This window comes from Aotus nancymaae, unplaced genomic scaffold, assembly GCF_030222135.1.
Source record: "Aotus nancymaae isolate 86718 unplaced genomic scaffold, 86718_ANA_hifiasm-v0.15.2.pri h1tg000041l, whole genome shotgun sequence".
NCBI classification, from domain to species: Eukaryota; Metazoa; Chordata; class Mammalia; order Primates; family Aotidae; genus Aotus; species Aotus nancymaae.
The window spans coordinates 7037814-7174015 of NW_026988455.1; the positions used below are offsets into that span (position 1 = coordinate 7037814).

Sequence of the window (136202 nt, forward strand, 5' to 3'; positions counted from 1 at the left end):
TTGCACCATTGCACTAGGCAACAAGAGGGAAACTCCATTTCAAAAAACACAAAACAAAATTTAGAAGTGGATGAAGGGCATGGGGTAGTGGATATAGATAGATGATAGCTGAGGACTGAATTCTGGGGGCACTCAATTGAAAGGCTGGAGAGGAGAGAAGTCAGTGAAGAAGGAAGGAAAACCAGAGGAATGTTGTGGCTTGACAGCTGGTGGGGAAAGGATGTCAAATGCTGCTGGATAATGGGTAAGAAGAGGAGAGTTAATTAATAGTTGTGTATGGAGAGATGGAACTTGCTGATCACCTTGATAAAAACAATTTCAAGATGAAATAAGAGTGAACACCTGAGTGGAATGGATTGTACAGAACAGAAGATAAGGAAGTAGACACAGCATTGAGAACACAGATATTGTAGAGCAATGGGATGATAACCTAAGGAGGATGTGGGGAAAAGAGAGGGTGTTTTTCTTTTTTTTTCTTACAATGTAGACTGTAACTACGTGTTTGTATTAAGAATGACTCCATAGAAAGGAAAAAATTAGGCCAGGCACGGTGGCTGACACCTGTAATCCCAGCACTTTGGGAGGCTGAGGCAGGCAGATCATGAGATTAAGAGATTGAGACCATCCTGGCCAACATGGTGAAACCCTGTGTCTTGTAAAAAATACAAAAATTAGCTGGGCGTGGTGACATATGCCTGTAGTCCCAGCTACTCTGGAGGCTGAGGCGGAAGAATTGCTTGAACCCAGCAGTTGGAGGTTGCAGTGAGCTGAGATTGTGCCACTACACTCCAGCCTGGTGACAGAGCAAGACTCCATGTCAAAAAAAAAAAAAAGGAAAGGAAAAAATTAATGATGTAGGAGAGGGACAGGTAAGTGGCCAAAGCAAAGACCAGGAGGAGGGAATAGAAAGGGGAAATCCTTTTTTGTTTTTTGAAGCAGAGTCTTGCTCTGTCACCAGGCTGGAGTGCAGTGGCACGATCTTGGCTCACTGCAACCTCTGCCTACTGGGGTCAAGCAATTCTCCTGCCTCAGTCTGCCGAGTAGATGGGACTACAGGCATGCACCACCATGTCCACTAATTTTTGTATTTTTAGTAGAGATAGGGTTTCACCATGTTGGCCAGGATGGTCTCGATCCCTTGACCTCGTGGTCTGCCTGCCTCGACCTCCCAAAGTGTTGGGATTACAGGCGTGAGCCACTGTGCCCAGCCAAGGGAGGGAAATTCTTGACATTAAATGCTTATATTAGATAAGTAAAAATATTCAAAATCGATGACCTAAGCTTCTACTTAAGTAACTAGATAAAGAAGAGCAAACTAAATCTAATATAAGAAGAAGAAATGAAATAATAAGGAACAGGAACCAAAGAAATAGCAGTAAAACAATGGAGAAAAGTGAAACAAAGATCTGGTTCTTTGAAAAAAAAAAAAAAACAACAAAGCTGGTAAAGCTGTGGCCAGATGGAAAAAAGAGAAGGCACAAATATCAGTCATGACAGGAGACCTCACATAGGCCCTGCATTACTAAATAAATAATAAAGGATATTATAGACAACTTTAATGCCAATAAATTAAAAAACTTAAATGGACAAATTCCTTTTTAAAAAACCCCACAAAATTCACTTGAGAGGCTGAGGTGGGAGGATCACTTGAGGTCAGGAGTTCAAGACTACCCTGGCCAACATGGTGAAACCCCATCTCTACTAAAAATACAAAAAATAAGCCAGGCATGGTGGTGGGCACCTATAATCCCAGCTGCTCGGGAGGCTGAGGCAGGAGAATCATTTGAACCCAGGAGGCGGAGGTTGCAGTGGTCCGAGATTACACTATTGCAAGAGTGAAACTCCATCTCAGAAAAAAAGAATTAGAAAATCTACGTATCCTTCTATGTCTTCAGACTTTGTTTTTCTTGCCTCTTAATATGCCTCGTAATTATTTGTTGAAAGCTACACATCGCCTCTTGGGTAGTAGGAACTGAATATTAAAAGCCTTGAGTGTAAATTTTATGTTAATCTAGGTAGGAGTTGGACTGTATTTAATGTCTGCTGTGGCTGCCAGTGCCAGAGGCTTCAGATTCCTGTGTTGGTCTTGGTTCTGTCTCCCCTTTTGACTGGCGTTCCCTCGGTGCTGCTATTCAGAGAAAACCTTTGTCTTGCACTCGTTCAGCTGTAATCACTGTGAATGATACTAGATACCAACTAGCCCACAGTGTAATCACTGTGAATGATACCAACTAGCCCTGTTGGTGTGGCAGTGAGATGTGGAGGAGGGGACATGTATAATAATAATAATAAAATTTAAATCTCAGTATCTTCATGGGCCTCGATCCCTGGGCTGTTTCTGAACTTTTTCCCCCTTAAAAAAGACTAGGAAGGTGGCTGGAGAGGAAAGGTACCTTTCCCCAGCTAGGATCAGGCTTTTGTAAAGTCTTTTTCCTTGGAGAGAGGCCTTTCTTATGGAGAACATTCTGGATGTATTTTACAATGAAGACAGTATTTCTCACTCTTACACTAGTCCATAGTCAGATTCCAGCGTTTGTCAGCATCACCAGTTTATGGCTCCAGCAGCTTCCACTCCAGGTAAGCAAATCTCAGCTATGACTCTCCTGATTCTCCTCTCTCCCCAGATTTCAGAGTGCTGGTTTACCCTGAGACCTCAGTTCTCTGATGGGCTCAAAAGAATTGTTGATTTTTCCATTTGCTTAGCTTTTTTTGTGTAAGGTTGGGAGTGATGACTTGCAGACTCTTTATATGTTGGACCTAACTGAACATCCACTATGTCTATTAAAGAAATTGAATTTGTAGTTTTTATAAAGAAAACATCCAGAAGACTTAATTGGAAAATTCTGCCAAACATGAAAAAAAGAAAGAAAGAAAGAAACAGTACCAGTGCTATACAAACTCTTCCAGAAAATAGAAGTGATAGCACACTTTCTTATCTCTGGTTTTGCTTTTCACAGTTGCAGTGACCCATGGTCAACTGTGGTCCCAATTTTGTAATCTCACATCATAACAAAAAGAAGGGTGAGTACAGCATGAGAAGATATTAAGAGAGAGACCACATTCACACAACTTTTATTACAGTATATTGTTTTTGTTCTATTATTCTAATTATATTTTATCATAGGTGTATATATATATATATATGAAAAAAACATAGTGTTTATAGGGTTTGGTATAGTCTGTGGTTTGAAGCATCTACTGGGGCTCTTGACACATCCAGCTGGAGTTTATCCCAGTAATAAAATATTGGTTTAACATATAAATATCAGTTCACCGTGTTATCAGACTAAAACAAACATGATCACATCAACAGGTACAGAAGGAGCTTTTGACAAAAACTAGCATCCATTCCTAATAAAAACTCTGAGCAAAACTAAAAGTAGAATGGAAAGGAATTTCTCTAACCTGAAAAGAGGACATCTATGTAAGACCTACTGCTAAGGTTGTATTTAGTGATGAAAGACAATGCTTTCCCCACTGGATTGGAAACAAGGCAAGGACATCTATTCTCACCACGTTTATTCAGCATTTCACTGGAGGTTGTAGCCAGTGCAAAAAGGCAAACAAAATAAATCAAGGTCATGCAGATGGAAAGGAAGAAGTAAGCTGTCTTTGTTTGATGGTGATATGACTGTCTGTGTAGGAAATCCTAAGAAAAGAACTATAACTAAGCATTGAATTTAGCAAAGTCGTAAGATACAAGGTCAACATGCAAAAATGAATCCTTTTTCTACATACTAGCAGCAAACAGTTGGAAATTGAAATTGGTTGGCTCTCTGGAACTAGTTTGGGTCTCAAACTGTATTGAAGGGCCATTAAAAAAATTTTCTAATCACAGATCAATATTTTTTAAAGTACAATAAAAATGAATAATAAAAATATGATAAAACAGATATTTGTATTTTAAATCCAAAATTTTTATTAGATTTAACAGACATAAAATTTCTGTAAACATAATTGGAACAAAGGGAAAAGAAAAATTTATTAAAATGTACATGTTTATAGGCAATATAGAATCACTATTACACATAACTTTTTGTTCTGTAGCAACTAAACAAAATGTCAGGATTGAAATGGCAATTCTTGACTGGGTGTCGTGGCTCACACCTGTAATCCCAGCACTTTGGAAGGCTGAGGCGGGCAGATCACGAGGTCAGGAGTTCGAGACTAGCCTGGTCAACATGGTAAAACCCTGTCTCTACTAAAAATACAAAAATTAGCTGGGTGTGGTGGTGCGCACCTGTAATCCCAGCTACACAGGAGGTTGAGGCAGGAGAATCACTTGAACCCGGGAGGCGGAGGTTTCGGTGAGCCAAAATCATGCCACTGCAGTCCAGCCTGGCAACAGAGCAAGACTCTGTCTCAAAAAAATAAAAAAGAAATGGCAATTTTCCATATTAAATGGCTGTATACACACTAGAAAGAATACCTAGTATACCAATACTTAAATTTTATTATTTTTTTCTTTTTTAAAAAAAATTCTCTTTAACTTTTTTTTTTTTTTTTTTTTTTTTTTTAAAAGATGGGGTTTCACCATATTGGTCAGGCTGGTCTTGAGCTCCTGACCTCAGGTGATCCGCCTGCCTCAGCCTCCCAAAGTGCTAGGATTACAGGCGTGAGCCACTGCACCCGGCTAATATTTAAATTTTTTGATAAGTTATCAAAGAGATAACTGAACTTGTGTCCTGTTAATTTACCTAATCTAGATCGAATTGGTAACAGTGCCGCTCTCCGAGAAAAAAATATGTGAAATGTTTCTATGTTTATCCTACTAGATACCAATATGTATCACAAATCTACAATCCTAGATATGAATGGAGAGTTTCAGAACAGTCCCAGGTATATATGGGAATTTCACATATGGTAAAATTGGCATTTCAAGTCAGTGGGGAAAGCATCAGTTATTCAATAAATGGGCCTGTTTGATTATTTATTTGATTATATTTGGGGAAAAAAAGCAAAACTAAGTTTTTACTTTCGCTTACCAAAACATATTAAAGATTCAAATGCAAAAAATTAAACCATAAAAGAATATTAAACATTTAACAGACCTTTAAAAATTAGAATAGTTTTATAGTCTTCAGGAGGAGAGTTTTTTTCTCGCCAGTTTACTGCTACAAACCACAAAGGAGAAAGAAAACAGATTTGACTACATATAACTTTAAAACTGCAGTGCAAAAGACATTCTAAACAAAGAGGACAGGGAGACCGGGCAAGGTGGCTTACGCCTGTAATCCCAGCACTTCGGGAGGCCAAGGTGGTTGGATCACAAGGTCAGGAGATCAAGACCATCCTGGCCAACATGGTAAAACCCCGTCTCTACTAAAAATACAAAAGAAGTTAGCTGGGTGTGGTGGTGCACGCCTGTAGTCCCAGCTACTCAGGAGGCTGAGGCACGAGAATTGTTTGAACCTAGGATGTGGAGATTGCAATGAGCCAAGATCGCACCACTGCACTCCAGCCTGGGAGACAGTGTGAAACTCCATCTCAAAAAAAAAGACCGGGAGAAATATTTTTGACATATATAGAATTGTCACCTGTAATATATAAAAAGCTTATACTTAAACAAAATTAATGATACCGTAAAAAGAGATCAAAAACAGATAATTCACAGAAAAATACAGTCAATAAACATACAATGCTAAACCATGAATAATAAAAGCAAAACAAGCAAATAATTTTGGACTACCAGATTATCCAGGGTGAAAAGGATTGATAATAACAAGGATTGTTGAGCATATGGTAGAAACAACACATTATGAAAAAGGGAATTAGTACAACCCTTTTGGGTGGTAGTTTAGCAAAATCTACTACATCTATATAGTTTTGAGATGTGCATATTTTGAACCAGCGAATTCCTCTTCTAGGAATTTGTCCTATAGAAATGGTGTGTCAGAGGAAAAAGACCACAAACTCAGTTTTTTCTATTTTCTCACTCAACAAGCAAGTGATCACTTCTGCAGTGGATACAGCTGGGTGTCCCCTAATTCAATTTCAACACTGTCTACCTGGATATAGCGTCAGATCCCATAGGTTCAGGGTTCAGTCCCCAAAACTGTGGTCCCTTCAGACACCAGTTGCAAATCCAAGCCTCCTGAAGTTCAGACTGACCAACTTCATGTTGGGGTTCCAACAACCCCATTTTGGGGTTCAATTAATTTGCTGGAGTGGCTCACAGAACTCAGGGAAACACATTTACTAGTTTATTATAAAGTATATTACAGGGAGGCCGAGGCGGGTGGATCACGAGGTCAAGAGATCGAGACCATCTGGTCAACATGGTGAAACCCCGTCTCTACTAATACAAAAAATTAGCTGGGCACGGTGGCGCGTGTCTGTAATCCCAGCTACTCAGGAGGCTGAGGCAGGAGAATTGCCTGAACCCAGGAGGCGGAGGTTGCGGTGAGCCGAGATCGCGCCATTGCACTCCAGCCTGGGTATCAAGAGCGAAACTCCGTCTCAAAAAAAAAAAAAAAAAAAAAAAAAAAAAAAAAAAAGTATATTACAAAGGATACAGATGAAGAGATTCACAAGGTGAGGTATGGTGGAAGGGACACAGCTTTCCACCTGGGCATGCCACCCTCCAGGAACCTCCACACATTCCCCTATTCAGAAGCTTCTCAAACTCTGTCCTTTTGAAACTTTTATGGAGACTTCATTACATAGGTATGATTGATTAAACCTTTGGTCATTGGCTATCAACTTAATCTTGAGCCTCCTCTCCTCCCCAGAGGTTGGGGTAGTGCTCAAAGACCCAACCCTGTAATCCTGCCTCCGTCTTTCTGGAGACCAGCCCTATCCTGAAGCTGCTTAGGGACTGCCAGCTTTCAGTCAGTCATCACAGACAAAAAGACATCACTTTGGAGATTCTGAGGATTTTAGGAATTGTTTGCCAGGGGACAGAGATGAAGACCAAATATATATTTCACAGTATCACAGTAATATATCCAAGTGCACATGGATCTTGTAATAGTCTTGTAACAGTAAGGAATTTGCAGGAAGTGTCTATCAATAGGGCATTGCATTAAGCAGCAGAACATTGTAAAGCCATTGAAAAGAATGAGGATATCCAGGATATGCTGGAAAACAAAATCAAGAATAAAAGATCACTCTTTCATCCAACAAATATTTCTTATGCCAGACATTGTGTTAGATACTGAAAATTCAAAAATGAAAATAGACGTGGTGCTGGCTCTTATAGAGCATATAATATATAATCCTATTTATCCATTTTACTAAAAATTTTAAAATGGGTATAAAAATGCATATGAACATACATAATGCCTGGAAAGATAAATCGTTAGCCAAAGATAATTGTTTAACACTAAATTGTTAAAATTGACTATTTTGGGAGTTAAGATTATGGATGACTTTCTGCTTTATACACTATTTAATTATTTGCATTTTTGAAAGAAATGGGCTTGCATTATTTATGTAATCAGACAAAACAATCATCTAAGCACTTTCGAGATTTCCCTTTGTCCTTGGTCGAGAATGTGTGTTATTCAAGGTCGTTTGTAATCTGATCCCAACCACGTTTTTCTGTCTCCCACCTGTTTTTGAATATATCAGTAATTTGCAACTTTCTATTGCTGGATAGTATTGGGTTTTGCGGAGATACCACAACCTGTTTAGTCACTCTTTTGATGGACACATAGCATTCTGTACATACTGCTCTTCTGTATGGTGAGGCACAATTTCCATTTGTGTTTTGGGAAAAGCTCCCTCAAATCGTGTTTTTCCTCCACTCTCCTACCACCACAGTAATCATCGTAGGATTTTTCACCACACACCAAGCAGCAGACATGGGCTGGGTGTCCTCCAGTTCAGTTCCAACATGATCTACCTGGAGATAGTGGCAGATCCCACAGGTTGGGGGTTCAGTCACCTGAGTCTAACCTGCTCCCCGCTTTTTTCCCCCTTCCCTCCCTCCCTCCCTCCCTCCCTCCCTTCCTTCCTTCCTCTTTTGCCCAGGCTGAAGTTCAGTGGTGTGATCTTGGCTCACTGCAACCTTTTTCTCCCAGGTTCAAGCGATTCTCCTTCCTCACCCTCCAGAGTAGCTGGGACTACAGCTGCTCACCACCACACCCAGCTAATTTTTGTATTTTTAGTAGAGATGGGGTTTCACCATGTTGCCCAGGCTGGTCTCAAACTCCTGACCTCAGATCTGCTCGCTTTGGCCTCCCTAAGTGGTGGGATTACAGGCATGAATTATGGCGCCTGGCCCCTGCTCCCTTTTTTTCTTTCCTCTTTTCCCATAATTTAGTCCTTTCTGTCATTAGATTTTACATATTTAAGAATTTCTGTCTAAATTATGCTTGAATCCCCACCACTTACTCTGTGTTAATCAGACAGCAGTAGTTCATTAAATCTTTACTTTTGAATAAGGAGGTATGAGAAACAATGTTAGTTGGAGATTAGTTTGAATAATAGAAGAAGGATTAATCCAGATTTTACCCATTGATTAAGAAGGAGTGATAAGCTCCTGGGTGGTGCTGCTCAGTGGCCATGTGCTCCTCCATGGAAAGGATGTACCATATTCAGGAACACTTTTCAGATGGTTATGTGTGGCATGGTTGAGCAGAGACACTAGATGCATGAGATCTGTTGTTGGACATGGGTAGCTTGGGAAACTAATTTCAGCAGCGGAACTAACTGGTTATGTAACCTATACCACTAGAAAGGTGTTTGCTTCTTCCAGAGAAGGCTGGTTGACTATGTCATCATCAACAGAATTGCTATAGGTCTCAGTCTGCCCTTGACCCCATGGGCCCTGTGTTTGTTGTCTTCATTGCTGGTAATTAAAAGTTAATATTTGAAATGAGTGAATCCAAGCAGAAATAATGACTTTAACTTACAACACTGAGAGGTCATAGTCAAGCATGTGAATAGAGCATGCTCTTTCCCAGCCTCCCACCCACAGGGCGAGTCCAAGGGAAATGTGGACTCACCCTATCGGTGGGAAGCCAGGAAGGTGCATTATACCAGGCTTCACTGAGCTGCTCCTCTAGATGAAGCAGGAGGAGGTAAGCTCTCAGTGGAAATTCCAGGATGGAACTGAGTATCATTTGGCTGTATGTGCAGTGGAGGTGGTGGTGGGAGTTTTTTTTTTTTTTTTTTAACAGATTTATTGAGGTATAATTGATGTAAGATAAATGGCACATATTTAAAGTATAACATTAGAACAGTTTTCACATATATGGAGAAACCATCACCACAATCAAGATAATGAACATATGGATCACTTTAACCATTTCTTTTTTTTTTTTTTTTTTTTTTGAGACGGAGTTTCGCTCTTGTTACCCAGGCTGGAGTGCCATGGTGCAATCTCGGCTCACCGCAACCTCCGCCTCCTGGGTTCAGGCAATTCTCCTGCCTCAGCCTCCTGAGTAGCTGGGATTACAGGCATGCGCTACCATGCCCAGCTAATTTTTTGTATTTTTAGTAGAGACGGGGTTTCACCATGTTGACCAGGATGGTCTCGATCTCTTGACCTCGTGATCCACCTGCCTCGGCCTCCCAAAGTGCTGGGATTACAGGCGTGAGCCACCACGCCCGGCCCTACTTTAACCATTTCTTATACACTTTTGTAATCCCTTCATTCCCCACTCCACCTCATCCCTAGGTGACCACTGATCTGCTTTCTGTCATTAGAGTTTACATATTTAAGAATTTTTTGGATTCAATAGAATACAGTCATGTATCGCATAACAACATTTTAGTCAATGATGGATGGCATTTACAACAGTGGTCTCATAGATTATAACGGAGCTGAAAAATTCCTACTGCCTACTTACATCATAGCCGTTGTAAAGTCCTAGTGCAGTGCATTACTCAGATGTTTGTGGCGATGCTGATGCAAACAAGCCTACCGCACTGCCAGTTACATACAAGTATATAGCAGATACAGTTATGTTATACAACATATACAACTATGCTATGTACTTTTATATGCTAAAAACGACTATGTTACGGTTTATACATTTACTACACTGTACTTTTTATTGGTATTTTAGAGTGTATTCCTATTTATATTAAAAAAAAGTTAACTGTAAAACAGCCTCAGGCAGGTCCTTCCAGAAGAAGGCGCAGTTACCATAGCAGAGGACAGCTCCATGCGTGTCATTGCCCCTGAAGACCTTCCAGTGGGACAAGATGTGGAGGTGGAAGACAGTGATACTGATGATCCTGGCCCTGTGCAGGCCTAGGCTAATGTGTATATTTGTGTCTTAGTTTTTTTTTTTTTTTTTTTTTCCTGATATTATCAGTAATCTACATCCTGCTCTGCTTCTAGGACCACAGGAGGCCTGGAAATGTCTGCAGAGCTCTTTTTTTTTTTTTTTCTTTTTAAAGGAAGAAAGAAAGAAAAAATAAAAAAGAATGAAGAAGAGGAAGAGAAAGGAAGAGAAAGAGAGAGAGAGAATGGGAGTATTGCTTTCTTGCCCAGGCTAGAATGCATTTTAGAAATGGGTATTGAAAACCTCTTTTATACCAATAATTATACTTAATGATGTAGACAGGAAGGAATAAGGGAAGAAAATAACAGACAAGCTGCCAACCAATGTTTCATTTAAACCTATGAAAATGCTATGCGATTACTGAGGAGTGATTTACTTCCAGTTATGTAGTCTCTTTTGGAATAGGTGTGAGGTGGTAATGTGTGTTTTGTGTATTTAAAGTGCAGAGTTCTATAAATGTTTATTAAGTTTACTTGTTTTGGGTCTGAGTTCGAGTCCTGGATGTCCTTGTTAATTTTCTGTCTTGTTGATCTATAGAATCGTTAGCTCTTCTTGTTACATTGATCCTTTTGCCATTATGTAATGTCCTTCTTTGCCTCTTTTGATCTTTGTTGCTTTAAAGTCTACTTTATCAGAGGCAAGAATTGCATCTCCTGCTTTTTATTTATTTGTTTATTTTTACTCTCTGTTTGGTTGGTAAATCTTCCTCCATCCCTTTGTTTTGAGTCTTTGTGTATCGTTGCATGTGAGATGGATCTGGGGTTTTGGCTTCTTGTCCAATTTGAATATATATGAGTTTAATACTGCCATTTGATGCTAGCTGGCTGTTTTGCCAATTAGTTGGTGTAAATTTTTTATTGTGTTGATGCTCTTTGCTTTTTGATATATTTTTGGAAAGGCTGATATTGGTTGTTCCTTTATATGTATAGTGCTTCTTTCAGAAGCTCTTGTAAAGCAGGCCTGGTGGTGGTGAAATCTCTAAGTACTTGCTTGTTCGCAAAAGATTTAATTTTTCCTTCGCTTGTAAAGCTTAGTTTGGCTGGATGTGAAATTCTGGGTTGAAAGTTCTTTTCTTTAAGGATTTTAAATATTGGTCCCCACTCTTTTCTGGCTTGTAGGGTTTCTGCTGAGAGATCTGCTGTAAGTCTGATAGGTTTCCCTTTGTGGGTAACCTGACCTTTCTTTCTGGCTGCCCTTAGTATTTTCTCCTTCATTTCAACCCTAATAAATCTGGTGATTATGTGCCTTGGGGTTGGTCTTCTTGAAGAATATCTTTGTGGTGTTCTCTATATTACCTGGAGTTCAATATTACCCTGCCTTGCTAGGTTGGGAAAGTTTTCCTGAATGATATCCTGAAGAGTATTTTCCAACTTGGATTCATTCTCTTTGTCACATTCAGGTACACCTATCAAACGTAAATTAGGTCTTTTCACATAGTCCCATATTTCCTGGAGATTTTGCTCATTCCTTTTTATCCTTATTTCTGCAATCTTATCTTCTCGTTTCATTTCACTGAGCTGGTCCTCGACTTCTGATATCCTTTCTTCTGCTTGATCAATTCGACTGTTTAAACTTGTGCATACTTCGCGAAGTTCTCGTGTTGTGTTTTTCAGCTCCATCAATTCACTTATATTCCTCTCTAAATTGTCCATTCTCGTTAGCATTTCGTCAAACCTTTTTTCAAGGTTCTTAGTTTCTTTGCATTGGGTTAGAACAAGTTCTTTTAATTCACAGAAGTTTCTTATCACCCACCTTTTGAAACCTGCTTCTGATAATGGAACACACTCGTTCTCCATTAAGCCTTGTTCCGTTGCTGATGAGGAACTGCGATCCCCTGTAGAGGGAGAGGCATTCTGGTTTTGAGTATTCTCTGCCCTTTTAGGCTGGTTTCTTCCCTTCATTATATATTTATCCCTCTGTCGTCTTTGTAATTACCGACTTTCTAACTAGGTCTCTGAGCGGATGTCCAACTTGTTGATTCCCAGCGCCGAAATCTGAGCAATCCACTGCGCCGGCCAAAACAGCAGTGTTAAGATTGATGGTGCTTTTCTGCCTGGGAATCTCCGGACTCTGCACCAAGAACTGCTGTGCTGAGGCGCCAGCAAAACTGCTGCGCCAGCCACAAGAGTTGCCCTGGCGACCTGTGGGTCTCCTCCGCTGGGAATCTCTTGGTCCATGAGCAACAAAAATTCATCTGAAAGTGTGGTGTCCTCTCGTTCTCTGCGCTTTCACTGGGAGCTACGATCCCGAGCTGCTAGTGATCAGCCATCTTGGATCTCTCTCCCTATTTGTGTCTTAGTTTTTAACAAAAAAGTTTAAAAGTAAAAAAGAGTTTAAAAGTTAAAAAAAAAAAAATTAAGAAAAAATTTAAGAAAAGCCTTTAGAAAAAGGATGTAAAGACAGAAAATACTTTGGTACAGCTGTACAATGTGTTTAAAGCTACCTGCTATTATAAAAGAGTCCAAAAGTTAAAATATTAAAAGTTTATGTAGTAAAAATGTTAGTGTGAGCTAAGGCTAATTTATTATTGAAGACAGAAAAAGGTTTTCCATACATGTAGTATAGCATAAGTGTACAGTGTTTACAAAGTCTACAGCAGTGAACAGTCATGTCCTAGGCCTTCACACTCCCTCGCCACTCACCCGCCCAGAGCAGCTTCCAGCCCTGCAAGCTCCATTCATGGTGAGTGCCCTATTCAGGTGGACCATTGTTAATCTTTATAGCATTTTTACTGTAATTTTTCTATGTTAGATGTGTTTAGATACAGAATTACTATTGTGTTACAGTGGCCTACAGTATTCAGTACATAACACGCTGTACAGCTTTGTAGCCTAGGAGCAATAGGCTGTACCATCTAGCCTAGGTGTGTAGTAGGCTGTACTCTGCAGGTTTCTTAACACAATGATGAAATCTAATGAATTTCCCAGCATATATATCCCTATTGTTAAGCGGTGCATGACGATATATATACATATATATATATGTGCACTATATATACACCCACTATATAGACAGACACACTAGTGTGTGTGTGTGTGTGTGTGTGTGTGTGTGTGTATCTACTCCCTCTCTCCAGTTCAGTCTTAGGAAAAGGGAAAGCTTGTGAATGTGTCCTCAGGAACTTGGTTTGCTGAATTAAGAGGTGAAGGTAACATCTCAGGAGCTTAGTAGACTCCTCTGCCCGAATGCAGTTGGCAGTCCTTGGTCAGACTTAACCAGAGCAGAGGCCAAGGGTTAGTGCTACCAAGCAGATTGCAGGTGGAAGCCTGTGGTTGACTTCTTGGAAGTCATTAGTACAAATGTTTTTATAGTGCCTTTAGCCCATGGGGTTTTGAGGTCACTGCATAATTGGGATAAGCATGGTAAACTCTATGACCAGAAGGTGTTTCCATGTCACTGGGGCTGTGGAAGGTGGCCTTATTGCTGTCACTAAAGACCCTAGGGCTGTGGGAGCTCTGGGAGCTCGGTTTAGCCAGTGCCAATTCCTCTTTCCTGCGTGGACGCAGGGGTAATGCTGCGCCTGTCCCTGGGTTATGCAGTGGAGTGAAAGGGACCTGGGACAGTCAAGAGTGAGAGGCTTTGCCGAATCCCTGGGTGGCCTGCAGTCACCGTGATACACTGACCTGGTTGCAATAATTTTTACGGTGAATTATTCAATACAGCGAAGTACTCTGGCCCTTATCTCTGCCCAGTCATTCTATGATAAAGAGGCACGGGTGGAGCGCCGGGACACCCTTGGTGACATTGTCGGGCCTCACACCTTTCCCCCTCACATCCCGTGACAGTCCACAAGCCCAAAGACCACAAGCGGGGCAGTCTTCGGTGTGGTTGGCAGCCCTGCTGGAATGGACTGGCAGGTGGTGCATGCGCCCCAGAGGCCCCAGAGGCCCCAGTTCCTCCTGGAAGCGAGGCGGGAACTGCTCCAGACACCCAGAAGAAAGGCCGCATGGCGACGGGAGGGGCGGGCAGAGCCGGCGACTCAGTGATTAGGCTTCAATCGTGCGCTCCTGTGTGTGTGTGTGTGTAGGGCAAGGAGAGGGGTACCAGGGTCCTGCAGTTCACCAGGCGCCCACGTGCCTGCCACCCGAGCGCCATTCACTCCCGCCCGTGGGGACCTGGGGCACGGCCGCGCCCCCTGCGGCGAGGCGAGGAGGTGGGGAGAGCAGGAGCGGAGTCCAAGATGTTATCATTTTGGCTTGATTTTCCTCATGCCCTCCTCTATTTCTCCCTGGCTCCACCCCCCAGGCTTTCTTCCTGGGCTGATTTCTGTGGGGAGATCCGTAGGCAGAACCCTCCCAAGTCTCTGAAAGGCGGATTCGCTGTCCCAGTCTGCTCAGGGCGGGGATCTTGAGCGCTTGGAATATGTCTCAACTGAGAAACGCTATTTTTATTTTAGTAAGTTTACATCTAAAAGCTGAACATTGATTCCATTATTTGGAAAACAACTTTTAAGCGTGTTTGGAGCAACCTGGATATTGGCATCTGCTTTTAAACTGTAAATTTTATGAAATCGAAATAACAACTAAAATCTACACGGAAAATCTAGCATCTGAACTGAGTGTGCTGTCAGTGTAAAACACACAGCAGATTTCAAAGATTTACTGCAGAAAAAACACATTATAATACTGGTTACATGTGGAAATGATAGTATTTTAGATCTTTTGGATTATCTAAAATTAAATTAATGTCACTGGTTTCTTTTACCTTTTTCTAGTGTGACTACCAGAAAGTTTAAATTTCCTATGTGTCCCATGTTATATTTTATTACATTTCCCTTGGCCCCTGTGCTCTAGATAGTGAGTTAGCTGGATTTAGATGAGATAATGGTCAACCTAAAGGAGGACCTGAGTTCCCTCTGCTGACCTATGCCTCTCACCGCTAGGCCTCTCTGATCATCCACCCAGTGGGCGTGGAATTCAGGGGATGAGCAAGGCCATGGAGGGAGAAGAGAGATGCTCACTGCCTGCTCCAGGAAGTGCTCTCCCAAGTGGGGCGGGAGCAAGTCTGAGGAGTGAGTGCTTGTGGGAACTCTGGCTTCCCAGCTGTCTTCATGCCTGTGCATGGCCATGACACCTGGCAGGACGCCAGAGGGAGAGAGCCGAAGTACCCTGCATTCTAGCAGAAAACAGACCATCAGAAATGGAGGGTCTTCCATGTTTTGATTCCAAAGCTGGGCCAGGCGCTGTCACCTACTGAAGCCAAAGTACCCTTGAACAGTTCACCTCTCTGTCTTAGGGTGATTATAGTGACAGCTGGATGCTTTTCTAAGTAACTCAAGCAATGATGGTGCCTATTTATAACCTTTACTGGACTGCCTCTTTTCACCAATCAGAATGTGAAATCTGGATTTAGACAAAAGATTATACGGAGGGGTGATAGTATGTTTTGCAACAAGAATTCAAAATAAGGTAACGAGCAGCCAATAGGGGCTGCCCACCTACTAGGTTTAATACTCTCAGGAGTAAAGAGACATAGGGCCTGTTCCCTGTGAAACACCCCCTTAGTTGGGAACATCCCCCTCTTTTCCATCCATCTGTTCAAGTCTGAGCTATTGTTCAAGGTGCAGCTCTGATCCCACCTCCTCCAGGGTCTTTCTTTGATTCCTCTAGGCTTCCCAGCACCACTAAGCAGTGTGGTGACCTGCAGCCGCACGTACCATAGGCCTTCTAGGAAAGGGATTGAGTCCATCAGTGTATTTTCCTTTGGAGCCACGTTCTAAGATGTGGATGCAAGTGACATTATTATTTATTCTGATGAGTTACCTATCCCCATAGCAGGGAGCTACAGAGTGCTTTGCAAATAGCAATGCTTTAATTTTACCTCCAAAAAAAATCAGTCTGATGTGAAAAACATTTTATTTATAATTTCTTGTATTTCTAGTGTGTATCTTCATTGTAATCATTCTTAGAATAAATACAGAAGTGCTAAACAGACCATTATCGCAGTGGCCTATGGGCTGAGGCGCAGGAACTGAGGGGTGCTGCAGACAGACCCCAGTGCTTCTCAAGGGCTGGCCAGGAGACCTTCAGAGAGGCTAGTGAAGAGGAGAGGCATGTAGGGTGAACTTGAAATGTGATTAACAGAGTCGATGCAACACACCCTAGAAACGGATACAGGGTTTTTTTTTTTTTGCTGTTTTTTTTTAAACTATTTTACAGATGATACTAAAACAGAACAAAGAAATTCAAGATCCCACGTGAGTGAGAATCCAGGGCCTTCCCCACGGCCCTGGCCCCAGCCTGTGCCTTGTTTTTGCTATTTCCACCTGGGCATCCACCACACAGCAGAGTTAGTAAAGCGTATGTGCGCAGCCACTGAGCCTCACACGGTACCGGCGTCCTTCAGGGGCAACTGGTGTAATGGAATGAGTGCGGATCTGAAGAAAGAGTGCCCAGTTCCAAAGCTGGACCCGCAGGAATCCTGTGGGGATTTGCAAAGACATTGATGGTGTTGGTTCCTGGAGCATCTTTCTGCCTCTCTGGCTTTGTCTGGTCTCAGCCTCGGAGCTGCAAGCCAGGGCTGTGCTGAGCAAGAAGCGGGAGGAGGCACGCCGCTGTCTCCTGCCTGCCAGGAAGTTTCCCTTTTCATGAACAGCCCTTGTCCGAGGTACAATGGTCTCTCTGTTCTCTCACGAAACTCATCCACAAAAAATAAGAGTCTTTGACAGACAGTCCCACTGCTCTGAAGCCCTTTATGTTCATTTCTGATTGACAATTTTGGATGAAGGCCAAGAGGTCATCTAATTCATGTTGCTTGGTCATGAGAGTTGTCGTTGTCATCTGATGAGGCATGAGGCATGCTCATGGCAAGGCCGGGATGCCACCCCAGGCTTCAAGGCTGTTAGAGGTCTTGAGTGCACACACACACAAACACACAGAGAGACACACACATACACGTCGGAGCCCCCATTAGGTCATTAGTAACTTTGTTTAGCAAACAGGCTCCATCAGGCTTGCCATCATTAAGAAAAGTTGTGATAATACAGAAGAGAGACTTCTTAGGGTCAGAGGGAGGAGTAGGAAAACAGGTATTATTTAAAAAGCTATGCTTCAAGAGGACATTTCATGCTGTCAAAATGAGATTGTGAATCAGAAAGCTCTCAAGGAGCTGCAAGCTGCTGTCAACTAGGGGTCGGTTCCTTCTCAGTCATGGCACTGCCTCACCTCCACCAGGCTCTCACCTGTGGGAGGAAAATGGAGGAGTTGTGCCTCTCTGTCTGTGATTCGGGGAGAAGAATATGTAGTATCTTAGTAGCGTTCCATTATTACTGGCCCCTAAATGCCATGATAATGCCAGCCCCCTGCACGGATAAACTCCTGCTTTTGTAGCTTGAAATATATTTTAAATAAACCATGCTTTGACATCCTCAGAGAGAGAGAGAGAGGAGTAGATAAGCCCCCATTCCACATTGGCAGTAGGGATCCTGCAGAAGTGGCTGAAATAAAATTTGACCAAAAGAGACGAAGTTCTGCCGTCATGTTGCTTCTGCCTATTTCCTCCAGATTCAAAGGCAGGTCAGGTCATCTCGGAACTCGGTCTCCTCCAGGACACAGCAACAACACATTTTCAAGGAACAGCCTCGTTATTTATAAAATCTGTAGAGTACAACACATAACTGCCTCACTAGCAGGAGGTTGGGTTTGGTTCTTCTGTCCTTACGATATGGCTTGATAAACAGAAGGGGATTCCAGTTCTGATTCCAAAGTGAGACTCTCCCAGATCATCCGTGTCTTCTTCTTATCTCTCTCCCTGCAGCTCCCAGATCATCACACATTCTTCTTATCTCTCTCCCTGCAGCTCTCTCTCCCTTCTCCTCCCCACCAAGAAATGGAACTTGAACCTGCCTTTCCCTGAGGTCTGTGCAGTGTCTGTGATCCGAAGGACAGGACTGTGAAAGTGTCCCTAATATATCACAACATATATCTCGTGTTCTTTTTCTCTCTACAACTTGATCCTTCCTGTCCCCATTCATCCCGGAGTTGTAAGATGCAGATTACAGGTTTTGTCATAGCAGAAGGAAATCAGAGGGAGATGCCCCATCTCCTGAGGAAAGAAGTTGAGCTTCCCAAGCAAAACCTAAGCAGAGAGTGCACATTCTTGTCCGAAAGCTTGGAGAAGCAGCAGAATTTCCAGGACACTTGAAAGTATGTTCTGGCAAAGCCCTAGATGAATTATTTTCCAACCATTAATGGCCCACCAGCATGTGATCCCAGAATTCAGACCACTTAACGATCTCACACAGATACAGCAAGCAGCTTAGAGTTCCTGCTGCTTGGTCTGAGAGCACATCCCATCCATGGAACGGATGACTCTGGGGTTGCCATAGTCCCAAGATAAAGGGGCACCCAGCAGAGGATCCCTGAGGCCTGGCATGTTTGCAGATTGAGCTGCAGAGAACACTTTGAGGTGTTGCTAGTGTCCAGAGAGCCAAAGTGTGTAGGGTCCAAAGCAAAGTCCTTCCTGGATGTGCCTGGGAGCTCCGGGGACCTCAAGCGTGGGCCTCGGTCTCCTCCTTGGTGGCCGGCTTGTAAATGACTCCCCTGTTGCCACCTTTTTTGTTACTGGAACAAAAAGAACACACAAGTCTTGTTAGTCAGAGAGGAGAGAGAGCAAGCCAAAGCCTGACTCAGGTATGGAATGAGGCCGTTTGTAGAAGTTGGATTCCTCTCTTTTCTTGGGAAGGAATGTCACCAAATAAAGCTTTAACCAAAACAGAACTTGTTCATTTTCCAGCTGTTCTCTTTCACACCTACCAATACTACACTTCTATTTTGAAAGAGGTCTCGTGATCACCCCCGACTTCAAACCTCTGATTCCATAACAGGGTTCCCAGCGACCTTTTTATTTTTCATACCCTCAAAATAAATTAGGTTTTAGGAAAAGCCAAATGTGACAATAAAAACATGGCAAAGGGCATTAAGAGTTAATGTCAATGAGAAATCGGGTTTTCCTTCACCTTTCTTTTTGGATTCATAGAAGAAAAACCACATGTAAAGATCTTGATAAGAAGGCAGCCTTGCTGCTTACGTTTAGGCACGAGCCCCAAGTCAAGAGACTCCGCCAAGGCTGCGGCAATAGCAGCCGGCAAGGCACGCACACTTCCAAATCTGAGCACAGTGACCCTTGAATGACCGGGGTCACACGTGCGTCTCATGCCAAGAAGGCCGGGGCACAAGTGCTTTGGGGGCAGCACTCCTAGGGTCGCTGTTGGTCCAGGTGACTGCGACTCTTCATTCCACAAAGCTGCCTTCCCAGGCAGACCAACCATCATGGACACATAGCTGCCCATTCCCATTTTGAACCCAAACCAGCTCACCTCTTCCTTCTGAAAAGCCAAATGGACACCACCAGCACAATGCAGATGCCAAGAACGCCGGCCAGGGCCAGCGAGAGGATGACGCCTGGTGAAGAGGTAGAGGGCACACATTACACTCCTGCCTTCCCCTTCATCTTAGCCCACGGCCCCCAGGTGTGAAATCACAGCCCAGCTACGTAATCATCCACAGAAAGGAACAATTTCCCCAGCCCTGTTCTCAGATTCTGGTCTTTGGCTTATTGGGACTGGCTGGAATATTTTGAGGGGGCCATTTGCAAATTCTAGTTTTCCAGCAGAGGCTCTCAAACTTGCACAAGGGCCATCTGAAGAGCTTGTTTGAAATGTAGGGTTTTTTTTACCCCTCAACCCCCAGAGATTCAAATTCAATCTGTTTGGTGTGGGGCCCAGGAATCTGCATTTTACCAAATACTTCCAGCTGATGCTGATGCACATGGTCCAAGAACCGCACTTCAATAAGCCCCAGGCTTCACAAATAAGAACTTTGCCTGGTCTTTGCCTGCTGGATTTAAGGTCAATTGGCTGTCTCTATCAGTTTTGCTCCCAAGTTCCATTGCGCAGTCCTAAGCAGTCCCAGATGACCAGTAGTCCATTGCCAAGGTCATACGGCCTGTCAGCTGACCTCCACACTGGGCTCTGGCATGTTTTCAGCAACAGCCTCCCACCATGACCAAAAGAAGGTCTTAGATAGGTTCTGTGAATACACACATGCTATAGAGTGATTAGATCTTTCATTAGAGGAACATTTGATTGGCAGTTCATCTTTGAATCAGAGAGTGACTTGAGGGTAAGACCCATAGCAAGGAGAGGGCCAGAAGCCAGAGCAATAGCACAGAGAAGCAGAGAGGATGGGCTGGATCACAGGCCCAGATCACACCAAGAGTCACAGTGATCACCCAGCTGCAGCATGCACGGCCGGCTGCCCAGCCACATACCCAGACTCAGTCCTGCGGCGGGACAGACTTGCACTTAACAGGGGAGAGGAAAAGACTGGAGGTTACTCTAGAGTCAAACCATGCTGGATTTGAGCATCCTGTTGAGAGACGCTCTACGTTTTGTCCGGTTGGCAGTACGGGTCTTAGGCAGACAGACCTCTAGGGGTGTTCACCCTCAGCTCAAGGACTGCCTGATGGAGTAGAGGAAATTGCCCATCTAGGGAATTCATACTGCAATCCCTCCTTCCGATGCTCCTTTATCACAGCAGTCTCCTGGCTAGGGAAAGACTTCAGGTTTTTTTTTGTTTGTTTTATTGCAGACAGAGTCTTGCTCTGTCACACAAGCTGGAGTGTAGTGTTGGCTCACTGCAACCTCCACCTCCTGGGTTCAAGCAATTCTCTTGCCTCAGCCTCTGAGTAGCTGGGATTGCAGGCATGTACCATCACACTTGGCTAATTTTTATACTTTTAGTAGAGATGGGGTTTTGCCATGTTGGCCAGGCTGGTTTCGAACTCTTGACCTCAAGTGATCCACCTACCTCAGCCTCTCAAAGTACAGGGATTACAGGTGTGAGCCACCACGCCCAGCTAAGACTTCAGTTTCTATTACAACGTGGCCAAGGAGGAAAGGTGGAGAAAGGTATGGATCAAAGTCTGCTTGGGCAGGCCACTGTCCACGTCCTTGGTACCTGTCTCTCTTCCAAAGCAAGGGACCCACCACCAGACTTCTCCCCCAGCCCATCCAGCTTGTCATCACGGTTTGGTTCTATTTTTGCTTTGTCCCTCCTGGACAAACTCCTTGACCATACACCAGCCTCACTTCTTTGCTCTTTGGAACCAGAAGATTATGGCTTCAACCAGCAAGTTACTGTTGGGAATAAATAAGGTGAATGAGAAGTCCTCAGTGGTACTGAACCTGTGCCCAGCTACCTAAGGCGAAATCTCACAGTTGGCCTACTAGGCCCCTCCTGGGGGAGAATCACATGTGAATGCATCGTCTTGAGTGAGCAGAGGAGCCAATCACGAAGTCTCCCCTAGAAACCCCTAGCCTGTTTCTTCCGAGGTTCCCACAACCATTCCCCATTCTCCTAATCAGGTCCTCTGTCTAAAGAAAGTGGAGATTTACACATACCCTTCTGTCTGGTGGTTTTCTAATCTCAATGGAAACTTCTAGCATGTGTGTGTGTGTTGGAGGAAGAAGGGGTATTTGTTCCAACTCACACTGGGAACCATAGTTATACAGATGGTGGCCACCCAGCCTGACACAGAAGATCCTGTGCCCATAGAGCCCACAGTGGTGGCTGAGGCCCTGGGAGAGCCCTGGTCAAGTGTAAGATGCCAGCACAGGGCTAAGGACTCTCCCTTGGGGCCCCTGACACCCTGGGGAACCAGATCTGAGGCTGCAGGGCGAGGTTTTGCTCACCCTCACCCTTCTCCTGTCCTATGGCTTGAGTATGACTGATTCCTGAGGAGCTATCAGCTGTGTGCTTTTCCTACTGCCTTTTTCTATAATCTCATATTGAACCTGCAAAGCCTCCCCGGTCCAAGGCTGGGCCTGGGGGTTCCTGATCTGGCTTCCCAGGTGGCACCAGGCTGCTGTGAGGGTTAGCAGAGCAGGCAGTGAGAAGAGCTGTCCCCAAGGACAGGGGGCCTATTCTCCCTGCTCTGCTGGCCACCACCAGCAGCTCATGACCTCCCAAGTGGCAGAGAGTGGCTCCGCTGGCCAGACTCCCTGGCCCAGGCCTCTTTGTGTAACCTGAACACAAGGACCAGCCTGTGGCTTGGGGAGGTGCTCAGATCATGAGTCTCCACCTGGGGGGAGCTTCAAGCGTTTGTACAGCACAGGCTCTGTTTCCTGCAGGGCCTGTGGCCTCTGCACAGTGTAATTTGGCATTAGGGCTGGTTGTTTCTTTTTTAAACGTAACCAGAGACCACGGTTCTTGGCATCTTAAAAAAACAAACATAATAAACCTAGCCATGGTTTCTCTTCCAAACCCTTTGATGAAATGCACTCTCGTTCTGTGTTCCTGAAGCTCCAGATGCTTGTGGGGCCAAACCATTCTCGCCAGCTGAAGACTATTACCAGGAAGCCTCACCACCTGGCTAAGCCATCCAGGCTGTACGGTTTCTAAGGCTGTCTCTTTCACAGTCACCTCAAACATCTTGAGAGCCACATAGGCCCCAGACCACTGAGCAGCCAGCCCGGTCTGTGGCTGGCGGAGGTGCCCTTCATGCCTGGTCTTGGGGAGCCGAGCAAAGTCTATGTATGGACAGCAAGGCCCCCAGGCTGGGGGTTTTCTCAGGGCACATGCCCTACCTGGTAGCTTCTCTGGAGAGAGTCTGGCTTCCTCTTGTTATGATGCAGACCTCCTGTTAAAGGCTCTGTAAGCAGTAGCATAGTTTAACCCAGTGCTCTAACCCAGGCTCTTTGCTCCTCGATGACCACTTGTCAAGGCCTAAATGAACTCTCCTTGGAAACAATTAAATGAGACCAAACAGCCATGCAGACAAGGAAAAGCCCCAGAGACTGGGACAGATGCTTTTCAGCCAAGACTTTGATACAGCAAAGTCGAAGCAGCTTGACTGAGCAAGCATCATAAGCTGCTAAGGAATAGGAATGCTGGCAAGGGTGTCGCCTAACAGTTCCACCACCTCGGGAAGCCCAGGGCAGGAAGGTGTCGTTGGAACACCGTCCCTGCCAACTGAGACAGCACCAGCCATCGTGGAGGTGTGGCTTCTTTGCAGAAATGCACTTGAGTTCCACTGGAGGCAGATGCCAAAGCATCTGTTTTCTGATGGGAGAGAGAAAGTCAGCGAGACTTTCAGGGTACAGGGAGAATTGTCAGGGCAACCAGAGAACTAGAGGCTGAGGGAGAAGCCAGAGCCTGTTTCCCAGCAGAGCCTCAGGTGGGTGAGAACCCGGCCTCTAGGATGCTGTAGAGAACGGGCATCAAAGATGGTGCAGGGACGGGCAGAGCCAGAGAAATTCACTTTCAGGTTAAAGAAAGAAATGGTTTATTTCTGAGTAGGAAAGAAGGCAGGCAGTTCCCGTGGAAGAACAATGGGACAGACAATAGAAATAGAGACAGGCTGGGTCACAGAGGTGGCCCACGAGAGGCATTCCAGAGAAGTGAGGACCCGACAGAAGGAGCTCCTGGGCTGACTGGTAAGAGGGTGGGCACCACGTGGATGTGGGAGATCAGGCGAGCAGAGAGATGGCAGTGTGACACACGCAAGGAGACCACACGGATACACAAGCACTCGATGGGCACACGCCTCGCCCAGGAAGGTACAGGTACATGGAGAAGGTTGGTGAGCGGCTTGCCACAGGGCGTTGCTACCTGTTCTGGTGGGCCCAGGAGCTGTGTCTTCCACTGGCATCTTGCTGGACTGAGGGATGCTGGTTAAGGGCTTTTGAGGTCTTCTGAAGCCTCAAGCGTAAACACAGCAAAGGCCAGCGGGAGGAAGAAGCACCTCACTTTCACATCTCGAGGTTCCTGAAACAACAGTCTGGTATTTTCTCACTCTATTTACAATTCTGTTTGACGGTGGACTATCACCCTTTTCAAGTATTACTGTAAGTATGGACTGTTGACACAGATGGCATGTTACGTAGTGACAACATACAACATATCCTTAGCTGTCTCCAGCCTCATAAAAGAGGTCAGAAGAGTTTAGATTTACCAGGGGTTTGATAGTTTAAATACACAAAATCGGTTTCAGGAAGGTTAAAAACTCCCATGATTACACTTAATAAAAATCATGGAGTCAAGAAACGGCAATGCCGATGCTGTCTTATGATGCTTTGCTAAGACAGGCAAGGAAGAAGCCCTCGCCATACAGCGTAGCCGTCTTTAGAGGACATATTTAACTAGGGATTTTTCCTCATGAACACTATGCAGCCCAAAAAAGACACAATTTCTACCAAAAAATCTGCCAATAACGTATCACCAGATTACATGGGAGAACTGGTTTTATACAACCGTGATGGGACTGAGGGCTTTGCCTGTAGACTGCATGAATGCAGGCCCTGCAGACAGCCACGTTGCTCTAGAGGGCTCAATCCCAGAGCCTTGGGGGCAGTTACAATGCTGGCACTGGGTGCTTGGCACTCTAAGCTGCCTTCGCTGTGCCTGCTGAAGGAATGGGTGGTGGGACGGGGGCTTTTAGTCCCTATCAAGCCAGAGCCACAGAAGGCACAACAGCATCTCTAGGCAACTTCCTCCCAGACCTTCCAAACTGACAGCTAAGTTCTGATCTTTAATTTTTCCTAAACAAATGGGTCGATTTTTAACACTGTTAGCAAAGGGAGAGCAAAGAAAAATAAGGCAATAAAACTAAAAGGTGACAACTGGTTAGGCTTATGTGTAAATCATTCTGCAGAGAAGACACTGGAAAGGGGACGGAACGGGAGGTGGGTCAGGGACGTTCTTTCAACAGGCTGATACTGAGCAGCAGGCAGAATGCCCGGCATAAAAATGTGTCAGACATCAGTCATCGCTGGCCTGAACCAACTTGCAGTGTGTGTATCATATATACATATTGTTCTTTTTCTGGTTGCCTTTGCTGTATGGTAATAATGACTCTATGGTGTGTCTAGTAACATAACAGAGACGGAGAAGTGGTTCTGGCTGTGCTGAGTGAGATTAAGCCACCTGCAGGGGAATGGAGAGGACTTCCAGAAGGACCTGATGAGAATTGGGTCTTGGAAGAATTTTCCAGATGGAGGAGGGAGGGGACATCTCAGACATCAAGTGTGTGTACTTGAAAGCATCTGCCCTACAGTTTTGGGGGCTGGGGTCAAGAGGGCAGGGATAGGGCTGTGGGGAGATGACGTGGAAGGATCAGCTGGGCCCCCGTCACCAAGGGCGGGTCCAGCCTTCTGCCCGGCCCCTTTTCCCACTGTCTTTCCTGAACGTAGTCCATTCTGTGCCACCGGCTGTGTTTAGGAGCAAGATAACACCCACCATGGGGTTTTCTGTCTCTCATAGCGTGTAACTCGGCTGTGCTCAGGAGACATGTGGTGTGTTAAAGGGACGAGCACCTCACTTCTTAGCACCTCGGACCAAAGCTCCTGACTGTTCAGCCCCTGACCCAGGCCAGTAATTGAAGGTGATACCCATGCTGGCTAATCATTTGGATCTTTTGGGAGAATTGATGCTATTCTTTCAGCCAATAGCTTTTATTTATAAATACAAACTTTAAGAAATACAAGGTCAATAACCACAACACATGCATTCCAGCCTCAAAAAATGAGATAATTAGCCATCTTAGCCATGTACTATTGCGCTCTCTCTCTTTTTAAGGTTTTATGAAACTGCCCAGGTCTAGGCTTAAGCAGATCCTAATTGCACGACTCTATAGATTTGCCCTCGTGGTTGGCCGCCTGGCACTCTCGTCTGAGTGTGCCTCAGCTGGCCCTGTGGGTGACATGCAGTTGCTCAGAGCAAGCCCACTAATGATGTGATCATAGAAACTTCTTGGTTTCCTTTTGTTCCTTAAGTCTCCGTGGCCCTGACATGTTGGACACGTGTTGGCATGTCAGTCTGATGGGCTCTTGCTTTATTACCCAGCATCTGGGCCCAGTGTTGGTGCCACTGGCTAGGAGGAGGTGAACTAAAGGAACCAAGAACCAGGCCAAAGCCCTAAGCCTGGGCCCCTGTGATGTCCAGCTGCCTCTATCTTTCCTCTTTCCCACTAAGAGCACCAGACTTCTTCAGAAATCTGAACTGGCCCCAGGACATGTCCTCTCCCAGGGGCCCACCTTGAGGACAATGAGACTTGCTTTCTCCTTCAGCTCAAATCTTCCATCTGCCACTTGGAAGAAGTATTTTTTTTTGGAGATGGAGTCTCACTCTGTCACCCAGGCTGGAGTGCAGTGGCATGATCTTGGCTCATGGCAACCTCCACCTTCCGGGTTCAAGCGATTCTCCTGCCTCGGCCTCCCCAGCAGATGGGACTACAGGCATGCACCACCACTCCTGGCTAATGTTTTTTTTTTAGTAGAGACAGGGTTTCACCATATTGGCCAAGCTGGTCTCGAACTCCCAACCTCAGGTGATCCACCCTCCTTGGCCCCCCAAAGTGCTGGGATTACAGGCATGAGCCACCACACCTGGCCAATGGAAGAGACATTTTTTAAGAATGGGAAAAGGTACCTGGCATGACTTTCACTTTTCCATAAAGAATGGATGTTTTAACTAAAGGCTACAAGAAACATAACATACAAGAGAGAAAACACTCGTACAAAAGAGAGGGAGAAGAAGAATGAAGGGAGGATTCTGATGAAGTTGCTACTTCAGAGGCATCTGCAGCCCTGATAAGGGATTTGTACACTCCTAAGGGTGCAGAGTTCTCTCTCGTGCCACGTCTCTTGGTCTTACCCAATCATATAAAAAGAATCTATACTTGAATTCTAAAGGAAGATGGGGAACAAGGTTTGTCTTGGATTGGTTTTTTCAGGCCTCGGTAACTTCAACCTTGTTATTTCAGGGGTAACCATCATCACACTGAAATGTTCAGGCCATGAAAGAATGAAGAGCAGGGCATGTGATATAAAACTCTATACTCCCATGACATGAGTGAAAACAGTGAGTTCTGCAGAAACCCTGGGGCAGTGGTTCTCAATCAGGGGAAACCTTGCCCCTCCTCCTGTGCAGAGAGTTGGCCATGTCTGGAAACACTTTTGGCTGTTACAGTTGGTGGGGGGTACAGCTGGCATCTACTGGGTAGAGACAACGATGCTGCCAATTCTTACAGTAGGACAGCCCCTACTGTAAGAATTATCCTGCCCAAATTGTCAATAGTGCCACGGTTGAGAAACTCTGCCCCCAGGTGAAGTTGTAGCTAGACTATAAACCTCTTAAGGACAGAAACCAGGCCCTGTACCCCTTTTCTAAACACAGTAGAGGAAAATAGCAGGGTTAAGTTAAATGATTCAGTCCCAATTGTCCCAACTTGGCTAAACTTCAGATCCTTCCCCAAAGGCCATGCACTTTCTCTCATAGGGAATTTTTGATTTTTTAATTATTTAAGAGACAGGGCCTCACTCTGTCACCCAAGCTGGAGTGCAGTGGTGTGATCAGGGCTTACTGCAGCCTCGAACTCTTGAGCTAATTTGATCCTCCTGCCTTGGCCTCCCAAAGTGCTGGGATTATAAGAATGAGCCACCACACCCGACCATCTTAGACATTTTTTTTTTTTTGAGACGGAGTCTGGCTCTGTCACTAGGCTGGAGTGCAGTGGTGTGAGCTCGGCTCACTGCAACCTCTGTCTCCCAGGCTCAAGTGATTCTCCTGCCTCAGCCTCCTGAGTAGCTGGGACTACAGGTCACGCCCAGCTAATTTTTGTATTTTTAGTAGAGACAGGGTTTCACCATGTTGGGCATGATGGTCTGGATCTCTTGACCTCGTGATCCGCCCACCTCAGCCTCCCAAAGTGCTGGGCTTACACGTGTGAGCCACCACGCCTGGCCCCTAGGTGATTTTTTAAACATTACTTTTCTCCTGGCAGAATTTTCTGACTCTATAGTTCTTGTTAACTTTCAAAGAAAGCCCTGAATAAGCCAGACCCTAATTACAAACATGCCTCAGTGGAAGAGGCTACAAATTGAGTTCAAATTGCTCAAGGTTCACACTGACAGAGTCTCACACCGTAAACCTGAAACAGCATGTTACAGTCTGAGGCCTGATCCAGGCTGGGTGAGAGGGGCCTCGTGAATGCAGGGCCCCTGGACAGATGAGGGTTGGGCCTCCACCCCTTTGGGGCCGCCTCCTCATTGATCCTTGGGAAGCGGCCCCTCTTGCTGCCTGTGCCTTTGGGAAGCGAGAGGGAGGGGGGAATTCTGGCCAAGCTTCTATAATCAGCCTCCAAATGAACAGGTTTGCCTTGGACTGCCACAGATTCTCACTCAGAGGAGAAAGCTGGTTCCAGCCTGGGCTTGTGGAAGCACCAGCTCTGGGCAAGCCACGCAGGAAGAGCAGTGGCAACTCTGCATTTGGGCTTTGATCATGATGTCCTAAGCCAGGGGTTGGTCTGCAGGCTTCTGCTTAGAGGCTCCTCAAACTCCCCCAGCCAGACTGGGAGGATCTACTGAAGCACTTGGCTACAAACCTGCCTGCACCGCTCACACTACAAGCAGCTGCTTAGACCTGAGCCGGTCTAAGAAGATGGCTAATTATTCCCAGTGCCACAGTCCATCGTTACAAATGGGGGTTACTTTTGGATGTCAGAGTCAAGCTCCTGCACGGATTCTTCTGATCCTCTGTAACTGCCCTCAAACACTGTCCCTGCAATGTAAAGTCAGGATTGGCAGTTGTTAGCCTCCACTTCACCATCACAACATATTCACACTGAAAGGATGTTAGATCACCTAATCCAACCTGGCATTTTTTTTTTTTTTTTTTTTTTTTTTTTGAGACGGAGTCTCACTCTATCACCCGGGCTGGAGTACAGTGGCACAATCTTGGCTCACTGCAACCTCCATATCCCAGGTTCAAGTGATTCTCCCGCCTCAGCTTCCCAAGTAGCTGGGACTACCTGGTATTTTGTTGCTGAGGAAACCAAGGCCAAAGAAAGGACATGATTGGTCCACAGCACGCAGCCAGGAGAAAACAAACCCCGGCCTCGAACCTAAGGACAGTATGTACCACCCGCCCTCCCTGGAGGTGCACAGCTGAGCTCAGAGAACACAGCCAGCAATGGAGCCCTGAAATCAAGAGCAGAATTCTACCTGATCTATGTGGGCAAAGTCCCTAATCTCCTGGCAGAGTTTTTATGTTTTTTCCTTTAAGAGTTGAAGTAGTTCCATTTAACCCTTGGATACTACATTCTCCACTTAGAAGAATGAGAAAAGACAGCGCTGTACCCAGAACAGACACACAGGGATAATTCCATGCACTCAGTTCATGTCCTAGAAAAGAAACTGTCAGTCATGATCACATGGATTCTGAATTTTCAGGAAGGCACAGATTCTGTTTTCCAACTGAGAAACTGAGGAAAGAGGGAAATGATCTTAACTAGTGGTACCTGGAGAGGAGAAAACACAACAATTCTCGGGCAGTTCTGCATGAAAAGACAGAGAACGACATAGTCCTGACTGTAAGGATGGGTCAGTTTCTAAAGCTCCCTGGGAAGGGCCTTCAAATACAGTCTCCATGTTTAACTAAGCCTAGGAGGGGAGAGTTATAACCTCATATAATAAGAAAGGAACCCAAAAAGGCCTACCAGGTGAGACAAGGAGAGTGGATTCTCACAAGTGGGTTAATGGGTCATCTTATTATATTATTATTAATTTTGAGACAGAATCTGTTGCCCAGGTCAAAGTGCCGTGGTGCAATCTTGGCTCACTGCAACCTCCGCCTCCTGGGTTCAAGCGATTCTCCTGCCTCAGCCCCCTGAGTAGCTGAGATTACAGGTGCGTGCCACCATGCCAGGCTCATTTTGGTATTTTTAATAGATTTGGGTTTCACCATGTTGGTCAGGCTGGTCTCAAACTCCTGACCTCGTGATCTGCCGACCTCAGCCTCCCAAAGTGCTGGAATTACAGGCATGAATAGGTTATCTTTAAATATGAACACCTAGCCTGGTTTGGTCCACATGTGATGTGGGGGATGAAATGGAACTGCACAGACCTGTCATGAAGATTCCCAAGCTGGGAACCAGTTGAGAATCTATAGTAAGAAAATGAGCTTGAAAATGAACTCAGAGGTCTGAAGGGGGGTGTGGGCCCCAAGACTGCTCCCTCACCCCTTTTCCCTGACACCCAGCTTCCAGCAGTGTTGATATAGGCACCGAGCAAGAAAAAAGGCTCATGTTCTACTGGGGAGTTATTGGTTACAGGTTTAAAAGGGAGAACCGAGCCCTTGTAGCGTTAGGAAGAAACCAAACCATTATGCTTTGTTCAATTCGGAACTCACGTGCTTGTGCTTATGCAAGCTCCAAGGAGGTTAGAAAGGCAGTGCGCCAGGGCGCTTTCTTGTCTAATGGGCCTGTTACGTGAGACCACGAGCTGCTCTAGCCATGGATGTGGGTTATGCCCACTGTTTCACATCTAACGTAGAGGCATTCCCGGTCATTCGGCGGTGGTGCATGAATCACCCGGCCGGGCCTAAGACAGGCTGGCTGCAGCCTTGGATGCCGAGAAGGCCTTGGGAGGGAAGTTGGAAGTCTGATGTCACGGAAAGGGTCCTATCCTGTGTCTGAGGAGAAGGGATAATTGTCCAGAACAGAGAAGTCTCCAGGGAATTCTCTCTTCCCCACTTGTGCAAGACTCCCAGACTTAAAGAGGGCTGTGGTCCATGTGCCTGGGGGCCCCGGCTTGAGCTTCTCGGCAAAGGCTCAGGGAAGTGGAGAGCAGTGAAGGGAGGCCCCAGTGAGCCCCACACCTAGTCTTACAAGGCACCTGGTTCCCGTGGCAGCCAGGGAGCTCTCAGCCAACCTCTTGAGGGCATCAGTGCCAGAGCCTGAATTCACACAAAAGAGCCCAAGGTCTTGGCACCACACTCCGGCGCCCCCCTCCCCCCAGCACTCCCTCTCCTCACCTTTGGGGAAGGAGGTGTACACCAGCCTCTCATCAAACTTCTGGACCTGCCGGAAGTTGTTGATCATTTCTCTGGGGGAAGGGTCGTCCATGTGTGTGCAGTACAGGGCTGTCTCCAAAGCCAGCAGCTGAGGACAAGAGCAGAAATAGCCCGCAGGCAGAATGACCTCCTCACCTGGCCCCCCGGGAAGAGGTGAGCTCTCGCCTCTGGCACCTGGGAGAAGCCTCTGGAGCCAGCCTCTGTGCGGCTGGGTGGGAGGAATTGGCAGCAGGAAAGCCAGAGAGCTGGTTCCCTCCACAGTGGGTGACTGGGAGCTGGGCAGTGCTGGGTTTGTCTTCCCAGCACCCAAGACTCCAGGGAAGGGCAGTGCACAGTTCCTAATTATACTTGGAATCTGCCCTGTGTGGAGGGAAACCTGGGGTAAAGGAGAGCTCCTTAGCCTCCCACGGAGATTGCGTTCCTCTTTTGAAACTGAATTGGAGCCCAGCTTTCAACCAGAGGGTCGTAGGGCTTGCTCTGATGGTTACATCAGAAGGAATAAAGGACGGAGGTTAAGAGTTTCACAGGTCGTCTGATTTCGGGTTCCATGGCATTTTCATGCACCTGCATAGATGATATGACCTGTTTCCAAGGCAGTTTCTGGGGCAGGCTGTTGCTGCTTCCCCACATATTTCATCCATCTTTTGGTTCATCACATCCTCATTCCTGTCTGTCCACCTGCTGCCATTTATCAGGTGACTCAGAGCAGAAGCTTATTATAAAGAGAAGGAGCAGCTGTGAGGCTGCCCTGGCTGCATGAAGCTGGGGTGGGGCTGTGAGCCCGTGTGCAGTGCTGGCCCCAGCCCTGTCTCCTGGGGAGCCATTTTTCTCCTCATGAATTTAGGCTGTGGAGTCTAGGTATGAGCAGTGACATGGAACTCAGATGACCTAACTTAGGGTCTCAGCTTTGTCAGTAAACACTGGGTGACCCCACAAGCTTCTACTCCTCCCTCCCATCTCCCTATAAAATAAGCTTAGAGATGATGGCTAAGGATTTTGTTCCCCAGTTTGCACTTGACCTTGAGCCTCTTGGGAGCAAGGACCCTCACTTAGTCATTGCTGCAATCCCATTTGTTAAATGATTTCATCTGCTTCTGTCTTTATTCTGCCATGTAAAGGAACCAGGCTCTCTCCTTCCTGGGAAGTGAATAACACCCAGCCACTGAGGATATATTAGCAAATGCAGCTTCAAGTTCTTTTTTTTTTTCTGAGATGGAGTTTTGCTCTTATTGCTCAGGCTGGAGTGCAAAGGCGCGATCTCGGCTCTCTGCAACCTCTGCCTCTTGGGTTCAAGCGATTCTCCTGCCTCAGCCCCCACAAGTACCTAAGATCACAGGTGCCTGACACAACGCCCAGCTACTTTTTTATATTTTTAGTAGAGATAGGGTTTCATCAGGTTGGCCAGGCTGGTCTTGAACTCCTGACCTCGGGTGATCCACCTGCCTCGGCCTCCCAAAGTGCTGGGATTACAGGTGTGAGCCACTGTGCCCGGCTTATAGCTCTTTCTTTAAAGTGCTAGGAGACATGTATTCATTTGCCTAGCTTGACTTCTTTTGAGGCTCAGCCTGGAATTTCTGCAGTGCTTTCAGACACCTGTGATATTTGGAGAAGTTTTGAAGAGCTGCCAATGAAACTAAGTGAGGAAATCAAGTTGTTGATTATGACGGGGCGATGATAGGGACTGAGGCGCTGCGTGGACTCTGGCCGAGTCCGGCACAACAGTTACCTGCTCCTGGGAAATTTGCACAGGGTTTCGGAAAACTGTCCAGAGCACAGTGGGGTTGCAAGGGGGTGTGGTCAGGGACCCCTGGTAGCGGTAATACTCGGCAGTCCTCTCCGGAAGCAGCTCTTCAACGTTGAATCCCGGGATGAATGCTTCCTGGCCTAGGGAGACATGTTGCAGGGGTGATGATGTCAGCCTCATTCCCTGGGGCATAAGTGCAGATCAGCAGAGTGCCCGAGCCTAGAAACATGAACTAGCCCCTCTCAGGGTCATCTCACCCCAGGACCTGGTTGCAACATTGCTCAACGACCTACTGCTTATAACCTGCTGAACACAGACAGCACCTTCCCCTTGCATTTGTTTTTCTCAAAGTCACACAAGGCTGACTACCTCCTTCTCCAGCAGAGAGTGAATATGCATGCAAGGACCCCTCACCTTTGTACTTTACACGTTGAAGGTGACTGAAGATCTTGTCATAGGACGGATTGAAGGACCCCATCTGCAACAGAGACAGGGCAGGTTAAACTAGGGCAGAACAGGAGAGGCTGAGTCAGTACTGACGACTGCTATCAGAAGGGCAAGGCTGCAGGTATGTTGCCACCACGGCCAAGGTCCTTCCTGAAAGATCCACTTTACTGAACAATTATGATGGATCACTAGGCTGTTGAGAGTTAGGGTAATGGTCCTGCCTGCTTGCATCTCAGGATGTCCCGTTTTCAGCTTAAGGCGTTGGGCTTGAATGTCCTGGGGTATGGGGTACAGTGTGTGCTCTTGATGATCCAGAAGTGAGCCTGAAGGATGTGACTAACACCCACATCACCCAGAACTTAAGGAGCTCTGAGTTCACGAAAGCCATATCAGACAAATGAGCATGTTGGGAGATGAGGTACATGCTGCCTCATTAGGAAAAAAGCATGCAAGCCAATCAGAAGACATCACTGTTTCTTGGGATAAAGAAAGAATCCATTCCAGAGTTCATATAGAGCAGGGGTCCCCAACCCCCAGGCTGTGGACTGGTACTGGTCTGTGGTCTGTTAAGAACTGGGCCTCACTGCAGGAGGTGAGCAGTGGGCAAGCAAGCATTACTGCCTGAGCTCCGCCTTCCGGCAAAGCAGCAGAGGCATTCCATTCTCATAGGAGAGCAAACCCTACTGTGAACTGTGCAAGCAACGGATCTAGGCTGTGTGTTCCTTATGAGAATCTTTTTTTTTTTTTGAGACGGAGTTTCGCTCTTGTTACCCAGGTTGGAGTGCAATGATGCGATCTCGGCTCACCGCAACCTCCGCCTCCTGGGTTCAGGCAATTCTCCTGCCTCAGTCTCCTGAGTAGCTGGGATTACAGGCACACACCACCATACCCGGCTGATTTTTTGTATTTTTAGTAGAGACGGGGTTTCACTATGTTGACTGGGATGGTCTCAATCTCTTGACCTTGTGATCCACCCGCCTCGGCCTCCCAAAGTGCTGGGATTACAGGCATGAGCCACCGTGCCCGGCCCCCTTATGAGAATCTAACTTGATGATCTGAGGTGGAACAGTTTCATCCCAAAACCATCCCCCTCCCTGCTCCCTGGTCTGTGGAAAAACTGTCTTCTATGAAACTGGTCCCTGGTGCCAAAAAGACTGGGGACCACTGATCTACAGGATGAAGCTTGGATAGCAGGAGTTGTATCAAGGGTTCAGGTATCTGATGGGGCTGATGGAGTATGATGATCCCTTTCCAGCACAGGTCCTCCCCAGCTGGGCAATTCCATGCCTTATGCAACAGGGCTAGATGTTAAGGCTCATTTTTCCAATGGACCAAAGAACATTCCCCATTTCTGCTGCCCAGCCACAGAAAGTGCTGCCTCCAGGCCAAGAGAGAAGGGGCACTATAGGGGGATACCCCCTGCTCTGGAGTTGACATAGAGCTGACACAGAAGCAGCAGATTACCAACAGGTGTGCATGGAACCAAAGGTGGAATCCCAATCTCATCCCTGCTTCAAATTTCACGAACCTTTTCAATATCTCTTACCTCAATGAGAACAGCTAGGACAGCGAGGCCTTCTGACTTGTTGCTGGCACTGCTGGCGTCAGGATACATGTCTGAGTTATAATGGACGATGTGCAGCTGCAGTGGAGAAAAAGAAAATGAGGGGTCCTTGCATGCATATTATCAAGAGAGAACCAATCCATCAGAGCCTGCCACTTCTGCAGAAGACTTGAATCCAACGGGGATGACAGAACCCTAGCCCCTTAGCCCCTTAAACTAGCTTAGGTCTCTCAGACCCTCCCCTTATTTTGCCAAGGATAAGGACATGTGCCCAAGGTGGTCAGGGCACAGCTTCCTTTGATGCATTTTAGAGACATAATACATCAATCAGTATATGCAATATACACCAGTTTGATCTGGAAGGGCAGGATGACTCGAAATGGAGGCTTCCAGGACATGGGTAGTTTCCATATTTTCTGACTGGCAACTGGTTGAGAGATACTATCAATAGAAAGGAATGTCTGAGCTCGATAAGGGTTGTAGAGACCAAGATTTTATCATGCAGATGAAGTCTCCAGTAACAGGCTTCAGAGGGAAAAGACTGTAAATATTTCTTATCAGACCTAAGGTCTATGTTGATGTTAATGCTGGTGAGCTTTTCCTGAATTCCAAAAGGGAGGAGGGTATCCTGAGTCGTGTCCAACTCCCTCTTCCCATCATGGCCTGAACTAGTTTTCATGTTAACTTTGGAATGCCCTTGGCCAAGAGGAGGGGTCTATTCAGATGGCTGGGGGAAGGATGGGAGGCTTAGATTTATTTTGATTTACCCAACACGTGCATTTTGTTGGTTCTTTGTCCTTGAGACTATGACATATTGAGATTTTATCTCTATTTCTTTTCTCTTTTCATTCATCCTTTTCCATCTCATATGTTTATAAATACAATTCAAACCTATGTTATTGAATACAGCTTAATTTCCCCATTTTGAACTTTAAATGGCTCCTTCTAATTAAAATATATATATATATATGGCAATCAAATTATTTCTTCTTCCTTTTTTTTTTTTTGAGATGGAGTTTTGCTCTTGTTGCCCAGGCTGGAGTGCAATGGCACAATCTAGGCCCACCACAACATCCTCCTTCTGGGTTCAAGTGATTCTCCTGCCTCAGCCTCCCGAGTAGCTGGGATTACAGGTATGCGCCACCACGCCCAGCTAATTTTGCATTTTTAGTAGAGACAGGGTTTCTCCATGTTGGTCAGGCTGGTCTCAAACTCCCAACCTCAGGTGATCTGCCTGCCTCAGCCTCCCAAAGTGCTGGGATTACAGGCCCGAGCCACTGCACCCAGCCTATTTCTTTTAAGTGGTCCTCTACGAAGGATTTCTTCAGGCCTCCTGCTTCACTATCTTCCCCTCAGAGGACTTAGTCTGCCACACTGCCCACCCCGTTTTGGCTTGGCATCACTTTGAGAAATAGAGCTGACTTCGATATGATTAAAACCCCTGAGGTCCTAAGTCCCTATTTCTTTTTACAGCTGATCTTTGAACTTGTGGTTTGTCTAAGTACTTTTCTTATTGGGTTCAGAGGAAGTGAAGATGAATCCAAGCATAAAGGAACTCCCTGTCGTGGAGATTAAGAAAGAATCTTATATGGACTCCATCCAAAAGAACCACTACACTTCCAAGGACCTTCCTTAGAGGACCCACTTTAGGGGCACCTTGATGTCTTTTCTCTAGTATTGGCATTTATGGTCCATCTTAACCAGACCCTTGGTCTGATGATGTGACTTAATAGCAGAAAATACAAGAAGTAGAAATATTTTTAAATACATAAACCCTGCCAACCTACACCCTAACCTCCTTGGTGAAAGGAAAATAAATCTCGAAACCCCAAAATCACTAAGTCAAAGGGAAAAGTCAAGCTGGGAACTGCATCGGGCAAACCTGCCTCTCTTTCTATTCCCAAATAAGACGGCTACAAAGATTAAAAAAAAAGAAAAGAAAAGAAAAGCTACACATCTCCCTCGCATTTTGCCCACTAGGAAATTCACTGTGGGCCCCACGGTCTTTACCCTAAAACGGTTCTGTTGAATTTCACCCAGACAATGTAAATTGGTAACTTATCTTCACAGGATCAGGACAGAGGACAGAACTCAAAGTCGTCCCTCTGCTCACCTGAGACAAATGCATCTCTAATTGCTTTCTCTGCCCATGTCCATTTTATCTTGTAAGAATGCAGATTCACTAAGCTATTTGAATGCACATGTGACTATTCCTCTACTCCTCCCTCACACGTGAACACCAATCAAAGACTCAGAAGAATGCAACCTCTTGCCTCCTCACACCTTTTAAACATTTCTCCCCCTTTCCCCAGCATCTGTCCTTTCCTCTTTAAATATTGAAGCCCTCAATATCATCTTTGGAGAAAGGCGCAGACTTTTCTGTCTCCCACACATGTGTCCTTAACCTTGGCAAGATAAACTTCTAAATGGATTGAGACCAGTCTAAGACACTTTCTGGTTTACAACTTCTTTATTCCCTATGGGGGAAGCAGAAGTCTCAACACTGCAATTCGGTAGCCTGGAGGAAATTTCAGTTCTTGAGCTTCAGGGAAGGGCCTGCTCTGAAATACATGAACCTCCAGCGGTGCCATCCTATTGAGCCAGATCCTATCCCTTCCCTTCCAGGCTTGGAAGTAGACCTGTGATTAGCCTGAGACATTAAGCAGTTCAGCAGTCATGAAAGGCAGGGAATGGTCACATCACTATTTGCCACGGACTCCCCTGGCTGATCAGTCAGCAGCCTTTACCCCCTTGTATTTCCCTGAAAACATTCAGAGCCACACCCCCACTTCAGGGCTATGGGAGTGCCAGAATGGAGCATCTCAACCCCTCCTTGCCCCACCCCATCCCACAATTGCATAGGGACAAATGCTCTGCCCTCCTCTAATTTTCTTCTGGCATTTTGCAGTAGCACCTCAAGGTGACATGACAAGATGCTGTGCTGGCTGACATCCCATCCCTCGTGAGTCTGCTTGCCATGATGTCCGGCACGTTGGACGGCCAGGCATCCCTAGACTTGCAGCAGGTAGAAGAGTGGCCCTAGACCATGTCCCCGTGTTCTAAACACAACCCATACTCAAAGAAAGGAAAGACAGCATCAAAAAGATGCAGAGAGCGTGACACAGGAAGAAAGGCTGAGAAGTTCTGGGGAGCAATGAGCCCAGTGTGAGTCAGCAGGAGATTTCTGTCGGCACAGACAAGAAGTCAATGTCTAAAAGAAGGGCATGTATGCCCTGCTGGGAACACTGCCTCCCCGGCATCATCACTCAGTAAGAATCACAGAGACAAACTCAGCATGTTTAGGAGAAGCAAGGGACCAGGATATGCTGATGAGCTGCAGGCTGGTGGAGTGGCTACACCCCCCTGTGCCAGGGCTGGAGGTGGGGCAGAGAGCCTGAAGGCAGCCTGTCCCATGCTCTGATGTTACCTGCACAGCAGCCAGGTGGAGAGGGTGCCACACCACCCACTGCAGAGCAGCTTCTGCCAAGCTGGCAGCCCTGCTTACCTCGGCGGCGAAGTGCTTTCCACTGATGGTGTGCTCGGAGCCGTGTGGGGCCTTCGGGTCCCCCCAGTGCAGGTGCAGCTGTGTGGCACTGTAGCGAGACTGGAGCCCCTGGATGTGCATGTCCGAGGGCAGGGTCAGCTTCACTGCGGGGAGTGGAGGAGCAGCCTTCAGAGCACTGGCCAGCTGTGCACTGCCAGAGAGCAGTCATGTAGGCAACACTCCCTCCACCCCTGCCCCCACCCCCCGGACCCCAGAGAGAGACAGGTGGATGGAGCGAGGTGCAGAGCAGAGATGCAGCCTCAAGGTCAGACACCTGGGCTCTTTCCCTGAGAATGTCCCCTTTTCCCCAAAGCAACTCCAGTGGCACCAGCACCTTCTTGGTTCTCCTTGGAAAATGATGCCAGAAACACTAACCCTAGAACAATGGATGGGTATTTACACCATGATGGATCAGACACCTGGAATCTTTAGTGAAGTACCTTCCAAGCTTTAGAATTATATAACAACAACGATAACTGCTATTTATGAAGCATTTACTTCACCCTATATACCAGACCCCAACATACATAATCTCCAGTCTTCACGGTACCCGTCAATATGTCCATTTCCAGATGGAAGCTGAAGAAGGCTAAAATTCTCACCTAGAGTCTCATGGTTCATAAGCAGTCAAGCCAGGGTTCAAATCTAGGTTGGTCTGACTCCAAAGCCTGGGTGCCCCCCTGCCCCCCAAAACTGTGTGGTTCCTTGAGTTGTTGATGATGGTCCGGAATTCACTCCAGCTGCACAGCCAGAGAACTACCGGTCTCAGCTTGTCTCCTGCCCCATCCTGAGAGATGTGCTGCTTCTGGGAAGTGCAGCCCTGGCAGGACCGTGGGAGCCCAGGGCTTCCAGCATCCCCTAGAGAGAGTGCTCCAGGAATCTCTCAAAGGCGCTCCTGCCCCGTCCCTTCTCCCGGGTGCCTTGGCAGAACCCCTTCCTGCCAGATGGAAAAGGGCAGGCCTGGAAGCCAAAGGAGGCTCAGACATACCCACCGGTCTCCGAGGCCTCCCCCTCACCTGAATGGCCATTGTTGGTCAGGAGAAACTGCTCATTGGCAGACAGATTGTAGCCTTGGAACGTGAGGGGCGTGAGGCTGGCGTCATACTGGAGGATGTCGCTGTGCAGGTCTATGGGAGACTGCAACAGGCCCCCACACGATGGGTACTTCTTGGACCAGCTGTTCTCCCCATCAGGACCTGGACACAGAGATCCAAGCTCAAGATTCAGTGAGTTTCTCACAAAGCGTTTTTCTTTACCTTCTAATTCTCTGCTCAATACAATTACTCCTTTTCTCCTCTTTTCTGAATCCCCAGAGGTAAATCTTCAAGGCCCACAGTCTCAGCCTCCAGAATCAGGCCAGAGCCGGGAGCCCGCCAGACTCTGCTTTATTTTGTACATTGTTCCTATTTGACACACACGTGAAGACCTGTTGACTTCCGGCAATTCGGCATTTGCTCAGTGAGCACCTATCGTGAGCCAGGAATCACGCTGGGTCTTGGAGCTGCCAGGTTTTATGCAACAGAACCCCTGTTCATCCAAGCTGGCCTTCTAGCAGGGGAGAATTTAGCAAAGTTGCCGGGCCACTTCAGGTGGGAAAAATTAGTATCTTACTAACCACAGCACCAAGTATTATGTTGGTGCAAAAATAATTGCGGTTTTTGCCATTCCTTTCATGCAAAACCCGTAATTACTTTTGCACCAACCTAAATAGGTCTTTGTGGCTGCTGGCTTTGCAAGTATGGGCTTCCTGATGAGAAACCCCTGAGGACATTGACTCTTGATACTCACATGTAGAAAGTATAGAACCCAAACAGATAGGGATGCTTGAAAAATGTCAAATAATTATAGGCCTGGAATCACAGAGTGAAGTGCAGGGTTTAGGCTGGGGGGGGGGGTGGAAATATGACCACACTATAAACTAATTATTATAATATAATTGACACACTATCAGTGAGGAGGAACAGACTTTAAAAAAAGAAATTCCTCCAGGGCTCAAGCTTCTTGCTAACTACCAGACAGCAGTTCCTCCGCTGGAAATGAAAATAAACATCCTATGTGGTCTTTAAAGAATGTAAATCTATGTTTAAAAGATTATCTCCATGGTAATTAAACAGATTTTCAGGCCAAGGTTTTTCCAGAAAAGCCAAGAATTGGCATGTCATGGCTCCTTAGGGCAGACCCAGGGAGCCGGTGGGCCCTGTCAGAGTTGAGGATCCAGCTTCACCACCTGGGGTCTGTTCATCAGTATTTTGACACAAGGAAGGGGGTTAAATAGAGAAAAGGGGAAAGGAACACTACCTCTTCTGGGAATTCTTCCGTAGACTACTGCACTGTTTCACAAGAGTGTAAATGTTATATTCACCCCACAGAACCCCCTACATCATTTTCTCTAACTAGGGGACCTTATCTGAGAGTGGGAAGAATCAGAAGTAATACTTGGTACCCAGGTTCATTTAAAATGCTACGAGGCGTTGGTCCTAGGCTTAGTTCTTACTTCTAGGTCCAGACACACACATTAGAACCCTACCGATTTTTCAGGCTGTCAACCTTCGGCTATGCATTTTCAGAAATGTTAGAGCATGATGGAATTGCAGAACCTCCAGTCCAGCCTTTCACTGGACACCAGTCTTCTCACTTGGGCGTACCAAGTCTCCACTGAGCTATACTATTCTTATTTTCTTTCTTACCCTTTTTTTTTAGATGGAGTTCTGCTCTTGTTGCCCAGGCTGGAGTGCAATGGTGCAATCTCAGCTTACTGCAACCTCCACCTCCTGGGTTCAAGCGATTCTCCTGCCTCAACCTCCTGAGTAGCTGGGATTACAGGCACGTGCCACCACGCCCAGCTAATTTTGTGTTAGTAGAGATGGGTTTCTCCATGTTGGTCAGGCTGGTCTCGAACTCCCGACCTCAGGTGATCCGCCTGCCTTGGTCTCCCAAAGTGCTGGGGTTACAGGTGTGGACCGCCGCTCCTGGCTACTATTCTTATTTTCAAGGCCCCAAAGCAAGTCAACTACACCAAGATGGCGACTAGAAAAGAGGGAGGCTGGAATACGTCAAAGCCAGCACTCCAGGGCCAAACTGGAGTAAGACAGTTATTCAGCTGGAGGCCAAATCAAATGCTTTAGGGGTAGCAGGGAGCAGAATGAAGCAACTATGCGGCCTCATGTCGACCCCCGGGGTCAGGAAGAGACACAGCACAGGGTAAGACTCCCTAAGTGAGGCCGCCAGCCTTTTCTGCACTCACATTACTGCCTGGGCCCACAGCCAGCAGGGCAGAAGCTGCCAGCCAGGCATGAATGAGAACAACTCGGGAAGTAAAGAATGCAGCAGTGAGAAGCTTTCTCCTTGCACACATGACTAAAGGGAACCGCATTAGAAGGGCTTTCTCTTCCCCTAGTGCAAGGTCAAAAGGTTTCGTCAAGAGGGCATTTTAGTGATAGCTAAACGAGAGCCTCCAGAAGACAGGTACCCCTTATTTTCATCTCTGTGAACCCATGTTGTAAGTAAGGTCACAGGCCTCATGGGCATTTAGGAAACATTCTCCCAGAGAATGAAAAAAAGAGAGGGCTTGGGAAAATGTGACTGGGGGAATGTTTCCTTTTTCTCTGGCTCTAAATACTCTTTTTTGGAAGTTAGGACCAAATGAGTTATTTGGGGGCAGGAAAGACTAAGGATATTAAAGGAAATACAGTTGGTGCTGGCAAAACCTTTCTTGGAAAGAGAAGCAGCTGTGTTGGATCGGGGGTTCCAGAGAATGAGATTCCAGCATCAGCTGGCCCAACACCTCAGTGGGTCATGTTCCCTGCTGGAGCCTCCATTGCCCTTCGTACAAACAGTGGAGGTCGGGGTGGTGGGATGGGATACGTGTGGATGCTATGTTCCTTCTGGCTCTTAAGCTCTGATATTTATTAAGAATACTAGGGGCTGGGCATAGTGGCTCACGCCTGTAAACCCAGCAATTTGGGAGACTGAGGTGGGCGGATCATGAGGTCAGGAGATTGAGACCATCCTGGCCAACATGTTGAAACCCTGTCTCTACTGAAATACAAAAAAACTAGCTGGGCGTGGTGGTGCGCACCTGTAGTCCCAGCTACTTGGGAGGCTGAGGCAGGAGAATTGCTTGAACCTGGGAGGTGGAGGTGGCAGTGAGCTGAGATCATGCCACTGCATTCCAGTCTGGCAACAGAGAAAGACTCCGTCTCAAAAAAAAAAAAAAAAAATGCTAGAACTAATCACATTCACCATCTGTCAGGCAAGTTTGAATGAGTCGGAGAGGCTGCTCATGCCAAGGCAGCTCCTGGGCATGTGACGAGGTGCCCAGGGGAACCAGCTTCAGGAATGAGGGCACAGGGCACCAGTGCTCCAGGACTGACTGGGAGCGGACGGCCATCTACATCAGGAACCTGCCCTGGTCCTGGCTGCCAACCACAAAGGAGCTCGTCCTTAGGCGCCGGTCACAGGTCTGTCGCGCGGCAAGGTCAAGAAAGCCTTGTGTCTGCCTCTTCCTCCTCATTACTGTTATTTTCTGGTAGTGGCTTTGATCCTTATAACTCCGTAAACTTATGGGGTAAACAAGGCAAGAATTGTACCATTTTATAGGTAAAAAGTGGAGATTTAAGTGATTTGCCCAAAGTTTGACTTTGGCTAAGTAACAGTTACCTTGCTTGGCTCACAGGACTTCTGTGTCCTTCAGTATTTATCTAGGAGATTTTGTGCACCTGGAATTTCCTGCCTCCTCATTGCTCTCCTTGAAGGCAAAGACCATAGCTCATCCATCCCTGGACGTCCCACAGCGCCTCGAACAGGTGTTAAGAATCCAGCTTAGGATTGCCTCGGGAAAGGAACAAGCACGAAACAGGTGTTGAGAATCGTAAGCTGGATTCCTAAGCTGGATTCTCAACACCTGTTCCGTGTTTGTTCCTTTCCCGAGGAAGTACGCACCTGCCTTAATTCCCTTGTCTATTTCTTCTCCTCAAAAAAGAGGAGGAAAGGTGAGATCACTTGCCCAGGTTCAAAGCATACCCTCCTAGCTTTCTAGCTTACCTGTGCGCAGATGCGTTCTGTGTGGGGCCACCCATTGAAAAGGAAATCTGATTCTGCCCTGTAGCCTGGGAGATGGCCAGCCAAGGACATTCCTAGGCCCCTCCCCCAGCATGGAATGGCTAGTGTTTGTCCGGGCCTCGCACAGCTGGGGACACTGTCAGAGCAGCCTACTGTCTTTGGGGCGTGTGAGAGACAGAGGTGCCGTGAGGGTGGACACCGGGACAACCAATATCAGAAGTGACGGCAGCAGCCCTTTCTGTTCCCTGAGCTGTGACATGTGGCTGCATAGTGCTGGCCTCATGCTGGCCACTACATCTGGGCTGCAAAATTTCGAGTCAGTCTCGGCTTTCACACTCGTGCCAAGTGCTCCACTGCCAGAAATCCTCCACTGGGAGTGGCTCTTCTAAAAGAAGCATTTATTTCCAGCTACCGTAAAAATTTGCCTTTGCTCTTCTGAGTTTTGACTTTGCTTCTCTGGTTGGATTCCTCCCATGACTGTGACACAGGAGGATCATGTGCCTCGCACAGTTTGTTTTTCTAGGTAAAACCAAGGCATATTTCTTTCCTGTCTATGAATTTTTCCTGCTCTAGGCAAAACAAAAGTGGCCAGAATTCCTGTTTTGAAAGGTAACAAGAGATTAACAGGGCACACAGCTCAAAATGCCTCTGGTGATTTCTGATTGGGAATTATGAGGCCCAGGGTAGGACCTGTATTATTCAAGGGCCAGAATGTTTTTACAGAAAATTTCAAATATATACAACAGTAGAGAGAGGAGTGAAACGAACCCTACATCACCCAGCTTGGACAGTTTACAGTTCACAGCTAGTCCTGACTCATCTGTGCTAAGCCCATCCCCTTATCTACCTGGATAACTTGGAAACAAATCCAGATCGATTTCATCTGTACATATTTCAGTATGTTTCTCTAAAACATAAGGGCTCTTAAAACCACAGTACCATGACTGCACCTAGAGAGTTAACAATTAATACCTTAAGATTACCAGATCCAGTCAGAATTTAAATTTTTCCAAATAGGTCGTAACTTTTTTTTTTGAGAAGGAGTCTTGATCTGTTGCCAGGCTGGAGTGCAGTGGTGCGATCTCAGCTCATTGCAACCTCTGCCTCCCAGGTTCATGTGATTCTCCTCCCTCAACCTTCTGAGTAGCTGGGACTACAGGTGCGTGCCACCATGCCCAGCTAATTTTTGTATTTTTAGTAGAGATGGGGTTTCACTATGTTGACCAGGATGTTCTTGATCTCTTCACCTCGTGATCTGCCCGCTTTGGCTTCCCAAAGTGCTGAGATTACAGATGTGAGCCACCACGTTTGGCCATAGGTCATAACTTTTTAACGGTTTGTAAAATTCAGGTTTCAAATACAGTCCACATATTGCAATTAGAGGATGTGTTACGGCCTGCATTACTTGATGGTGGAATGCCTCATCAGAGAACACCTGGGCCCCCTCCTCCAAGCTCAATTATCTCAGAGCCAGCTTGATCCATCCTTTGCCCTTAGTGGGTCATGGACTCCTAAGTTTCCATGGTTTAGGCCCTCACCATGTCGCATTGCAAAGGCTTCCCACAGACGACCAGCCCCAGCCCTCCTTGTTACACTGCCAGGCTGGCTCTCCTGCAGTAACCAGATCCATCGTGCCATAGCCTGGCTTGGGTGGCACCACCCCACACCCATCTGTACACTCCCTTTCTCCTAAGCATGCCCTGCCCCACCCCAACAAGACAAAGCAGAGCCTAGCTGTTTTCAATGGCCTTGAAGTGCCCCAACCAGTCAAAGTCTTCAAAGGCCCTCACATCCTGCCCTAGCCTGCCCCATGGTCTGGCCAGCTCCCCGAGCCTAAGGAGAGGCTATGCTAACCCACCTTCACAAATGGTCATGTGAAAAATTCCACTCAAATGCCCTCTTCCTTCCTCTGCACCTTTCTAAATTTCATCCACTCTCCAAAGTCCAGCTCAGGTCCTGCCAAAGCTACCCCAGTGCTTTCTCATCCCTGGCTTGAACTTCTTGGCCAGCCTACTCGGGTTGTGCACACCAGCAAGCATAGTGACGATCATTGGCCTGTCTCACCTGTGACTGCTATAGCCAGACTCGTCAGAAGCCTATTCCAGAGTAGAACTCAGATTATGAGTTTCAAAGACCTTTAGAAGACCAGAACTTTATGTCCTAACCCTCCCCATGTCTGAACACATCCTTGAATGGATGTGGAGGGTTTCTTAATCTCATTTCAGAAATTTACCCACAAAGGGATGAGAGAAGAGTGTATCTGTGGTGGTTATGGCAAGGTGAGGATAATGCAAAGGGTTTTCTTTGTTGTTTCTGTTTCTGTTTTTGTTTTTGAGACAGAGTCTTGATCTGTCGCCCAGGCTGGAGTGCAGTGGTGCAATCTCAGCTCGCTGCAAGCTCCGCCTCCCAGGTTCAAGTGATTCTCCTGCCTCAGCCTCCTGAGTAGCTGGGATTACAGGCACGCACCACCATGCCCGGCTAATTTTTGTTTTTAGTAGAGACGGGGTTTCACCCTGTTGGTCAGGCTGGTCTCAAACTCCTGACCTTGTGATCCACCCGCCTTGGCCTCCCAAAGTGCTGGGATAACAGGCGTGAGCCACTGCACCCGGCCTGTGCAATTTAATTTTGAAGTTAATTCATTCATTTCTTCAACAAATGTGTCTAGGATGTGTCAGGCACTGTACTAGGTGCCGAAGATGCAATGGAGAACAAAACAGCTCTAGTCTCTGACCTTGCAGCACTCATAGTCCAGTGTAAGAGATTGATAATAAATCACAAGTAAGCCAATGCACAAAGGAAACAATTGCACTCTGTAATCAGCGCTGTGAAGGAATTAAACAAGGGCTGCAGCAGAAAAATGGAGGGATCCCTATTAAGCAGATGGTGCAGGCAGGCTTCCTGGAGGAGGTGCCATTAAAGCTGAGACTTAAAGGAGGGGTAGAAGCAAGCATGAGTGAAACCTGAGGAATGGCATTCATGAGAGAGGGCCCAGCAAGCTCAGAGGCCCTGCTGCTGCAGTAGAGACCTGGAATATTCCAGGAATGTGTGATGCATTGACTCAGAAAGAGCATGGGATCCATCTGGACTCCCTCTGCCAGGTCTGGGTCCTGCCCTGTGCCAAGGCTGAGCCGGGATCATTTGACACCTGCTCATGTTCTTTCCTCTCTCTGTTAGAAGGCCTTCCTGCTGGGAGGCTAGTACCCACCTCTCTCTGTGGGTCATCCAACAGTCCCGCTCCTGTGGCTAGAGCCACAGAGAACACAGCTAAGCCACAGGACTCAGAGGGGACAGCAGCCTTCATGTCTCCTCTAAATTCATCTGGAAACCAGACATCCTCAGGATGGTGTCTGCATGTAGAAGACACTTTTTTTTTTTTTAAGAGATGGGGTCTTGCTATGTTGCCCAGGCTGGTCTCAAACTACCGGGCTGAACTGATCACCCCGCCTTGGCATCCCAAAGTGCTAAGATTACAGGCATGAGCCACCACACCCAGTCTAGAAGCTACATTTTTTAAAACATGTTTAAAAGACATTTATAGATCCTGCAGTTCACATCTGAAGCTGATTAAAATATCTGTGACTTCTCATAAAAACCCACTGGGTTCAGCCAGTCAGCACTGTGAAGTTCCCACAGCATCCACCTTGGTAAGAGGCTGACCCCCCACACAAAAGGCCGCAACCTGCTGGATTCTGCCTGTTTTCCTGCCTGGTAGGTGGAGAGGCACAGTCATAAAGACCAATGTCCTGCCCAGAAGGAAAGGAGGTGACCAGGGGCATGGGTTAATAATTGATAAGTGAGATCTTATGATTTTATTATGTACAAACAGAGGGCAAGGAATCAAACTGGCGTTAGACTTTTTCCTTTGTCAGTGTTACCACTGAATTACAGGTGGTCCTGGGACAGTGCGGGAGGCCTAGAGGGTGAGGGTTGCTTATTATGAATAAAGCTCAAAGCTGGACTGCCATAGCAGGCCCACTTTTTTTTTTTTTTTTTTTTTTTTTTTTTGAGATGAAGGCTCACTCTTTCTCCAGGCTGGAGTGCAGTGGCACGATCTCAGCTCACTGCAACCTCCACCTCCCAGGTTCAAGTTATTATTCTGCCTCAGCCTCCCGAGTAGCTGGGACTACAGGTGCGTGTCACCACTCCCAGCTAAGTTTTGTATTTTTAGTAGAGATGGGGTTTCACCATGTTGGCCAGGATGGTCTCGATCTCTTGACATCGTGATCCGCCTGCCTTAGCCTCCCAAAGTGCTGGGATTACAGGCATGAGCCACCGTGCCTAGCCAGGCCAACTCTTTCTCCTTGGATTTTACATTCTATAATGTAAAATCTATATCAGTAAAAATACATCAATAAAAATAAACACATTTTCTAATGATGCTTTAATCCACACTTTGTATCAAACGTTTGTCTTTATTATTTCAATTTCTGTTTGAGTCATGTGGAGAAGAAGGGTTGAGATTTGGGCTTGGTAAAAGCCCCCCCAAACCCGCTCTTGGGGAGGCAGGAGGATCAGTTGAGCCCAGGAGTTTGAGACCAGCTTAGGCAACACAGCAAGACCCCATCTCTTAAAAAAAAAAAAAAAAGTGTCTTCTACATGCAGACACCATCCTGAGGATGTGTCTGGTTTCCAGATGGATTTAGAGGGGACATGAAGGCTGCTGTCCACTCTGAGTCCTGTGGCTTAGCTGTGTTCTCTGTGGCTCTAGCCACAGGAGCAGTACTGATGGATGACCCCGTCTCTTATAACACAGAGAGAGATGGGAATCATTTCCCACCCAGCCATGGCGGTTGGGGCCAGGAGTGCAGGCTGGAGGCGAGAAGAAGTGAACTGTAGGCTGTGGCTGCCAACTCAGCCCTCCACCTGCCCTCCGGAAGTCCTTCTCTCCACCCAGCCAATAACCCCCATCTAATATTGCTGGGTGGGGGATGAGGCGGGGACAAAAAGTTTACACAATGGTGTCAAGGCCTGCATCAGGTTCTTTCTGGAGGCGAGCTTTATTACAGGGAGGCGGGTGGGGTTTCCAGGCTGCCAAAGGTAAAAGGTGATGATCTGTTTGCTTTTGCTTCTCCATTTCTGCCCTCCTCTAAGGTTCTCATGATCTGTAGCTTAGAGTATGTATGTTCATCGTGGAGAGGCTCTGCTCACCTCTCTGGACTTCTCTGTGTCTGCTCCCAGCTCTCCTTTTCATTCCAGCAGCGCTGAGCTGCTTGCATCCTGAAGACACACCAAGCAGCTTCACATCTTCCTGAAACACCCTCTCATGCACTGAGGCAGGGTAAAGAGCTCCCCCTCTTCTGTGCTCCTATACAGTCTTTGCAGTTCTCTTTCCTCGCAGCAGCTGCACTGATCAACATAATATTGTCTGCCTTCCACCCCAAGAGTTCAGTGGTTCTCAGAGTTTGGCTCCAGACAAGCATCATCATCATTGCCTAGGATCCCATTCGAAATGCAGAGTCACGGGCCCCACCCCAGGGCTACCAAACCGGACACTCTGGGGGTGGTGCCCAGCATCTGCCACTGGACAAGGCCACCAGGCAATGGTGCTGCTGCAGGCTGAGGCTGAGACGTGCTGCACTAGACTGTCAGCTCGCTTTCTGCATGCGTGTATGCCTGGCTCCTGCTACAGAGCCTGGCATGCTGAAGCGTTCATCAAATCGTTCTCAAACTAAGTTAAACAAACTGCTGACATGCTAACAGCTTAACCCCTATCATGAAAACTAGCCAGGCCTGAGTCCCTGATCAGTCCTCACCATGTTATCCTCCTTCATCTTCCCTGCCTCAATCACGGAAGGAATTGTGCTAGATGTCAAAGTGCTAAGTCCACAGCAGAGCCCCGAAGCCATCACCCTCGCAAGACACCCTGCTTTATCCTTCTTAAACACAATATTCAAAGTAGGGGGCTCCAAGCTCAGGCAAGGACCCGTGGTAACCATCTCTGAATAGAAAGAGCTGCAGGTACCACCTTTTTAATGCACTGTTATATGCATGACATTTACATGATTAAATATGGTGTTTGAAGTAATTTTCATTCAGTGTTGACCAGAAGAAACGTAACTTCCTTTTCTAACCCTGTTTTCATGGCTTAATTTCTTTTTAAAAGTTGTAGTAAAATACACATAGCAAAACTTTTTCAACATCCCAAACATTGATTGTTGGTGGGAATATCACGTAGTTTGGTGGTACCTTAAAATGTTAAAATAGAATTACCATATAATCCAGCAATTCGTCCTTTTTTTTTTTTTTTTTGAGACGGAGTCTCTTACTTTGTTGCCCAAGCTGGAATGCAGTGGTGTGATCTCAGCTCACTGCAACCTCCGCCTCCTGGGTTCATGTGATTCTCATGCCTCAGCCTCCCAAGTAGCTGAGATTACAGACGCACACCATCACACCTGCCTAATTTTTGTATTTTTAATACAGATGGGGTTTCACTGGTTTCGATCTCCTGACCTCAAATGATCCACCCACCTTGACCTCCCAAAGTGCTGGAATTACAGGCGTGAGCCAACACGCCTGGTCTGATCCAGTAATTCTAATCCTAGATATAGATCCCAAAGTATTAAAAGCAGAGACTCAGATACCCGTATTCCTATTATTCATATTAGCCAAAAGGTGGAAATAAGTCAGTTGTCCGTCAACAGATGAATGGAAAAACAAAATGTGGCACAGACATACAATGGAATATTGTGCAGCCATAAAAAGCTCATCTCATCTTAATGCACCATTTCTTTTCCGAGAATCTAACTCACCAGATGCTTGAGAGGAGCTGGGATAGGTCTTTTTCATTTCACGACAGCCTTCATGGAACCAAACTTATGGCAGATGCTCAGTGAGTACTAACTGGTTGAGAAAAACTCTGTGTTTACTTGGCCTAGACTCAGAAGAGTGGTTGCCAGAACTGGAGTGCACATCAGAATCTCCTAGAGGGCTTGTTTCCACACAGACTGCTGGGCCATACTCTCAGAGCTTCTGATTCAGTACTTCACGGACGGAGCTCCAGAATCTGCATTTCTAACAATTCCCAGGTGCTGCTGATGCTGCTGGGTCCGGGAACCACATTTGGAGAACCCCTAGCCTAGAGCCATATTTCTCAACCGGGGCTACACACTGGACTCTCCAAGAGCTCCTGATTTTGCTCCCAGCCCCAGTCCCTGAGATCTGCATTAACTGGTCTTGGTGGTGAGGTGGGAGGGGCCTTAAAAAACTGCCCACAGCAGCCATAAAATAGGATGAGCTCATGTCCTTTGCAGGGACATGAATGAAGCAAGCTGGAAACCATCATTCTCAGCAAACACAGGAACGGAAAACCAGACACCGCATGTTCTCACTCATAAGTGGGAGTTGAACAATGAGAACACATGGACACAGGGAGGGGAACATCACACTGGGGCCTGTCGGGGAGTGGGGCCTAGGGGAGGGAGGGTATTAGGAGAAATACCTAATGTAGATGATTTTGATGGGTGCGGAGAACCACCATGGCACATGTATACCTATGCAACAAACCTGCACATTCTGCGTGTGTATCCCAGAACTTAAAGTATTTTAAGTTTTTTAAATACTTTAAGTATTTAAAGTATTTAACAAATCAAAATTGAGGGACATTCACAAGGTCTGTTCTACATGTTTCAGAAATGTTAAGGGCATAAAAGCTCTAAATTTAAGTTCTAAATTCTAAAACAATAGAATTAACTATTTTTTTAAAAAAGCTGCTCACATGATTCTAACGTGCAGCCAAGGAGGAGAAGAGCCGCTGTGAAACCCTCGTCACATTGAAGGCCTTGTGGTTCTTGTGGGTAGAGCCAGGGCCTTTTTCTCTCTGGTCTCAGGGTGACGTTGCTTTTTTTTTTTTTTTAATTACTTTTTTATTGTGGTACAATACATAGAACATAAAACTACCATTAGTAAAATTTAGTATATTCACAATATTGTGCAACTATCACCCCAACTTAGACCCAGAACATTTCATCATCCCACAGGAAGCCTCATACCTGTGAAGTCATCACTTGCCTCCCTCCCTGCTCTCAGCATCTGGCAACCATTAACCCGTTCTCTCCCTCCATGGATTTGCCTCTTCCGGATAGTTCACGTAAACAGAATCACACAATACGTGGTCAATTGCAGGTGGCTTCTGTCATCTAGCATAATGTTTTCAAGGTTCATCCATGTTGTAGCATTCCTTTCTATGGAATAAAAAGGAACTTCCTGCCTTTTTATGATTGAGTAATATCCCATTCTATGGATATACCGCAATTTGGTTATTCATTCGTAGGATTGTATTTTATTGTAGTTTAAATATTTGACTCTGGTTAAATGGCTATGAATTCTCTTGCATAAAATAGTTATTGACTGAAATAAAACGTTGGTGTTTCTCCTGCTTGAGTTTAGGAAATAAGCTGTGCAGAGTGCTGCGAGGCGGCAGGAAGGAAAGGAAGATGGAGAAAATACAGCCTGGTTTCCAGAAAAGGAGGGCCTGGGGTCAACGAGGCTATTACTTGTGACCAGCTCTCAAGTGAAAAGAGAAAACTTCAAATGCTCATGATCATAAAGCCATATTCCACACAGGTGAGGTAGCAATGTTGCCTGGCACTAACCCGTGGGAGAGCGAATACTGTGGACAGAGGCTGCTTTTGTGACAGGCTCCTTTCCTGGCAGAGAGAGACTTGAAAATGTCACAGGTGCTTTTCATCGCAGGTACAGCTGTCTCTACTGGCTGACAAAAAAACAAAACAAAACAAAACAAAACACATGCTCCCTCTCCGCAGCTGCCTTCCTAGCACTCATCTTTGTGAAGAGTGTGAAGCAGTAGGTGAGAAGCCATGACTTGATCTGGCATTGAGACAAGAGGCCAGGGGAACATCGGGGTATCTAAATTGAATGTGACCTTGAACCGATTCTCAGCTGTGGACATCCAATGTCTACTTCCTCATGTGAGTATCTCTTTTTGCCCCGACCCGATCGCTCTTGTCTCCTTGGCCGAGCATCTTCAAAGAACTGTGTGCATTCCCACGTCTGTGTCTTCACTTCCATGCAGACCTCCCTGCTCTTCCACACCCACCTCCTACTGAGTCCACACAGACTCTTTGGCCCTTGAGAGTCATGTAGCCCTTGACCCTGGTGGCACAACCCCCCCACCCCCTCTCAGATCTCTGCGGCCACTTGCCCCTCAATGCCAGCTGTCACGTGGTTTTGTCGCTGGCCCCTTCTCCTCCTTATAGACACACTCCCCTGCGGTGAAGCTGTCCACTCCCATGGCTTGAATACCAGCTCTGCCCCTGCCCAGGTTTCCTCTGAGCTCCAGACCACCTGCCTGCCGGGCACCCCCTCTGGATAATCCATGGGATCCTGAAACCAGACGTGGCTGGAAGGGAAGTCAGATAGGCAAGCAAATCGTTTTTTAAAATAACCAAACTCAACATCTTTTCCTCCCCCTTCCTCCCTCCAAAGCTCCCTCCAGGTCTTTATCTCAGCTGGTGGTACCACCCACCACACCAAATGCCTGGCAAGCACAACTGACTCTTTCATCTCCTCTCGTTCAACCCCCACTTCCAGCCATCACCTAGAATCACCAGTTGTTAACATTTTGCACACTGGCTTTCTCTCTCGTGCTCTGTGTATATGTATATGTACCCTAACCCTAACCATGTACACACACACACACACACACACACACACACACAACCTCACTCCCATGATGAGAAATGCTCAGACAAATCAAAACTGAGGGACATTCACAAGGTCTGTTCTACATGCTTCAGAAATATTAAGGGCATAAAAGGTCTAAAGAGATACCACAAATAAATGCCATCTGGATTGAACCCTGGATCAGGGAAAAAAAAATGCTTTCAAGATTAGTATGAAGTTTGTTTTAAACTTGGCCTCCACTCTCCCAGCTGGCACAGCCCTTGTTCAGACCGATTACCCCACAGCTGTACCCCTCATCGGCTGTGTTTCTCCAGGCTCACCCTCCAGCTCTCCGCTCTCCACAACAGTGCACACAAGATCCAGATAGTTCTCTACTGAAAATTCTTCAGTGGCTCCTTGAGATGAATCTCAAGCTCTGTAACTTGTAGCACACAAGACCCTTGCAATCCCACTCATTTCTCCAGGCTTTGCTTTCCCCACTAATCACCTGTCAAAAAGTGTGGAGGGTCAGAGCTTTTATCCTGCTTGCAAGCTAACAAGTTAGTTTGCCAGTTTCATGGATATTGGCAGAAGACATGAGATGCCTGGGTCAGAGATGAAGGACAGTTTAATACTCACAGCAGTAGCCAGAGTAACGTTTGCATCTGTTTCCCCAGCCCCAATTTCACAGAATGATACGCAGATCAAGTGGCGCTGACACATGCAAACTGCTCAGCATCATGACTGAGGAACTCAAGGCTTGGGAAATCTCAATCATTTAAAGGGGGCGGCTAGCAAACCTGTCCAACATTTGCCCCTGAAAGGAGACATGATCTTTAGTATACTGACAGCAAACAAATCTGCTCTTTGCCCTGTGGGGAGATATTGTCACTATCATCTAAGACTGTTATATAAACATCCTTTAAAAGCAAGTCTGGAACGAAGCCTGTCTAGTGCCTCTTCACAGATGTGCTGAAACATGAGAGACCCATGGAGAACTGTCTCCCAACATCACCCCTCAAACAGTATGCTGCTGATTCTCTAATTGTGCCACGTGCTCTCAGCTGCTTTCTAGGGCCTCTGTTGCCTGCAATGGGATGCCATCCTTGTCCCTAAAACACACACCACCCATGCACATATTCTTCTTGCCCTGCTAACTCCTGTGTGTTTCCAGAATTAGCTCCTCAGGCAGACTTTTGCTGACAGCCACACGTGCCCCGGAATTGAGGTTACTTGTCCCCTCTATGTTCCACAACACCAGCACATGTCATCATAGCACTTAATGTCCTTCATTGCAATTACCTGCTTATATGTCTACCTCCCCCTCACCTACCAGCCCACTGAAGGTAAAGCCTCTGGTTCCCTGTGACCAGCCCACAAAGGGTAAAGACTGGAGGAGAGAATAAGTGAACAGGTGAACAAACTATTATTTTAACTGAACTTTTTTTTTTTTTTGAGACTGAATCTCACTCTGTCGCCCAGACTGGGGTGCAGTGGTGCAATCTCGGCTCACTGCAACCTCTACCTCCCGGGTTCAAGCAATTCTCCTGCCTCAGCTTCCCGAGTAGCTGGTGCACTCCACCACGCCCAGCTAATATTTGTATTTTTAGAAGAGACAAGATTTCACCATGTTGGCCAGGATGGTCTTGATCTCTTGACCTCGTAATCCGCCCGCCTCAGCCTCCCAAAGTGCTGGGATTACAGGCATGAGCCACCACGCCCAGCCAATAAACTATTATTTTAAAGCTGCCAATAGTTTCTTCCTGACACTTGAGGTGGTGTCGGATGTAAGTACAGTGAAGCTGGAAAACTGGCATGGGGCCAATGGGGGAGGATTCATAAGCATCTTCCACACTCTGGGGGAGGCCCTCTCTGTGCTGTGGAGGGCAGCACTTTGATAGACCCTCTTAGCTACACGGATGTGAGGCAGGGAGCCGCCCAGTGGAAGTGTAGGCCCTGCCGGAGCCGTCCAGATGCTGGTGCTTCGGGCTGAGATGCTCCGTCTCTGTTTGATGATCCAGTAATACAAACTGGATGCATCTTTAGCAGGTTTGTGCCCTTGCAGAGAACACTGATTTTCTAAGTATGAAGTTAAGCTATCCTAGACCGGTTTGTCATTGCCCCACCTGTGATATTATTGTAGACTAAGCCGGTGATTTTCAGCTAGGGTGATTTTGCCCTTCAGGGGACACTGGCAATGTCTGGAGACATTTTCGGCTGTCACAACTTGGGGGTGCCACTAGTTTCTAGTAAGCAGAGGCCAGGGATGCTGCTAAAGATCCTGCAAGGCACAGGACAGTCCTGCACAACAGAGAATTATCCTGCCCAAAATGTCTATAGGGAAGAGACTGGAAGGCCGAGACTGGACTATTGGGATTGTCCCCTCGGGGCTGCGAGGAAAGAGGATCCGGAGCATGCCTCCCAGAGGAGGTTGATCTTGAAGGAGCTGGCCGCTCTCCCTGTCAGTCATTCTCCGGGATAGGAAAGAGTGAAGGGAGAACAGTCAGGGGGTACTCCAGTCCATGAGACACAGTCCATGGGACACAGCATGACGGCAGCATCTCCCATCACTGAGGAGGCAGGATGTGATCATCACCCTCAGGGCGCACTGATCACAGAAACAGCTGTGTTAGATGTTCCTTTTAGGTTATTGTCTAAGCAGTCATCACAGGACCTCAATCAAATTTTGTTAAACTCCAAGACCTAGCGAGGTTTTTTTCCCCTTTTCTTTGTTTAAGCTACTATTTAACGAGCACTCTCTATGTGCCAGGCATCATTCTATATCAGGGCTTGGCTAACGTTTTCTGCACAAGGCCAGAGAGTAAGTTTTTGAGGCTTTGCAGGCCCTGTGGTCCCTGTTACTACCACCCAGTTCTGCTATTGTAGCCCGAAATCAGCCACAGATTATATGCAAACAAATGAACATAGCTGTGTTCCAATGAAATTTGTTTATAAAACAGATGTTGGGCTGGATTTGACCCATAGGCCACAGTTTGTGCCATTCTATAAGCTTAATATGTGTTAATGATTTCAATCTGCATAACAATGTTATGATACAGAGATTATGTTCCATTTAATGGACAAGGGAACCCAGGCACAGAAGGACTGACCAATATGGCCAAAGTCACACTGCCAGTGAGTAGCAAGGCTGAGCTCTGAACCATGATGGTTCACATTCTCCACGATAGTAGCCTCTCAATGCTCTTTGGAGGGTCCAGAGCCTGGGCAGTAGCAATGGCTATGAGGTGGTGAGAGGTGACCATCAAATAAGCCCTGGGCAATGGTCCAGAGCTGGAGGGAGTGGAGAAGCAGCAATTTGTGACTTTGTGAACAATCCCTGGGGAATCTGGAAATTACCCAAAGAGGGGATCTGATAAAAGACAGAAACTTCCTGCAGTTCCCCAGGATGGAACCTGAACAGAAGTGAAGGTTGACTGGCCCCTGAATGTTGACCTGGTGCTGGCTCAATGTTTCACATATCAGCTTTCAGAATAATGAAGTTCTTTCTGATATCTAACCTATAGCATTCTTGTTATTATTTAAGGTTTTCCCTTATAGTAAGAAACCCACAGGTCGCACATGGTGGCTCACACCTGTAATCCCAGCACTTGGGGAGGCCGAGGCGGGTGGATCACTTGAGTTCAGGAGTTCGAGACCAGCCTGGCCAACATAGTGAAACCCTGTCTATACTAAAAATACAAAAAGTTAGCTGGGCGTGGTGGCGGGTGTCTGTAATCCCAGCTACCTGAGAGGATGAGGCAGGAGAATTGTCGAACCTGGGAGGCTGAGGCTACAGTGAGCCAAGGTCAAGCCACTGCACTCCAGCCTGGGTGACAGAGCAAGACTCCATCTCAGAAATACACACACACACACACACACACACACACAAATACTTTGCTTTTTCATAGTTCTTTTTAAACCTGAAGACTTTTGTCCTGGCTACTTCTGTCTCTTCTCTAGAGATGTGTGAAGTATAGTGGGAAGGTTGAGGGTTTTGGTGGCATTTGACCAACCTGCCAATTGCAGCTCTGCCACCAACTAGCTATGTGACCTGGGGCACATTTCTTTGCTTCTCTGGACTTCATTTACAAAATGGAAGTGGCAGTACCTATGTCACCGGGTGCTGTGAGGAATCACTGCCACGGCATAAGAGCAGTATCTAGATAAGGCAGACTCTCATGCATGCTGGGTCCCAGGTCCTCCTAAGCTGATTGGTCTCAATTCTTTTTTTCTTAGGGGCTGGTTTCCAACCTTTAGAGCAACTTTTTCCTTTCACTTCACCAAAAACAAATCTAAGGTTTCCTACCTGTCTCCTTTTACTTCTGACGAGATACGCATGGTGATGTGGCATTTCCTTTCAGGCCGGTTTCACCTCTGACATGCGAACACCCCAGATCAATGTCACCTTCTCTCTGCTGTCTCCCCTGAGTCCCACAGCCAAAAATAAATAGATAAATAACCCATTCTTTCCTCATTCATCAACAAGTGTTTCCTGGGCCCCTCCCCTGGGCCAGGCTGTGTGCATCTATCTGCCTGTGCAGCCCCTGTGGGGACGGTGACCCCCTAGGCTGTGCAAACACACCCTCCTTCTAGATAACTCTTCTTGCTCACCCCCTGTTCCTCTTGGAGGTCCAAGAACACTGCTGTGCATGCAGCAGGCTCAAGCTCAAAAACCACCATCGACTGAAACAATTCAGCAGTGATCATCTGATGTGATAACAAGCCTTTGCAGGAAAGCAAACACTTGGTCATTAACCCAAGACATACCCATGCCATTATGGGGCAGTTATGTGACAGGAAACATTCTCAGCTTTTTACCAGGGCATACCAAGTTTTCTGACCAGACACCGTGCAGATGCAGTCTGACTCAGTGACGGGGCACTCCCTGCTTCATCCTTCCTGAGGTACAAGGTAAGCATTCCACTAAAAGGCTTATCAAGAGTGGGAGACTTGGCCAGGGACGGTGCCTCACAATCATAGCACTTCACTTTGGGAGGCCAAGGCAGGTAGGTCACTTGAGCCCAGGAGTTTGAAACCTGCCTGGGCAACAGAGTGAAACAGTGAAACTCAGTCTCTTAAAAAAAAAAAAACAGTTGGAGACTCTTAGGAAACTGCCATGAGGAATCCCTTTAAGATTTCACCTGAGCACGGTTCCAAGCCGTGAGCTATAAATGCTCATGTGAATAACTCAGAAACCAGCTGAGAGGCTGGGTCCTAGTGAACTGTACAGGAGATGGAGCTCTGAGTGTGAGTACGGACACATCTAAGAAGGCAGATACGCAGATGAAGACGGATACACAGATGCGGGGTGTGAGCGCTCCTGTCAATCAGTCTTTGCAGCGTGGGCTCCTGCCTGGCGGTGTGCTGCTCTCACATGCTATCTGCTCACTGGATCAGGGCTTGCTGGCCCGGCCCTGCAGTCCTGGCCCATCGTCCAGGCGCTTCTCTGGCATGCCTCTTCACTGTGCTTGACTCTCCTTGTGTTCTCCCTTCCAATATGGTCCTGTCCAATGCTAATCACCACACTCCTTCCATTCCCCTTCCTCTTCCTAAGGAGTGTTCCTGAGGGCACTGTTCCAGATTGTTCTGGAGGAGCCCCTGCACCTCTTTCAACTCCACGCTGCTGACAGCAACAGCGATTGGATTCTATGTTGTTTTCCTAGCAACTGCACTGGTATTTGTTTGTCTGGGGACAGGGTCTCTCCCTGCTGCTGGGGTTGAGTGCAGTGGCACAATCACAGCTCGCTGCAGCTCGACCATCTAAACTCAAGTGATCCTCCCACTTCAGCCTCCCAAAGTTCTGAGATTACAGGCATAAGCCACCTCAGCCGGCCACACTGGTCTTTGATCCACATTTCCCATGAGCATGTCACAACGAACAGTGTGAAATATTTATTTATGTTAACAGGGATTCATTCTCTTGTGTTTTCTTTAACCGCTAAGCCTTTGATTCTGATGAGAGGGAAGAAAAACAAGTGAATTTGGCACAATTTGCTTCTGGCAAATCTACGCTCTTTGCTCTTTACTCTTTAAAAAAAAAATCCCTGCATTTCCTCAACAGCATGATGTGTACTGCAGGGCACACAGTGCCTGGCATAAAACGAGCATCTATCAAAGGACCGGGAAGGGGCACCGGGATGGGGTCAGGGGGCTCAACTTCCGATTTTGCTCCTCATGCTGCTGGGACCACCTGACAGCTCTGAGCTTTCCTGCCTCCGTGTGAAGGGGCGGGGTTGGTGACAGGTGCTTCCCCTCACCTGCTTGGGGCCCGCCTAGGCAGTAATTGCTGTCCGGGTGCCTATTTGAATACTTTGTGAAGCCCAGCAGAGACCAGGCATTCAGCCACAATCAGGCTGCTCCAGGTGATTGCCATGTTGGGTATCTACATTTCCGGCCCAATTATATGAAAAGGTCAGGACCCCCGTTGTCCCTCCCTTAGTCCAGAGTCTCTCCCTTTCCCCTACATCCCTCTGTTCTCCCTTCCTCCAGGCTTTCACACTCAATCCATTCTCCACCTTGCAGCTGAGATGATCCTCCTAAAATGCTAATCTGAGTTTGTCAGTGTTCTACTGAGAGGGTCCAGCAGTGGGCCAGGTGCGGTGGCTCAAGCCTGTAACCTCAGCATTTTGGAAGGCCGAGAGGGGAAGATCGCTTGAGGTCAGGAGTTTGAGACCAGCCCGGCCAACATGGTGAAACCCTATCTTTACTAAAAATACAAAAATTAGCCATGTGTGGTGGTGTGTGCCTATAATCCCAGCTACTTGGGAGGCTGAGGCACGAGAATTGCTTGAACTCGGAAGCAGTGGTTGCAGTGAGCTGAGATTGCACCACTGTACTCCAGCCTGGGCGACAGAGTGAGACTCTGTCCCACAAAAAAAAAAAAAAAATGCAGGTTCTGCAGTTCCCTGCTGCCTCTAAAACGAGGCCCCAGCTCCATGGCTGGCTTAGCTCCTCACTCTCTGGCTCCCAAGCCCCTTCCCTCCTCACTGAGGTCCTTGGTAATCGCCAGAACATAGTAGCTTCTTTCTTTGCACAGGCTGTCCCTCTGTCCCAAACGTTTCCATCCCCTGCCTTTTGCCTGGCTTGCTCTTATGTGTCCTTCAGGTCGCATCTTGAACATCACCTCCCCCAGGAAGCCTCCTTTAATCCTTTACCCCAAAATACTGGGTGAGGTCTCTCTCTCCTCTGTATCGGAAGGCCCTGCTTACTTGCTGTGCCCTCCAGAGTCTTAGTCTTAGAATGGTACGAACCAAGCCTTGCCCACCATTTCCTGAGCACCAACACTTTAGTCCAACACTTGGTGCTTAGTCTTCACTCAGTAAATATTTGTGGAATGAATGTGAACCATTTATCTCAGGCGAGCTGAAAACTTTGGTTGGTTTTTACATCTGCCTTTGATTAATAGTAAGTGGGAAAGTTTAAACTATTTCATTATTATATAAATTTGTTTAAAAACTGTTTAAATCATGGTATCCATGTGGTGGGGGGAGGCAGAATAAGAGTGGTGAAAAGGTAGGGTACCACTAGCCTAAGTTTCCTCCTAGATGAAAATCCAGAAATCTATCTGTTACAACATTTTCGCTCAGAATCAGGAAATGAGATCCCCAAGCTAGAAGGGTAACACCAAGGTGGCTTGTTTATTTATTTATTTATTTATTTATTTTTGAGACGGATTCTTGCTCTGTGCCACCACGCCCGGCTAATTTTTTGTATTTTCAGTAGAGATGGGTTTCACCATGTTGGCCAGGCCAGTCTCAAACTCCTGACCTCAGGTGATTCATCCACCCCAGTCTCCCAAAGTGCTGGAATTACAGGTGTAAGTCACCTGGCCCTTTTTTTTTTTTTTTTTGAGACAGAGTCTTGCTCTGTCACCCAGGGTGGAGTGCAATGTGCAATGGCGTGATCTCAGCTCACTGCAACCTCCACCTCCCAGGTTCAAGCAATTCTCCTGTCTCAGCCTCCTGAGTAGCTGGAATTATAGGTGCCTGTCAGCATGTCCAGCTAATTTTTGTATTTTTAGTAGAGACGGGGCTTCACCATGTTGGCCAAACTGGTCTCAAACTCCTGACCTCAAGTGATCCACCCACCTCCGCCTCCCAGAGTGCTGGGATGGCAGGCGTGAGCCACGGGTGCCCGGCTAACATGGCTTCTTTAGATTTGCAGGTCATAGAAGAATAGATAGACATTTGCTCAAGTTGGAGACATCAATTTGCCTCTGGGCTTCCTGGTAACCAAAGCCAAAAGAGTAAACAATAAACACGGCCTCCTACTTGCTTCAAAACTTTGTTCTATAACACTGAGAGTCCCATCTTTTCTCCTTTCTCCACTTCTGATGGAGTTCCCAGAAAAGTGGTTTGCCAATGAGGGGGCCACCCAGGGAAGGCACCAGGTCCCCACTTGCCAGTGCCACCATGGCCTTGTGTAAGGAAATCTCACTGTCATCGTCACCGAGGAGACTTTGCAGAGCCCCATGTCCTAGAAGGAGGGGGTAGCATGCGCCACTTGCCCTGAATCTGCAGGCATCTTCCTGAGAGCTGGATGGGTTGCATCCATTTCACCCAGAAGTCACATAGCTGACCTAGTCACAAGTTAATAATTGCAAAATCATTTAAAAAGTTAAGATGAGCTAAGTGATCCATGTATTTGGAGCTCTACCAGCTCTGAGTCAACCTTTATAGACTCAAGGAGGTGGCAGCTAGTATTTGTTCCTTCCTGGTTGGCATAAATTGAACGCTTGTCAGGTAATCGGAAAGTTTGCTCCTTAAATGAATACACATATAAACTAAAAAAAACTAGTGCCTAAATTACTTTGTTTTTACATACTAGTGATAATGACACACCACCACCAAAAAGTGTATGTGAACTGTGAGTTAACTGCAAGTTGGAAAAAGCTATAGTTCAAGATCTGACATGATTCCCCATCATACCTATGTGCTATATCAGACCCGGTGTGTACTGGCCACAAATTTTATACCATTTTGCCTCCACTGTTTTCAGTATTGTTGAAATTAATTATTTCAGCCCCTTTCTGTGTGTTCTTAGCATCTAACATGATGCTTTTCTGTATTTGTGGAATAGCTACCATATTTCATTGCTTCTCAATGCCATTGATGACAAGATCTATCCCAATTTCAGAGATGCTACAATGTGGGGAAAGTGGACATCTTAGAACCAATAGGGTCTGTGACTATAGCAGGCACTACCTCTCCTCCTTGGCCTGTGACTGTAGCAGGTGCTACCTCTCCTCCTTGGCCTGTGACTGTAGCAGGTGCTACCTCTCCTCCTTGGCCTGTGACTGTAGCAGGTGCTACCTCTCCTCTTTGGCCTGTGACTGTAGCAGGTGCTACCTCTCCTCCTTGGCCTGTGACTGTAGCAGGTGCTACCTCTCCTCCTTGGCCTGGTGGTGTGGCCCCTGGAAGAGTCTGGCCATGGTTCCTAAGCTCCACCATGGTGCCTGCACCCTTAGCCCAGCAGTTGCCCCTGCACAGGAAGAGAGTAACACACCAGGAAAGAGGCCTTGCTCCTTCTGAGACTGCAGGATCCTCCAGAAACATTCTCTGATCTATTCTCTTCCTCATGGAAAACCAGGATTTTCTCCTTCCTAACCATAGCCACTTTCACACTTTTGTTTTGAATTCAGCCTTTTTGCTTGAAAGCTTTCTTTTTTTGAGACGGAGTCTCGCTCTGTCACCCAGGCTGGAGTGCAGTGGCCCGACCTCAGCTCACTGCAACCTCCGCCTCCTGGGTTCAAGCTATTCTCCTTGTCTCAGCCTCCCAAGTAGCTGGGATTACAGGCACGTGCCACCACACCCAGCTATTTTTTTTTGTATTTTTAGTAGAAACAGGGTTTCACTATGTTGGCCAGGCTGGTCTCGAACTCCTGACCTTGTGATCCGCCTGCCTCGGCCTCCCAAAGTGCTGAGATTACAGGTGTGAGCCACCTCGCCTGGTCAAAAGCTTTCTTTTAAGGAGGTTCACAGGGCAGCCCACTGGTTCCTTGTCATAAGGGAATGGGTTGCCAAGACTCTGGCCAGCTCTTGGAGAAGCTGTACCCTGCCTTCACCTGACTGCCCAGGGCTCGAGACCGCAGGTAGCAGAAGGGTCAAGTTGGGAAGTTCTGTTCTAGTTCTGTTTGGGAAGAGGGTGAAAGGGTGTTGGGAGTCCCAGTTCCTCCTTCCTCCTCACCTGCCAGCCCACCAAATCCTGCGGTTCCAAGGCTTGATGTTGCCCCAGTGGGGGAAGGGCACTGCACGGGGCTAGGCTGGTGAAGCTCAGATCCCAAATAGCTCAGCCCCACGTTTCTTCCTAGGCTCCAGCCTCCACTCCTAAACCCCAAACCAGGCTCAGCCCCCATGGGCTAGACAGGGAAGCAGAGGATTTGCCTGCTTTCTGGGAGACTTCAGGGGCATGGCTGAGATGGCCATGGTTATGAATATGGATACCTGGTCCCGGGATGCCAGGAAAGCACCAAGGAGATGAGATCTGACCTCACCTTTGATCTGAAGGACCAGGATTGAAAGGACATTCTGGCCTGTGAGGACCTTGGGACAACAGCCTGGAGTCCTTGTGTTTTTTAAATTCCTTTTTTCCCAAAAAGAAATTACCGCCTGTTTATTCAGAATACAAAAGGAGTATTTCCTGGCTGTAAAAACTCACAATTCAGAAAAGTGTGAAGAGCAGAACCTTCCCTAACAAAAATAGAGCTCTCGTGTGTTTGGTACTGTGTTTACAAGGCCTCTCCCTCCATATTAGTTCATTTAATCTGCACCATAGCTCTGCGAGGCAGAGAAGCAACAACCAGCTTTGTGAGGATTCGCTGGTCCCACGTGAGCCTCTCTCCACGTGTTATCTGATTTGATCCTTACCACAACCCTCTAAAGCACAGCTGAGTCTCTCAAACTTGAGTGAGCAACAGAATCACCTGGAAGACTTGTGAAAACAAATTCCTGGGCCCCACCCTCCAGAGTTTCTGATTAGGAGGTAGGCCTGGGAGGGCTGAGAATTTGCATTTGGCCTCAGGTGATGCTGATGCTGCTGGCCCAGGAGCATCTTGGTACAAGGCTCTCATCTTGTACCAAGGCTCAGAGAGGTCGTTGCTTTCCTGAGGCCCACCCGACAGCAAGTGGCCTAGCAGATATTTCCACGGAGGTCGCCTGGTTCTGAGGTCTGTACAATTTCCACTTCTTCCTCCCAGTTTTCTGCCTCATCCTCCGTCCCACTATGCCTATCTTTAGGAACTAATGCTAGCTTCCCTGTGGTTTTTGTTGTTTGTTTGTTTATTGTTTGTTTTTTTTTTTTCTGAGACAGCAGAGTCCTGTTCTGTCACCCAGGCTGGAGTGCAGTGGCGTGATCTCGGCTCACTGCAACCTCTGCCCCCCGAGGTTTAAGCAATTCTCCTGCCTCAGCCTCTGGAGTAGCTGGTATTACAGGCGTGTGCCACCACACCCGGCTAATTTTTGTATTTTTAGTAGACACAGGGTTTCACAGTGTTGGCCAGGCTGGTCTCGAACTCCTGACCTCATAATCTTCCTGCCTCAGCCTCCAAAACTGCTGAGATTACAGATGTGAGCCACCAGGCCCGGCCGCTTCCCTGTGTTTTTACTCAGCTGGTGAGGCCAGCTGTGAAAGCAAAAATGTAGGCATTTTGGCAGCCACAAGCCAAGAGCCTCCAGGATACGCACAAACCCCAGTTCTGCAATTCAGGAAAGATGAGAAGTAACTGTGAGTGGGCAGGCCACACCACATGCAGACAGACCCTAAACGTCACAGCTTCAATTAGAAGTAACTGGAACTATGGCACACATTTAATCCAAGATGGGGGTGGGATTGCTACCCTCAGCAGAAATTCATGGGACTTAGGAATAGGGATTCAGTGTGCTGGTATGAAAAACATGTCTGCCAGCCACAGTGGCTCACCCCTGTAATCCCAACACTTTGGGAAGCCAAGGCAGGAAGCTCATTTGAGGCCAGGAGTTCAAGGCCAGCCTGGGAACATAGCAAGATCCTGTGTCTGCTAAAAAATTTGAAAATCAGCCAGGTATGGTGGCACATGTCCTAGCTACTTGGGAGGCTGAGGCAGGAGGATCCCTTGAGCCCAGGAGATGGAGGCTGCAGTGAGCAGTGATCGTGCCACTGCACTCCAGCCTGGGCGACAAAGCAAAACCCTGTCTCAAAAAAGAAAAGAAAAACGTATCTGGGCCAGGTTTGGTGGCTCACGCCTGTAATCTCAGAACTTTGGGAGGCCAAGGCAGGTGGATCACCTGAGGTCAGGAGCTTGAGACCAGCCTGGTCAACAGGGTGAAACCCCATCTCTACCAAAAATACAAAAATAAGCCAGGCGTGGTGGCAGGTGCCTATAATCCCAGCTACTTGGGAGGCTGAGGCAGGACAATCACTTGAACCTGGGAGGTGGAGGTTGCAATGAGCTGAGATCGCACCATTGCACTCCATCCTGGGCAACGGAGGGAGACTCCATCACAAAAAAAAAAAAAAAAGAAAAGAAAAATATAAAGAAAAACATGCCTGGCCTTTTCTGGCTCTCCTAAGAGCACTCTGTGCCCCTTATTCATCTTCAGGATGGCAGCTGGAGTGTTTTGAGCTGGCCAAGCCTCTCTACCTTTGATAAAGACAAGGGCCCTTGGTGAAGTCAGTCTTTTAATTGCATGTGCTCCCTGCCGTTCTGAGTTCTCCCCTGAGCTCTAACTGCAGCCTGCTTTTTATATTGCAATTCAGGTCACACAGTGCCTTTATCACTACTGAAGAATAGAAAGTAAAGAGTTTACTTCCTGGCCTCCTTCCATGTGTTCCATTTCTAGTTGTTTGGGAAGAGGATGAAAGGGTGTCTGGAGTCCCAGGAAAGGTTCATTATAGGAACTAAATATTTCTGCAGATACAGGACAGAAGGTGGGTGGAGGTGCGGGCCTGCAGGACTTCAGGGACATGAGGATGAGGCGTGCTGCAGTGGAAGATCTCACCCTGATTTCCAAGGGAAATTCTTTAAGATAGACAATCTGTTGTCTGGGAGAGAAACCAAGAAGCACAGCACAAGGAATGCACAGCACTGCCCGGGTCACACTGAGTCCTGTCAGAGCCGAGGGCCAGGAGGGCTGACCCTCCGCAACAGAGAACTGGGCAGGCTGACCTGGAAGCCAGCCCCCAGCATCCCCAGGCCAGGCCACCATCTTTCCAAAGTTTCCTAACAGGATGGAGGGGCTGGTCTTGTGGGTGCCCTGTGGGGCTGTGACAGGGAGAGGTGGAGTTCGCGCACCCTCCAGGAGGAAGGCTTGTCACCCACCTTCTGCCATCCCATCGCCTTTAAGACTTTCCAGATCTTGAGCAAACAGGGGTTTTCATCTATTTCTCAACCAGCTCATGTCCAAGGAGCAGCAAACCAGCAAACCACTATCTGATATCATCAGGGATGAAACACCATGTTCATTCTCAGCTCACATGATGTGTTCTTGGGTCTAGTTCCAATATAGTCATTCTTTCTGGTTGCTCTGTTGTTTTGAATACACTAGTTTTTGTCGTTTTTTTTTTTTTTTTTTTTAGTTTTTTCTTGGGGAAGTACTACAAAAGCTGTCAGAGTAAGGATAAATCTCCCAGCCAGCTGGAATTTTTTAACTCTTTTATTGAATGTGAAATACACACAAAAGTATGTAGACCATAAGCAAACAGCTGGATGCACCTTCACAAAGTGACGGCAGCACCCACACCAGGGACCTGAACGTGCCCGCAACCCCTCCTGCCTCTGTCCAGCCGTCTTCATCCCCTACAGGGCACATATTCTGATACCTTAGCAGGCTGGAGTTTGTCCTTAGCTCACATGACAACCTGACCTGCAGGTGCCCTCGGTTCAGAGCAATTGAAGCTGCAGGGCTCAGCAGGATTGATGCGGGACCGATTTCTGGCGGGGAGGGTCCATGTCACATCATCCCCGGCCTCTCTCTCGTGATGGCACCTCAGCCATGCTAAGCCCAGCAGACATTCAGCTGCTGCTTCGGCACCCCAGGAGGAGTGCAGAGGGATGACACTGGCCCCATCCTGGCAGTCAGATGGTCCTCCTCTCTCTAGGGAGGGGCCATCCATGCAGTCAGCCTGGTGACTCAGCTATGAGGAGGTAGGGGTAGAGCTCCCTTTCTTTGTACTTCTAGAAGTCCTACCATATGTGCCAGTTGTGGGGCGGCCCCTGGAGAAAGACTCAGCAGTGTATGTACAATGAAGCTGAGTTCTACACTTGAGGAAAACCAGCATGGAGCCTTTGGCTGGATTTGCCCCATTCGGTGTGGCCCTTACTGCTTAGAAACCATTTCCCTCCAGCACTTATGCTGTGCCCTTTGTCTACCTGTGCAACTCTGAGCACAGGTGCCAGCTGCCAGTCAGGACCTAAGAAGGAGTTTGCCTTTTGAGCTGTCTTCCATCTGTCCTCCCCTTCACATCCCCTTCGATGACTGACTCCACATCACACGTGCCTGTGTCACTAATAAAAACCAGACTTGCTTTTGTGCTTACCCCATGCATGTCCACGCATCATTAGACTCTGCCCTCTGCTTCCTCAGCAAAGAGCAGCTCTAATTGTGTGGGGCAGGAGGGACAGAGGGCTGGCCACAGCGGGTGGTCAGGAAGAAATGCTTCTGGACCAGTCAATACAGCTGCACTGAGAAGCCCACCCCTGGGGAACACCACGTCATGATGAAGGGGCAGTTCAGATTTTCTTCCAGCCGGGTACAGTGGCTCACAACTGTAATCCCAGCACTTTGGTAGGCCGAGGTGGGTGGATCATCTGGTCAGGAGTTCAAGACCAGCCTGGCCAACATGGTGAAACCCCATCTCTACTAAAAATATAAAAAATTTTTATATTTTTATATTTTTATGCTGGGCATGGTGGTGCATGCCTGTAATCCCAGCTACTTGGGAGGATGAGGCAGGAGAATCGCTGGACCCAGTAAGCAGAGGGTACAGTGAGCCGAGATCGAGCCATGGCAGTCCAGCCTGAGAGAGTGAAACTCCATAAAAAAAAAAAAAAGATTTTCTTGACACAATGTCTCTCTATTCCCTGTCACCATCTCATTCTGCCCAGGAGGGCTATAACAGAGACAGAGGACCCCATGGAGATATGATTTGTGTTTCTATCATGACTGAGAGGCCAGCAGAAGAGATGGGGCAAGTTTCCTCTGATCTGGCTAAACAGATCTTGGGAACCATTGGTCAGTGATTCTCTGATAAGAGTGCACCCAAGGATCACTTGGGGAGTGCATTAAAAACAGGTTTTTCAGGTTCCCTCCCTTTCCCAGGTCCAGGTCAAGGCCCAGAAATCTGCATTTTGGGGAAGCATTCCAGGTGATCCTGATGTGGGTGACCCCAAGCTGTAGTCTGAGAAACACTGGTCTAAACAACCCCTCCCCCAGGTTATAGATGGGGAAAGCGAGGTGCCGGTGCTGAAATGGCTCAGTGGGGATCGCATGGAAGAAAGTCTAGAACCCAAGGGCCACCTTCTGTCCACGTCTGTTGCCTCCCACACGCGGAAGCTGCCCAAGCGGCCCTGTGGCCCAGAATCTGCAGTTCTCACTTCGTACGGTCTCTTGTCCTGGCCTGGCCTTCCCCCTCACTGCCACCACTGTAAACCAGGTGTGAAGACACACAATGGGGGTTCTCCACAGGCTGAACCCCTTCCTGTGTCCCTCCCATCCTTCCCCTCCACCCGCTACCACCAAGTAACTCTTCCTGAAACACAGACTTACTCCCTGCCCTGCCCCTCTAGGAGCAGGACAAAGTGGGAAAGGCCTGACCTCCCCCCGACACCTCCCCTGTTTGACCCTACCTATCTCCCTGACCTTAGAGCCCATGACGTCCCTATAAACCCTCCACATGCTTTCCTCGAACACCACCTTGCTCTTTCTTGCTTCCGCTCATGTGACACCATCATCACCTTGGCCAACAGCACCTCCTCCCCCTTCACTGAATCAACCTCCTCTTCCAAGGCCCAGGTGAAAAGCCTCTTCCTCCAGGAGGCCTTCCCTGACCATCTAGCCCTAGCACACACATCCTCCTTTGAGCACTCAGCGCTCTGAAGCATTGGTTTATGATGTTATTATTACCTATCATGTTCTGCTTTGAACTGTGAGCTTTAAGTAATTCCCAGCTATGGACCACAGCCTACCCTTCTATTAACCACCCACTTAGCAAAGTGCTGTGCACATAATGAGTGCGTAAGGGATGTTAGCAGGAACGGAGCCATTCAGTGCCAGGGCTGAGGGGACCTTGGCCTCTGGTTGGTCAGTTCAGTGACTTTTCTAGGCATCTTGGGCTGGTGAACCTCCAAAGGCTGATCTTTGCAAATTGGCATCAGATCTTTCTCTGGATGGTGATTCCACTGTAGTAACCACCTTCCCGCCTGCCCCCACCCACAGCCATCGCAGCCCACAACTTCAACTTTGGCCACATCCCTGCTTGCTTAAAATGCTTCCTGGGCCAGTGAGTCAGTTCCACCCTTCCACTACCAAAACAATCAATGTTGTGCATCTTCTGTGGCTGCGCCCCAACAAGACATTACCAACATTCCCATACTTGCCAGGGGACTTGGGTGCCCGGCCTGCCATATTCATTCCAGCCAATGACTGATTTCTAATTCACTGCAACTCTCCAGCTAAGCAGATTTCCAGCTGCTTATCTTGCAGGCCTGTCAGATGGGGCAAACATGCTCTTGAGACAGTCCCACAGACAGCCCGGGCAAGAAGCACACTGGGTGTTCCTCTTGCTCCATTTAAGGCAAGCTTCCTTCTTTCACTAAGGACTGGCCAACACCTCTTCATCCATCACTAGCTTACCATCATGGCAACAAGAAGTTAATTCGAGATACACTGACAGCTTAAGTTCTGGGACCTGAGCCAAACTTTCAGAAAGGAGCCCTTTCTTCTTTGTTTATTGTAGGACACGTGTCCTGCGAGGGAGAAGGGCTCTCTCCTGCCCAGGACCCTTGCAGTCTGGAGGTGGGGCACATTACCTCCAAATCTTGGAGGTTTGGTAGAAATCCTTGCAGGAATCTGAAGTCTTAACACTATGACTCACAGTTCTAGTGCCCCGAGCAGGCTCGCCTGCTTGGAGAAAGTGCAGTGAGCAACTCAAGTCGATGTGACGTATTCTTGGGAGATGCCTTTATCCTCTCTTTCTACAATACCAAACTGTTCTTCTGACCCCTCAAAATAACCTCCACAGAGCATGAAGTTTCTGTTTTTCTCATTAAGTACAACCATTTCTTTTTTCTTTTAAACAAAAAGTATTTAAAATTTCTACTTACCAAAATAGGTCCACTTGGAACCTACAAAGAACAAAACACAGTAAGTAAGTGCAATAGAACCAGATGAATAAGGGAAAAGACTACAGATTTTAATTTGATGTGAGTGAAACTGAAAAGGAGGTCGATGCCCAGAAATGGAAACTTTTCTGAGTCTGCATCAGAGCAACAGCTTCTCAAGGCAACTGTGCTCCAGACAGAGGCACAGGGGCTCATGGAAGCTGGAGGGGGCTTCTTGAATAGGCGCCTTCCAGACGCCTTAGAGAAGCCAAGCTTTATTATCTGAACAGGTAATAATTTCATGTGGCTCAAAACCCAAAAGCCATCAAAGGGTATATACAGCAAAAGCTCCCTGTTTCCATTAGACAATGAGGTTAGCTGATGATGGGGGCCCTTTCATCGCATGGCTACACATACATAGGTATTGATCCCTCTTTCTCCTTATACAAATATCGGCATACTGGAAATAGTGTTCTGTGTCTTGCTTTTTCCCACTTAGCATTTTCTCCTTCCTTCCTTCCTTCCTTCCTTCCTCCCTCCCTCCTTCCCTCCCTCCCTTCCTCCGCTCCTCCCCTCCTCCCCTCCTTTCTTTCCTCTTTATTTTTTCTTTCTCTTTCTTTTTCTCTTTTGCACTCTCTCTTTCTCTCTCTCCCTCCCACCCTCCCTTCCTTCCTTCCTCCCTCCCCCAACCTCTCTTCCTCCCTGTCTCCCTCCCTCCCTTCCTTCCTTTTTTCCTTTTCTTTCTCTTTTTTTTCCTTCTTTTTGTGAGACAGGGTCTCACTCTGTCACCCAGACTGGAGTGCAGTGACTTGATCTCAGCTCACAGCAGCCTCAACCTCCTGGGTTCAAGCAATCCTCCCACCTCAGTCTTCCTAGTAGGCTGGGACTACAGGCATGCACTACCACACCGGCTAATTTTGTATTTTTCATAGAGATGGGGTTTTGCCATGTTGCCCAGCCTGATCTCAAACTCCTGGGCTCAAGAGATCTACCCACCAAGCCTCCCAAAGGGCTAGGATTACAGGCGTGAGCCATAGCGCCCAGCTGGGAAAAAGTTTCTCTTTGAGGAAGCTGCTACCCACATCTGAGTTAGAATTCCAGGGGCAGTAGAAATGTGTAGGCAATGTTCTGCCAGAAATAGAACAAAAGTTACCTGCTACTTCGCACTCCACACCCTTCATGCATAAAGGTTCTTCGTTCCTGCGTCAAAAAGATCTTTTTCACAAGTGCAGAGCTGTGCTCTTGTGCCCCTGCCTGCCGGCCTTCCTCTTCACTTGTGAGGAAGGGACCTGAGTAGAGCAGTATCCCTCTACGTGTCTCAGGGGTCTCATCCAATGAGGGGACTGTGCAACCCCTAAATCCCTCCCTCCCTCCCAGCTCTTCCCAGGGTCTCCGTGGTACTTGGCCCACAAGGGTACAGATGGAAAAGCGTACCCATGTGGGCAAGCACTTCACATCCCCTTTCTCTCGTGGGAATCAGTTTGCAGTAAAACATCTGGTAAGGCATCTGGTTACTTATCACTCCTGGCCATTTCCTACCCAAGCAAATTGTGTTTTTTAAAAGTTAAAAATGAACTTGGCCTTTTTAAAAAGCTAGTTTAATCTCATAGTTTTTGTTATTTGTTCCATTTCTTTGCCTCAGGGTTTATAATTAATTTTGTTTTTAATTTTCAAATGTAATTGGTAATTTTTATCAAAGTACACTTGTACGTGGTTTAAAAAGGCAGATGGTTCTACAAGGCTGTTTAACAAAAACCTCAGTTCATTCCCTAACCATGCAATGCTCCTTAGAGCAACCACTTGGATCTTTTTCTTTTCTTTTCTTTCTTTTCTTTTTTGAGAAGGAGTCTCGCTCTGTCATCCAGGCTGGAGTGCACTGGCACAATCTCGGCTCACAGCAACATCTGCCTCCTGGGTTCAAGCGATTCTCCTGCCTCAGCCTCCTAAGTACCTGGGACTACAGGCACGCACCACTATGCCCGACTAATTTTTTGTATTTTTAGTAGGGACGGGGTTTCACTGTGTTAGCCAGGATGGTCTTGATCTCCTGACATCGTAATCCATCCATCTCAGCCTCCTAAAGTGCTGGGGTTACAGGCGTGAGTCACCACACTCGGCCCACATTGGACCTTTTTAAAATGATTCTTTTGGTATTATCTCCAGATCTCTATAGAATATGCTAATATTGTTCCACTTTGACTGTTTCAGGTGTAGGCGTTATTTATTGACACCCCACTCCAGAAGAGAAGGGTTAGATCTCTTTCTTATACTCATAGTCCATCTCCTCCTTTTACAGGAGAGGAAATGAAAGTCCGCCAAGGTGAAGTGTCCTGCCCAATGTCACATTCCCACTCAGAGGAGTCCCACCACATTTACCATTAATTTACCATTAGTGCCGTGAACTTAGGGAATCTTCAGGTCTCCTCAGTCATTGGCGTAGTTAAGCGGGGAGTCCAGATCCCCTAGAGTATCTGATGAGTGTTATGGACCTCTCTCCATAAAAATTTCCCTAAGCTTAGACACAAAATTTCATGTACAATTCATTTTACAAGGTCCACAGACCCCCCTGAAACCAGCTATGGGCCCACTGGGAGTTGAGGGTCCCAAGATCAACCTCCCTGGAATTTGTAGTTGGATGAAAACATTCAGAACCATGGGGAAACCAAACTTGTTTACTGCTCATCCTTTGCTGAAACAACAGCGAAAAGAGATAAAGAAGGCATTGCTTTAGAACCAAGCTATAGAAGACATAAAACCTCTTCTGGACATCTTCCTTCAGTCTTTTGTGGAGGGGTTCACTATTAAGATGTTATCATGGGGCATGGTGGCTCACGCCTGTAATCCAAGCACTTTGGAGGCCAAGACAGGCGGATCACCTGAGGTTGGGAGTTCAAGACCAGCCTGACCAATATGGTGAAACCCCGTCTTTAAAAAGAAAAAAAAAAAAAAAAAAAGATGTTATCACGGACTTTAGGGATATAACAAGCCAGATCATTGCCTCTTATCGGGCAGAGCAGTTGGAGGCCCAGGATGTAAAATTTCACAAGTAACAGAAGAGTTCACCCTTACTTTTCCCCTGAGGAGGCACAGGCCACTCCAGTGATCCTGGAGGCCACTAGAAATACATCTGCTGCCTGAGCACCGCTGCCTTGCCAGCAGTTTGCATTGCACCTGCTCTCGTTCAAATCATAGCCTTACACCCTACATCTTCTGCTACCCTCCCCAGAGCGTGCTAATCGAGGTTTTCCCCGTCGTTGGAGCTCTCATCCTCAGAGGAGGCCTCAGCATCACACTCCGGAAAGCTCGGGGATAAAGTCGGAGAGCGGACGTCTGGGACTGCAAGACCTCGATGGTGACACAGGATCGGGACTTGCTGGAAGGCAGCAGCCTCCACAGCAACATTTCCTGCCCTTCTTTCTGTGAGTGAGCTGGCTCGGGGCTCCAGACTTGGCGCTTTGGGTATAAATGGCAGTTCCTGGAGGGGCTCAGGAGCCAGAGGGCTGGGGAGAAGCAGCATTGTAAAATGAAGGTGAGAATAGGGAGTCAAGGGGATTCATTGGGTGAGGATCAAGGCCCCCAGCTCAGATCTGACCTCAGGGAGACTCTCTAACAGTGTGTGTGTGTGTGTGTGTGTGTGTGTGTGTGTGTGTGTGTTTGTGTGTGATAGAGAGAGAAAGTATGCTTTATTCAGGAATAGTACCCCCTGGCTCCCCACCTCTACCTGTAAGAACAGAAGTCTTAACAGAATTAAACTGATTCCACAGGGAAAGCCAGGCCAAGGCCTTGGGGGTGTCCAGAGGGAGCAGGCCCTTATTGGAGGGAAATAGTTTCCTTCCAAGGAAAGTTATCTGTTCCATCAGGGAAACTTGGGAGACTCAGCCTGAAGCCTGTTAGAACCTGCAGACCCAGCTGGCACTGGGCAGGGAGGTTCCCCTGGAGGAAATGCCCAGAGAAAATGGTATTTATTAAGATCCATGTCAGAGGTTCTGGGCCCTGCCTGCTTCCTGTGCTGGATGCTAGAACTTTCCCTGAGTAACCATCACCTGGGTAGCCCGAGACTGCCTGGTTCGGCACACCAGGTTTGGGTAGGGCAAGCTCTGCAGAATTCAGTGAAAGGCCGCCCAAAGCCATAGTGACTAAGAATTCCAAGGGTGTCTCCAGAAGACGCTTGGCTTCAGCTTACTATGCTCCCTCCCGGGCCCCTGACATTGTTCTTGAACATTATCCAGTGCTTGAAGTTTAAATGCGCCAGGCAGAGGGCAGACCACACTTTGACCCCCATTACTCAGCTGAACTCCTCTCTGCCCCCAACCTTGGGTTCATACTGACATTCTACACCTCAGTGGTTTTTGCTTTGACCTGTCCTCTAAGGCAGTTGAAGACCCAAGGAAACTGCATGAGAATTTACAGAATAAAAGCTGTGTTCTTAGAACCCAGAGGTAGGCAGGCCACTTCCTCAGAGGTGAAAGTGGAGTTTTGACTGCAAGCTTCCCCCACCCCAACTTGGAGAATTGGGAGCGATGAGGAGGGAAGGTAGGGAAGAAAGGAAGGGGAAGGAGGAGAACAGGACAGGCAGAAAAAGAGAGAGAAGGGAGGGGAAGCTGCCCGAGTGAGGGGAGCAACCAGTTATAGGAAAGAGGGACAACTAAGGGCTGATTCTCATTTTGTCTTGGTGCAGCTTAGGACTAAAGAGATTTCCAGGGAAACTTCAGTTTCAGCGCAGCTTTCATAAAAGGAGAATGCATGTAAAGTTTGTGGTTTTAAAACTTGATTTTCACTTTACATCACTCCCACCTACCTTCTGTTTCTCCCTGACCAGATGAGGGAGATAATATCAAGCATATCATGCCAGCTAGTCGATTGGAATTTAATTAAGAGTTATCCACAGCCTGGCTCCCCCGCCCCTTCCCAGGGGCACCGTGACCTCCAAGAGAGGAGGCTCAGAGCTTTTATGCTACTGACCAGGACACATTTCCCACCACCACTGCCTAGCCAGAGAGAATCCATTTTCCGCCATTAAAATCACTTTCAGTTCAAAATCACTTTCTTATTCCAAAACATTAACGAACCAGCCTTAGCTGCACACATGTTAACTCACTGGCTCCACGTGAGCCCACAGTTCAGGTCCCCCCTGCCACCTCCTCCTGCCACCCCACTCAGCCTCTAGCCTTCAACCCCTCAGCCTCCGGCCCTTTGGGATTTAGTGTTCTAATTACAATCAGAAATAAAGTGTGTATGTGTATGTGCGTACATGCACACACATGTACATTAAGCATAGTAGCGCCCGCCTGGAGAAAACCAATGATTAAGAATGAGATGCATCATCCCTTTGACTTGTAGGTAAGACTTAATGGTAAAAATCCTCCCCTCCAAAGAAAAGCGCCTATCCACCGTCTGCGGGTTCTGCACTGGGACACAGCAAAACTTTCTCTGTGCTTACCCCACTCTGAATGCCACAGTCACCTCTCTACTTTTCTGCACGTGGATGGGGAACACCGTTTTAAATCTTGGCTTGGCGTCTCTTTCCTGGTTAGCAAGTTCCCAAGCCACATCTTCAGAGCTGGCGGTGCTCGGGAGTACACGCAAACACTTTAACACCAAATGTGCGCCACGCGCCACTAGAAAGCAACGTGATTCCCGCCCCAACGTGCTTCCCGCAAAGGAAAAGCGGAGCGTCCTTTCTTGAGAATGTGCTATTTGATGCTACCCCTTCCCGGCTCCCCCCAGCAATGATTTTACTTTATCATTGAAGAGCCTTCAGTCCAGGGGCGGCTGAGCGCTCAGAAGTGTCAGGAAAGAAGCAGGCGGAAACTTTACCGTTCACAGGGGCTGGGCTGGAAGGCTGTTCCTTTAAGATCACCAGCAGGAGCACGGCCGCCGCGTGCAGGCTGCGCCGGGGCATCTTCGCGGGCTCCTGCGGGGCGGCTCCTGCTGTCCCGGGGGCTCCCAGTGGCGGCTCGTGCTCTGGCCGCACACCAGGACCGCGTGCGCGCAGCCCGGATGCCTTGGCGAGCACGTCCGCTCTTCGCGCTCCTGGCTCCCCCCACACCACCCCGGGGCTGCTTTTATAGAGCAACTTAGCCCCAGACACATGATGTCATCATGCGAGGGGTGGGGTGGGAGAGGAGAACGCCCTGCCCACCGGAGGGCTGGCGCCTCAGATCCTAGGTGAGTTGTAGCCACGACTTCAGCCGCGCTCTGCGGGTCCTCGGCGCTCCTCCGGGTCAGGGCTGACCTGGGAACCCAGTTCCGCCAGGAGCTGCTGGCAGGCGTGGGTGAGGTCCGCCTGCCTCGCCTCTGGAAGGGTGCGTCTGGGGATCCCTTCAGTGGCATGCCGTTGCTCTGTCACTGGTCCTGTAACAGCCCAATGAGTTCACGTTGCCCGCTGCTTAGACAGAGCCCATTTATCAAGGCAGGGTGCAATGGAGAAAGTAATTCACGCAGAGCCTGCTGTGCCAGAGGTCAGAAGTTTTTGTTTGTTTGCTTGATTGCTTGCTTGCTTGCTTGAGACGGAGTCTCGCTCTGTTGCCAGGCTGGAGTGAAGTGACACAGCTCACTGCAACCTCCGCCTCCCGGGTTCAAGCGATTTTCCTGCCTCGGGCGAGTAGCTGGGATTACAGGTGCACACGCTAATTTTTCTGTTTTTAGTAGAGACGGTGTTTCACCATATTGGCCAGGATGGTCTCGAACTCCTGACCTCAAGTGATCCACCCACTTTGGCTTCCTAAAGTGCTGGGATTCCAGTACTCAAATCAATCTCCCCAAGCATTCCAGGAGCATTTGTTTGTTTGTTTGTTTTGTTTTGTTTTGTTTTGTTTTTGAAACAGAGTCTTGCTCTGTTGCCAGGCTGAAGTGCAATGGCACAATCTGTGCTCACTGCAGAGGGCACAATCTCTGCTCACTGCAACCTCTGCCACCCAGGTTAAAGTGATTCTCCTGCCTCAGCCTCCTAAGCAGCTAGGACTACAGGCACGCGCCACCACGCCCAGCTAAGTTTTTGTATTTTTAGTAGAGGCAGTGTTTCACCATGTTGGCCAAGATGGTCCCAGTCTCTTAACCTCATGATCTGCCCGCCTCGGCCTCCCAAAGAGCTGGGATTACAGGCGTGAGCCGCAGAGCCCAGCCTCCAGGAGTTAAAGATAATTTGGTGAGTAGGAGCTTGGGATGTGGAGAGTGCTGATAGGTCAGGTTGGAGATGGGATCATAGAGGGGTTGAAGTAAGGTTTTCTTGCAGTCTTCTGTTCCTGGGTGGGATTGCAGAACTGGTTGAGCCAAATCATACATGGTCTGAGTGGTGTCAGCTGATCCATCCAGTGCAGGGTCTGCAAAATATGATCTTAGGTTTTACAGTAGTGATGTTATCCCCAGGAGCAATTTGGGGAGGTTCAGCCTTTTGCAGCTAGAGGCTGCATGACCCCTAAATGATAATTTCCAATTTCATAGCTAATTGGTTAGTCTTACATAGGCATACTGGTACCCAGGCAAGAAGGGGGTCTTTTCGAGAAAGGGCTGTTACTGATTTTGTTTCCGAGTCAAACCACAAACTGAATTCCTTCCCAAGGTGAGATTTGCCTATGCCCAGGAATGAATAAAGACAGCGTAAAGGTTAGAAGCAAGACTGAGTCGTCTAGGTCTGATCTTTGTCACTGTCATAATTTCCTCAGTTACAATTTTTGCAAAGGCTGTTTCGACCCTACTCAGAATCCCCCAAGTACAGTGCCACTTGGGCAAAAGCCTCCTTCGAGCTTGTGTGTGTGTGTGTGTGTGTGTGTGTGTGTGCGCGCGCGCGTGCGCCTGCCTGGACTGGGCACAGACTAAGGAACTGGACAAGACAGCTGCGTTCACATGAGTTTCCGCCAATTGCTCAGAGCATCCTGATTCGGTTCTTACCTTCCAAGTTGAGATGCAGAGAGATTAACTGAGAATAGGACAGCACAGTGGGGTACACATGAAGAGCTTACTACGATTCCCCTTGGTAACTGGTAAGTAGATGGGACTCAGGCTAGTTCATTACATCATTCTGTCCTCACTAGAAAGCTGGGGGAGAAGGTCCCTCTTCTGGGATGGCAGCAGAAGAAAGGGACTTACATAATTTACTGAGCACCTGTTGTGTGTCAGGCACCTTTTTGGGGGCTCAGAACACAATACCCCAAAGTGTGGCACCTTGGTGTGCTGAGTACTTTAAAGTGAAGGAAACTGAAAAGGCCTCAGAAACAAGGTCTCTCTGACCTTCTCCCATCCTCCTATCTCCTGCCCCTCCCACTAAGTGAGTCATAGAAACCAGAATTCCTCTTCCCCAGGCAGGTCATAGAAAGTAGAGCCCCTCTTCTCCACAGCAAGCCATAAAACCTAGAAAGGTCACTCTCTCCCCTCTCCCTTCTCCCTTAAAGGGCCTCATTCAAGAGGGGCCCTGCCTCACACCGGGGAGAAAGCAATGCTACATACACAGAGAGGCCGAGAAGAATCTGAACAGACAGGATTTGCCGGATTCCCCCTCAATCTATGAGATCATACCCTGCTGTTCAATCACATTTCTATACAGCCATCCATATTCTTCATCAAACCTAAGCAGAAACAGTTCTCTACGAGTCTTTGCATCTTCATTTCTGAAGTCTCTTGTGTCACATAAAACTGAGATAAATACATTCATTGTGCTTTTCTCTTGTTAGCCTGTCTTTTGTTATTTGAGTGTCAGCTGTGACCTTTCTGATGGGAGAGGAAAGGGATCCCACCTTTCCGCCCTGCAGGCTGTACTAGACCTTGTGTATCTTGGTCTGGATCAGTGTCCAAGCTCTGTTTCCGGCACACGTTATCATCACCTGTTGCTCACCTCTGCCCACTTTTCTCACATGTCTGAATGCTTTGAAATGTGTGATCTATCTAGTCATATACACGTGCTTCTGATGCCTTTTATATTCAACCCATGTCCAGTTGTTAAGTCAAAGGTCTTGTTGACCTGCTACCCTTTATACCTCCTACGTCTTCCCACTGCTGTTGCCACCACTGTAGTCATTCGTGCTTCTGGCTTCCCTGGGCCCTCCACGTGTCTCTGCATGGCTGCAGGTACCACGCTCAGTTTCATTCCCCCTCTATGATCTTACCTGCTGCTACCTATGCACACTGCTCAGACCACACGAGCTGCTGCAGGGTGTCCATCCCAGCCCTGGTACAGAACCCCTGGGCCCGTCATGCCCTCTTCCCTTGGCCACAGCAGCCAGACAGGCCCTCTCTGATCTCATGTTTGTGCTGATCCTCAGCCTGTGCACCCTCTCAGGCCAGCCTTAGTGACCAATGAAGCCACTTGTCCGTGGCGGGTTTGAAGGGATGGAGTAGGTTTTCCTCCAAGAGCCACCAGGAAGCAGATACCACCCACATTTCAAGCGGTGTTCCTGCTCTGTCCCTAGCAGCTCAGCTACTGTGTGGGTTAATAAAGGGCTTTGAAGTCTCCTTAAGGAAGTTGTTACAAAAACAATCTTGTTACAAGCACTTCCAGACCACAGTAGGCTTAGGGATAATCTCTTCTGCCTGATAGAGAGCCTCGAGTGAGCTCTGGAGTGGTGCAGGAGTGTTTGTCTTGTTCTGATTTGTCATCAAGGCAGTCTGTCTGTTTAGAAGATGAAATGGACTAGAGGAACACAGAGCATGCGGAGAAACCACTGCAGGTTCAAAGATGCAGAGACTCCACCTGTGAAGGTGAAATCACTTGTTGCACGTGTCACGACTAGGTAAAGGTAAACTGGGCCATGCACACACATTTTGGTGTTCCCAAGCCAGATGTTCACCCATTATGTCTGTCTCAACATTGAGTTCAATTTCTCCTTGAACACGCACCTCTAACTGTTGTCCAGAGATCTCTAGAAATGAAGAGGTTAAAAAGGTAGAAACAGGTAGACTTCATAGACCAGTAAGCCTAGATTGTGAACTGAGTTTCATAGACAGAATGAACAGGGCTGAGATGTTGACCACATGTCTGTGTCAGAAACTTGGTTAATTAGTAAAGAATGGATAGCAATGAAAAGGGAATTGAGAATATAAACTGAGACTCAGTTACCCTAGTGCTTTGGGTGAATTATTATTATTATTATTATTATTATTGGATCATGGTGGGGAAAAGCAAATAGAAATGAATGGGATGACCACAAGTATTCAAGTTGAATGTTAAGGATCCCCCTGACAAACAACACAGATCCAACCAGCTTAAGTTCCCAACTCTGGGAATCCTTTGCCTGCTTCCTGAGGCTTGTGCAGATGAACGTGCAAGGGCTTGCTATGCCATCATCAGTTGGGGCTGTTGTCAGCCAATAAATAACCCATTGCTCAATGAGTTGGGATAGAAAGTAGACCTTCTGCACTCATAATGTGGCAACTGGCCACCAAATGATGTGCCCCCTAGGATGTTACCATCTGAATAGACACAAGGGCGAGGCTGGTGAGTCAAAGGGCAGAGGAGCAGGAATGAACAAGGATTTGGTGTCAGGAAGTCCGGGCTGGCTGAAGTGCCTGCCCCACCACTCCCTCACTGGCTGACCTTGGCAGTGATGCAAGCTTTCCTCCTCCGTAAAATGAAGGTGTAATCCATACCCCTGGGTCATCAAAGAATTGCTATATGGCTGGAAGGAGATAAGATAAGACAAGTGGACATTTTCTTCATTCATTCATTCATCTTCTATGTGCCAGGCAGTGTGCTAGGCTCTTGGAGAGTGCATAAACATAAAACAAATCATCTCATGAATAACTATATAATTACCCTAATAAGACCAATAGAAGGTTGAGATGTAACCGAGAGGGATGTAACCCCACTCTGTCCTGGGGTGGCGAGGAAGACATCATCAGTGTAAAGATCAAACCTTTGAAATGCACAGCACATACCAGGCTCTTTTTTCCCAAACCTAATGCCATTTGGTGGCATTTGCCACAGCATAGCGAGTTGTTAGCCTTTTAGGCATAAAGGTTAGGGTATAGAGAATTTTGTTTCTTAAGGTGATAATTTTATTTCTTAAGAATGAACTCTTCAAACGGTATCAGGTGGGAATGCACTTTATATGGAGCTAAAGACAGGACTGCTGGGAGGAAAATGGACATTTATTGAGCACCTACTGTTTGCTTGCTACTGTGCTTGGCACTTTATTCTTACAGCAATCTGCAGGGATAGTGTTAGGTTTGCCATTTTACAGATGAGGAATCTGAGGCTTGGAGAAGTTGAATCTTTTCTAGTTCATGAGGAACCCAGATTATTTTGTTTCCAAGGCCCAGGCAGGCTCTTTCCATGGCTGTCCTACAGATACCTCAGATGAGGACATTTTCTTACTGGGTCCCTCTAAGAGAAGGATTCTCCAGTTTTCCTTCTTTTCTTTCTTTTTTTTTCGGACAGAGTCTCGCTCTGTCTCCCAGGCTGCAGTGCAGTGGTGCAGTCTCGGCTCACCGCAACTTCTGCCTCCTGGGTTGAAGTGATTCTCCTGCACAAGCCTCCTGAGTAGCTGGGACTACTCATGGTGGCATGAGCCACCATGCCTGGCTAATTTTTGCATTTTTGGTAGAGACGGGGTTTTACTGTGTGGGCCCGGGTGGTCTTGAACTCCTGCCTCAAGTTATCTGCCTACCTCAGCCTCCCAAAGGGCTGGAATTACAAGCATGAGCCACCACACCTGGCCTAGAATTCTTCAGTTTTCTAGATGCTATGATCATGTATTTGTTGATCAGAGGCACACGTGACAATTCTAGCAATCCAATAATGTTCAGCAGGGGATATGGCTATGTCTGAGGGACTGAGGGACCCTGTATCCTACTCTCTGATCAGTGCATAGAACATTTGCCAAAAGGAGAGCACAGAGCTTTGAATTGACACAGGTCTCAATCAAAGGAAGGAGAGTGTGAGGCATACCACATAGCTCTTTTGTTATATTAAGGAGCTCTGCTTTGACGTAGGAAGGCGGGATGCAAACAGAGACAGAGAGGGAAGTGGGAGGAAGAGAGAAGAGGGAGGAAGGAAGGGAAGAAGGAATGAAAAGGCTATATGGTATCCTTTGACCGGGCAGTGGCTGAGGGAACCTCTAGGCCAAGACTCACGTTAGACCCATTGATCTGGGCACTAATGTCTGTGTTTGAAAACATAGCCAGTTTTGGCCAGGCGCTGTGGCTCATGCCTGTAATCCCAGCACTTTGGGAGGCCAAGGCAGGCGGATTACGAGGTCAGGAGTGTGAGACCAGCCTGATCAACATGGTGAAACACTGTGTCTACTAAAAATGCAAAAATTAGCCAGGTGTGGTGGCCCATGCCTGTAATCCCAGCTACTCAGGAGGCTGAGGCAGGAAAATTGCTTGAATCTGGAAGGTGGAGGTTGCAGTGAGCCAAGATTGAGCTATTGCACTCCAGTGTGGGTGACAGAGGGAGACTCTGTCTCAAGAAAAAAAAAGGAAAAGAAAACACAGCCAGTTTTCTAGTTTGATTCACATCTGCTTCTTCCCCTTCACAGTAATGGCTTGGAGGCATAACCCCTGTGTGAACCCTCGCCGGCCTGCTCAGTTTCAGGCAGGATCAGTTGGAGGACGGTGTGACCCGAGGAAAGAATGCCAGGCTTCTGACTCTGCCAGGACCCAGCAGTCGAATGTCAGCAAGTCTTCTGCCCTGTTTCTGCTTCTGTTTTCTAATCTGTAAGTCAGAACCAGAATGTCTAACTCTACACAGGGTTGGGAGTGGGATGAGGCCGTATATCTATGTGAAAGCGCTTTGGGAAAAAAAAAAATAAGGCATTTGTCCTACGTAAGACGTCACTCCTAAGAGTACGCTTGAAACACAAGAAAGGAAGTGTGTTTGATCTCAGTCTTGGTTTACTCATCTAAGAAAATAAAAACCGGATTCCAATAAGGGATTGTAAATTCTCACCCCATACCCGACACCAGTTACCGTGATGACTCTTGTCCAGTTGCTTGTTCCCTGAGTCCTTCAGCTCCTACTGCTGTTGGATGGGAATAACAGCTCGTTACTGGGACTTTTATAAAGCACTCTGTGTGATTACTTTAAACATAATAATAATTCAAACTTCTATGCACAGGGAAACGTAGCATTTTATTTTATTTTTTTTCCGAGATAAAGTCTTACTCTGTCACCCAGGCTAGAGTGCAGTGGTGTGATCTCGGCTTACTGCAACCTCTGTCTCCCAGGTTCAAGTGATTCTCCTGCCTCGGCCTCCCAAGTAGCTGGGATTACAGGCGCCTGCCACCGTGCCCTGCTAATTTTTGTATTTTTAGTAGAGATGGGGTTTCACCATCTTGGCCAGGCTTGTCTCGAACTCCTGACCTCGTGATCCACCCGCCTCGGCCTCCCAAATTGTTGGGATTACAGATGTGAGCCACAGCACCCGGCCGGAAACATTTTTTGTGAAGTAAACCTTGGTGCAATAGTGTCATCTCTTTCCAGGTGCATTATTCAGAGCGTCATGGTTAGCCGACACTCAGACCTTTGGGAGATATAATTAGACTGTAATAGCTTAAGGTTTCTCACAGCCTTCTCTTTTTTCATACCTACTGGTGAACCCACTCTCCTCTAGCCTCAGGGATTTGTTCCATATCCTTCCTGTTGTTGTTGTTAGTCTGAAGCACTGTCCTCTCTCACCCATCTTCTAAACCACAGTGTACACACAGGCCGCGTTCCAGCAAGCTCACAAGTGCCAACATGAAGTGAGTAGTGCTAGTATCAAATATGAGAACTGCTCAGAGTCAGGCAGGCAGAATGGTACAGGGGGCAGAGCTTTGGCATCCTATGAACCTCGGTTTTGAAACTCAGCTCCACCAGTCACCACCCTGTGTGACTCTGGGCCAGTCACTCAACCTCTTTGAATCGTGCTCTCCCCCTGGTTAAAGAGATGAGGGTCCAGCTAGGCGTGGTGGCTCATGACTATAATCCCAGCACTTTGGGAGGCCGAGGCAGGTGGATCACCTGAGGTCAGGAGTTCGAGACCAGCCTGGCAAACATGGTGAAACCCTGTCTCTATTAAAAATGCAAAAATTAGCCGGGCATGGTGGCTTGCCCCTGTAATTCCAGCTACTCAGGAGGCTGAGGTGGGAGAATTGCTTGAACCCGGGAGGTATAGGCTGTAGTGAGCTGAGATCACGCCATTGCATTCCAGCCTGGAGAACAAGAGCAAAACTCTATCTCAAAAAAAAAAAAAAGAGAGAGAGAAAGAAAAAAAAAGAGATGAGAATCCTAGAGTGGGTGTACCCCAAAGAGAGACAGAGAGGAATGCTACACTTGATCTTAGCCAAAAGGCCAAGAAGCTATGATAGGGAGGAATGCATCTAATCAGCTAGGCAAATGAAGAACTTAGCAGGGCAGCACGTAACGAGCACTATGTCAATGGTCTTTGTCCTCTGTAGAAGCATCCTGCCTGGATGAAGAGGGGCTGTTTCTCCCGAAGTTTCAACCCTGGTTTGGGCAACTCCATCAACTTCCATGAACCCTCAGGGAAGAATGAGTAGAGATTTCCAGATATCCCTTTCCCCCACACATTGGCCTGTCACAGAATGTAACTTTAGTCATAACAAACCCAGTCTTACTACTGAAATCAGTTGAAGGCTTCTAAACAAGTAGCCTTAGAGCCTCTTTACCACAGGAAATGCCTGATGAGTGGAATTTTGTAGTTAGGAGGTATTCCTGAACTCAGAGATGCCACATACTATTGAAATTATTGGTAATTTCCTCTTGCTTGGGCACTCAAGCTCTCTACCATTGCAGGAATTCATGAACTGATTCCTGCATCTCAGGTGCTTCCAAAGAAAACTGACAAGCAACCCCCAGTCGCCTGCATTTGCGTTTGCATTCATCTCCACTGGGTATAGGGTGCTAGGAGCATGCAGCACAATGCTGCTTCTCTTCCAGCTGGAGTTTGTAGGCTGAGCCAGGACACCTTGTTTAGGCTCCAGTGCCTGACAAAGCGCTCAGTGGGCTGGAAGCCCAGTGCAGTTAACACTGCTGGCTTTGTAGCGTGGACAGGTGAAGGCCAGCAAGTTTCCCAATTGAGCTGAGTTGCCTCTCTGGCCAGAGGCCAGCCCTGACAGGGATCCAGCTTCCTCTCAAGCCCTGAGAAAGGGCTCAGGTGTATCTGGTGGCTGGCAGAGCGAGTAGGCAGCCGAGGCTTCATAGTTCTCACTCACAGTAATTCAGCTGGCAAACTAGAGACATTTCCCCAAGAAGACAGCATGGCAAGCCTGCCGAGACAAGTAAAGAAATCTTAGCTAGAGAGTTACTTCTTTATGCCTGCCCCACTTGAAATAACAATTAGGGCCTCCTTTTACTGTGATTAAAACTGGACTATTTATTCTGGCATCTCCATTTTTTCGACATAGCTATGCAAAACTGCCCGGCCTGTGCGCTTTTCATGACACATATCTGGGCTGGGTGCAGTGGCTCACGCCTATAATCCCAGCACTTAGGGAGGCCGAGGTGGGCGGATCACCTGAGGTCAGGAGTTCGAGACCAACCTGACCAACATGATGAAACCCCATCTCTAAAAAAAAAAAAAAAAGACACACATCCATCTATACATCTCTCTCAACTATTGCTCAAACTGTCTCTCATGCTGCCCATTCTGTTTCCCCTGGGGACAGCAGTGAAGGGGAAATATCTCCGTAACTCCATTTTTATGATAGAGACTAAGCAACTTAATCCCAGTGAATATTTGTAAAATTATTTTTGAGACATTTAAGAACAACATCATAGTACATAATTACAAAGTGTATTAATGCTCGTAACTGTAGAGAGGTTTGTTTGTTTTTAGTGGGGCATCAGACCTGTCTGTGATAAGGCTCCCTGGGCTCTGTCACCCCTGAGATATCCCAGTTCATAGGAAAGAAGTCAATTCAGAGGCAGTGAATGAGAGAAATCCCATCATAATAGGTCTTATATAACTAGCCATCAGCAGAAGGGATCTGCTAAGAACTGGGGAAAGGGCACAGAAAAGTTATAGAAGGAACAGTGCTAACTTGCAGCCATTGTCCCAGTGAGAAGGAGGGTGCAGGGAAATGAAAGATAACTCCGTGTCCTCCTGCAGGGCGGTGAGCAACATGGTGCTTTTGTGAAGATTCCACCCAGAGAGTCTGATGCTGGGCAAAACATGCCTGGCCAAGACTGGAAGCAGAACATTTTTTTTTTTTTTTTGAGTATGAGTCTGGCTCTGTTGCCCAGGCTGGAGTATAGTGGCATGATCGCAGCTTACTGCAACCTCTGCCTCCTGGGTTCAAGTGATTCTCGTGTCTCAGCCTCCTAAGTAGCTGGGATTACAGGTGCCTGCCACCACACCCGGCTAATTTTTGTATTTTTAGTACAGACAGGGTTTCACCATGTTGGCCAGATTGGCCTCAAATTCTGCCCTTGAACTCCTAGCTCCAAGCGATCCACCCGCCTTGGCCTCCCAAAGTGTTGGGATTACAGGCATGAGCCACCCTACTTGGCCTGTAAACAGAACTTTAAACATTGAACTGAAACAGGGAAACATCTCAGCCAACTGATGTTTATAAATAGTTATTAACAGGGAATTTTTAAAAGAAAAAGCCTGATAATCCATCCTTCCAGACAACGACTCTTTATTCTTACATGTTCCATTCTTCTTGTCCATGTCAACAAAGAAATATACCTGGTTACTGTGGAGAAAAGATACCCTATTGTATATACTACTTTTTAAAAAAAAACTAACACTGGATTATAAACACATTCCTACATTTCTACATAGCCTTAATTATTAACATTGGTAGAATCTTAAGACAATTTCCAAGAAGTCATGAAGCCTGGAAAGACTAGCAATTTAAAACAGGAGTCAAATTTCTTGAGTGACTTCCTCAAGAAGGTCAGGGAACTCCTAGAAGAGTAGCAGAGCTACAACTTGAAGGCTCCAGATACATATGACAACAGGTAGACTGTTGGTAAGTCAGTGGCTTGATGGCTTATTGGGGACAACAACAGGAGGTAGGTACACCCATAGGGCTGGTCACGCTGGGGAAGGGAGCCCGCTAGAATGGGTCCAAGCCCATAGCCAAGAGCAGAGGCCACCATAGTGGCGGTCAAGGAGGCTTCATTCTAAGTCCACATGCAGAGCAGTGCTTCATCAGCAGGCTCTCTGAAGAAGCTTCTGCACCTCAGCGCTCCCCAGAGAGATCAAAAGCATGACCCAAACCAAGGGAAATGTAGGGGAGTTGTGAGAGCTGGACACAAATGACATTTAACTCCTTGTCCCACTTTCAGCCAGCTGCCAACCATCCTCCTCCCACCCACTCCTGGCTCTCTTTCGCTTTCTTCTCTCTTCCTTTTTTTTTTTTAAAGACAAGGTCTCATTCTGTCACCCAGGCTAGAGTGCAGTGGCATGATCATAGCTCTCTTCAGCCTCCATATCCTGAGCTCAAGAGATCTCCTGCCTCAGCCTCCCAAAGTGCCGGGATTACAGGTATGAGTCATCATGCCCGGCCTTCTCTATTTTATTTACTTCTCTTCCTTTCACATACTCCATCCCTCAACCTGTAGAATCATGGGCCGTGGTCTTTGGTTCCATACTCTGCATGCTGTCCTGGGGGCAGAGGTCAGAGGAGGAATGAACTCAGATCTCACGGAGGGATTGGCGAGATCATTAGGTTTAACTATGAAGATAGGGTTCTGGGAAACAAGGTGACATTTTTATTTGTTCCACTTCTGTATTGTTTGGATTTTTTAAAAATGGCAGATATGTTTCAAACTAAAACAATCACATAAAATATTTTTTTTAATTGAAGGAGGTGAATGTTTTGTTTTCTAAAAGAAAGAAAAGAAATTGTTGATAGTGCCAGTAAAAGCCGCAGAAAGATCGCTCAGGGCGTGTGCAAAGACAGGGTCTCAGGCAACAAATTCTGCAAACCACAGAGTGCACAGAAACTAGAAGCCAGGAAGAAGAACCCCAAGAGGCGAGAAACGGTGACTGAATGATGGGAGAAGGGCCATTTAAAGACTTTCACAGAGAGAACAAGAGTATAAGGAGCTCTTAAGGTTTGGAAAACTTGAGGCAAATAAACAGTATAAGGGTTGGGCGCAGTGGCTCACACCTGTAATCCCAGCATTTTGGGAGGCCAAGGTGGGCAAATCAGTTGAGGTCAGGAGTTTGAGACCAGCCTGGCCAACACGACGAAACCCTGTCTCTACTAAAAATACAAAAATAAGCCAGGTATGGTGGTATACACCTGTAGTCCCAGCTACTTGGGAGGCTAAGGCAGGAGAATCACTTGAACCTGGAAGGTGGAGGTTGCAGTGAGCCAAGATCGCACCACTGTACTCCAGCCTCAGCAACAGTGCAACTCCATCTCAAAATAATAATAATAAACAGAATAAGAAGAGCAGCCATTTCTGAAGCCAGGAGGAAATGTTCCAGATGGAAGGCAGTGGGCAAAAAGACAAGAGCAGCGAGGAGAGAGCTGTTAGGCAGCACTGCAGAGAAAACGGTTTGGAGTTTTGAAAACTCTTTATTCTGGAAAACTTCCAAAACCCATATAAAAGTAGAGAATACATACTCAGGAGGCAGAGCATGAGGATTGCTTGAGCCCAGGAGTTTGAATCCAGCCTGGGCAGCAGAGGGAGACCCCATCTCCTAAAAAAAAAAAGAGACAGTATGGTGATAATGAATTCCTATGTACCCATCACCCCTTCCGCTGATTATTTTTAAACAAATTCAAGACATCACATTATTTTGGTGGCTCTCAAAACTTAGCATGCATTTGAATCCCCTGGAGAACTTGTTAAAACACAGATTGCTGGGCTCCACCCACAGAGTTTCTGATTTAGTAGGTCTGGCCTGAGAATCTGCATTCTAACAAGTTCCCGGGTAATACTGATGCTGCTGATCTGACGGCCACGCTCTGAGAACCACTGTAGTTAGTATTTCACCTTTAGATATTTCTCTTTAAAAGGACTGCCCTACTTAGACATAATCATGTTATCAGCACACATAAAAATCAATAATAATTCCTTAATATCATTTTTCCCAATTATCCTCTAAGTGCTTTTGTTAACCATTTGTTTGATCCAAACAAAGCCTGTGAATTGTAATTGGTTAATATGTCTCTTTAGACTCTTTTCCTCTATGGGTAGAGTTTGAAAGGGTAGTGTGAGAGACAGTTTGAACAATAGGTGAGAGGGACGTGCAGATGTGTGTCATGAAAAGAGCACAGGCCGGGCGTGGTGGCTTACACCTGTAATCCCAGCACTTTGGGAGGCCGAGGCAAGTGGATTACCTGAGGTCAGGAGTTCGAGACCAGCCTGGCCAACGTGGCAAAATTCCATCTCTACTAAAAAAATACAAAATATAGCTGGGTGCAGTGATGGGCGCCTGTAATCCCAGCTACTCAAGAGGCTGAGACAGGATAATCGCTTGAACCTGGAAGGCAGAGGTTGCAGTGAGCCAAGGTTGTGCCATTGCGCTCCAGCCTGGGCAACAGAGCAAGACTCCATCTCAAAAAAAAAAAAAGCACAAACTTTGTGTTTGGATCCCAGCTCTACCACTTACTAGAGATACATGAAGACAATGGAAATAATGAGGTTCTTGGTATACTTCTTTGACAGTTATGTAAAAATTACGCCTGTGGAGTGGAATCCATATGTATTAGGGCTAAGGAATCAGAAGCGCTGTGACCTGGGGCAAGTAGTTAACTTCTCTACACTTCAGTTTTCTAATCAGTAAAAAGAGAGATTACAGCAGTACCTATTTTACAGCGTTGTGAATGAGCTAATAAGTGTACACATCTTAAGCACACTAACCTGTAATAAGCACTCAGGCTTGGTGTTGTTATGAAAACAATTATTCCGGCAGCACAATGAATGTCATTCCTCTTCCTCCAGAGTAGGAATGCCCTCTCGGAATCTTGATTTTCAAAGTGACGGATTGGGAGTTCCCGAGCCATGAATGTGAATTTATGTATTTCCCTTCTCATTTATTCCTCAGTTTAGTTAAAGGCACCATCAGCCTCCTAGAGGCCCGGGTTAGGACCTTTGGGATCGCCCTGAACTCCACCCCACATTCAGCATATCAGCGTTTCCACCTTCAGGGAGTTTCTGGGATCCATCCCCAAACAGAATGCAAGAACCTAACAGTGCCTAGCACATGGTAGGTCCTTACCCAGCACTGATTCTTTGCATTTTGCTGCCTCTGGTCTACTTCCAACCACTGTCATCTCCTCCCTGCCCTGCCCCATCCCCTCTTCCCTGGCCCCTCCCACCCTAGCCTTTCAGTCATTGTCCCCACTGCCAGAGCGACACACTTTCTGTTCTTCCCTCCTTCTCACTCTCCCCTTTCTTCTCTCCCTCTGTTTCCAACTGCAAATGCAGTGAGAGGAGTGTGCAGCTCATTCGTTATCCATCTGTGTGAGGAGTTGCTCTTGTTTTGTTTATTTGATTTTCCCTCCTTTATTTCTGATACTCATTCCCCTTCCTCCCACGGGCTGTCACTCTGATATTGTGATAATATATTCTTGGGTATGTATGTGAACTTACAAAATATGTTATTTGTGTGGTTTGATTTTTAAACCTACCTACTGCATTTATTTATCCATTCCCCTAGCAAATGCCCCAGCTCCCTGCTACCAGTACTACAGGGAGGTGAGTACTTTTGCCTGTGATCCTTTAGAACCTGTGTAAGAGTTTCTTGTAAGCATATGCCTCGGAGTGGAATTGCTGATGCATATTTATTTTCACGAAGTACTTCTAGGTTGTGCGTGTGATCTGCAGAACTCTCTGCCCATAATGACTCTGTCCAAACCCCTGCACTAAGAGACTTGCCCAAACTCTAGCATGGCTTCTAGCAGCTTAAGGCCATGTCCCCAGGATGATCCCAGCCTCCCTAAAATGCTTGCTTGGAAGCTCAGTGCTGCCAGGAGAATTTACTGTTTATTCCAGCCAAAACCTGGTGATGGGCAGATAGGCCCCTGAGCCCCCTCTTAGAGCAGTCATTTTAGAAAGCGTGCAGTCATAAATCTTTCCTTTGCCCTTTGGATGTAAATCTCCCACCCAAAATGGTCTCCTCAAGGATCTGAGAGCCCTCTCTTTGAAATGCGGATATTCAGGGAGCTATAACTCTTCTCCCAGGAGGATAAGGGCCTAAGGGCTGTGAACGCCTTACTTTAGGGTAAGTGTGTTTCTCCTCCGGATAAGTGCCACTGAACAAATCCAGGTGGCCTAGTCCCATGGACTAACCCTCCCTTAATCACCCACAGTGACTTTCCCTTAACCTTTAAACAGTCTCCAGCATTTTGCATGAGGTATTGAGTTGTGTTCATGCTATGCTCTTTTTCCTTGTTGCAATAGTCCCGGAATAAAACCAGTCCTGGCACTTTAACGGGTGCCTGGCTTTATCTTTGGCATGCCCTAGAATACCGTGTTTATTTCCTTTCCTTTTTGTTTCCTTGCAACCTTGCCCGTGTTTAGTATTATCCAGTCTCCTAATTTTCCAACCTCATGGGTAGAAAGACTTAATCTTGCTATTGTTTTCATTTTCATTTATCTAAAAGCTAGTGAGATTGAGCAAACAGGTAGGTTTTTTGGGGCGAGTCACATATTCATATCCTTGCCCATCTTCCTGTTGTATTCTCTTCTTCTGATTGATTTGTAGGACTTTCTTATATATTCTATGTAATGATCCCTTGCTGGTTTTGGGAGTCTCAAATATTTTTTCTCAGTCCACACCTGTCCGTTCATTTAGATAACTATACCCACCATCATCATTATTGTTAATTTTGACATAGTCATCAATTTGAGGGACAGGGAATATGGTTACACTTTTTGGATTTTTTTTTTAATTTCCCCACTTTTAAGGTCATAAATATATTCTGATTTATATTTATACACACACATGCATATCTATGTTTTGTCAGGTGACGTTTCACATTTATATCTTTAATTCATCTGAAGTTCACCTTTGCTTATGGTGTTAGGAATGCAGCTTAATTTTTTTTCCGTGTAGTGAGCCAGTCTTCCCTACACTGTCTACTAAGCAACCCATCCTTTCCCCATTGACTTGTTTTTCATACATCAGGTGCACACACAGCCAAACACATGAGCACACATATGCATTTCTGAGCCCTTTCTCACCCTTGCTCTCTTTCCATGCTTCTTGCCCCAGTATACGCCAATGCTATATAATAAAACATCACAGGTGTTTATTATCCGTGATGTTTTATTATACAGCATTGGAGTATACTGGGGCAAGTCATTCCTCTTTGCTCTTTTTCTAAAGTTGGCTCAACTGGTTGTGGACGTTCTTTTTTCCTTCTACATAAATTTTGAGTATGCTTTTTTATTCCCTCAAGAAGTTCCGTTGGGACTACATTGCAAGTGCCTTGAATTTTTAGATTAATTCTGAGAGAATTGTTATCTTTATATTTTAAGTGGTCTTATCCACCAATATGGCATATCTCTTTACTTAAGTCTAATGTCCTTTAATAGTTTTAAATTTTTCTCCAAAAATTTATTTTGAATATTTTATTAAGTTGATTTTTAGGTAGCTTTTGGTTGTGTTGCTCTTATGAAAGTTATCTTATTTTCTATTAATTTTCTGGTTGAATATTGCTGTTGTGGAAGAATGCTTCTGAGTTTTATAAGCAGATCTCATTTCTGACACCCTTGCTGAACATAAGTATTAGTTCTGAAAGTTTTTCTATTAAGTCTGTGAGGTTTTCTGTGTAGGTAACCAGATCACCTGTAAATAATGACAGTTTTGCTACTTCCTTTCAAATCCTATTCCTAGTATTTCTTTTTCTTGTCTTATCACATTGGGACCTCCAATACTATGTTGAGGAGCGGCAGTTCTGAAGGAATGTGGACGTATCTGTACCTGTTGTCTCTTGATGTACCCACAAGCTTCATCTCCCGCTGGTGCAGGACTGGAGATACTGTTCTGTCTCTCAGTGGAGTTGGGGAAGACTATAATCTGCCCATGGAAATACAGGGGCGGAAAATAGTCCAAGATAAAATCATCCCCACCCTACAGCACTTTCCCTCTTCCCCTGCAGTCTGCAGTCACAAACATATACTGGGCCCAAACCATTTGCTGTCCCTCTAGAAACTTCTCACAGTTATCACATTAGATTCTCAGATCTACCAGTTGCACCGTTTCTGAGATACTCCCAGAACTGAGTTGACAGAGATAGGCAGTAGCCTCTGTTGGGTCTCATTTTGTTAGTATCCAGAAGCCAGAATGACATTTCTAAAATAGTTCTAATCATGAGAATGTTTTAATCAAGGGCCTTTAAAGCCCTCACATAAGCCCTTTAATATCACATTCAAAGGTCTTAACAAGCTGGCATCACCTCCTTTCTACTTCCCACAGCATACCCCACACTCCAACCACCCTGGGTGATGTTTTCCCCGTGAACATGATGTGCACTTTAACCCTCTGCTTACCATACAGTTACCTCTGTATGGAATTCTCTCTCCCCTTTCTTACATTGATAAATCCTACTTATTCTTCAAAGCTCAGAACAAAAGTTGTCTTCATGAAGTTTTCTCCAGTTCATGCCATTGGTGTAAATCATTCCTTCTCCAATACTCCCCTGAGCACTTATCTGTCGGATTTGCCTTATAGTTTGCTGCCAGCAGAGCAAAAACTGTGTTTTATCCATATCTCTATCTCTAGTTCAGTTTTTCACACATAGTAGATACCCAATAAACGTTTATTCAAGTTGAATAATGGAGACCACAAGTTGTAGGAAAGATAAGTTATCAGTAAGAATGAAATAATCCTTTTCTTCGCTAATCTTAGTTCCAGTAAGATTGAGTGTGAATTTCCAGAAGTGGTGTTGTCTTCAGCAATTTCCAGCAATACACAAATAGGAATGAAAACATACATTATAGGCTGGGCATGGTGGCTCACGGCTGTAATCCCAGCACTTTGGGAAGCCAAGATGGGTGGATCACTTGAGCTCAGAAGTTTGAAAACAACCTGGCCAACATGGTGAAACCCCATCTCTACCAAAAATATAAAAACTAGCTGCACATGGTGGCAGGCACCTGTAGTATTAGCTACTCAGGAGGCTGAGGAAGGAGAATTGCTTGAACCCAGGAGGCGGAGGGTGCAGTAAGCCAAGATCACCCCACTGCACTCCAGCCTGGGCAACACAGCAAGACACTATCTAAAAAAAAACAACAAAGAAAAGATATACTGTAAACTCCTAGTCATTCTCTTTATCTGAGTAAGTCCTCCAAGTGCTATAACAGGTATCCAACCTGGGCAGTGCTGAGCAATTATTTAAAACAAAATGTAGGCCAAGTGCGGTGTCTGGCCAGGCGTGGTGGCTCATGTCTGTAATCCTAGCACTTTGGGAGGCCGAGGCAGGCAGATCATCTGAGGTCAGGGGTTCAAGACCAGCCTGGCCAACATGGTGAAACCACATCTCTACTAAAAATATAAAAATTAGCTGGGCATGGTGGTGGGCACCAGTAATTCCAGCTACTCAGGAGGCTGAGGCAGGAGAATCACTTGAATCCAGGAGGCGGAGGTTGCAGTAAGTGGAGATCGCGCCACTGCACTCCAGCCTAGGTGACAGAGCAAGTCTTCTTCTCAAAACAAACAAACTAAAAAAACACAAAATGTATCTGCAAAGTCTGACATATAGGGGCAATTGTGGAAGTCAGCCTGTGGTTAGACATTCCTGGGTCTCTGTTTTTGAAGAATCCTGCTATCCACCATCCTTAGTGGGTATCCTCACACACAACCCATAAAATGTACCAATTTACTGGTGAAAATTATGAAAACAAATGAAATTTTCTTTTGAGATTGTTACCTTTATTTTTGGTAGGAATTTTCATGAAGTGGGATTCTTAATTGCCCCACAGATAGATTAGCCATGATGTGGACGAGACAAAGGTAGACGAGTAAACTGAAGGAAAATGAATAATAGTTATGTCGTCCCTTTTCTTTGAATGATACACGGCAGTTTATTCCTTGTGTTTATTTTTTTCTTCCCTGGGAAGTAGGTTAAAAAAGTGTTATTAAAATCATCATTTTGGTAAACCCTGAGATAAGGAGAAATTAAATTACTTTTTTCAGTAGATTGTTACAACACTGGTCCTCAATTTGTTCATACCTCTCTCTACAACATCCTTGGATAATACCTTTTGCACTGACTCCAGGCTTAGCCACATGTCTTGCTTTGGCCAATGGGACAAGAACAAATGTGACACAGGAAAAAATTTTCAAGTGCTTGTATAGTGAAACTTGCTTTCTCTTGCTGCCCTTTTATACCCTGAGACCACCATGGTGAGAACATGATGTGAAGCCTGGGCTAGCCTGTTGGAGGAGGAGAGATCACATGGAGCAGAGACAAACCCTGCCAGCTAAGTCCTCAACTAACCAGCCTGTAAATTTCATGTTTGTGAGGGAGGCCAGCCAACCCCAGCTGAGCCACCTACAGACCTCAGATCTGCACATCAACCTAGATCAGAACGGCTCAACTCACTCACAGAACCATAAAAAATGATGAGTGTTTGTTGCTTTAAGCCACTAAGCTTTGGGGTGGGTTTGTCATGCCCCCAACCTAACTGGCACATCCCCGGGGAAAGCCTAGTCAGGCAAGATTCTAGGGGTCCTGGTCCCCAGATTCATGTTCAATCGCTACTACTCTTCTCCTGTTCAAAGGTCAAATTTAGATATGCAAAACTTACGGATTTTATTTTGGATCTTACTGAATTTCCTAAGGACAAAGGCCACAGCTCGATTTTTCCAGCTGGAACAGTACTTTGCCTTATTAATAAAATAATGCTCAGTGAGGGGTATTACTTCTCTGAAAAGGAACTAAATTTTAGTTGTTTTTACGTGGATAGAAGGAAAAGCTAACTGTTACATGTATAACTCTCAGAATTTATATAAGGCATAGATATTTCTAGTTACAAAGAATGTTTTAAACTAAGGAACTCTCCTAAGAGATAGAACAGAGACGATGGAAAAAGCAGGGCCATGTCTTACTCATGATTTTGTCCCTGATGTGGTTTGGCTGTGTCCCCACCCAAATCTTATCTTGAATTGCAGCTCCCATAATTCCCATGTGTTGTGGGAGGGACCTGGTGGGAGATAATTGAATCATGGGGGCGGTTTCCCCCATACTGTTCATGTGATAGTGAATAAGTCTCACCAGATCTGATGATTTTATAAGGGTTTTCCCTCTCTCGACTCTCATTCTCTCTTGTCTGCCACCATGTAAGACGTGACTTTTGTCTTCCACCATGATTGTGAGGCCTCCCCAGCCATGTGGAACTGAGTCCATTAAACGTCTTTTTCTTTATAAATCACCCAGTCTTGGGTGTGTCTGTATCCGCAGCATGAAAATGGACTAATACAGTTCTTCTGGCCCAGACCAGAGTCTTGCAGAGCTGCTAGGCTGCACAGCTTCAGGAAACATAATTTACATTGAGGTCTATGCAAACAGTGCCCTCTCCTCCCACCCCCAGAGTTGTGCAGCATACATGGGGCCCCTGCATAGCACATAGTAAATATTTAAGAGAGAATGTTACCCGGGCATGGTGGCTCACACCTGTAATCCCAGCACTTTGGGAGGCCAATCACATGTGTACACACACACATTTGTCGTATTTAGCAAAAGTTTTTTTGTTTGGGTTTTTTTTTTAGACAGTGTCTGTCTAAAAAAAATTGGCACAATAATGGCTCAGTACAGCCTCAGTCTCCTGGGCTTAGGGCTCAAGTGATTCTCCCACCTCAACCTCCCAAGTAGCTGGAACTACAGGCACGTGCCCTCATGCCTGGCTACTTTTTAAAAATTTTTTGTAGAGATGTTGCCCAGGCCAATCTGGAACTCCCGGTCTCAAGTGATCCTCCTGCCTCAGCCTCCCAAAGTGTTGGGATTACAGGCATGAACCACCACACCCAGCCTTAGTAGAGTCTTAACTGCAAAGAAAAATAAACCAAGTTAGAATGAGTATCCTTGTTGGGCAGCCTCCAGGAGCACAAGCCACTTTGCTTTGTCTGTGGCAAAGTAGGAAAATACCTAAATAAATTGTATAGCTCAACAATAGACCCAGAGAAGAAACTCACCAAATTCTGCAGGTTAAAAACAATAAAAAATAAAAACTCATTTTGGCTAATGGTGACACCTAGTGGTGTATCAAAACTGTGTGGTTTTCTTGGAGTAAACTATTTTATTTCACACGGTGGAGTCGGGAGTCACTGGGATTGTGGACCTTTGCTCCCTTCACGATAAGATAAGGAAGTTAAGGCCCGCAGACCTCCCAGGGTCAGCAAGTGCAGTATTGCTCTAGAAGAGACTGTTTCTGTGTGCTGTTGTAGAAGACCTCAGAATCGTGCCTGAGGGTCCCAGCCAGTGATCCAGGGGGCACCCAAGACAATTATTCCTCTCTGCGCCTTTCTGCTTACACTTTACTCTTTCTCCTTCTCCTTCCCCTTCTTTTTCCTTCTGCTGCTTTGACTTAACCCACGTTTATCCTCCGCCCCTCTCCATTCTTATTTCTCTAAGCTCATTGACGCCTCCCAAGATGTTACAAACCCCAGAGCGACAGGATCTAGTGTGGTAACCACTGCCCCATGTGGCTGTTTAAATTCAAATCAGTTACAACAAAATTAAATGAAAAATTCAGTCCCTCAGTCTCACTGGTTACATTTTAAGTGTTCAACAGCACTAGTGGCTACCATATTGGACAGCATAGACACAGTCATTCTCACCATTGCAGAAAATCCTGTTGGAAAGCACCGGCCTGAGGCTTTGTTTACCTCCCTCGGTTCACCTCTTTCCCTTCTCAGCGCCTCTTCTCTAAGTGGCAGTTCTCGAGACAGTCTTCTTTCTGCTCCTCCCCGTCCTCCCTGCTCCCTCCAGTCTATTGGATGGCTTTCTGTTTTCTGTATATTGTTATGTAAACCTGTTAGCATGACCTTGCCACAGTACACACACACAATATATAATCATATTGGACAGTTTATTCAGGACAGTCCGTGATTCACATCATCTTGTTTTGCATTGGAACACATCAAAATATTTTTAAATTCAACACGTCAACACATCATTGAAAACAATTATACCCCAGGCCCTTTTTATTTTTCTTTTTTAATCCATAGGATTCTACCTTTTTACCTTGTCTGGTGCTAAAGTAGTTTTAAAATTAAACAGTACATTTTTTTTAAATACCAAAAAATATGTATATTATGCATAGAACAGCTCTAGAATGAAACACAGTAAACAGAGTGGTTTTTGGCTGGGAGGGATATTTATGCTGAGAATTCTTTTTAGTATTTGAATTTGTACCAGGTGTTTGTGTATGTGTGCATATCTAGGTAGATATGTGTGTATTTGAAGCTTTTAAAATTATAAATAACTTTCGAAATGAAAAATAATACTTGAAAATAAATCTCACAGCCTTGAAAGGATCAAACCAAAATGATTCCAGGAAAACAAGCTCTCAGAAAGAAGGTCATTTCTGAACGAGGCTGCATGGTTTGGGTGACGATGTGTCTGATGCATGGAGATGTGGTGGTACTGTGTTTGCTTTAATTTGTGTACAATGACAATTTGCTAAGGATTACAATACCCTGGTAAGTGGCTGCTCCTGACTGCTGATGGAGGTTTACATTAGAGAGAGAGCCTTCTAGGCAGGCACGGTAGCTCACGCCTATAATCCCAGCATGTTGGGAGGCCAAGGCAGGTGGATCACGAGGTCAGGAGTTCAAGACCAGCCTGGCTAAAATGGTGAAACCCCGTCTCTCCTAAAAACACACAAAAAATAGCTAGGCATGGTGGTATGTGCCTGTAATCCCAACTACTCAGGAGGCTGACGCAGATAAGTGTTTGAACCCAGGAGGTAGAGGTTGCAGTGAGCCGAGATCGAGCCACTGCACTCCAGCCTGGGTGACAGAGCAAGATTCCATCTCAAAAAAAAAAAAAAAAAAGGAGCCTGCCTTCCTTTGAACCTGTCACTTTCATGCCCACCTCAAAAAGAACCTTGGAAAATGCTGAAAGCAGGGTGGATCCTCCCTTCCTGGGGCACACTGAGTCACCTCTCTTTCAAGAGCTTAAGGAACAAAGTGAAAGGAAGATAAACGTGTCTTCCTTTTCCTTGGCTCCCCTGGACGAGTCATGGCTGTGTATTTGCCTTAGGACCACTGGATCTTCAGGGAAGAAAAAAGAAGGGAGCCTGAGTTCTTGCCTCACTTCAAAGCTGGCTTCAGCCCAAAGGCACATCAAACTTTGGATCTATGCAGCATTTATAGTAAATTCTCATGTTTCTTTAAAAAGGAATTTGGGGATCAGAATACCACCTGTAAAGTAAGAACTAGTTACACCACCAATTTGAGAAAAAGGGAAACTGAGGCAGACACAGTAAATTTGGTGCGAGCTAGGATTCACTGCTCTCTCGATTTCCTGTAAGTCTACATGACATCGAAACCATATAATCATATGCCCAGACCACACTATAGCACCTCTGTGTGAATTCATCTAAATAAAGCGATGTCTGGACCATGCCACCCAGAAGAGTTGGTTTGTGGTTCTTTCTGACTGTGGACTTCTACAGTGCCAGCCTGGCCTTGCAGGGAATCATGGTCCTTCCAAAAAAACTAAGGTTTACACTTGGGCTCCTCAGGACATGCAGGAGTCAGTTTCTAATGATGGGAAGACAAATGGCAGCCCATTCCTCAATTAGTTTTTTAAAAACAAGACATCTGCCACCAAACTATACCCACCCCCCAATACAGAAGATTACATTTTGTTTAAACCTAGTGTTTTTTGTTTTCTGTTTTTGATACAGGGTCTGGCTCTGTCGCCCAGACTGGAGTACAGTGGTGCGATCATGGGTCACTGCAACCTTCACCTCTGGGGCTCAAGAAATTCCCCCACCTTGGCCTCCCCAGTAGCTGGGATTACAGCCACGTGCCCCCATGCCCAGCTAATTTTTGTATTTTTTTATAGAGTCAGGATTTCACCATGTTGCCCAGGCTAGTCTCGAACTCCTGGACTCAAGTGGTCCACCCACCTCAGCCTCCTGAAGTGCTGGGATTACAGGCGTGAGCCACCACACCTGGCCAAAACCTAGTGTTCTTTTTTTTTTTTAATGAATGAATAAAAGAGAGAAAAAAATCTATCTTTTAGAAGGAATAACGAAACATAGGCCTAGAAATTGAGTCCCAGGCAGGAGGCATCTGCTACCACTTAATATTTAATGGTGTAAGCCCCAGACAGCGAGGATGGGCAGGGTTTTATAATTGGAACTTACCAAGCACCATCTATTTTCTAAACTAATTTTGAGTCGATGTGGAATTCTATGTTTTAGGAAGGCAATTTAAAGGGTGCAGAATAAGCTAAAAAGAACATAAGTAAGCAAAAGGGGAAGCCTCTATCACAGAACAGCAGATGGAAGGGTTCCTGCCTCTGCCTGCGTGTAGCTGCGTATTAATTAGATGTTATTGTTACTTGCATTAGAGAAACAAAAATGTGTTAGTTTTGCACCACAGACAAAATGCATGAAAGAAAAGAGTAGGGGCCTCAGCCAGGGTAGGAGAATATCACATTTAAAAAGTGCAACTTGTAAAAAGGCTTTACTTCCCAGAAAAAAGAAAATTAGCATAATGCTGGAAGAAATTGTTCTGGAATAACTGCTCTTTTAATCCTTCTCCTAGTCTATTTGTGCTGCCATAACAAAGTACCATGAACTGGGGAATTTATAAGAACAGAAATAACTTCTCACAGCTCTGGAGGCTGGGAAGTCCATGACCAAGGACTGGCAGGTTTGTTGTCTGGGGAGGGTCTGGTCTCTGTTTCCAAGATGGTGCCACACGGTGGAAGGCAGAAGGGCAAGAGGGGCTTACTCCCTCCATTAAGCCCTTTTACAAGGGCACCTAATCTCCGTCCTCAGGCTGGAGCCCTCATGGCCTAATCCCCTCTTAAAGGTTTCACCTCTTTTTTTCTTTTTTTTGAGACAGAGTCTCAGTCTGTCACCCAGCCTGCTCTCGGCTCACTGTAACCTCCCCATCCCGGATTCAAGCAATTCTCCTGCCTCAGCCTTCCCAAGTGGCTGGGATTACAGGCACCTGCCACCACCACGCTCAGCTAATTTTTGTATTTTTAGTAAAGACAGGGTTTTACCATGTTGCCCAGGTTGATCTCAAACTCCTGACCTCAAGTGATCCACCCGCCTTGGCCTCCCAAAGTGCTGGGATTACAGGCGTGAGCCACTGTGCCTGGCCAAGGCTGCCTCTTAATATCACTATCGAATTGGCAACATCTGAAGTTTGGAAGGGACACCTCCAAATCATAGCAATCCCCAAACCTTATCCCCAGTATGCGATGCTGTATTCAGTTAAGGAAAACATGTCCTAGAAATGATATATATGCTCGGACCTCAGGAAAGGTCACTGATACAAGGGAGTATGTGATTTTCTTTGGGAGAAAATGACTGATGACCACAGTGGATTCAAAGAACATGGAATAAAATCAGCAGCTTGGTGACCCAGTCTGAAAACAAGAAAAATGTAAGCCAGGCGAAAATAGTGTCAGGCTGCAGAAAAGGGCACTATCTGTACATGCAAGAATAAAGGGGAATGGAGAAGGAAGATGCTGAGGCTTCGTCATCCTGGACAGACAGACAAAATGGGCCTATTGACTGTCAGTTCCAAGGCATGCTGGGTAGGGATGCTTAAGAGCCTGTGGTTGCTTTGGGGTCCTGACAGGCCCCATCAAAAGAAAAGCTATTTGACCTTGGGGAGTCACATAGTCTCTGAACATCAAGATTTTATCTATAAAATGAAAGTGTAAGTTGATGTGCATGGAGCGCCTGGCATGCAATAAGGGATCAGGACCTACAATGAGTTCAGCATTGAGTTCCTGCTATTTTCTTTAGGTCATATTGTCACATTTCCTGTTTTCTCATTATTAAACATGTGCCCTGAATGAAGAGACCCCCCAGACAGGCTTTGTGTGAGCAACATGGCTGTTTATTCACCTGGGTGCAGGCAGGCTGCGTCCAAAAAGAGAGTCAGCAGAGGGCGGTGGGATAGGAGTTGGTTTTACGGGTTTGGGGTAGGCAGTGGAAAGTTACAGAAGTTACAGTTCAGGGTGGCTTTTGCAAGCTGGGAGGGGTTCGTAGGGTCTGGAGTCACAAGGTTGATCAAGGTCGGTTACAAAGTCCAATGGCCTTATCAATGGAGGTGGGAATAAGGAACAATAGAGAATGTCTCAAGTTAATTAGGTGCCGCAGGGGTTGACCATTCTTCCCTTTTCATGGTCTTCCAGTTACTTCAGTTTTCTATTTCCAGGAGGCCCTGTAGAGCTGTATGTGCAGGTCATGGGGGTTGCCATGGCTCAGCTTAGGGTATGGCCTATGGTACAGCCAGTTTAAAGAACCTTGCACTCATCATCCCTGACATTTAAGCTCATAAAAGAGAGGCCTGGCTTAGGCACAGAAGCTTTGGGCTCCCAGTAGGAGTGGTGCAGTGTTTTCCTTTTGGCCAGAAACCAGTTGGCCCCGGGTGGTAAACCTCAGCATGACTTCAATTTTTAAACATCTTGTTGCCTTAAGGGACAAAGATAAGTTAAGTCCCCAGAACCTCAGTTTCCCAGATTCCCAAGTGTTGCCTGCATTACTGCCTCTGTTTCATTCCAGGTATAAAATGCTAGGTTTCTTCATGTGGCTTCTCCTTCCCAGGAAGCCTAAAGATAATGTAGATATCTATTTATTTGAGTGCCTTTTGCCAAGAGAGAGGAGAATGGAGAGAATGATCTGTTGAGTTTTATTTTTAAGCACAACATAATCCTTAGCAGTGGTTAATTTGCTTAATAAATAATTGTTGAATATTATTACATTCCAGGCAAATACAAGTGCTCAGGTGAGACAAAGAAAAGTAAAACATAGTCTTGCCCTTGAAGAGTTTATGGCACAAAGGGGGCTAAAACTAGGACACAAATGATTACACTTAAGGCACAGTGCAATAAGGATCACAGACCAGATAGGAACAAGAGGTATCAGGGGTTTTGAAGGAAATTTCCGCTAGGAGATTTTTAGTACATCAGCAACACTCGAATAAAAATAATACCCTAATCAGTAGTGATTTTCCTTTTTCTCTGTTCCCTTATATATCCTTATCCATACATTTATGTGATTTTTATAGTGTAGTCACAATAAACTTTGTATCTCTGGAGCATTATGTTAGAAGCATTTCCTTTGGCTAATTAGTCTTCATCATCATAATTTCCACCTGTCTGAGTGTAATTTCCTTTAGTTGTCCCCTGTTGTGAGATAGTTGGGCTATTTCCAGACTTTTCACTGTTAAAAATGATGACGACTATGATGCAAGAGGTATCTTTATGCATGTAGCTCTTTTTTTTCTTTAATGTCATTTTGTTTAGCTCAGCTCTGCAAAATAGGATTGATGGGCATCAAGGTACAGGAACATTTCTGTCTCTTTTGAAATATATTACTTCATTGTTTCCCCAGAAGTTTGGGTCCATGTATTAGGCAGGGTTCTCCAGAGAAACAGAACTGGTAGAATATATAATTGTGAGAGATTGAGAAGTTCTTCTTCAAAATTTTCATTTTTAATGTGAAAGAATAGTCACTCCATATACTAAACCTCCTGCTCTCTCTTAGTTCCATACTCTAACCTAGCTAGCTGTTTTAGCTTACGAAGGCATGTCTGGACAAGCCAGGGCAAGCCCAGGTCATACTCCATACCATTCCTTATTTGGTAGCACCTCCTGATCATCTCATGACTAACTTCCTCTTTTTCTTTGTTTTCTCTCTACTTACATATTGAGGAAAGTTTTAATTTGTTAGCCAGTCAGGTCAAGTGTAGAATGTGAGGTCCCATTCAGGCCACTGGAAACTGGACACAGCAGTAGGGTGACCATGTCAGGTTATAAATGTTTCTGTCCCCTTTGTTCAGTGTGCTCTTGTGGTAAGATTGCTAGTGAGTGGCACCCTTTCTGCAGAAAGTAAAACTAGCCTTGCTGATGGATCCAGAGTCTCAGTGTTGATTTCTTTGCAACACTGACAACCCACTTCCAACAATATAGATATATAGAAAGAGGTTCATTCTAAGGAATTGCCTATTACAGAGGCTGAGAAGTCCTATAACTTCTGTCTGCAAGCTGGAGGCTCATGAAAGCCAGTGGTATAATTCCAGTCCATTCCCGATGGTCTTAGAACCATGGAGCTGATGGCATAAATCCCGGTCCCAGTCCAAAGGCTGGAGAACTAAGAACACTGATGTCCAAGGATAGGAGGAGATGGATGTCCCAGCTCAAGCAGAGAAAGCAACGTCACCCCTTCTCTCCCTTTTTGTTCTGTCTGGGCCCTCAACAGATTGGAGGATCTCCACCCACGTTGGTGAGGGGGATCCTCCTTCCTCAGCCTGTCAATCCAAATGTTCATTTCTTCCAGAAACTCCTTCACAGGCACACCCAGAAATAATGTTTTACCAGCTATGTGGGCATCCCTTAGGTCAGTCAAGTTGACACAAAAAAGAACTATCGCAACCCATTTACAATGTCACCAGTAATAGATGTACTTGTTTCAGCAAAACAGTGTCAGCATTGGGTGGGCTGTTTTTAGTTTTCTTTTTTCTTATTTTTTTTTATTAAAAAAAATGGGGTTTCACCATGATGGTCAGGCTGGTCTTGAACTCCTGACCTCAGGTGATCCAGCCACCTCGGCCTCCCAAAGTGCTAGGATTACAGGCGTGAGCCACCGTACCCGGCCATATTTTTTTCTTTTTTTGTTTTGTTTTGTTTTTTTGGTTTTCTTATAATTTGTTATGATTTTATAACTATGCCATGATGTCTCATTGTTATTTTAATTCACATTTCTTTGATATCTATTTTTCCATATTCTTCCTAATCATATCTCTTAAATGAGTTGGCATCCTTTGCCTGTTCAGGACAAATGAATAAGATTTCTACTGGCAGAGAGCCAGTGAATTGACATTTTGGGGACAAAAGATGGCTTAATCAGGCACAGAGCAGGCAAGCATAGTGTATTAAGGAAAACACAGGCTTTCTGGGCTGGGGTGTAGGTTACTTAAAAAAAATATACTCGTGGAGGTAAGGCTAGAAAGGAAAGTGGATTTAAGAGTGTGAAAAAGTTTGTTTTTATTTTTTATTATTTTACTTTGAGACAGAGTTTTGCTCTGTTACTCAGGCTGCGTGCAGTGGTATGATCTGGGCTCACCACAACTTCCACCTCCCGGGTTCAAGCAAGTCTTCTGCCTCAACCTCCCAAGCAGCTGGAACTACAGGCATGCACCACCACACCCAGCTAATTTTTGTATTTTTAGTAGAGACGAGGTGTACCATGTTGTCCAGGCTGGTCTTGAACTCCTGATCTCAAGTGATCTCTGCCTCCGCCTCCCAAAGTGCTGGGATTACAGCTGTGAGCCACCAAGTCTGACCTGTTTTTAATCCTATAGGGTTTTTTCCCTTTAATTTGTGCAGTATTCCTCATAAGACTGAACAATTGGGGTAGACTATCTCTCTTTCTCAGCTCTGATGAATGAATCGGAGTTAAGCATATGCCTGCTCCATATGCCCCTGTCGCCTCCAGCCAAATTCCTGATCCCCTTGCTTCTTTTCCACCTGGAGCCTGCTGATTCCTGGGGCTCCCGCCCCACTTGGCTCCTGCCCACCTGCTCCCCGCCTCCATCTTCGGTGTTACACTCCCGGAACCCCCAGCCTCTCCTCTCCTCTCCCTGACACTCGCTCTCAGGGCATGGCCCAGTCTGCTTCTGATTTAAGCTCTGTCCACCTATCCAGCCTAGAGCCCAACATCAGTTCTGGGCATGGGACCCCAGGTTCTGCACCCCCTCCTGTACTCACCCGGCCCCCTCAGGGATGTGTTCCCTCTGTCTTTTAAGACAGTTAAAAGCCATGAGGTCTCAGAAGGAGACATCCAGTCTTTCCTCCTCTACCTGGACAAAGAGGAGCAGACTGACACAGAACCATAGAGGAGAGGGGTGTGTTGCTCTTTGAGAAAACACCTCACCTTGGCTCCTGAGAAATGCTAACTGCAAGGAGTTGGCTGTTCCTGCCCCACGGCACTGATAGGCCTTCCAGAGAATCATTTTTCTTCTACCATTTCCCCACCTAGAGCTCCATGTGCTGCTGAAAGAATAAAAAGCTGACAAAGTAGCCCTTTTCCCTTCCCATGATAAGGATATTGCATACCCAGCCACTAGCTCTCACATGCCCAAGGCCGCTTTGTCCAGCCAGATCTGCAGACCAGAGATCCCTTTCAGACATTTGGAGCTCAAACCACAAGCCTCCTGATGCCCACCCTGGTGAAGAGTAGCCATTCCTGCCCGCCAGGCAGAGCAGAGACACAACCCGCTATCTAGGCCAGGCACGGTGGCTCACATCTGCAATCCCAGCACTTTGGGAGGCCCAGGCAGGCAGATCATGACACCAGGAGTTCGAGACCAGTCTGACCAAAATGGTGAAACCCCATCTCTACTAAAAATACAAAAATTAGCTGGCTGTGGTGGCCCATGCCTGTAATCCCAGCTACTCAGGAGGCTGAGACAGGAGAATCGCTTGAACCGGGGATGCAGAGGTTGCAGTGAGCCGAGAACGCACCCCTACACTCCATCCTGGGTGACAGAGCGAGACTCCATCTCAAAACATAAATAAAAATTTAAAATTAAAAAACTATTATCCTTGAAGTAGAAGCACAACAACCTCCCCATGAGCAGGGTCTTGATGAGAAGGGCTGCAGGCAGGGTCTTGATGAGAAGGGCTGCAGCCAGGGGCCCAGGGGTGGGGGTGGGGTTAGCCAGACTTTGTTTCCCTGAAGGCATCTGTGGCTCGTACACTTGTTAGGAGTCTTGCAGAGGGTGGCACAGCTGAATCCCAGCAGCCGCTTATGGGCTACTGACTGTGAACACGGTGCCCTGCCCAACCCACAAATCCAATGTCATTCTGTCCAAAGCCCCTAAAATGGGAGCTTGGGAAATGCTGAGGGTTTCATCTCCAGGTGCTCTGTGTGGACAAGCTCCGCTCCATCTCCATGGGAGGATGGTGTGAAATCATGTCTGTGGCAGCCTTTTGCAAACAACAAAGAGCTACACAAGTGTAAGGGATGACAACTGTGATTCCTAGCACAAGCCACATCCCTTCCAACTCTGCGGGCACTGGGAGACTATCCGCAGGTCGTGTGTTTTGATATCTGGGCAGATTGCCTGGCTCATCAGCGTGGTTTTTCACTCTGTGCTTTCTTTGCAGACAAGACTGGGATTTAATCACATCAAAGTGGAGAGATGCCTCAGCTGGGGTCTGGCATGGGCTGTGACAATGATGTCACTCAGATTCTGAACTTGTCCTCACATTTACCTGGTGCACACCCCTAAGGGAATTTTGGCAGCTCCAAAGAGGAGGAAAACATTGCTTTTGGTCCCGGGCCACAGTTCGCTCTCATATTGTGGGAGAGCAATTATTAACTTGTCTTCATTTGACATTTAAAGACGTCTTAGTATCTGCTTTTTATTAACAATGTCCCACCAGACAGAGCAAGACAAATGAGAGAAAAAGCTTTGAACATTATCTTAGGGACCAGCTGGAGGAAAATGGAAAAAGAACAATCTTATTAACATATATTAATAGCTCCCCTTCCACAGCACACATTCTCATTTTAGCCTCACAATAACATAGGGATCTGTCATCACCCTTTTAAAAACAAATGCACCCACTATTGAAATAACTAATATTTTATTTGATTTTTAAATGAAAAACTAAGCTTCGTGTCTAGATTTATCAGTACAATGGCTTTAGGGGCACGTCTCTCGCCAACAAAACAGGAGCTCTGGTAAATGTGTTGGTTTCATGATTCTCGAATTTTCTCTGGAGATTTTCCATCTGTTCTTCCATTGGCAGGCCCACCCCTAACATTCACATGGGCTGGGACAAGAATGTGAGTGGGGGGTCCCTGGCCCACGGCTCATGCTGCTTTGCTATGTACCCCTGGTTCCGTTTCTTACCACCAAGGGCCTTGCATGTATGTGTGCAAACAACTCTGTCCAAGCTCCAGCCGTGCGCTGTCACCAGCAAATGGCTGTCCCTAGGCCACCCTCTTGGGCCCCTAGGTGTGCACATCAGATGCACTGCCCACCTTTGGGAGAGTGGATTTGGGAAAGAGTTCATCAAGGCCCCAGAAGAGGGCTTGGGGTCACTTCAGCAGAGAATGCCAGGACCCCCAGAGACCCCCAGGGATCTGGGGAATGCTCCTTGTCCTTGGCTTCCCTTGGCTGCTTGTTCTCACTCCATGGTGAGGGGCAAAGCCAGAGAAAGGCAGAGGGCACCTCAGCTGCCCTGATCTGGGGGTGACGCTGCCTTTGCCTTTAGCACCACCTGCCAATGCCTGGCCATCTCTGCAGGAAGCCAAGGGCAGAGGGTTTGGCTGCCCTAGGCCTAGAGACACCTCTGGACCCAATGAGAAACTCGATTGTGGAAATCAGAAGGACTGAATGTCCCCTCCCCCTAAAAATTCTTCCTCTGATGCTAAAACCATGTCTATCCTGTGTTTTGTTTGATAGTTTTTTCCCCTAAGACTGAAATGTCCTAGTTCTTGCTTTGTATTAACAAGGCAACATTCAGTTGGAAAATCTCAAAGCAACTAGGAACCATTTCACAGACAAAGCAGGGACAAGAGAGGCTCCCAAGTTCAGGGATTGGGGAAAGGACAAGATGTCACTCCTGCCCCTTCCTCTGACAATGAACCCTCACTCCCTGGGAAAGGCAGATATGGCACTGCTGTGTGCAGGTGCATGGTGAGCCCTCACTCCTTGGGAAAGGCAGAGGAGGCACTGCTGTGTGCAGGTGCATGGTGAGCCCTCACCCCCTGGGAAAGGCAGAGGAGGCACTGCTGTGTGCAGGTGCATGGTGAGCCCTCACTCCCTGGGAAAGGCAGAGGAGGCACTGCTGTGTGCAGGTGCATGGTGAGCCCTCACCCCCTGGGAAAGGCAGAGGAGACACTGCTGTGTGCAGGTGCATGGTGAGCCCTCACTCCCTGGGAAAGGCAGAGGAGGCACTGCTGTGTGCAGGTGCATGGTGAGCCCTCACTCCCTGGGAAAGGCAGAGGAGGCACTGCTGTGTGCAGGTGCATGGTGAGCTCTGGGTCTGGAAGACCTAAGACCTGGATGAGCAGATCAGATCGTGGGTTTATAAGGACCAGAATTTCCAAGAGAAAATAAACCCTTATGCTTTCAGGAGAACCAACGTGCAGACGTAGCAAGGAGCTAGAGTTTCCTAAAGCAAGAAGCCTCAGCCTTCACAGCCTCAAAGCAGTAAGCCCAATCTATCAGTAGGAAAATGAGGATGGAGTTTCAGAAAGAAGATGGGAACTCATTTAAACTGGCCACAGGCATTCATGTTTGATACCAGGTATGTAGTTTCTAAGAAGTCTGTGCATCTGTACTAAATAAGATGAAAGTACTTAACTTGGGGCTTCTCAGGGTTTTCTACTGAAGTATCTCTAATAACAGAGCCCAGTGACTTTGCACCCAGAAGCCCAGGACCATGGCTCAAAGATACTTAGAGAAAATGCAATATTTCTTCCAAGGTTTCTGTTTTGCTTTCAACATGTGTACGATTGTGCATTTAGTTTCGTTTTTTTAAAAATAAAAATCCCCATTTGGGCCAGGCGCGGTGGCTCATGCCTGTAATCTCAGCACTTTGGAAGGCTGAGGCGGGTGGATCACCTGAGGTCAGGAGTTCAAGACCAGCCTGGCCAACATGGAGAAACCCCATCTCTACTAGAAATACAAAAATTAGCTGGACGTGGTGGCAGTCACCTGTAATCCCAGCTACTCGGGAGGCTGAAGCTGGAGAATTACTTGAACCTGGAGAATTACTTGAACCTGGGAGGTGGAGGTTGCAGTGAGCCGCGATCACACCATTGCACTCCAGCCTGGGCAACAGAGTGAGATGCCATCTAAGTTTTAAAAAAAATCCCGATTTGTTTAGCGGAAGGTGTTAAAGCTGGTAAGTCCTTTGGATCTTCAGACATGAGGCTTCTAGGTCTGAAGGGAGGTCTGAAACAGGTATGCGATGCAAATTAGGTGTTTCTGACCAGGTATTGTGACTGATTAATAATCTAAAAAGGCTGGCTTCAGCCAAGACACCTGGGGACAGTGATGCCTGATGTTAAGGTTTCTGATTTTTAGCTATAATTATCTTATGTTTGCTTTAAGCCTTGCCCTGGTCTAGTATCCCTGCTGGCCTTGTTTGATGAGTACCTGACATCAGAGAGAGGCCTGGGTCTACCTTTGTGAGCAGGTGGACCGGGGGAAGCAGCCTGGAGAAGGGGTCCCACAGTGGCCAGCAGTGACCAATGGAGAGGCAGCAAGCCATCACCTGGCAAACAAACTCAACATCACTTGAGAAACAGAAACTGTTCCCTTCTCAGGACTCCAGGAAGTACTGCAGAGGGGGACAGAATTACTTACTGAAGGCAGGTCATGTGAGAGTGTGGGCCATGTCAAGACTGTGACTAGCAGCCTTGTTTGCTTTTGTGGCTAGCATACATGTTGCTCTTACCAAAACCACACAAAAGGGGCTCATCTGAGCAATGAATTATGAAATGCACCCCTTTCTTCAGCACTGCACCTGTGACCAGGCTGGTTTAAGCCCCCACCTGTCACCTTGCTTAGGCACCTTTGTGCATTGCACAGCCTGTATTTGCAGAACAGTACTGGTTGGCTGTTGCTATGGATCTCTGTCCCTGCCAAATCTCATGTTGAATTGTAATCCCCAGTATTGGAGGTGGGGCTTGGTGGGAGATGATTGGATCATGGGGGCAGCTCCCTCATGGCTTGGTGCTGTCCTCGTGATAGTGGGTGAGTTCTCACGAGATCTGGTCGTTTAAAAGTGTGTGGCACCTCCCTGCCATTGGTTCTCTTGCTCCCGCTCCCACCAGGTGAGATGTCTGCTACTCCTTCACCTTCTGCCATGATTGGAAGCTTCCTGAGGCCTCCCAGGAACCGAGCAAATGCAAGTGCCATGCTTCTTATACAGCCTGAAAACCAGTGAGCCAATTCAACCTCTTTTCTTATAAATTACCCAGTCTCAGATATTTCTTTATAGCAATACAAGAATGGCCTAATACAGATGTTAAAGAGAAGGTAATGCTAGAAACTGGAGGCCATGTAAAAAATTGGGTTTCAAAAATAATGCTTATGTTAGGCTCACGCCTGTAATCCCAGCATGTTGGGAGGCTGAGGCAGGAGGATTGCTTGAGTCCAGGAGTTTGAGACCAGCCTGGGCAACATAGGGAGACCTCATCTCTATAAAAAAAATTTAATTAGCCACGTTTGGTGGCACATGCCTGCAGTCCCAGCTACTTGGGAGGCTGAGGTGGGAGGATGACTTGAGCCTGGGAGGTTAAGGCTGCTGTGAGCTGAGTTCGCACCGCTACACTCCAGCCTGGGTGACAGAGCAAGACCCCATCACCAAAAAAAAAACTTCCCTTGAAATCTTCCAGTAACATCAGCGCTCTAGACCAGGCATCGGCAAGCTATAGGCTGCAGACTAAATCCAGCTTGGCACCTGTTTTTGTAAATAAGGTTTTATTGGAACACAACCGTGCCCATTCACTTACATATTGTCATGGCTGCTTTGACACTGACAGCAGTTAGATCGTTGCTACAGAAACCATGTAACCTGCAAAGCCTAAAATATTTACTACTGGTCTTTTATAGTCAAATTTTGCCAAACCTTGGTCTAAAGAAAGACACCAGGTTTTTCCTGTGGCTTTGCACCCCTGTTGACATAGTGCTGAGTCCCTCTAGAAAATAACTGTAGCCCGTGGCTGGACACAGTGGCTCATGCCTGCAATCCCAGCATTTTGGGAAGCAGAGGCAGGAGGATCGCTTGAGCCCAGGAGTTTGAGACCAGCCCGGACAACATGGTAAAACCCTGTCTCTACTAAAAATACAGAATTATCTGGGCGTGGTGGTAGGCACCTGTAATCCCAGCTACTTGGGAGGCTGAGGCAGGAAAATCGCTTGAACCCAGGAGGTGGAGGTTGCAGTGAGCCATGATTGTGCCACCGCACTCTACCCTGGGCAACAGAGTGAGACTCTGCCAAAAAAAAAAAAAAGGAAGGAAGGAAAGGATATGAGGGAAAGAGAGAAAGAAGGAGAGAGGGAAGGAGGGAAGGGAGGGAGGGAGAGAGGGAGGAAGGAAGAAAGAAAGGAAGGGAGGGAGGGAGGGGGGAGGGAAAGGAAAAGAGAAAGAAAGAAAAAGAAGAAAGGAAGGAAGGAAGGACACAAATCCTGGACCCTATTGATCACTGAGGCTTGCTGATGGAAACACCGAATCCATTGCTGTAGGTTTCACTCTCCCAAATAAAGAATTGGTGACTGGAGGAAGTAAAGTTTTGCTTTAGTGGGTTTTGCCGAAAACCATTGACTTTTTGTCTTTCTTTCCTCACTCCCTGACCCTCCCCGACACCCAAGTGTCACAGAGCCCTTCCAACTGCCTTCCACATGGGGTTCTCATCACCAGCCAGTTTCAGGTCTCAGCACATCTATCCCTACTCTATTTCTGGAGCCTCCTAACTAGTTTCCCTGCCTCCAATTTTCTTCCTATCCCCTCTCTCCCTCCTACAATTGCCAAATTCATTTCCTAAAACAGCGCTGTCACTCCCTTCCTTCAATAACTACGCACTCACTGCCTACAGCAAGAATGTCAACCCTGCTAGGTAACAGAATGACCCAAATTCTGATTCCGTAGAACTGGTCTTGGACCCCGGCCTATGTGATTTTTGTGTGTTTTTTGTTTTTTTTGGAGATGGGGTCTCGCTCTGTTACCCAGGCTGGAGTGCAATGGTACAATCTTGGCTCACTGCAACCTCCTCCTCCCAGTTTCAAGCGATTCTCCTGCCTCAGCCTCCCGAGTAGCTGCAGCTACAGGTGCGCACCACCACGCTCGGCTAATTTTTTTGTATTTTTAGTAGAGACAGGGTTTCACTGTGTTGGCCACACTGGTCTCGATCTCCTGATCTCATGATCCACCCACCTTGGCCTCCCAAAGTGCTGGGATTACAGGCGTGAGTCACCACACCTGGCCCAGCCTATGTGGTTTTAAAAGCTTGGGCATAAGTGATTTTGAGGCACAACCAAGGATGAAAATGATTGGCTTACAGATGTGGTTCAAACTCCTTAACCCGCCCTCAACCTACTCCTCCAAACCGACTCCCAGTGCTATTCCAATTAAGAATTAACCCCTGACCCTAAGACTGGAATGAAGGGCTGGGGCTGAAGCAGCTTCTGCAGGGGCTTCACCCAGAGCCCCTACCAAGCACACACAACCAGCAAAGTGGGTGACTAGAGAAAAGACCAGCCCGAAGTTACAACAGATAAACAGACAAGAAAAACAGATGCCTGGACCCTCTTTCTGTTCCCAAGTTTATTCTATCTGAAGAAAGGTGTTCACAGACCTAAGATAGGTGGCCAAAGGAATCGCGAAAGTGCAGTGAAGGAACTCTTAACCTTCTACTTAAGTCACAAACAACAGTTTGCTCAAAAAAAAAAAAAAAAAAAAAAAAAAACAAGAAAATAGAAAAAATTAAAATTACAAAAAAGAAACAAAATAAAAAACAAAAAAACAAACAGAAAAAAAGTTTGCTCCAGTATCAAACAAAAATAATTACAATATCTGCTCCGGAGGACGTGGCAAAGCTTACATGGGATAATAAGAATGAAAACGTTTTATGCTACAAAGTGCTTCACAAATGTGGGCGCATTGCTGGGTCATCTTGCAATCTGCTTGTCACTTTATAAAAATAATTTTAATGAGGTGTGATTTGTATAACACAAAATTCCACCGTTTTAAGTGTGCCAACTTTTTTTTTTTTTGTAAATTAAGAAGTTCATGTCTTAAATTGGTGTTTGAATCTCAATTAGTTTCCAGTAGAAATAATGCTATAAATCTTGGTTCAGTGCCCAGGCCAACTCTCAAAACTTTAGCCCCAAATAGAGCTGACCTAGAGGGTAAATACTGCCAGCCTCAATTCTGGGTCCTAGGAGGAGGAGGCGGCCACAGGACATATGAGGGACAAGGTGGGAACAGGGTTTCCTTCTCCTCGGCCAAGTATAGGATGCCCCTAAGGAACATCTATGGGATGGGAAAAACTTCCCCCTGCCTCCCTCTCTAGATCCAAGTGTGATCCTTGCATTGGCTTCATTGGAATTCATTTATTCAGCAGAAGTGTATTGAGAGCCGCAGTGGGCCAAGCATCTGCTCTTGGCCCCTATCCCACATTGGGAATCAACCCCAGAGAGTAGGCTCCAGGAAGCTACCATTTTAAACAAGCTCTCCAAGAAATTAGGATGCACAGTAAAGTCAGGCTCCTGTGCTGGGCTGAGTTTCCTTAAATGTAGGATGCCCTAAGCTACCCAGACCAGGCCAGACAAAGTATTTATTACCTACTTCCCCTCCAACCAACAAAATTGCCTTTGCCTCAGTGCAGCTCCTGTCCACTCAATAATAAAAGGAACACATAGCATCCTGTACTGCCCTTAACATCTCCAGATTTTCCACATTTTCTTGTTTGATATTTTAAAGTTAAGAGGAGAATATAAACAGCAACGTAGGCAAAGCTGGATCTTTTAATTCCCTGTATTTCCTTGATCGGGGCCCTATGATAATTGCATTTAACATTTGTTTATTGTCTCTCTCCCTCTTGAACGCAGGCTCCTTTGTCTGCGATATTCCTAGTGCCTTACACAGTGGCTGGCACATAGTAGGAGCTCAATAAAAATCAGCTGAAAGTTGTAGAAGATAACAGTAATCTCTGGGAGTTAAGACTCCCACACTGTTGCTGATGCTCGCAGGGGTTGTCAAATTTTTCAAAGTCTGCCTTGAAGCCCTTAATGGATGCCTGATAGTTGTCTGTAGTTTCTGACAGATTAATTAAGAGAAAATAAGTGTCCAATCCATGTGAAGGAAGACGATTTGGGACTCAGAGGCCATTGTAAGGCAGGCTGGCCCTGGGAACACCCCTGCGACAGGCACTGTTGGAACCTCCCCTTCCTGGTTCTACGCCTGAGTGCTGGACCGACCCTGCCCAGGCCCACTGAGGCCCAGCCTGGCACCGCCAACACTTCTGACTTGGATGAAGTGCTATGCCGTGGGCCGTGGGATCTGGCTTCTCTAGTGGCCATCTGGAGGAGGCAGGAACACCGTCTAAAAATACGGGTGAGTTGAAGCCCCATGCGCGAACTTTGATCAAGGAGAGAGGGGGGATGATAAGATCCTGCAGGTAAACTCTTTTCTTCCTCGCATCTCAAAAAGACAGTTTTGAGGCACAGTGGCTCCATGTGCCTCTCTCGAGATCTGCCATTGACCCCAAATGCTTTTTCTCGTGAAGCTTCAGCCGTCTCGGCAACATCATCATGAGATTACTTTCCTGCCTGTTATGGGTTGAATTGTGCCCCCAAAAACATATGTTGAAATCCTAACCCCCAGCATCTCAGAATGTGAACTTATTTGGATATAGGGTTGTTGCAGATGTAATGAAAGATGAGGTGATCCTGGAGTTGGGTGGGTCCTTAAGCCAGTGTGACTGCTGTTATGAGAGACAGGCCGGGCACAGTGGCTCACGCCTGTAATCCCAGCACTTTGGGAGACCGAAGCCAGCAGATCACGAGGTCAGGAGATCGAGACCATCCTGGCTAACACAGTGAAAACCCGTCTCTACTAAAAATACAAAAAATTAGCCGGGCTTGGTGGTGAGCGCCTGTAATCCCAGCTACTCAGGAGGCTGAGGCAGGAGAATCACTTAAACCCGGGAGGGAGGTTGAGGTTACAGTGAACCAAGATCACACCACTGCACTCCAGCCTGGACGATAGAGTGAGACTCTGTCTCAATGAAAAAGTTAAATTAAAATTCAATGGCTTGAATTGACAAGATAGACCATTATTCATGCAAAAGGATATCTGTTACTACCAGAGTGTACCCCAAGGTACAATCTGTGTATGCCTTGATGGTAATTTTCCCTAAAGGCAAACAAGGTATGAGGTCTCAGTTGTTCCTGAATAGGACTAAGAGTCAGAAGGGCACAGATAAACTTTCCTCCCACCAAGGTGTTAATAATTATTAGATGAGTGAGTAGATGGATGATGGATGGATGGATGGATGGATGATGGGTAGCTGATGGGTAGACAGATGGACTATCTCCTCAGTACCTCTGTTCATTCTTCACTATCCTTTAATTTATGGTGTCTTACATCATTTCCTTATGTTTCCGCCTTCTATGCTTGACTTCACTCAGAGATGGATCTAAGACTGGACTAAAAAGAAGGTCCCCTGTCTGTCACAGACTATTCTCTTAGCTCGGCTTTACACAATTCAAAGGATTCTGCTTTGGACCAGTTCTGCATGATTAAAGGGCAACAATATTTCTAGCGCATACTTGTAGATTGTTTATACAAAAATAAAAAGGATAACTGAGACTATGGAAACGGGAAATCATTGGTCCTAGTTATGGGAAGTAGTAGGAGAGCTTCGTGTTCACTAAACAGGCCCACCCCCTTGGCCCCCAGAGTTACTGAGTTCATCTCTGTTTTTATGTTTTGGCTTGTCATCTGGCCCTCCAGGATAGAGAACTCATTTTCCCTCACTCCTCTCCTGCACTTTCCATTCCAGTTGAACTAAACCACTTGGTCTGATTTTCGTTTTGTTCTCAGTCATCGAGAGAGAGGTTCTATAGTCTCAAACTGTAATTGTGGATGTGACCATAACTCCTTGCAGTTCCATCAGGTTTTGCTTCATGTATTTTGAAGCTCTGTTTCGAGGTGTATAAATCATTAAGATTATGTTGTCTTGATGAACTGACCTTTTAGTCATTATGAAATTATCTTCTTTATTCTTAGTAATATTCTTTGCTCTGAAATCTGTTTTGTCTGGTATTAATATAATCACTTCAGTTTTGTTTTGACAAATGTTAGCATGGCATATCTTTTCTCATCCTTTTGTCTTTTACCTATTTATGTTTTTATATTTAAAGTGGGTTCTTTTTCTTTCTCTTCTTTTTTCTTTTTTCCTTTTTTTGAGAAGGAGTTTTACTCTGCCACCCAGGCTGGAGTGCAGTGGCCCGATCTTGACTCACTGCAGCCTCCACCACCTGGGTTCAAACAGTTCTCCTGCCTCGGCCTCCCGAGTAGCTGGGACTACAGGTGTGCACCACCGCACTTGGCTAGTGCTTTTTTTTTTTTTTTTTTTTTGTATTTTTAGTAGAGACAGGGTCTCACCATGTTGGCCAGGGTGGTTTTGAACTCCTGACCTCAAGCGATCCACCCACCTCGGCCTCCCAAAGTACTGGGATTACAGGCGTGAGCCACGGCACCCGGCCTAATGTGGGTTTCTTACATAGAACACATAGTTGAGTCTTGCTTTTTTTTATCCAACATGGCAGTCCCTGCTTTAGTTTCAGCGTTTAGCCTGTTTTAATTTATCATGATTATTAACATGGTTAGCTTTAAATCTGCCATTTTGCTGTGTGTTTTTTATTTCTCCCATCTATTTTTTGCTCACATTTCCCTCTTGTTCTGTTGTTTGTTTGTTTTGTTTTAGTAATTGGTATTTTTCATGACTCTATTTTTATCTTCTCTGTTGACTTATTAGCTATAACTCTTTGTTGTGCTATTTCAGTGGTTGTGTTAGGTTTTATAGTATCCACCTTTAACTTACTGTTGTTTACCTTCAAGTGATGTCATATCACTTCATATATAAAAATCTCACGAGGCCAGGCCTGTAATCCCAGCACTTTGGGAGGCTAAGGCGGGTGGATTGCTTGAGCTCAGGAGTTCGAGGCCAGCCTGGATAACATGTAACCTCATCTGTACAAAAAATACAAAAATTAGCCAGACACAGTGGTGGTGCAGGCCTGTAGTCTCAGCTACTCAGGAGACTGAGGCAGCAGAATCACTTGAGCCTGGGAGGTTGAGGCTGTGGTGAGTGGTGATCACGCCACTGTACTCCAGCCTGGGTGACAGAATGAGACCCTGTCTCAAAAAAAAACCCAGAATTTTACTGCAGTATACTTATATTTCTCCCCTCCTGCCCTTTGTAATATTGTTACAGATTTACCTGTACATAATTATTAAATTATTTTTGCTTTAAACAGGCAATTATCTTTTAAAGGGACTTAGCTAAGAAGAAAAAGGTCTTTAAATTGTCTATATAGTTGTCATTTCTGGTGCTATTTATCCTTTAGGTAGATCCAGGTTTCCATTTTGTATCATTTTCCTTCTGCTTGTAAGACTTCCAATAACGTTTCTTGCAGAGTTAAGTCTGCTGCTGAGGAATTCGTTTAGCCTTTGTAGATCGGAAAAAGTATCTCACCTTTGTCTTTGAAAGACATTTTCTTTGAGTATGGAATTCTCATTTGACAGGGCTTTTTGTTTAGTTTTCTGTTTAGTACATTAAAGGTGTCATTCCACTGTGTGCTAGCTTGCTCTGCTTTCATGAGAAATCTTCTGTCATCCTTACCTTCATTTCTCTGTATATAAATGTACCTTTTTTTCAACTGCTTTTAATCTTCTCTTTATCATTGAGGTTTAGCAATTTAAGTATGATGTGCCTTGGGGTTGTTTGTTGTTGTTGTTGTTGTTTGTTTTTGTTTTGGTTTTTGTTCTTTTATGTTTCTATGCTTGGGTCTGTAAAGTTTCTCAGCTTGGCAATTTGACAGTTTCCATCAAACTTAGAACATTTTTGACTAATATTATTTTTGGCCTACCAGCCCCATTTCAAGGACTCCATTCTCCAATTCCACTTACATTAGGCCACTTGAAGTTATCCCACAGTTCACTGATGCTTTGTTATTCTCTTCTGCAATGTATCCTGTGTTATTAGTCCTATTGAGGGCATTTTTTATTTCAGACATTGTAGTTTTCATCTCTAACAGCTCAATTTGGGTTTATTTTATATCTTCCACATCTTTCTGTCATGTTCACTTATTCCTCTAACTTCTTGAAATATGGAATATACAATAACTTTTACAATATGTTATATACAAATTCTATCATCCGTATTATTTCTGGGTCAGTTTTGACTAATTGAATTTTCTCTTCATTCTAGGTTGATTTTCCTGCTTTTTTGCATGCCTGGTGCTTTTCGTTTGAATGCCAAATATCGTCAGTTTTACCTTGTTGGATGTTGAATAGCATTGTATTCCTACAAATATTCTTAAGCTTTGTTCTGGGATGCTATTAAGTTACTTGGAAAGAGTTTGATCATTCCAGGTCTTACTCTTAAACTTTGTTAGGCCAGATCACAGCTGCATTTAATTTAGGGTTAATTTTCCCCCTCCTGCCAATGCAAGATATTCCTTGGTACTCTAATCAATGCTGCCTGAATTATGAGGTTTTCCACTCTGGCTGCTGGGAAAAGGCATTATCTGAGGTTCTCCGTGAGTACCCTCTGAGTACTGTTCCCTCAAATCCTTTTGGGTGGCTTTTTGTCTGGTTATTAGGGTATTAGTTTCCTTTTACTGCTGTAGCAAATTACCACAAACAATACCACAAATGTATTGTCGCCAAATCAAGGTGTCAGCAGGGTTACATTCCTTCGGAACGCTCTAGGGGAGAATCTGTTCCCTGCCTTTTCCAGGTTTTAGAGGCTGCCTGTCCTCCTTGGCTTGTGGCCCTTTCTTCTGTTTCAAAGCCAGCAGCGTAGCATCTTCAAATCAATCTCTCCCTCTTAGTCTCTCTGACTGCTGCTTCTGTCATGTCACCTCTTCCTCCCTCTTATGATTACATTGGGCCCACCAGGATGATCCAGGATAACTTTCCATCTCAATCTCTTTAGCCTAATCACATGTGCAAAGTCCTTTTTGCCCTGTAAGAGAACATATTCATAGGTTCCAGAGATTAGACACAGACATCTGGGGTGGGAGGGATTATCCAGTCTGTAAAATGGCCCATTACATATGATTCGTGGTAGTTGCTATACCAATGTCATTTTAGTCTATGTAGCCAACATCATGACATGAACTATTAGTATTTTGGGGTTTTTTTTTTAAGTGATTTTGTTTGTTGTCTCAAACTGACACAGTCTCAGAAGTTTGTAACAGCTTAACCTTCCAGAAAGCATGCTCAGCTTGGCCGATCTGGGACCATAGAATGCCTTTCTCCAGCAAAAAATAGAGAATGACCTTTCCTGACCTTCTGTGGTAGGAACAGTCAGGGAGAAATAGTAATTCTTTTAGGCCCATCCAACTTTCGAATATTATGTGTCTCAGGTTACTTAAGACAACCAATTTGGAGGACAACTTGACAAGGTCTAATAAAGTTGAAGATATACATACCCTCTGATCCAAGAACTCTGCTCTAAACATTGACCTTAAAACTCTCACGTATACACAAAGGGATTTGTACAAGAAAGTCCATTACAACTTAGTTAGCAGTAGCACAAAATTGAAAACATGGATAGGAGAATGAATAAACTGAGATATAATTATTATTCGAGTTCCCCCCAAAACAGACTCTAAGACGGAGACACAAGTAGTTTATGTGGGATGAGGTCTCAAATATTTGACAGCAAAGTATGACACTAAAGAAGAAGCCAGCAAGCCACAAGGTGCGTTCTTGTGGTGGACACAGATGTGCTGCCCAGATTCCCCTCCAGGAAGCTGCAGGGGTTGGCATCAGCAGAGGGCCTCCAGCTGGCAGCTCCTCCAGGGTCTGCCTCAGCCATAGACAGCAGCCTCACCCAAGGTCATGCCCACTCCAGGACAGCCCACAGCCAGTGACTGAGCAAGGCAGGGGTATAAAGACCCAGCCATTTGGGTCCACCACGAGACACTCTAATGGGTTCTACTGTACCTGCTCCCCTGCTCCCTGCAGGTTGGCCAAGGCTTTATCAGGCCAGCATCACAGTTCTCGTCCTCCTTCTGCCCAGTCCTGCTTTCCCCTGTTTCCTTTTGCAGGTGTTGATTCTTAGTTAAAACTTGTAAACATCTTACATTCCGAACTCCAGTTTAGTATCTGCTTCTGGAAAACTCGGTGTGAAATGATTATCAAGGAAGTTACCACTGTGGGCAATGAACTGCAGCTTAATCCTGCTGGGAAATTCTAGGAGGCAGTGTAGAGTGATGCCTCAGGGTTATCCTCCCTGAGAAGCGAGGGAGCTGGGGTGTTTATCCACCAACTTCCATCAGTCATTGGTGAGGTTGTTCCTGGGGGCTGTGAAATCTCAGGCATTTGGGCCTGCTCTGTGTAGCAACAGAGCATGCTCCAACAGCCGGAGAAAGCCCGCAGACAATGATGTGTGGGTGCTGGCAGTGGGAGCCAGAGAAATGCTGAGTGCTCAGAGGATGTAGGCAGGTAAGACACCAACAGAGACTGCTACATTCACAGAAAGGAATATTAAACAGCAGTGACAATGAATTAGCTATTTATATCAATATGGATGAATCTGTCTACAGCCATACCACCCTGAAGGGGCCCAATCTTGTCAATATGGATGAATCTCACCAAAACAATATTGAGTGAAAAAAAAAAGGTTCAGAAGGATCCAAACAGTATTACATAAATTATAGAAAAATTTAAAACATGCAAAACAAGAATATTTTTAAGAAAGAGACGCATGCACACACACATGCACACACATATATATATATACATATATTGTGAAAGTAGAAAATTATGATGAACAGTAAATTCAGGAGGGTCATACTATCAACAAAGAGGGAGGGATGGAATAGAATCAGGAATCAGGAGGAGGTCTTGACTACATCTTAAATGTTTTAATTTTTTTGCTGAGAAGAAAGTACATATATGACCATTATATTATATTCTAAATTGTTTTATATGCCCAAAATTAAAAAAAAATAAAACATTGTAATAAGCAGGCCAGACTCAGTGGCTCACACCTGTAATCCCAGCCCTTTGGGAGGCCAAGGTGACAGGATCACTTGAGCCCAGGAGTTCAAGACCAGCCTGAGCAACAGTGAGACCCCATCTCTACAAAAAAATTTTAAAAATGGCCTGGCATGGTGGCACATGCCTGTAGTCCCAGTTGCTTGGGAGGCTGAGAAGGGAGGATCACTTGAGCCCAGGAGTTTGGGGCTGCAGTGAGTTATGATTGCACTATTTCACTCCAGCCTGGGCAACAGAGTGAGAACTCGTCGCTTAAAAAAAATTATAATAAACAAACTAAAATCTTATTTACAAAATTCAAATGATCTGAAAGACAGGCATTAGCCATTGTGGGAAAAAAAGGCTTGTTTTGTTTTTAACTAAAAATAGCATTGAGTATATTTTTAAATTTAAAACTCATTCATGACAGGGATGTAAAAAAATGTAATAGGCGCTACCACTGGAGAGCTGAAATACTTTCAACTGCACATTTTTCTTTTTTACCTTTATTTTAGGTTCAGGGTACATGTGCACGTTTGTTACGTAGGTAAACTTGTGTCATGGGGGTTGTACGGGTTGTTTCGTCATTCCGGTACTAGGCCTAGTACCCAGTAGTTATTTTTTCTGATCCTCTCTCTCCTCCCATCTTCCACCCTCCAATAGGCCCCAGTGTGTGGTGTTCCCCTCTATGTGTCCATGTGTTATTATTATTTAGCTCCCACTTATAAGTGAGAATGCATGGTATTTGGTTTTCTGATTCTGTGTTCGCTAGCTAAGGATAATGGTCCATCTAAGTTCTTGCAAAGGACATAATCTCATTTTTTATGGCTGCATAATATTCCATGGTGTATATGTACCACATTATCTTTATCCAATCTGCCATTGACAGGCATTTAGGTTAATACCATGTCCTTGCTATTGTCAACAGTGCTACAATGAACATACAAGTCCATGTGTCTTTATGGTAGAATGATTTATATTCCTTCAGCTACATACCCCATAATGGGATTGCTAGGCTGAATGGTAGTTCTGTTTTTAGCTCTTTGAGGAATGGGCACACTGCTTTCCACAATGGTTGAACTAATTTACACTCCCACCAATAGTATATAATAAGCATTTCCTTTTCTCCACAACCTCATCAGCGTGTTGACTTTTTAATATAGCCATTCTGCCTGGTGTGAGATGGTATCTTATTGTGATTTTGATTTTCATTTCTCTGATGATCAGTTCACACCTTCTTTATTGTTTGAATTGTTTTTAACATGAGCAGGTACTGCTTTATTGAAAAACTAAAAGCACCTGTAATTCCATCAACCTAACACCACTATTTTCATTTTCATTAATTCATTTTCCAGACCTTGCTCACATGCACACACACTTTGCTAAGTTGCAATCGTATCACACATCTATTTTATACTTGGGTTACACTTAATCGTATGTGATATGTATATAAATGTTTCTCCATTTCTATATAGTCCAAATAATCATTTTTTTTTTTGAAACAGGGTTTCATTTTGTCACCAAGGCTGGAGAGTGCAGTGGCACAATCTCTGCTCACTGCAGCCTCCACTTCCCAGGCTCAAGTGATCCTCCTGCCTCAGCCTCCCAAGTAGGTGGGGCCACAGGCGTACACCACTACACCTGGCTAGTTTTTGTATTTTTTGTAGAGATGAGGTTTTGTCACATTGCCCAGACTAGTCTAGAACTCCTGGGCTCCCAAAGTGTTAGCCTCCCAAAGTGTTTGGATTGCAGGCATGAGCCACCACGCCCAGCCTAAATAATCATAATTTTAATGGCTACATAATGTTCTGTCCTGTCAATGCCTAGTAGTTCACCATTTCCTTGAGATATTTATGTTGCTTCTAAATTTCAAATATTGAAATAACTTTATGGTAAATATACTTGTGGAGGTTTTTTACGTTAAATATAGCCTGAGCAGAAACCCCAGGGGTGCAATTACTAAGTCAGAGGGTGTGTCTTTGCCTTGTAACACACAAAGCTTTCCTTTTGAGGACCACTGTTTACTTAAAGCTCTGGGGCCTCCCAAATGCTTGGGAATCTTCATTTTAGACCTTAGCTATTTTAGGCTGGGTTTTGTTTTACTGGATTCTCAAGAGAGCAAAGGAGACAGCTAGGAGCAGATGGGCCAATCCCAGTTTGCTCAAAGAAATGTCTGTTTTCCAAGAGGCATGAGGAATGTAGGAGTAAAGCAGATCTGATATCTAATTCTGACCTTGCTACTGGCAAATTGTGTGGACTCAGGAAAGTGACTGGCCCTCCCTAAGACTCAGTGTCCTTACCTTTGAAATGGAGTTGTCAATCAAATCTGCCTCACGGGCTTGTTCTGAGGAAGAAGTGAGAAAATGCCACAGGTATTGGTTGCAGCAACTGGCGCATAGTCAGTCCTCCGTGGATATGAGCTGATTCTAAGTAAGGTCAGCAGAAACAGTCTTCCCACAGACCCGCATAAAGCAGAGCCATGAATGAGGGGCTTGGGGAGTTGCCTTCCAGCTGCTGTCTCTCAATGGCTCTAATGCTGGTGAGAATTAAATAACTGGAGAAAGCAGAGAGAGAGAGAATGGAAAGAATCTTCTCTGGAACTACCAGCCTGTATTCTCTGCATTTCCATATCTAGCATGGAAATGAGAGAAAAACTGATGTTTATTGAGCAACTATGATGTCCCAGGTGCTTCAAGTGCATTTTCTCCCCAAGCCTCCCTGCAGGGGTGAGGGGAGACTGCAAAAGTACAGGAGAGGATGCTGAGGCCATCCAGGCATCTTGAGTCTGAATATGTGAGATGCTAGCCCTGCATCTCCCAGCCGGAGAACTGCACTCAGCCTGTCTCCTCATCTGTAAGATGGGGAATGATCGTTGTGCTGGGAAGAAATCATTTTTATAAAGCACTGGACACACAGTAAGCACCAGCAGTAGCTATAATGAGCAGCTTGCCCCAGGTCACCCAGGAAGCGGCAGCACTGAGACCGGGGCCAGGTCTCGTGCCTCCGGAGCCCACATTATTTTTTCCACCGAATCACATTTATGTCTATACAAATGTCTGTGTGATACAAAACACTTGAGAAATACTTCTATGGCGATTCAAATCAAGGATTCTTCTGGGCCCTCTGTACTGTGTTTCAAGTGTTCTGTAATCAAGGAATTCATCTCTCCACTCATTTCGGAAAGCTTCCCTTTTTCAGGAGCTTAAAAAGGTTGCGGTCCCAAAACACAGAAGGATTTACTCCAGATCCAAGCAGTGAGCCAGGAAGAGCGAGCCGGATGCCCTCACCTGGAACTCTCCCTCCTCCCTGGATGAGGACCTTCCTCAGAATTGCAGGGCACCCACACAAGACCAAGCAAGTTCAGAGAAAAGTGAAACCTGAGGTTAGGGCCTCTGGGGCGTTCACTACATCTCGTTGAACCTGTTTGGTTCACAGATAAGAAAACCAAGGCCTAGTCAGTCACGTCGGTCACGACTGCTCCTGGCGTTCATGTCTGAGACAAAATTACTAACCGCCCTTGTGCTTCTGGTAAGCAGTGTTTGAGGCTGAGCATCAATGTGAGCAGTCGTATATGAGAACATCTCTGGCTGTGCAGCTAATTACCACCTTTCTAAAGTAATCTCTGCCTGAAATGTGTTGTGGCTGGAGCTGTTCAATTTCAGCGTTGAATATGAAGTGACCATGGGCTCCACAGGCACACAGGGATCCGAATTAGGAGAAAGTCATCCTACCTGTCAACATGGAAGGAAACGTTGTAGATTTCTTCTTTCTGGTGCCAGATTGAGCACAGGGAGGCTTCTGCCAGATAATTCCTCTTTGCAGTCGTCCTTATATGAGGGTCTTAACCCACCACACTAGGTTATTTTCAGCCTGGTGAAGCCAAGAAAGAACTCTAGTAGCAGAAGACCAGGCTGAAGGAATTGGCTCTGCCCATAATAGGTAACAAATGGGCTTTGTGGTTTGGAGCCTCAATTCTCATTTATCCAGAAAATGGGTGCATTGATATTTACTGTATCTAGACCTACAGCTTTAAATACAATCTATAGACTGAAGCCTCCCAAGTGTGATTCACATATATGACTAAATTCTAGATTCATATATAGGACTGTCTACCGGACCCTGCTCTTGAGACCTGGCCCCTGTCGCACTGCTGCCACTTCCTTGATCTGGGGCAAGTTACCAATCACAGATACCACTGGAGTCTACTACGTGCCAGAAGCTTTATGAACATGATTTCTTCCCAGCGCAATCATCATTCCCCGTTTTACAATAATCAACATGCAAAACTGAAGCTTTCTACTTCCTGCCCCCCAAACCTGCTCCTCCCCTCATCTGCCTCTTCTCTGTAACACCATTGGTTTGCATCCACCTGCTCAGGCCAAAGACTCAGGAGGCCTAACGCCACTCCCCGCCCCCTGCCCCCGCTCCACAGTTTCAATCCATCAACAGGTCCTGCCAGCTTTACCTGCAAAACACATCCAGAACGTGACACTTTCTCGCCACATACGCTATGTCCACGAAACTCCTGCCACCTCTTTATCAAAATAATGTTGTTAAATGCATAAAATAAAATACAGAGAATTATAAAGGAAACCAATCATATTAAAATAATATATTTACCAAAATATTTTAAAGAATAGATTTATGAAATATTAATGTATGTGCTTTTTATTACTGCATTAAATAAAAAGATCTGGTGGCAAGTTTAATAACTATAATTCCAAAATATTGATAAGTATAAGCAATATTTCTAGAGAGCTGCAGGGACTGGATGTAATGTGATATAAAAACATCTGTGATTTCTAGTGGTGACAAAGCCCCAGGCACTGCTCATGTTATTATGGTTTGTTGCCTACATTTATCATTGAAAAGAGTGCTAAAACCTAGTTAGAGGCCAGGCGCACTGGCTCATGCCTGTAATCGCAGCACTTTGGAAGGCTGAGGCAAGTGGATCACTTGAGGTCAGGAGTTCAAGACCAGGCTGGCCAACATGGCAAAACCCCATTTCTACTAAAAAGATAAAAATTAGCCAGGCGTGGTGGTGCACACCTATAATCCCAGCGACTCAGGAAACTAAGGCATGAGAATTGCTTGAACCTGGGGATGGGGTGGAGGTTACAGTGAGCTGAGATCATGCCACTGCACTCCAGCCTGGGCTACAGAGACAAACTCACCCTAATTAGAAGTTCATGAAAATAAAGACACACACACACACACACACCCCAGTTAGAAGCACATAAACACACACACTCATATATCCACATACATACTCCCTCACTTAGAAGTACACAAACTCCCTACATTCTGCTTGAGAACGCTTTACTGAGGGCACACTGCGGGCGTCCCTGGCCTGGGTGTTTGCAGCAGCCTCCCAAAGCACCTCCAGGTGTCCAGTCTGGCCTCCTCCAATCCGTTCTCTGCTTGGCAGTCCCAGTGATTCCCTCCTTATGGATGTCATATTATATCACTGTCCTTCTTCAAACCCTGCAACAACATCCCATCACCATAAATAAAATCCAAAGCCCTCCCCACAGCCAGTGAGGCCCCAGATCATTTGGAAACCGCCTTTGCAAAAATTATATCAGTGAGAAAAATTATAACAGTAAGCTAAGCTAACCCTCCCCCAATCTTGCCTTTCCCTTAATTATTCCTGGGCTGTTGGGCTGAGCTTACTTTGGAAGACATTTAGGCTACAGTGTAAACAATAGGCCTTGTGGGGCCGGGCGTGGTGGCTCACGCCTGTAATCCCAGCACTTTGGGAGCCTGAGGCGGGTGGATCACGAGGTCAAGAGATCGATACCATCTTGGTCAACATGGTGAAACCCTGTCTCTACTAAAAATACAAAAAATTAGCTGGGCATGGTGGCGCGTGCCTGTAATCCCAGCTACTCAGGAGGCTGAGGCAGGAGAATTGCCTGAACCCAGGAGGCAGAGGTTGCGGTGAGCTGAGATCATGCCATTGCACTCCAGCCTGGATAACAAGAGCAAAACTCCATCTCAAATAATAATAATAATAATAATAATAATAGACCTTGTGCCAAACTCAACTGCTTTTGTAAAGCTAATGGGAAGCCATAAGACTTGGGGAGGAGAGAAGCCTGAATCTGCCTCAGATGCAGATATAAGCATTGTCAGCCATTATTTGGGAGGTTATAAGATGTGCAGCTTGTCTAATTACTCCTGCAAATAACACCACTATTGTAGACTGGCCTTTTCAGATATCTTTCCAGGTTGTATGCATGTCTGACACCCGTGGCTCCATCTGGACTGCCAACCCCACTCCTGTGGCCCCACCCAGAAGTGATTCAGCCCTTCAGAGGGCAGCTTCAGCCCCCAATAATTTCATCTCCACCCCAATCAATCAGCAGCAGGCACCCATGACCTGGCCTTCCCCACCCCTTCCCCCAAACTGCCTTTGAAAAACCCCTAACCTAGAACCTGCAGATGATTTGAGTCCAGATTCCATCTCCCACACAGCATGGCCAGGCTTGTACTTATCAAACTCTTTCTCACTACAACGCTGTGGTCTTTCTTTATGCAGTGAGCAGGAAGAAGCCCTCAAGCAGTTACAGTCTGAACCTTAGCTACCTCCCCATCCTCATTTCCAGCTACCTCCCTACCCTCATTTCCACTTCCCTCCCCTGACTCATTTCACACCCTTCTGCCCAGGATGGTTTCTCTCTCCAGTACCCACCTGGCTCCTTCACTCCCTTGGGGCCTCTGTTCAAACGTCACCTGCTCAGAGAGGCCTTCTCTGATCCCCCCATCCCAGTCACACTCCACACCCAGGCCCTGCTTTGTAGTCCTAATGAGATGCATTTGTATGTTTCTGTGTCTTTCTGTTACAGTAGGCAGCTAGGCAGACATAAACAGGAGGAGAGGGCCACCCCGCCCCCTCGCCACCAGGAATGTCAGGCGAACATCAGGCGGTTGTTAACAGTTTCTCTAAAATAATCATCAGTCACAGCCAGCTCCAGGGAAAGGCAGTCTCTTTATAGATAGGAAAAGCCTGAAACTGGTGATCAGTAGCTTCCTGATAAGATCTCAGGAACTGGGTGCGTGGGCTCACACATGCGCACTCAAAGGCAAAATGGCAGAGTTTCACTGGTATATGACCTTACAGGAACACTCGACTGGTAAGGGAAACATCTCACGTGATCGGCGTACAACACTAGCAAACACACTGCGCGTGCTCACCTCCCGAGAGCTGGCAGGCCACGTGCATGCCGACAGGCGACCCGAGGGAAGAATGAGGGGAGAAGGGATGCAAGACCCCGGAAGTGTGCCGGCGTCTAACACCCAAAGTCAGAAGCTCAAAGTGCGCACTGGTCTTTCAAGTCACCCGCTTGGCCATCTTCCAGGTGTACTTTTCTTCCTTTCCTTCCTGCTCTAAAGCTTTTTAATAAACTTTCAATTCTGCTCCAAAACTTGCCTCAGCCTCTCCTTCTGCCTTATGCCCTCAGTCGAATTCTTTCTTCTGAGGGGGCAAGAATTGAGGTTGCTGCAGACCCGTACAGATTCGCCGCCAGTAACATTTCTTGTCTGTCTACCCCACTAGAATGTCAGGCCTTATCACGGCTACTGGGATAATGTAGAGGGACCTACCACATAGAGGGACAGGGGTAGATTTCATAAGTGCAGAAATAGGAGGTCCAGACTCATCAGCCATGAGAGTTCTAGCAAGGAAGAGGCCAGTCAGGACAGCTGCTGGAGAGCTGGGCCATGAACAGAATCCCTGCCAGTTGGAGCGTGTCCTCTGCTTTAGTGCCTTGTTACATATACCCCGGTCTGCTCATCACTCATGTTGTCATCAGATACTCTATCCCAGAGCCTACAGTGAGTCCAGAAGAGAACAGAGCCCCAAGCAGAAGGAAGCCCTGCAGTGACTCAGCCCACCATCCCGGAAGGCACTGCACAAACACTGCTGTCAGCAACATGCTGCTGAGGGTCTTACACTCCCACCCCAGACTAAGATCTCCTCCTGACGCCTCACAGTGCTTTCCGTGAGAGGAGTGTGGAGAGACGCGTTTCCAGGGGGTTCTGCTGTCCCCTAACAGACCAGCGCTCAGTTGCTGCTCCTGGATCTGCCTCTGATATGGCTTTGCAGGCCTCTCTCATGGTCTTGCCCTGAATCTGGTCTCCACTGTCTCGCTATCTGATGCACCTGATCTCTCTGTTTGAGTAGAGCTCTAGCTACCGTCTACTCCCTGCAACTGGCCTGCTGCCCATGTCCCAGATCTCTTGTGGAGCTGCCTGAAGAGACAGCCTGCCACAGAAGAGCCCTTCTCTTTCATGGCCTCCCGTGTCTTGAAACAAAAGCAAACAAACAAAAACTTAAGTCCCAACTCGATTCATCAGGTTGGTTCCCAATTGTTGGAATTCCCTTCCCAGGACTCGCAGAACCAGGGCTGGCTGGAGGGGTGAAAGAGGCTGGCCCTGAGCCCAGTAATAGGACACCAAGGAGGAGCTAAAAGCCGGGATCTGGGGTGAAGATGGGGTCTTCCAAGCTCGAAGGCAGACACCAGGCCAGAGGAACCACCCTGCCTCTGCTCAAGCCTCTTAACCCATGCAGGGCAAGAGTACAGAGGCCATGGACCACAGGCCTCAGTAAATCTGGCTAACATAACATGAAATCAAATAAGTTCTATCCTCCTAGCTTGACAAATACTTTCATAACGAGATGGAATGCCAAGTTCAGATTTAGAATTTTCACACTGCTTAAAGTTCCAAATCCAAATACAGCATCAGGGAGAGCACCCAATCTGGAGGTCTCCCCTCCCCGCTTTCTTTCACTCCCAGGTCTGTCTCACACCACGAGGGATCTCAGGTGAATACCCCTTGATACCCCCAGCCCCCCACAAACAGCTGCCCTTTCCCTCCTTGGCCAAGGGTAAACACAACAGCAGGGCAGTCTGCCCTTGGCTGGACAGATGGAAGAAAAGGCCACACAGGCCCTGAAAATGCATTTGGGGACTCTTGGGCAGGAACTTGAGAGTTTCTGGAGCCCCAAGGATGGTCTAGCCAGGCAGAGCCACTTGGGCCCATGGGGAAGAGTAGGGCTGGAGGAGGGCAGGGCAGGCCCTATGAAAAGAAGGACCTAGAGCAACTGCCGCTGTCCCCAGATCCGGTCACCGAGCAGGCGTATTTGGGAGGGTATTAGAGAGTGGAACCCAGGAGCTTGCCCAAGGCACTAGCATTCTTTTTAGAGAATGCTAAAGATAGCTGTTAAAGCCTCAGAGATTCTACTCATTTTTGGCTGTTTCTAAAAATCTTCCCCCAAAGGAAGATCTTGCTCTCATTGAGGATCTGAGAAAGAATCCTCTGCAAGTAGTTTCAAAATATTATGATGTAAAAACTCTAATGTGTTAGTCAAAAATAAATTGTGTTGCCTTGATGGCTTCACCATTCACAAAATATTCTATGTATCCAATTTAAAAATAAGAGCAGGGTATTTAAAACTTTCAATTAACACAAAATAAAACAGTGAAGCTTGAATTGTTGTTTTAACCTTGTTATTTCTAGTTATGATCAGCTTAAGGGAGAGATATCAGGGGAAATTGGAATAAAAAGATACAGCAACTCAAAAGTAAATGAAGTGGGGCCAGGCGCGGTGGCTCTCGTCTATAATCCCAGCACTTTGGGAAGCCGAGGTGGGAGGATCAGTTGAGGTCAGGAGTTCAAGACCAGTCTGGTCCACAGGGTGAAATCTTGTCTCTACTAAAAATACAAAAAGTAGCCAGGAGTGGTAGTGTGCACCTGTAGTCTTAGCTACTCAGGAGGTTGAGGCAGAATCGTTTGAACCTGGGAGGCAGAGTTTGCAGTGAGCTGAGATTGTGCCATTGCACCCCAGTCTGGGCGGCAGAGTGAGATGCTGTCTCAAATAAATAAATAACCTCAGCAAACTGACATAGGAACAGAAAACCAAACACGGCACGTTCTCACTTATAAGTGGGAGCCGAACGATGAGAACACATGGACACAGGGAGGGGAACAACACACGATGGGGCCCATGGGGTGGGGGCAGGGGGAGGGAGAGCCTCAGGATAAATAGCTAGTGCATGCTGGGCTTAATACATAGGTGACGGGTTGATAGGGGCAGCAAACCACCATGGCACACGTTTGCCCATGTAACAAACCTGCACGTTCTGCACATGTATCCCGGAACTTAAAATTAAAAAAAAATTTTTTTGAAAAAAAACGAATCGTAAAAATGCCTGCTATACAGATGAATATTCTCACATTGGTGGCTTTTTAGACACTGTGGCTAAAGATTTTAAGACCGTGATGCCTGTTTACAACCGTAGGCACCAACAGCAATATCATCTCTAGCGACTTGCCCTGTGAGTTGTATGAACTTGTTCTGTCATAGAGTCCCAGTTTCTCAGCCCTTCCTAGCACTGTCTGGGCACGAACTTCCAGCCTGAGATCATGGAGGGGGTTCATCTCATTTGCTGGTTGCATAAAAGCATTAAGCCAGTGGTAGGAATCAGGCATCTGAATCACCAGGACTCTTTTTGGTCCCTGTATCAAGCTGTTGACCGTAATAACTAATTTTCAGATAGGAGCATCTTCAAATGTGGCAGCCATATTGTCTCTCCTGGTCCTTTCGATAGCCCTATAGGGAAGGGCAGGTGCCCATCCCTAGGTATAGATAAGAACAAAAGGAATAGAAAGGTGGAGCTTCTTCCCTGGGCTTTGAGAGCAAGTTCGCTGCTGGCAGAGTTAGGATAAGAACTAAGAAGAACGCAGGTCCCTGCCTCCTGGTGCTCTGTGATTTCCACCTGGCCCCCTCTCGACTGCTCCCTGCACCTGTTGTCACTAGAGAAGAGTAGGGCGTCCGGGCTCCTGAGCATCTCCTGACTCAGGCCCTGATGCACACAGTGACCAATGGCGGAGTCGTTCTGGGCCCTTCTGATGAGAGGGCCTGAGTGGAACCAGCTGCTTGTGGCAAGGAAGGACCCAAGAGGTGACTCTGGGAGGACCTGTTTCTGAGAAGCAGAGGAAAAAACAGGGCTCAATTGTGCCTTGAAATTAAACTCATGGCATACAGGTGGGCCAAATATGGAAACAAAATAACAGCCGTGCTCTGGGAAATCACCCTCCTGACCACATCTGAAGTCACTGGTCCAGATTAAAAGGGAGAGAGGGAGGGAAGGGCAAACCGAAGAGGTCGACCGAGCTGCTGCTTTTGGCCAGGTTTGCCCGAGGAGAGGCGCCAGGGCTACTGTTCTGAGCTGCGGCTGTGACTGCTGGATGAGCCACAGAAAACCGTCATGGGGCTGCTGGTAAGAGGCAGAGCTGAATAAACACAGGCTGGATGACAGAATGTGACTGCGTGGATGGGCAGGTGGATTGACTGGAAGGAATGGGGCAAAAATGAAGGGAACCAGTGCTCAGGCAGAGGGTTCTGGTTGCATTTGCCTCTCTCTATTTCTGGAAGTATTTTTCGATTTGGAATGTTGGATTCTGACTTTAACCAAATTTATTATTATTTGTATTTAATTGAAGTGGGCATTTAATGACAGCAGCCAGACTCCAGTGAAGAAACTCCTGCAATATACAGCTTGTTGGAAGATACCAAAGGGGGGAATACAGCTGACCCCTCATCTCCCCTCTTATCACCTTCCTACCCACCACCAGCCCAGAAAGGCACCCATTTCTGCCCTAGAGGAACTCTGAGGTCATCTTTGCAGAAATGTTGTCAGCTGGCATGTCTCCCCCGACTTTGTTTTGCTAATATTGGAATGGGGAGCCCACTATCCAAAAACCACATCTAAACCTATCCTTGTTTTCATCCTGTCCCTGACAAGAATTTACAAAAATATTGACTTGTGACTTGACTGCAATGGGCCTTTGTAGCTTAATTTTAAGAGTACTTCTGTCCATGCAGCGGAGAAAATAGAGCACTGGTCTTAGAGGCAGAAAACTTGGGCTCTGCTCTCAAGTGAGACATTTCATCACTTTGGACCTGAGTTTCCTTATTTGCAAAATGATTCGATGCTGTACCTCTCACAGGATGTTGTAGAAATCAAGTGCAAATTAGATGATGCATCTGAGCATTCTTTACAAAGATAAGCCACTCGTGATAATATTCAAGTGCCTGTGTGGTGCCAGGTGCCGTTCTAAGAGATTTACATGAATTGGCTCATTTGATCTTCACAACACCATGAGATGGGTACTGGTATTACCCACACCCTCAATGAGGAGACAAAGATGCCCACCCAGGACGACTCAACCAGGTAGTCTGGCTGCAGAGCCTGTGCTGTGAGAATGACCCACACTCTTCTGGATGTCAGAGACTGAGCATAACTTAGTAAAGCCTGTCAGTTTTGGAGGGGTCGGTTGGGTGGTATTGACACTGACATTCCAACCAAAGCCTGATTCCAACATGTATACAAGGCCCACTGTTACTGTACATATTTGTCTGAACCCACTGGTAGAAATGTTTCTGTGGATTGGTGGCCCATGAAACTGTCACAGAAGAGGAAACGGAGGCTCAAGGAGGTTAAGAGCCTTAGACCAAGGTCACCAAACCAGGAAGCAGAATGAATGGGATTTGAACCTAAGTCCCCAGAACCCATACATCTGCCTTCATACCAGGTCACCTTTGTGCATCTTGCTTAGAGTCTGAGCCCAGGCAGCCTGGACACTGGGACAGAGTGAGGGAGCACATTGCTCTCCTGCCAATGGAGGTTCTATAGGAACAAAAAGCAATAGTTTAAAGACACAGGCATGGCCAGGAGTATGAGATACTCTCTGGGAAAGAAGACATGAACAGGACACCACAGTGGGGCCTGGGATAAGGGGCTGTGCAGTGACCACAGGGCAGCTCAGGACGCCAGAGGCAAATGCACGAACTCCTCAATCTTCCCTCGGGCCATCCTTGTGATGACCATGCCTTTCCCACCCATGGCCCTGCCATGTGGCGCTTCTGCCCAAGGGAGCTCATCCCTGATGCACATCACCTATGTGGTTCCCCAGTGCGGGGCTGGTCTCTGGGCTGATCTTGGCATGTCTGGAAGTCCAGATACCCTATGCTTTGAAAGCTAAAAACACACTTCTTAAATGGGCAAGCCCCTCCCCCCACCATCATGCTGTTTAAAAATAAGAGTGGGCAAAAACAGCAAGGTGGACTGGCAAACCCTGGCACTTTTCATCCTGGGCCAGAAAACCATGGGGATGATTTCCAAAGCTCTTTCATTTGCCCAAACATGGTACCCACCTCACACTATCCAAAGACATTCTTCAGTATAGCCCCAGACAGGAGCTCAGAGCATTTTGAGCAACTTGGAAGCTCAACTGAGTCACAGCTTTGACTTTTTTTAGGTCAAGACTATTCATCTAAATAAGGCACAAGAGAAGCTGGTGTTTTAAGCTGTTGTGACAAGATGAAAATAGCTCCCCAACCTGCCTCCTCCCCGTTCTTCCACCTTTAACACCTAACTTACAGAAGTCACCAGCCTGTGGCCAAGGATCGTAATTCAGACTGTGGTTAAGGGAATACCCGCCAGGGAGGCTCCTCTGTTAGCTTTGGACCAACAAGTGAGGCCGGGCTTCTGGCCGCTGGGCTCTGGCTTGGTCCTGCAGACCCCAAGTGTCTGAGACGTGAGAGGTGACACGTGCAGGGCTCTGATCACCAGGCGTGTGAAGGCACCAGCTGGCCAAACGGAGGGGCCATAAGCTGTGGCCTCGGACAAGCCGCGCATCTGGCTGACAGGCATTGGTAGCTGCTTTTCTGGAGCATGTCCCCAGTGGAGATTCACATAGAGTCACTGCTAAGGTCAGGTTCAAGAGCAAGCACCTTGCACAGACAAGAGTGAGGCCCCTGGTCAAGTTCCACTAAACTGTGGGCCCCGTGAGGACGCACCATGTGTGTCTTTTGTTCACTGTTCTTCCTACCATCTAACGGGGCACCTGGCTCATAGTAGGCTTCCAGTGGAGTCATTTTCTCCCCTGGTGGCTACAGAAATCAGTACGCTGTCTCGG

At 46.4% G+C, this 136202-nt stretch overlaps 1 protein-coding gene and 1 long non-coding RNA gene across 4 annotated transcripts; one reads left to right on the forward strand and one right to left on the reverse strand.

Moving 5' to 3' along the window:
* Window positions 1-16681: 16681 nt before the first annotated feature.
* CA12 (carbonic anhydrase 12) lies at window positions 16682-76273 on the reverse strand. 3 transcript variants are annotated; one of them, XM_064361385.1, is made up of 11 exons: window positions 76179-76273; window positions 70365-70385; window positions 39403-39582; window positions 38348-38490; window positions 34825-34920; window positions 33246-33309; window positions 32814-32971; window positions 31049-31175; window positions 20508-20540; window positions 19555-19639; window positions 16682-18799 (listed from the first exon to the last, which is right to left on the reverse strand). In XM_064361385.1, the coding sequence occupies exons 1-11, from the start codon at window positions 76261-76263 to the stop codon at window positions 18727-18729; spliced, it is 1065 nt and encodes a 354-aa protein (XP_064217455.1). In that variant the 5' UTR covers window positions 76264-76273; the 3' UTR covers window positions 16682-18726. The 3 variants fall into 3 exon arrangements, with proteins under 3 accessions (XP_064217455.1, XP_064217457.1, XP_064217456.1); XM_064361387.1 differs by lacking the exon at window positions 76179-76273 and adding an exon at window positions 71515-73764; XM_064361386.1 differs by lacking the exon at window positions 20508-20540.
* Window positions 76274-77181: 908 nt separating this feature from the next.
* On the forward strand, window positions 77182-112209 carry LOC135268658 (uncharacterized). Its single transcript, XR_010336959.1, has 4 exons — window positions 77182-77508; window positions 82835-83012; window positions 109563-109736; window positions 111271-112209. It is a non-coding gene; the product is annotated as an uncharacterized LOC135268658 (long non-coding RNA).
* The last annotated feature ends 23993 nt before the right edge of the window (window positions 112210-136202 follow it).

Bases quoted from the DNA above. Each gene is read 5' to 3' on its own strand.
- CA12 (XM_064361385.1), bottom strand. From the start codon at position 76,263: ATGCCCCGGCGCAGCCTGCACGCGGCGGCCGTGCTCCTGCTGGTGATC. The intron at 31,176-32,813 runs GTAACTGTTGTG...TCTTGTCCTCAG, and splicing joins TGCAAATTTCCCAGGAGCAG to CTGCTGGCTTTGGAGACAGC. The intron at 18,800-19,554 runs GTGAGCTGGTTT...TTTTTGTTCCAG, and splicing joins TGGCTTTTCAGAAGGAAGAG to TAACAAAAAAGGTGGCAACA.